This window comes from Oenanthe melanoleuca, chromosome 4 (genome assembly GCF_029582105.1).
Source record: "Oenanthe melanoleuca isolate GR-GAL-2019-014 chromosome 4, OMel1.0, whole genome shotgun sequence".
In the NCBI taxonomy this organism is placed as follows: domain Eukaryota; kingdom Metazoa; phylum Chordata; class Aves; order Passeriformes; family Muscicapidae; genus Oenanthe; species Oenanthe melanoleuca.
This window is the reverse complement of record NC_079337.1, coordinates 13712801-13839888: the sequence shown is the minus strand read 5'-3', so window position 1 is coordinate 13839888 and position 127088 is coordinate 13712801. Positions and strand designations below refer to the sequence as shown.

Here is a 127088-nt window from a genome sequence, read left to right as displayed (position 1 = left end):
TTATTTGTTATTTATTTCATATCTTCAGAGGAGCATGTCATCAAATCAATGTGTGTTAAATTTAGAGATACCATTTCCAGTGGTTTAAGTGAAGGCCATAAAACCTGGATGCAGTGTGGAATTCCTTCCTTTTCTCCCCATCCTAAGTAACAGGTTCTGTTCCATTGAACTCAGCACCTGAGCATACACATGGGAGCAGGGCCAGCTCCACAGATCAACCCCGTGTTTTATGATACAAGAGAACAATTAATCATCACAACACTTAAATGCAAACTACACTTGCATCTGGGACAGCAAAATCCAGTTGGGACAGGGAGCACCAAAGTGCCGAGGGCTTCTTCACACACTGAGTTTACTTTGGTGGTGTGAACTGCTGTAGAATTAGTCTTACACATTTAACTTCTTTAGCCTGTCTTGTGTTTATTCCTTAAACTAAAGAATGAAGCATTACCAACTCTACGATATTGATGCTATCTCTATGTTTCAGATTGAAGCCAAAATAATCTTGAAATTTTCATGAAACTGTTTTTCCATTTTTCAGCTAGCTATACCATTAGTGATATGGGCTGGTGGCCAGCCAGGGAACTAGGATCCAAGGAAAATTTGAACTTCACCCAAATTTGAGGATATGTGGAAACTGTATTTTACTTCAGGATTTCAATTAATAAATACAGCAGTTGCAGTGATGTTCTTTTAAACATATTTTCTTGAAAATTTTCTTCATTTGAAGAAGTGTTCAGAACAAGAAAACAGCCTAAAGATGGCAAACAAATAATAAGAAATCTGTAAGGATAGTTTTGATTTTTTAGTGGTACCTATATATTCATGTAGAGAGTAAAAAGAATTCTGTGAGTATTGTACATAATTACAATTAATACAGTGCAGCATGTTGTTCTGGTGACATCAGGAGTCACTGAGTTTGTTCCTGTAATTTATTAAGACATTATGAAAACCCACTGACATATTTATAAGCCTTGGAATTAACGGCTATCTTTCATTCCTTTTACAACACATAAGACATGAATTTTTCTTAGAGAATTATATACTCTCAGCTGTGTACAGCAGGACTATAATTCTACCTAGAGCTTCTGATGGCATCCTACACCTGAAAGGCCAAATTCTAAACTTCCTTTCAGATTTACCAAAGAAGGTATCCTTGGCCTCTTGAACAAGGCTTGTGTGGTTTGCCAAAAGCCATCAGAACTTTCAAAAAGAATCCAAAGTGTAACTGCACAATTCAGGAGCATTTCATGTTAGTAATACAGTTACTACTCATATATTTGATTAACTATTTAATCACTATTCCCAAAACACATACTTTGAACAGTCTTCTGTCTTTTTATTGCCTTTTTGTTTCCACATGCAGCTCTGTTCCTTAAGTCCTTGGTTCTTTATTTGTTTTCTCATAGACATGCTGCTACTCCCTTCTATTACACTAAATTCACTACATATTTACAAGTGTTTCATGAGACTGATTATGGCATAAGTGCTTTTTTTCTGTTTTAGTTTAATGAAAACACTAAGTAATGGATCAGTCCCTGGTTTAACTGTAAATTAAAAATGCACCACAAGTAAGTAGGGTAGAATCTCTAGGATGCCAAAGAATCATTTTGGTCTATGTGGTTGGATTTATTTATTTTGGGGGAAGGGTTGGTTTGAGTCATATTTGATGACATGTCTACGGATGACATACGTCTCTGGTAGAACTGGGCAAAGTGGGACATAGCTTTGGTTTGGAAAACCTCACTCAACAGTGGCTTCCTTGTTTTCTTGTTTTGGGGTGGTTTCTGGGGGTTGAGTTCTTTTTCTTGTTTGTTTGTTTATTTTTTTTTTGTCTTTCAGAGCTAGGACTACTCCTGGATTTTGCGTGAATTCCAAAATTTTGGGCTAAAACAGTTGAATGAATGGCTCTTACAGTGGTTCAACATTCAATATTCAAAATTTCAGATATTGTCAATGTTTCAGTTATCTTCAACTGTTACTTGCCTTCCATTAGCACAAATTCACTGATATCATCATTGTCAGGAGGTGAATCGGGCTAAGCAGTGGCTTTTCCTTTCCACTCATTTTATATCACTTTAAATACATTTCACTCAGAAGTGTCTGTCACATTGTCCCACAATGAAACTGGTGTCATTATCCTAGCGCAGTTTGCTCCAGTTGTACACACTGGAGCAATTTCTGCATGTTTCACCTTTCACTGTAAACATTTGATTACTCAGAGATAGACTGAGGGAGGGAATGTAGGAGTTGTATACCTGTCCTTCGTTATAATAAGAGGTGTGTTCTCCTTTCAGGAATAGAAAATTTGGATTCTGTGATATATATACATATATATGCAAACTATTTCCACTTCAGGGAAAGGGAGCATGCAAGTGAATCAAATGGCTGCCTTTGGTTCAGGAGATTTATAAAGAAGAGATCCAAACTGCACAAACTCTCCTACAGTGGAATTCGTGCTTTCCTGGTCGGATGAATAGAACAGGTGCAGACTGCAGCTTTCAGGCCTTTAAACTACACCAGTCCAAATAAATTACAGCTAGGGAGCATGTTTAGCAATTTCAAGCAAACATTAGAAATGCAATGCCCATGGTGCAGATAAAATGCTTATGAAAAAGGTGGACATAACATCTGTACTGGCACAGAACGCCTGTTCTAAAGTAATAGCTGCAAAATGCCTCCTATAAAGCATAAGATTGTTAGTACAGCTGCAGCTTTTAATAGCTATTGAATTTCTTGATCAGGGAGGCAGCTCCAGAGCAAGGGAAATGGACAAGTGAAACTATAAACTGCTATTTTACACCTATGAATGTAATATCAAATAAATGTGGCCGAACCCGCTTTTATTTTTTTAAGAAATCCATCCCCAGAGAGCCTCATGCTAGATCTTAGCTAGCAAGCCATCAGAAGGCACTTATGTCAGCCTAACCCTGAGCTTTCCAAGATGTATAGCTATGCAGTCTACATATATATATACATATACCTCTTGCTTATTATATCTGTAACACAAACCTGCAGCCACACACACATGCTAATACCTCATGCATCATTTCTGCACTTACCCAGAGCTATTTGGTTCTAGATCGATGCAAACAAGCAGTGAAAAGGTAAAACAATAGGCAGTTTTTAAGATGGTTATGCAAGAACAAATTATAGCAAGTGACTGAGTTGCACAGACTTCAGTATGGGCAACAGGATGCAACCAGTAAACTCATTAGCTTACTAAATTATTCCAAAGAATACAGCTGTCTGGCATTTTCTCAGGTTTCTTATTTAAATACCTTAGTAGTAAGATGAATTCACATCTAAGAGGCCCCTGTAAATTACTAGAATCACTTTTACTCTGCATTTATAATTTCAGCTTTTTGTTTCTGAGGGAACTTCTATGGAATTATCAGATTTTCAGTATGCAGATAAACTTCATTTTAATATTTTTAAAGCTTATTGTCTTGCAAATTCTTCACATTTTCTATTAGCTTGGAAATGAAGACCTTCACATAATACTGAGGTGGCAGTGGTTGCTGAAACTGCAGATTCACCCAAAATTACCCCAGATGGAATATTCACAGAATATTCTGAATTGGACCCACAAGGATCATTGAGCCCAGCTTTTCAGGAAAAGGCCTATATGGGGATTGAACCCACAGCCTTGGTGTTGATGTATCTCAAACACAGATCAGACAGGATTGGTTTGGTTGTTTTGTTGTGTTTAGGACCACTTTTCCCAATTTCTTAAATATCCTGGCACCTGAACTCACTATGTTTCTTTTAATATGGCTAAATTCTTTTTCTGGCTGACATATATGCTCAGAAGTACCTGAACAATATGGAGATAGATAATTATCTCCTTCTAAAAGCAATGCAGGATAAGACATACAACTGCCAAGCTTGCTTGAGACCTTGAAGAATCCTGAAAAGTTAGTCATAGCCAGCACCTCAATTAACTTCATGGGTGGTGGTGCCAGTTTAATGATAAGAACACTGCTACGATTCACAAAGAGGTGGATCTAACTGCTGGTTACTTCCCAAGAAATTGTTTTGACTGCAGTCTTTCTGGGTGAATCCAAGGTACAGTGAAGCCAGAAGGGATAAAAAACAGTGGATCAAAAGAAGAGAGTGAAGAGCAGAGTCAGAATCTTCTGGCCTAGAAAGCTTATTTGAAACTGTAAATTAGACCACTAAATTAGTCCTGCTAAGCAATTTAGATATACACACTCAAGGAAACAGGACTGAGTGCCCCAGTACCTCCTTCCAGGTGAGTCAAACTCTTTTCTGCCTCTATGCTCTGCTTTTCCAAGTGGTCTGTTTGCAACAGGCAGCACTGACCATGCTGCCTCTTCCACACTTCACCTAGCCCTCACTGGAGCAGAACATCTCTAAAATATCCAAGAGGTTTTGTAAAAGAATTAAGGGACAAAACCCAAAGTGTTTGTTTATAGGGAATAAGCAGAGATTTTTTTAAAAATTATTGCTATTTAACAAATTATAAAAGCTTCATCTCATAGCACAGGCAGAGCATCTTCTCCACTCTGGTAAGAGCCCAGTGCCATCACATGAACTACTAAAAAAACAGTGCAACATAAAAATTACCACCTAAAAGCTACAAATTTTTGGTTTTCAAAATCCACCTGCCAGAGGAAAGTCACAGAGTAAATCCAGGTCTATTGATGTCCACAGGAGCTCTGCCTGTCCTTTCAGAGGTGCCAGCACACCAACCCAAGAGATTAAAATCTGGTGAAACTGAACAGAGACTTCAGGAAAACAAGTTCAGACAGCAATGGGCTTCAGTGGAGCACATGACTATCAGTTAGTTTTGAGCTTCAGTCCTCTGAAAATAAATACCCCAAAGAAAAGCTCAAAACAAATGATTTGCCAGATTACAGCAGTGAGACATTAAAGCCCCACAGGATTATACGAATCCTTTCTTGCATCTTTGGAATGGATAACAGAAATCACTGAAGTGTTTTCTATATTATAAAAGGAAATGAAAGTGAAGACAAATCTTTGCTGAAGTTTTGAGTGACTACTGAGTTGAACAGAGGTCTGGGAGACAGCTTTGAGTCAGCTGCAGTATGAGCAGTAGCCCAGTGGTGGCATCAGGAAGTCTGGGGCAGCAGAGACATCCCAGGTAAGCCCATGAAGCTCTGCAGGACTGTTCTAACTGTGACCTGTATCCTAAAGTTCCTACAGACACCTCATGCCCAAATGTATTCTGGCTGCTGCAGTCACTGTTAACTGCAGCACAGGCACAGCAGAAGGCTCATCTTCAGTATCGTTACTCGTTTAAGCAGAACCTTCCAGAGATCAGAAAATTATCACTCAAATTAATAGGGATGAATTAATAATTCATATTAACCTTTTTATAAAGAGTAAAAAGAAGCAAATGAGATTCTGTCCTCTGACTGTTTTGAAAGCTGCCTGCTCAGAAAGGGCTTTCTTTCAATTATCTGTAATTGGATTTATAGCACATTGCCCTCAGTAAGTTTCTTCTCAGAAATAGATAATGCTGATAAACTTTCCACAACAGCTCTAAGAGACAAGCAATTTTAAACCAACTAATATTCTCTGCATTGCAAATATTTAGATTAATATTTAGGGAAGTGATCAGCACTCCTATAAAATGACAGAGCACTATAGGATAATGTTTGAAGTAAATATACTGGATTTTGCCCATGTAAAATACTTTCACTGATTTCAATTAAATGTAAATTTCTCCTTCAGCATCTGCCTCTATTTCCTACTAATATAAAACAACTCCATATTGCATTTCAATGACATAGATAGGTTAGCTATTTTTACTTGCCTCCTGCTTTTTATATGGTCACAAAAGCATAAGGTTTGGCCTTCTTTCTGTTGATTCTTGGTGACCCAGTATTCAAGTATTATTTTGGCTACAGCACAGTTTTGCACACACTGCATGTAAGCTGCTTAGCACAAAAGAGAAAAGGGATCTGCAGGCCCAAATCCTGCCACCAAGTGAAAAGAAACAAAGTTTAATCCCAAAAATCAACGATGTACTGTATCAGATGTGCACATGTATGCATACTACTGTATTTAACTCTTAAAATGTTACATGTATAAAAATTACACTTATTTGTAAATGAGAGAATCTTTAAGCATCAGCTATATATGTACAAAATACACATTTATTAAAATATATTAAAGTGATGCCTCGAAACGTAGATGGTTCAACATATTAAGAATAAGAATACACCTGGAGGGGGTAGTCCCATCTGTCAAAAATTAAATACTCTGAAAACATCTGGGAGCTGCTATTGAAACTGAAAAATTACAAGACACATTGCAGAAGATGCTACCTGCAATGTCCCATTCTCAACATCAACCAGCCATTACATCACATATAAGAAATGAAAGAATATGGACTAGGAGGTTTCACATCCTGAAAAAATATTTAGACTCAAACTAATTTTTTCAGCTTGCTTCTATCAAGGAATGACCATAAGAATTTCCAAGGAATATACAGGGAATTATTTGAATAACAGGAATGGAATAAAACTTTGAGAAAAGGAATTAGAACCTGATTTTTAAAATCCTTTGCATAGTAAAATGATGTCTGAACAATCTTGAATATCTGGCTTTTATTTCCTGATCCTGCAAATTGCCCTACTTGCCAGCTTTACAAGTATAAACCATTGGAATGAACACAGAGCATCTGCTTATGGACTTTTAAATCTCACATATATAATATTTTCAGAATCATATCTTGACAATAAAAAGATTCTTTTCATTCCTGCCTTCCTATGATATGACATGACAACCTCTCCAATGCTCAGGATGCAAGAGTATCCCGAGTTATTCAGGACAAATGTGTTTACATTTTTTAGGCGTATCAGTCATTCGCAGTAGTTTTTTCTTTCTCTCTCTTGATTAGTTCATATCCTAATGCCTCAGCAGCCCAAATATGAATGTGAATAGATAAGCTAAAACCTGAGAATTTCAAGAGCAGTGAAGTGCATGCTTTCACCTCTCCCCCTTTTAAGTGTCAAATGCTTCCTGACACACTTGGGTCCATGGAAATGGAACATATTTTCTCATTACATTAATTAATGGGTCTGCTTGGGTGGTATAATTCAGTATAAATTTCCTTTAGTATTCTGTCATACCTAAAAAGGATCTTATTTTTGTGATGTCTTTAAATTTTTATGACTTCTACTCTGTTTAGTCTGTGTGTAATCCTTCTTTTGAAACCTAATGTCCTAGAAAATCTGCAGGTTTCTCTCAAAACTGGCACACTCTGTAGTTTACAGTCATTTCTTTTTCTTGCCTTCTTAGAACTCCCTGCAAGTCCTTAAGGTGTAGTTCACAGCTCAGGGAATTTATGATTACATCTTCAATGTGAACCCAAGCACTGCAATATATTAAACCTGACAAGATGCCGTTCATTAATCTCTGAAATACAGCCAGGTGTGAGGTAATGAAGAGAGGCTTCCAGCTCAGAGAAGCCTAACACAGCTCCCAGCTCAGCTTGATGGTGGCTTCCTTTACCTCATCTGGGAGAAGGACTGCCTGGGTGGGGACTCTCCTGGAAGTGTAATTCCAGAAAAATGTGGTTTGGGGAAAATAAGACAGGGTAATCTCTTGCCGTGCCAGTGCTTCTCAAACAGCTCAGCTTCTGCTTTCCTTTCATTTCCAGGTTAGAACACTAACTTGGTCATGCTGTCATGAACCACAACTTCCCAAGGAAATGGTTTGATGGCTGGAGGCACATTTTTATGTAAAAAAAAAAAAAAAGTTTAAATATGAGAGTCTCAGCTTGGAGAAAGCAATGGCAGGCTCGGAGCAGCAAGTGCTACAATTTACACACACAATATATCTTAATCTAAACAAGGCTTTAATTTTGATGTGACCATTAACTTTTTTTTTTAATGAGTAATTGCATTGTTTCAAGACAAAAAAGGGTAAAATCAAGCCAGAGCAAATATAAGGAAAAGCTCAACATTTCCACATCATTAATTCAGATCTCAAAAAAATTGATAAATGTTATTACCCAATTTCACTTCATTAACAGCACATGGGGAATATACATTGAGTAAAAGTAAGACTTTGAAACTCATTCTTGTCATGGCAACAGAAGAGACTTTGTGAATGAAACTCATATTCCTGACTTGAAAAACAAATAGATGTATGTTTTTTAAATATGGAAAGAAAATGTGAAAATGGGTTTTTATACAGTCCATGATTTAGCATTTTGCATCCATAAAACATTCAAGTCCACATCCTAAAAAAGTTAGACCACTAAGGAGATTTGCTCTCTGCAAATCATAACCAAGTGGGTTATTGCAGCAGTGTAAATCTGGTTATTTTCACAAGTTACTTGATTTGATTAATTTTATGCAGCTACAAAGATAAATTTTGAAAACAAAGATAATTCTTACTATATCTATCCTGGAAACAAAAGACAGATCTTCTCAGAAATATAAGAATTTGGGCAACCTTTGTACTGCCTTTTGAAACTTCTAGGAAAGAATGCAGAGCAAGAGTAGCCCTGCATTTTCTTCTGACCATAGAAAAGTTTTGTGGAGAAGGCTCCTTGCTTTGTCTTTCTAATTATTTTTGTAATTGTTGTTATTATTACTGTATTCTCTCCTGTTTATTTCGGAAGAGATGCTTCCTAGATCTTCCTGACCTCCTCATCCATGGACAAAGTGAAAAACACAGGATGGAAGAGTAAAAAAGATTGTGGAACTAACTGGAAACAGATCAGATAGTCTGGATTTCTATACTAACATGCGCAGCCCCAGTCACTGAACGCTATCTTTAGGAGATAAATTACATAGTAAATAGATAGGAATACTCTGGGATAGTCTGCAGAAAGATATTACACTTAAAGTTTTAAATGTCTAAAGGATTTACTGTATTTATGCTCAGGACATTCAACTATTTTTTGAAAATATTCTGGTAATTTATTTTCAAAACTGATTAGGTAGATACTGATGGACATTCCCAGAAAGTGAACCATGTATTTAACAAGATTAACCAGATTTTTAGAATGTATTCATCCATTAGATTGGAAATTTCTCTTTTGGCTATGTTATCTACCAAGCTAAGTTTGAACATGTTACCAAATAAGTACTGCTGATTTGTTGGTTATCACAGAATCATAGAACAGCTTGTGTTGGAAGAGACCTTAAAGATCTTCCAGTTCCAAACCCCATGCCATGGGCAGGGACACCTTCCACTATCCCAGGGTGCTCAGAGCCCCATCCAGCCTGGCCTTGAACACTCCAGGGATGAGGCAGCCACAGCTGCTCTGGGCAACCTGTTCCAGTGCCTCACCATGCTCACAGCAAATAATTTCTTCCTAATATCCAACCTAAACCTGCTCTCTCTCTAAGTTTGAAGCCATTCTCCCTCTCCCTGTCATTCCATGCACTTGTGAAAAGTCCCTCTCCAGCTCTCTTGCAGCCCCCTTTAGGTGTTGGAAGCTGCTCTCAGGTCTCTCCACAGAGCCTTCTCTTCTTCAGGCTGAATAACCCCAGCTCGTAACATTAATTTAACTATATATCTCTTATTTAACTACATTAATTGAATTGAACATATAAAAATATGAAATGACTCACTCCAACCACTTGAGAATATCTTAAATCTTCAGAATTACTTTGAACTCGCTCACAAAGAGAAGAAAAGGTGATGCACATCAAATTAAATATCCCACAAGAAGAATTAATTTAGCAACGGTCAAGCTATGTTGCAACTTCCTCATTTACCATTGCATTCCTGCCTGAGTTAAAATTACATCAATTCTGGATCAATTCCTGTCTTGCAAGATAATTTGACACAACAGTTCTCGCTTTTGCTAGAGGTGTGCCACCAATGTTTTATCCTGATCTTCTCAGTCTTTCCAGACTGTTCTCTATTGCAGGAAAGGCATTTGGCAAAGCAAGAAATCCTTCTTGTTAGATATATATTTAAGAAAGCAGTAACTGTGAAACAAAAGTACTCCAAAACTGACACAACATTCACCACATTTGGACACACTTTTTTCCCAGCAATAGCCAGATTTACCACATTTCAAGACTAAGAAAATTTAAATTCACTTGATGCCTGGCTAACAATCTTCACTAAACTACTGAATCCTGTAGGCCTCTTTCTGTACTAATCCTACATTCATTTAAAAATTCATTAGACCCAAGCATGATTGTACATTGTGGTTAATCATTTCAGGTAAAGGTGGACTCAAAACCATTAGTGAATTAGTTACTTAATCCCAGGTTGTGTAAAAACCTGGATCCATCATGAAAACAACTGGTACAACAAATCAAGAATGCATATTTCATACAGGAAAACATTAAACCGAAAATTTTGTCCACAAGAATGACAATTACAGAAACTGACTGCAGCCTTAGCCTTGCAAATCACGAACTATTTATGGTTTCAAGCTGAAAGAGAGAGCAGGTTTAGATTAGATATTATGAAAACATTCTTGACTTTGAGGGTGGTGAGGCACTGGATCAGATTGCCCAGATAAGTTGTGGCTGCCCCATCTCTGGAAGTGCTCAAGGCCAAGTTGGATGGGGCTTTGAACAACCTGGTCTAGTGGAAAGTGTCCCTGCCCATGGCAGGGGATTGGAACTGGATGATCTTCAAGGTCCCTTCCAATCCAAGATATTCTATGATTGATTCTATGATTCCATTCCATTCCAAATGATACTGAAGGAATTTGAAGGTTTAGAGTCCTTTTAATGTTTTGAAAACATTAAGATTTATATGCCTTTTGAGACATTTATCAAATTACTCACATAAGAAATAATGCAAGAGCTACTCTGAGCCAGGTTTTCCTCTCAAAAGCTCACTGATACATGGAGAATGAAATCTACAATGGTTATTTTGTATTTACACAGACTTTATGCTTCCCCTGCAGCAACTGTGACATTTAACATCAACTATCTTAAAATACATAATAGACAATAACTCAGAATACAACAAATTATTGTAACAATTTAGGCTGCTAGTCAGGAAAGAGATTCACACTTGATGGTCTTGGACACTGTCAGAAATATCCTTCATCACTTAAAAATGTGACTGTTATTCCAGATTCCAGAAGAAAAAAGAAAAAACCTCTGTGAATTCCAGGTCTCTTGCAAGAGCAAGAGACAAGAGTTCTCAAAATTCTTCCAATGCTACAGTGTTTCCAGTGTCATTGGCCAAAAACCTAAATCTCAGTCACAGAAGGAAATTAAGCTTTAATTGATTACCTTTCAATAGCTACTAGAGCTGTGGTACAGATGCTTTATTCAGATAAATTAATAGCAACACTTCCTTCTGCACAAAAAATCAGCTGTTAATACCAGAAATAAACAATATTCCCTAAGAGTATTGACATCAAAACTATTCTGTCTCTCTTACTTTTCTTCTTGGGACTTGGCTAAAAGTTCTGGGCCAGATTTTATGTTCTAAAATTAAATATTGACGCTCAAAATTTATACCTTTATGTCACCTTCTACCCAAAGTTTCAGATAACTCTGAAAGGGTCAAATAATTCTCTAATACATAACAAATATTAGCTACATCTTACAGAAAAGGAAGCAAAAATAAAGCTGCCACAATTAACCTGAATCTGATTTTTAATGCTGACTAGTCTAAGACCTGGAAACAAACCTTCTGCTACTGGAAGACTATGAATATTGATTCTAAATCACAACCACTAGGTCTGAAAAATATACACCAAAATCAGCCCAGTAGATGTGGAAAAAACATGACTGGTATTATGCAATAGCTACTTCTCTCTCTGTTATCTCAGTCATTACTCTATCCTCAGTTCTGTATGAGCATCCGACACTCACAGACATATTTTATGGAACAACCTCTCTTTACCTGAAAACAAACCCTGTTCTTTGCAGAAGCCTGTCCCACTCCACTCTGCAGATTCCCCAGAGCACAAATGCGTGACTTACAGAAAAAAAAGTTTGAGATATTTATTCATTTGTTCTGGCACACCTGACCACACTTCTCAGAAAGTTTAATACAAAACCCCAGGTGAAGCAGAGGGCTTTTCTAAACATCTGTGGGAGTCTGTCATACCAATGCCCACAAACTATTTGCCCGTTGAGGTATCCAAAAGCTGTCACGGTCTTTAAAAAGTCAGCCTCCACTGAAACAGAATCCTTCTCTAAACAGAGTGGGAGGTTAACTGATTTCATTCTATCTGCTTCTATTCTTTGATTTTATCTTTTAATATTAATATCCTTGAGACCACCCATCAGCTAACCTGCTTAACAAAACTTACTGCCCAGTTATCTGATCAACAATTGCAGTGAGGCAGAACTCCCTAAAAAGATGCATAAGGTAATTATTTAATTACATTCTTATATCATGGATCATTCCATTTGATTTTTTTTAAAAAATCTAAATATTCAAAACAATATAGAGGATATAGGTTGATATTTAAGATAGTGGGACACTTTAGCACTGAGATTTGATTAAACAAGATACCTAAAGCCAAGTAGTACTACTCAGATTAGTTTGCAAATAGTTAGCCCCAAATTTCTTACCTTTAGAACTTAATAAAAAAATATTCATCCTCTTTAAATTTTGAAAACTTGATGTGATATAAAAGTAATTCCTATGCAATATACAAGATTTAGTGGATGACCAAAAGTCAAAGGAGGATGGGAGGACTATTTTTGGTGACCTTGGTAGTGTTACTGTTTTGCACTTGATGATCCTTTCCAATCTAAATGGTTCTATGATTCTATTTTTAAAAACTCTGAGGGGAAAACAAACCAAGAATCATTGTTGTATTTCTGTACCCTATATTGCATATGCCATTAGTTTCAAACAGATTCTAAATTAAGGAAAGCTAAAATGAAGCATTGCTAAAGTTCTATGAAGTCTCAGAAGACTGTAAAGCAAAGGAAGTTTGCATTACAGATATTAAATTAGTTGACTTTTCCATTTGGAGAGCATACTACAGTCCAAAGCATAGGAACACATTCTGCATGCATGGCTGCTCTGGAAATGCAACCCCCTTTGTGGGAAAGGAAATGTGGGATTCATAACACTTGCTCTGAAAGCAGAATTTATGACTTGTAAAAGCACAAAACACATGCTAGATATTGATTAAAGGAAAAAAGGTCCATCCAGTTTCATTGATGTGCTGTCAACACCATGTCACCAAGTCCCCAAAAACGTGCCACCTAGTGGAGCCTGTGCCCACATCCTGCAGTCCAGGAACAGCCAGATCTGCTCTGGTGCCTTCTGCTACCTTGCCTGGGAGAACTGCTCTGCATTTTCCATTCCTTTCACTGCAAACCACCCACCCTCCTCTGCTCTCCCCGCAAAACTTGCTCTGCTTACAATTTAACCAGAAGATTTCTAGAATATCTACTACTCATGACTAAAAATACCTAAATAAACCCTGAAACAGTAACAGAATTAGTTGAGCACAAAAAAAATGTGCAAACAGGAAAAATAAATCTGCATGAGACATCACTCCAGTATAAGAACATTTTTTCCAATATAAGATATTCCTGATTCTTTTCCCCTAACCAGAAGTAAAGGATTGAGATGATGAGAAAAGAGCTTTTCACTGCTAAACAGGAAGACAGACACACACATAACTCACATGCCTGAGGAAACAGCTGGGAAAATTGATCTGGAAACTGAAGAAGGCAGATGAGACCAAATAACATCCAATTTCAGCTACCTAGAAGAGAGTAACTTCTTAGCCTAAATTCTACATCCACAGGATGACCTTATTTTCCAAAGATCTTGAGCATTTCTGATGGCAATACTATAATTGCTCCTATAAATTTATAGCTCAAACCCAATCACCTCCACCTTTCACCAAAAACTAATTGAATCTTTTTTCTTGAATCTGAATTCCAAGATATGTAGATTCTTTCAATCTCATGTTATAATTAGAGAGTGAATTTTTTTTTTTGGTGAAGCATAATTGTATTAGTTATAGATATAGTCTAGGACAGAAGGCACTATGGGAGGAAACAAAAATTACATTATTTCAAAATTATGCAGGTTATTAGTTATATACAATATTCATTATACAGTTATGAGTATACTATATTCAGTTAAAAGTATGAAGTTCCTAGTGTTGAATCTCTCTTAGAAGGATAATACAAAACATGTTCAGATCCTAAAGCTCTGAAAGTTATGTGCCCTTACCCATTTTCTAATTGCAGGAAAACTCAAGGGTACTAAAATAACAAGTAACTGACAGTGAGCTGTAGTTTCACTGTACACTTTTCTTTTGCATTAAATTCTCTGAGTTTAAGGATCTTTGCTTCATGTAGTGGAAGGTACAGTAGGCAATAAACATGAAAAATTTCAATAGAAGTAGAAAAAACATCCAGAGAAATATGAAATACATTACATACTGAGATTCTCTGACAGCTGCACCAATGTGCATTTCTAACAAGACCAGTCCCAGAAGAATCACCTATAGACCTTTTTCCCTCTCTTCTTCAAAATTAGTTGTAATTAAACATAACAGTGAAGAAGCAAAGGAACATAAACCACCCCCCAGACAGCAGTGCACGGAACCATTGGGATTCTAGTCCAACACACTACAAGTACAATTACGTATTTTTGGAAAATGTGTAAGTGTAGGCATTGCTTTACCAGTCAGAAACCAGGCATAGCACAGGTTTCTAACACAGATGCCGCCAATGTTCTGTTAAACTCTCTGTTTGTGCTTTGAGAACGAGCAGTCTGTCCAGAGAAAACAGACTAGTTGTGGTGATAACAGGGGAATGTAGGCATTCCAGAAAACATCCACGTGTTGGGATATCCACAGGGATGGATATTAAGCATCTGCTGAGGAAAATGAACATTAGCTAGATGTTTATCATGTTGCCCTCTATACTATGGTAAGGCCCAAATGCTCCACTTGAGTTGCAGCTGATTTATTTGAACAAACAAAAAACCAACCAACCAAAGATAAATTCTTGCCATGTATCCAGTCTAAAAGACTCAATTGGACAAAAGGCTACATAATGCTTTCACACTCTGAATCTTAGGTGAGACACAAAGACACGCCACCCCATGATACAGCATGTTCTAGGGAATGAAAATAGGCTATATTTGCCACTTTTTGTTAAAAATAAGTTCAGGTGGTTTTTTTTTTTTCCCCTCCTGTCTCCAAAGTCTATGTGTTTCTGCTGCCAGGATCTAGCTGGTAGATTGGAAAGGTAAAATGCTTTCACCTTAGGCAGGTGCAAAGATTAATAAGTTATTCTATAATATCATGGCAACTACAAATTACCTAACTACTCTGAAGAAGATTAATTTCCTTTGCTCCCACATTGTCAAATGGTGATTTCCTCTTCTTGTATTTGTATTAGAATATTTGATGTTCTGGTCAAAGTATAAGCAGAGCCACAGTATTTCAGACTTTTGAGCAACTCAATTTTCTCTCATGAGAAATGACAGATTCCTCAAGCTTTGTGTTAGTTGAGGGCGGGGGGGGGAACCTAATCGAAAATGAAGAGCCAATTTTAACGAGAAAGAATAAGCAAATTAGCCATCACATCCCTAATGACATAGCCATATTCCCTGTGTTGTCCAGCACTGTCCATGCCCACAGCCAGCCTGTGCTGTGAGCCACACAGAGCTCCACGGCAGTGAGTCTGGACCAGAGCATCCATCAGAAATTAACGAGGGATAAGAAAAGCAACTGGTAACAGTTAAAGCAAGTGTGCACAGGCTGCTTTAAATGGGTTGCTCTGCATTCTTTTGCAATGAACAGGGAAAGCTGTGATTGGCTCCATATGACTGGCAAAGGTGATGATAACATGACTTATGAGCAACCTGCCACAAAAAGTATTTATCTTGCAATATACGAGGTGTGCATGAGGAAAGATGCTCCTCTAGAGGCACATCACACAGTAGTTAAACACACAATTTAGTGAGGTGATTATAAAATCACCTAAATACTCATGTAAGCAAAGAACTTTCACAGCCACGAGGCAATCACAGGTATCAGAACTGTGAAGAAAGTAGTGGATTTTACTCAGTTCCCACTTTAAATAATCTATTAAATAATCTCAGACTTTGAAACCAGCGCAGCATGCCAAACTAATGACACAGGTATCATACTTAGAGAAAGTGACAGAACTTTCCAAGTCAAAAGGAACAAACATGTTTGCTTCCTGCTGTGTGACACATTACCACAAAGATCTCCTCTTGGCCTCTTCTGTTCTTTTCCAATCTACTGTAGTCTGGATTCTCTCTTACTCATTGCAATTTTGGTTGTTTCCTCTTTCAAGTTAAGTTTCCAGATGTTGCTTACCCAAATTTCCCTGCCACACAGTTGCCTGAACTTCTCCACCATTCCCTTCTGTGTTTCCCCTCACTATTCAACTCACAATCTAAGTCAAGATTTTGAAACCTGTTGTAAATTACATTAATTGGCAGTTCTTTCCTGCAGCTGTGTGCATTTCTTAAGACCACATACTTACAGGGCTTGGGGGGGTGGTTCTTTTTTACCTTCTTTGGACAAATTTTATACTAAACCAAATTGCACCTGGTCCCAACACCATATGAATAGTCATGGTGGTACCTTTCAGGGGTCCAAGTAGGGACAGGTTTATAATTATTTTGTTCAGTATTCAAATGGGAGAGGTTTGTGTTGGAAACTTACAAGAAAAACTGGATTATGCAGAACATGCTTGAATGCTTCATGATATCTTAGGTAGCTCATCAGTTTTTTCCTACTTGCTAAATGCAAAAAATACATTAATGAATAAAGAGCTTTAAAAATGTGAGTTGTGAGGTTGCCTGGTAAAAATGTGAGGCTGCATGAGCATGGGCAAAGAGTTTTATTAGCCCAGCTAATAAGGAAAGTTTCTATTTTTATTTAGAATCAATTAAACCCACATAGTTTAGAAAATAATTATTTAGAAAATAATTTAGGTTACCTTAAAATTACAGTATTAACTTCCACAGTTCGTTTTATAATATGGCCTCATAAATTAAAAACAAAATCCTGAAATTATTCAAAGAAAATATGAATAAAACCTACAAGTCAGACCACACCACTGTAGTATGCCAAAATAAAACCCTGAATCTGTCCAATATCTTTTGAGTCCTAACAAAAACATTCAAGAAAAGGTACTGTTTCTTTACATATGCTCTACAAAATCAGTACGGAAAAAGTAAGTAGGAAGAGAAAATTAGAGGGAAACACTTTTGAGTTTAGATATTATTGTGACTTTTCCATTTAAAACTAGGAAAAAAAACCCCTAGCTTTGCTGAAAAATGAAAAAGTGCCATCCAAATATTTAATTTATAGATATCTCTGAATCAGAAAGCTCAAAACCACAGTGGCAGAATATCAGTAACCACTAAGGTTGTCTGTAGAAGGCACATTTAATCTGACCTCCAATACCTCTTCCCCAATAGAGCTGACCAGTCTAAAATCTGGACTGCAAATCCAAGATATCTGGAGTCATGCAGGGAAACTAAAATTGTCTCCATCAGACAGATACGAGGCCCCAGCAGTGATGTATCCCCCCATTTTCAGTGATCAGTGATGCCAATGAAGCCCTGCTCATTCCCAGCTCTGTGTCCCTGTCCCTGCAGCCCTTTCCCTATGCTCTACAGTACTCTGGCTCTCTCCTATACCCTTTCCCCTCTCTCCTTCATCACTTTTTTCTCACCCAAATAGCACAAATGACAATCGAGCTCAAACAAATGCTGTTGCTTCAACGAGAGCACCAATGGTGGTCTCCATGCAGTTACCAATCTCCCCGAGGATTGGAGGAACAAGGTATCCCTCAAATCTCTCCTTCTGCCAAACAGATTTTAAATTCGTCAGTGTTTAAAAAAAAAATCACAAATTGTGAATAGAGTGAAAAATGTAGTAAGTAATGACTGTCTCCATGCACAGAAAAATAAATTTCAAATACTTTCTGGCTGCATTTCAATTTCTGTTGGCTTTACTACACATTGGAGGGTAAAGAGATTGACAAATAGCTTTCTTTTCATGTCCAGTAGAAGAATGATGCCACCTAATCCAAATCCTTCAGCTTTTTGAGCTGTGAGACTCTATTGGCAACTTTTAAGTGGCAGCATACTGACCATTTTACAGAGGAATACTAAAACTCATGCAAAATAAAATAAGTTAATCTTATTTGTTTTCATCTGTTTTAACAACAGATTTTGTTCACATTTCCTCCAAGAATATACATTATTAAATTAGGCCACAAATGCACTATCAAGCAAATAGACATTTTAAATTTAATTTTTCCTACACACTTTTTCTGTATCCTGCTGCACTGCCAGGTTTCTAATACAGAGTTTCTGAACACAAGGAGCTTGGGCAGGGTTTAAATTGATGAATGTCTGAATGCAGTGAAGCTCCACAGCATTAGACCAGCAGGTCTGGTGATGCTGTGCACAAAATAACGTTCTTTAAAAGTAACCCTGTTACAAGTAAATTAACATGTAATAATATAGAAATTACATGTATTTCTTAGGATTACATACAAAACTCTGACAAGCCAAACTTATCTGAGGTTTGTCAGTGCCCCAACGTGGCTTTACAGTGATTCACCAGCCTGCTGGCCAATCTATAATGAATTAAGAGAGCTTCAGCTGCATCCAGGGTTCAAAACCACTTGGGTTCAATTATCATCCAATCAACTAATAAAAAATATAAATATTTTTATTTTTAAAAACAAACTTGCACTATCGATTGGACTGTGTGGTTTAAATCAGCTATGGAATTTGGACAAACAAATAAGAACCATTTTACATAGCCAGCTGCACATCAAAAGTAATTTTGCAACACAAAAATTTTCTGGCCAGACCTGCCTTTCAGACAGTTATAGATCCCAGTGGAGGCATGGGAAGACCAGAGTTCAAATTCAGTTTACTATGGCAGTTCTCCCAGCTCTGAATCTCAGCCATGTGACTGGCAATGCTTACTGTCACCACAGGGGAGTCTTAAAAGGGAAAAGTGGTAGCTCTGACATTCAAAGAAAAAGCAAATACTACCATACAAAACTCGTGTAAAAGTAGAATGTTTCTCAGTAGAATTTCAAGCTGTTTCTTAGCATTGTGCTGGTATCACATTGTTGCTTGAGAATGACTGCAGACCCAGAATAAATACTATTAACCCAGAAAAGTGCATTTGTCACCTTATCTGCTTAACTGAGCACATCCCGAATAGAGCAGATACACCATGGGGAAAAGGTAAGAGAGACAATAACTGCCTTTACATTAGCAAGCAGTGTTACTGAAATCACTCCCCTACTGACAGAGCAGTTACTACACTGACAGCCTTGAGAACCTGACATCCCTGCACAAATACACTTCTTGAGACTTTCTGTTTCAGAATTGCTTTGGTTTGGGTTTGTGGATTGACCAGTAGAGACTGGAGCATGCACTTCTGGAGTACAAATTTCTCTTGAAAGGAATCCAGTTTTTGTGCTCTGGGAATTCACTATGGTACCGACCAAAAATGCAGCAAGTGGAGACTACTGTGAGGTTTGTTTCAAAAGCACACCCATGATCTGTAATAAACATGTACCTGAGTATAAAAGCATGAAAAAGTGTTTCAGGAGAAACAAACCAGTACCTATTATAATCATCCTCAAGTCACAAATATTTATCATCACAGCAACATGTCCAGGCAATGGATTTAATACTTCTGTGCCTACCTTAATGCCAATGCAATATTTTGAATGAATATGTGGCACTTTTTTTTGTGAACTTCTCTAGTCCTTTTTTCCCAAATCAAACATTATTGAAAGAAATGAAGAAATGTTCTCTACTTCTTTTCTTCTTATGTTAGCTTCTTTCAGTCATTTATACTGAATTCAGCACCATGAACTTAAACATACAAAATAAATGTTTATATCATCATAACTTGAGTATGGTTAATCAATCTGGAGTCAAACAAGAAAAGGGAACTCAGGCATTGTAACTTCCCCCTACAAAACATTTCTTATATCCCTCTTATATCCCTACACACCCAGGAACAACTGTAACACAGAGGCTGAGAATTTTAAGAGACCAGACACAGACATAGCAACTCTTCATAAGAGAGAAGTAACACAGATGAGGAGTGATAGTAAATATAAATTCAGGATACTGACATTATTCAGACTGTGCTGGTTGTTTGTGACATCAGCTAGTCTATACTAAAATAGAGTACCTAAATCTGGCCAGTGCACAATAATAGCCAAGATGAGTATAAATGTTGTTATAGAAGCTTCTTGAGAAATCAAAATACAGCATTATAATGCAAACAGATAGTGTAGTTAAGTGAGGAAAACCTCACAATTCTGTAGTTGATTTATGTTTCAATACTTGAGGGAGCTAAGTATCCAGCTTTTTATGCCAAGTGCACATCAAAAATGAGCATATTGACAAGATACTTATTTTGGGGATCAGTCACCAGGACTGACTCAATACTGACACAAACAACCTTCCTTTAGATGCCTTGGTTTTATTCATTTGTACAATTGGAAGTAACAACCTCTTCTCAGCTTCAGCATAATGGTGATTAAGCATTTAATCCAAACCTCTGGCAAGCTAATAAGCATTGCTAATCACAAATTGGAAGAACTGAGGAACAGGCTGACCCTGCAATGAGAAACATTGTATTTGGCCTCTTCTGTCACTTATGAAAACCTGTAAATTCATAAATGCAAAGTCATAAACTATAATAGAAGATTACTGTTAGTGAACAAGAAAGATTCTTTCCATCCAACAAATATTGAGATTTTGTTCAGGTCTTTTCATTGCCAATTTTATTTTGATACTTTAAAAAACAAATGGAAATAATGTCATATAGCTGCCAATTTCTACAGCATACACACAGATTTGAAAAACTTTCCCTGCAACCATCTTCAGCTTTGTAATTTTTCAATAATTCAGCATCATTCTCTACCAACAATACAAATGTCATTGACGCATTTCTTTGTAAAAATGTGTCTCCAACTCTTTATTACAGAGTAACAGCTATGACAATACGGCTTTGGCATTTAAAGGTGGTTTTGCCATCAAAAGTGCACAGTGGAACAAAATGTTTCAAGAGGAATTTTTCATCTTTAGATCATGCGTGATCTCGATTCAGGAGAGCCAGCCTTCCCTAGTTGGTGTGCCAGTGACTTCTATAGAACAGATAATCAACCATATCAATAGAATTACTGCTATAGCTGCCAGCATCTGTGAAAAAGCCAATCAAGAGTTCAAAATGGGCATTAAAAAACCCACCAGACATTGTATTTTTTTCAAATGACTTTTACAATTTGTTTTAAATCTTCCCTGCTGACGGCACTACAGCTTAAGGATAATAACATTTAAACTTGTTTCAACAAGCTAACTCCAGGATGAGAAACAATGCTGTTGAGGTATCAGCGAGCATGGTATTTGGCTAATTATCCTGCCAAAAAGCCGAGTGATTAGCTTAGCTAAGTGCCAAATGGAGGGAACATTGTACAAACACTGCCATGCCTGTTGAGCCTGTGCTGTACAATCACCAGATTACAGGGCTGTCATTCTGCTACGTGCAGGGCTGGACTGGGTTTGTGTGGCAAGGCTTTGGTACAGGGGAGCCTTCTGTGAGGAGCCGCTGTGTGATGGAGCCAGTGCCAGCCTGGCTCCAGGATGAACCAGCCGCTGGCCAAGGCAGCCACGGTGGTAACGCCTCTGGGAGAATGAGCTGCAGAAGGGGAAAGAGCAAATGCACAGAAGCAAATTGCAGCCAGGAGAGAGAAGTGAAAATATGTGAGAGGAGCAGCCCTGCAGACACCCAGGCATGTGAAGAACAGGCTGGAGGTTCTCCAGGTGCCAGAGCTGAGGTTCCCCTGCAGCCCGTGGTGCAGCAGCTGCAGCCCTTGCAGGACCACGGTGGAGCAGAGATCCACCTGCAGCCCATGGAGAAACCCACACTGGAGCAGGTGGATGCCTGAAGGAGGATGTGACTCTGGGGCAAACCTGCACTGGAGCAGGCTCCTGGCAGGACCTGTGGAGAGAGGAGTCCACACTGGAGCAGGTTGGCTGGCAGGACTTGTGACCTTGGTGACCCCCACTGGAGCAGTTCTTGAAGAACTGCATCTTGTGGGAAGGACTCATGCTGGATAAGTACATGGAGAACTGTTCCCTGTGGGAGGGGCCCCACATTGATGCAGAAGACTGTCTTCTTTTCCTGAAAGGAAAGAGAGGCAGAGACAAGGTGTGATGAAGAGCCTGCAATGCCCCTTCCCTGTCCCTCTGCGCCACTGGATGCAGAGGAAGTTGGGAATCAGGAATAAAGCTAAGACCAAGACAGAAAGAAGGTTGGGCTGAAGGTGTTTCTAAGATTTTGTTTTACTTATTCTACTCTGATTTGCATGTCAATTAATTAAATTATTTAGCCCAAGATTGTCTGTTTTGTCTGTGACAGTAGTGGGTGAGCGATCTCTCCCTGTCCTCATCACCATGCACTAACCTCTTGTCATATTTTCTGTCTCCTGTCCTGCTGGTGGAGTGGCTTTGGTGGGTATCTGGCATCCAGCCAGGGTCAACCCACCACAAGAGTCTAAATTCATATGCCAAATGGTGGAAAAGCTGGTCTCCACAAGATGGGATCACAGAAGACAATAATGAAATTTTGGCAGGACATAATTGCAATTGCTGAGTCAAACCTGTAGTCATACTCTTTAAAACCATTTAGGAGACATATTTCTGATACCTAGCTTATAGATATAATCATAATTAAGCTATTGCTCTCCCTGCATTATTGTCACATTTTTAAAACAGCTGCAAAATTTCTTTTCAACAGAAAAGCAGTAGGCCGTTTTTACCCCTCAGGCTGGAAAATTTCTGAAAAAATTATAAACATATCAAGTGGTTTCTTTTAATGTTCTTCATCTAAATGAAATTTTCAACAAAATTTCAACAAAAATTGCAGAAGTTAAAAGGCAGGAGGTTCACTTGAATGCTTCTTCCAAGTGCTTCCTAGCTCCAGCTCCTTGGGTTCCATGCAGTACAAATTTTTATCTCTGACAAGATTATATTTCAATGGCAACTGCACTAGAAAAAGGTATAAAGATAACAATATATGTCACAAGAATGTAGCCCCAGATGGAATGGGACTACTATTCTACTACAAGCAGACAACTATCAATCTAACTGCAAAATAGTTATTTTGAACAAATCAAAAATGGCCCACTAAGGAAAATGCAACTGATTTTATTTTATTATTTTCTTGTTATGGTATTTTCTGTAAAGAAAAAATTATGTATAGAGAAAAACCATTTTTCATTCACAAGATAGAAAAAGAGTATATCATTCTCCACATTATTTTAAATTCTGTTTTTACTGGGCAAAAATATAGCTTACATAGAGTGTACTTAATATTCTTTTCAATTATGGAAGTCCCTCCTTGGAATCAGGTCTTCCTAGTTCAATGGCAACAGTCAAACTGAGCCTTAATGGGAGCAAACAGGCTCACCAAGTTATTCATAAAGGCAGGAAAGACAAACTTGTTAAAAGGTTAACAAAGTTATAAGGAGGAGAACATATTCTGGTTCTTTCCCCTGGCTGCACCACAGCCAAAGGCACTGCTATTCTCATGGGGAGAGTCAAAGGACACCAGGCTTATAAAAGCCCAGAGGGCTAAAAGTGGATAACACCCAAAAGTAATGGCTTGAAGCCATCAGTACATTTCCTTCATTTGCAAAAAGAACTTCAATATGTGCTTGAAATGCTTTGTTTTAATTTGTTAGCTGTTCTGCAAAGATCTCTTGATAATTCAGAATTTTTCCACAATAAATGTTGGCCAGAACAAGTTCACTCTAGAGTTTTACTCTATCATTGAGCATTTACAAAATAAAATAAATTTAAATAAGTCAAGTTGGCCAAATGCAAACCACAAATCAAAAAAACCACCAAGTAGGACCATCCTCCCTGCCAAAGCTTAATGTGACCTAATGGGAGAGCTGTAAGAGGTTAGAGTTGGTTTTTTATGTAGCTTCATGTAATATTTGGCAAACCAAACGGGCTGGGTCAGGACTCCTGATCCTTAAGCAAACATTTGATGTAATTTTTTTTTTTTCACTTTTTCACTATAATAATACTCTGCATTCTGCCCTCCTATGACCTCAGCCCCTTTTCCCCAGGGTGGGTCAGATTTAGAACCTCCTTCTACACTTACGAGTGCCATTTGAATCAGCCCCTTCCAGATGTGTTTCACCTCCACCCACAACAGGCCCTGCAGGTCCAGCAAAGTGCAGAGAGGGAAAGGAGCACAGGGAGAAGGAACCGTGCCCTGGCAGCACATCAGTTGGCTCCCAGCTTCTGCCTGAGTTTATTATTCATAGCACTGGTGGGAGGGCAGGGGGCAGGGTGACTCACACAACATCTTGTCTAAACTGAAAACCAATACCAACCCACACCCCTGCAGCCGAGCTGTGGTGGGTCACTGTGGTCAGCTCTGCTTCCAGGGGGTGTCTGGGCCCCAGGGATTTGCTGCTCCAAGCTGAGCAGGTCACTCAGCATCACTGAAATGGGAGAGAACAACAAGTTTCTCTTTGCCTCCAACCCCTTCAGAGAAGTGACCTCCACTGCTTGTTTTCTCTGAGAGAAGTTACTCAATGCTTGTGGCAAAAGTGAGAGTCAGTGTGAAGTTACTCAAAATATTTTAAAATTTGCATGAAATATATAGAGGACCGTATAAACCCCCACACCAGCAGTCCAACTTAATGCTACTACCCTAAAAATATATACAATTAAATAACCATCTTAACCAGCATCCATCCAAGTAGAAAAAGGAATGTTATTTAACCTGAACTCCAAAACATTTCAAATGCAAGTAGGCAAGAAAATTATGGCCCTAACTACAGATTGAAAGAGTAATGTAGTATGGCAGAAGTAAAGAGGTAGAGAGGAATGTTCTTTCAGGTACTGCTGTTGAGAAAACAACAGTTTAGCTGTATTGGATTCAACAGCAAAGTAAGAGTTAACATGTGTTCCAATAATACTTTAAAGTAAAAATTCCAGTGTCTCTGCCACCATCAGAGGAGTTAACTACCTCAGGATGTATCTTCAAAAGTGATAATATGACTTTTCTCACTTGTGCTGCTGTCCAGGCTTTTACTGTTTAACAATTCTCTATAATCTCACCTTCTGCTTGCCTCCTTGTGCTATTTTTGATGACCAAACACTTAATCCTGTTGTCAACACACGCTGCCCCGAAGAGGGTAAGGGCAAAGTAAAGTAAAAAGCTACAAAACCCCAGCACCTGGAACAGGTGCTGCCAATGAATAGGGAGCTGGGATGGGGATCCATCAGCACTAGCCCAGGGCTGCCAGGAAACCTGCTCAGTTGAGGAGTGACAAGAAGCTCATGGGATGCCTGAGGTCGTTTCAGCCACCTGGAGCTAAGCAAAAGCAGTGAGGACAACAGGAAATGTCCTGCCTCTCTGCTGCTGCAACTTCTACCTCCCAAGAGCTCCTTCCTGCTGGGGATCCAATAGGGAGGAGATGCCCCATGTTTCCTGCTCAAGAGTGTCACAGTGGCCCCAAGTGGTAAGTAAGGAAAACTTCAAGCAGAAACCTGCAAGTCTTCATGAGGCAGAGCCAAATCCAAAATTGAAGGAATGTGTGACAAAGCTGCCAAAAGTGTGACACTTGGCAGCTCTCCCAGCTGCCTTCTACTACTTCCCTTCTAGCCCCCAAAGTATCTGTGATGTGAGTAAGGGGCACTCTTAAGTAGCTGTTGGCCCTTCCCCACTGCAACTGCTTGGAAGGACTCTTGGCTTCTTCAGGCGTCACTGGGTTAAGGTGGAGAATGTGGCTCCTGGGCCCTCTGCCCATTCCTATTCAGATGGTGGAAAGCAACACAGGAGATGGCTGGCTCCTCCTGAATTGAGGAAAGCTTCTAGCAAAATTAGGCTCCTTTCTTTGCAAAGCTACACAGAAGAAAATAAACCATCAGCCAAAAATCTCTGCCCTCGCTTTCTCTGAACCCCGATGTCAACTGGAGTTAACTCCCACTGAACTATATTCCAGCTAACGACGGGAATATTTCACTCTGTTCACATTTGTTCCACTAACCAGCACACCCCCTGAGGTACAGACTGTGCCTTCACAATCTTTTTTCAGTACCTTCAATCCCAACACCTTGGAAGTGAGAAATGTTGGCTTTAGCTCTTTTCCCTGTAGGTAGGACACTTGCACTTCAACGAAGTCACAAAAGCTATAAGAATAGAGAAATCTCTCCCACCTCACCCTTGCTTATAAACTCTTTTCATCTGGCTAAAATTAAATTATTTCTTTTCAGTTTATATGGATATTTCTAATATTGCATCTCCAGAGGGGATAAAACCCCATCAAATTACCAAAGTGTTCCATATTAGCTTCTGCTCTCCATTGAACTGAATGTCTCACTGGCTCCAATCCATGTAAGGATAATTGTGTTTCATAGGTTAACATTAAAAAGTATGTGTCATCTTTTACCCCAAAAGTTGAGCTTTGTACAAATGTTCAGCTACAAACCAAGGGAAAAGGACTATTTGCACACAGAAGAAACAACTCACAAAGCAGCAGAATAAAAATGAAATATATTATACCTAAGTTATCACAAGGATAATTTAATTATTCAAATTATAACTTCAGTTGGCACAGATATATAAACACAATATTTATAAAGTGTTTGAAATGTGTAAGCAATGCTTTCATGTCTTACTGATAACTTGGAGGGCACAGGCATGCAATTAATTATGCAATTATCCAGAGGAAAAGGTAGCACTGCACTGTTTCAAGAGAACTCTTGCAGTTCTTTGGAACATTCCATCCTGCTACCCATCTGACATTACTGTGCTGAGATATCTGACATACAAAGTAGACACCATAGCTGGCTATTTTGGAATTTTTTTACAGCCCAGAAGATAGAGCCTGATGTAGGGATTTAGATTTTTATCCCTCCTGAGTCATTGGCTAATTGTGTGAAATCAGCAAAGTCTATTAATCCCTGTAGTAATCCCTGCTGGTAAAAAACTAGCTTTTGTGATCTCTGAATGAAATGTGAGATATTGTCATTGCTGAGGTGACATGAAGAATTTTAAAATAGGTTTTAAAATTGACAGGGCTATGTTAGGAAAACAACTTCTATATTTCCAAACTATAGACAGATATTTATATAGAAGATATAGATGAGACATCTTGAGGCCCAATTCCCCTCTCTGGTTATCCTAGCATTACAAAGACCGTTTGTTTTACATGACCAATGTCTTTGACAATTGGACACTTCAAATTTAAATGTATTTCAATATGGAATTTTTAGTTGCATTGGTGTGTCAGTGTGCTTTTAATAGAAGTTGTCTTAGCAGGGAACCACGAAGAATTTAGTTTAGTACAGAAGATAGTAATTTCTTCTGGAAAGTCCATTGAAGAATAATTATGAAAAAACACACATCTTTTCTTTCCTAGAATTCTGGGGTTCCATTTAGGCCTGAATGCCAAAAACTAAATATTCCTCTTCTACCTGTCATCCCTAAAGAAGCAATCATTAAAAAAAAAAAAGTTACAGAATTTTTATATTCCTCAAATTTCTGTAAATACAGCCACTTTCCATATTCCTAAATTGAAAGACTTCACACAAAAGTTAAGGCTGCTCTTTTTTAAGATCCTATCTCCATGTTTATCTCCCTCTCAGCAGCACAAGTTCCTTAGGTGCATAACTCAAACACTCAAGCTCTATTTGCTTATCTGTTTCTGCATCTCAGGAGCCATTTCCTTCTGAAAGGAATTTCAAAATGGAAAATTTGTTTTCTTAGTCAAGGTCTGACCACTGAGCCCTCCATACAGTGTTCAGAGCCTGTCAGGAAGTTGCCTTGCTTGAACTGGAAACTGGAAAGAGGGAATAATTTTCTTTATGCATGTATCTCTTCCCTTGGCTCTCTTTGAGTTACCTAGCTTAAAAATGCCATCTGCTTAAACAGTAAAATTATTTTTAAGAGTTGAGGGTTTTTTTCATAAATTTAATTTCCTCCATTTTAAAAAGAATTAGATTTTTTTTTTGAAGGCATGGGCTACTTGAGCACTGCCTTGATGTAAAGGGAAGACTCCACTTGCCTGTACTCAGATCTCTCATGAGTTAGTGTTTGATATTCAGTGGCCTCTAATATAAACTTTATTGTATGGGTGAAAAGAAGCATATCAGCACACAGCAGAGATGCTGCCCAAGAATTCCATTTGTTTTAGAGCCCTGAAAAACACCACAGCAATTTTCAAAAAGTTGTTACTTTCACCACAAATCAAGGAAGCATGGTAACCCTAAAAGAGGATGGAAGCACTTGTCATCACAGTGTATCACAGCATAAGGGAGATAGGGACAGGGAACAGTAATCTTTTACAAGAGTACAGAATGTTCAAATCTACTTAAACACAAGGATTTTGTAGAACAGGATTAGTGAACTAAACCTGCTGTTCTACACATCCCAAACAAAAGTAGTTCAGCGACACAGTGGTACCATAATTGCATCAGGGGGCCTGTCAGAAAATTATTGAATAGCTGAAGCATTAGGTATTTTAAAATTTATTATATTTTGTGACCAAACTGGCAACTGCAGAGGGGTTGGGACTATATTACAGTGCAATAAAAACCTCATAAAACATTTAAACAAACTCACACATCTGCAGAGAGATGGGAGGTATTATGTAATGCAAGTCATTGCTAAAGTCACCTCTCACCCCATGAGCTGCTGCAGGAGCAATGCTCAGTATAAAGTACCTCTGTGGTTTCTCACTCTGTCTCACTCACTCCAACCTCCAAAACACACTCAAGCACTCTCCTGCATGGATATTATTTACAAAAAGGACACCTTGAGTTTGAGTGTGGTTTGGTGCTTTTTTTCAAAAATATTAAATTTAAAAAAAAAAGTTGAAAATAAAAACTGAAAAGATCTGGAATTATTTTAGTTTCAAACAAACAAGTGTAGAGGCAAAGGAGATCCAAATCTCATTTCATCTTAATCCCCATACTAAGGAGGTCTTGGATACAGGTCTTTCCTTTAACTCATATCTAACAACCTCCAGAGGATTTCACTGGATTTAATAAAGAATATTCCGTGGACAAATTCTTGACCTACATCCTAGGCTGGCATTCCTATTGTGTTTGTTCTTAGAAAATTTAACAAGAGCTCTACAGCATTCCTTTTGCAGATTGCCAGAGAGCTTATGTCTCAATTATATGCAAATGCAGATGATAATGTGTGAGGTAGGATCCACAATTTCACTCAGGGGACTACCTCAAAACCAGTCCAACAATCAACAATACTCCATCCAAACCACAAAAGACAATGAGAGATGAGTGCTTGGAATGTTTTAAAAAATTATGGCTGCCAAATTGTTTGAAGGCAGTCAGGAATGTATACTGAGTTCTCATTAGAGTTCCTCCCTGGCTGCTCTCTTCACTGCAACATATTCAGATCAGCTCCCAGAAGACCCTTGATGAAATATTAAGTTACTGAGCTGGAAAAAACAAATATCTTCAAAGTTTCATTTCTTTCATTCTTGATTTTGTACTGACCTACTCTGAGACATGACACAACATGGGATAAGAACACTCTGCAATGCAAAACAGCATAACTACCACCTTTCCTACTATTGAAAATAGCATTATTTTTGCCAGCTGGAATGTGAGCAGAAGCTTTGTAAAATGCTGAAATCCTTTGGAGCCTGGTGGTTTATGTGAACAGATATTATCTTAGAATACTGAAAACTTCCATCCACTTTGTTGTTAACTCATTTCTTTTGAGCTTTGATTTTCGAACTTCAAAAATCACATTTTCACGTATAAAGGTGAAGACCAACAGCATTTATAGCCCAAACTTCCAGCAGTAAAACCACTCTAAGTAGCATTATATGCTTTATCTTTTTCTGGTAGCAGCATGTCATTAGTAAGAATATTCCAGCACAGGATAAAGAGAAAGGGAAGAATGAGTGGAAAAAAATTCTACCCATAATGATGACTTCTAGGCTGCTAAATTGTTCCCAAAGACCAACTCAAGCACAACAATCTCTTTCCAGTTTTAATAACATTTTTCACAGCTATTTTGAGATTAAATGTATTTTTAAAAAGCTGCTGAAGTCATCCAAACTCTATATAACTTACCTACATCTCTCTCGTATATTACTTGAATAATATATTAAAGGGTAAATTTGCACAGTGTCTCTTGTTTACCAACCTACCACAAGATCATGTTGTGGTCACGGACTGGAGAAGTTTTGAACTTTTTAATATTGTGACCTTGAAAAAAGTGCCAGCTTTACAAGCTTATCTAATGAAACCAGCTTAGCTCTCCTATGAGGCTCTTGCTCTTAAATCCCATACAGTGCAATTCCCGTACATAATGGAAAGATGTCCAGTGAAGCACAGAACCCACCTGGCTTTGGGAAGAGCAGTCTATAGGGGATATTAGAGATATAATGTCTCGGTGACACCACAGAGTGGTGGGTGCAACAGTGTTTAAGCAGGAGAGGCATTCACAAGATCTACTTTTGGACTTCTGACTGAAGACTTTTCAATGTCTGTGATTGATAAAGCTCAAAATCTCCTCCAGCGGTTTTGAAAGATCAACATGTGCTTCAAAATTACAGTATAAGACCTCATAAAATAAGCTCCTGGTCTTACAGTTTTGGGAGCTAGCCGAGCTGGACTCTGTAGGGAATGTGTTATCTCTGCTTAATCCTTTAGGCAGACTACTGCCAGCATAGTTCCCACAAGAATTTAAAATAGTTCAGGACTAGTCATAGTTTATAAGGGCATTCAAGGAACCACTGTGCTGGTTTGGGAGTACAAAAGCTCAGCACTACTGTTGCTATCTTTCCCACCCATCTCTTGGTATGGTGGCTAAGAGTGTGCTTTGTGTCCATATTTTATGACTGCTTCTCAGCAGTCCTGCAGTTTCAAATCAGGCTTCTGTCCAAAAGGAAGGCTATGTGTACAAAACAAAAGCTTTAAATTACCTTTGCTGAAGTGAAAAGGTCAGTGAAGTATTAGATAAATTCTAGGGTCCATCTAATTCTTTGTAATGAAAACTTTAAATACCTACAGAGATGCACATTCTATAGCTCAGTACTTGAAAGCAGTCATGATGAATGTTTTTGGGGAAAGAAAAACAAGAAACAGGCAAGCATAGGAGATACTTCCCAGACACATTGCCCCACATCTAGCCATGTGTGACTCAAGAGAGTTTCTGGGCTCTTCATGTTATCCTTCATTCCCTGACTTCAGCAGAGATCATGAATTTATGATGGTCCCAAAAAAGAAAGATATTAAAATTAAATGAAGTTTTAAAAAAAGGTGAAGTATAGTTCCAAACTTTCAACACACAACAACTTAATTCAGAACCTGCTGTCAGCTGACAAGTGTGTTAGCTTCACCTGGAGACAGACCAGGCTCTAAAGGTTTGGGTAGCTGATGCGCAACACAATTACTACAGCTTAATTAATTCTACAGTAATGTATGTTCAAGTCATCTCAAAGAATTGCTAACATTCCTAATAGACAACAATCACTCTGGATAAACTCATATTTCATTAAAATGAAGTTAACTGCTCATTGACTTCCACTTTCTGTTGGAAAGGTGACTTTTTAAAACTTTCAGTGCAAGCTCAGTAAATTCTTCACATCCCAAGTAAGTAAAATGGCATCTTTACTAAAGTTCCTCTGATGGAACTGTTTCTATATTTTTCTGATGTAGAAACAAACTCTAACTTAACATTCTTCCAAGAGTGCAAAGGTACAAGTCATTTGATATTGGAGTACATCCTAAAATACGATTAACAAATATTTATCAATAAAAATTGTGTTCATTTTTCTGGGACAGAACATCAAGGAGGTTCATCTCAGAGCAATGCACAATCCAAAGTTTCACAGTAGCACAGTACTGAAAAATGTAGAAATAGCATTTGTTAATCATGAAACATCAGTGGAGCAGCCAGAATGAAAAACAAAAAGAAACCAACCCTGAGAAGTAAAGGGCAACACAGATAAAAACAAATACACAGATATTCAAGGAAAATGCACTTTTCTTTAAGGAGCTTAATCTCCATTAAATGAGGGATTTTGTACCTTATTAAAACTGCAGAACTGCTAAATACAGAGCACAGACTAGCTGTAGATTTCTTTCAAACTAAATAACACAAGCTACATATAGAAAATTGGTCAGCCATAGTTTTTATTGTGCACTCAAAAATAGAGAGAATCCAAGCACAAATAAGAGTGTCTTACTGTTAAAGCAAATGCCATTTACAAGACGAAGTGTAGAAATCACACAATGCAGTTTAAATGCCATTTTACATTACAGGCTATTATTGGAGAAAATAAATCACTGTACTCAGTAACCAGTCTTATTCTACTGATGTGCAATAAGCAGCACAATAATGGAAGACTGCACTACCTGATGTCCTTGGCTGCTGCAAATTATAGTAATTCTGCGTCAGTCAAACCTCTTCAATTGATATAACAGTGTAAATCTAGTATCAACTATGAGAAGTTTAGTCTAGCTTAATATTCCTTCAACTATGCATGAACTGATAACTAAATTAGTACATATAACATTAATATACCTCTACAGACATATATAAGAAGGAAGGAAGGACTGGAGTTGATGACTTTAAAGTGTCCTCAATCCAGTACCTAGATCATTACCCCTCAAAAAAAAAAAAAAAAAAAAAATTCCTGACCGTGATTGTCAAATGAAATGTATCAACGTTGGTTTGTTTGTAAATCAGCAGTATTGATGAAAAATAGGAATAAATTTAATTATGAATTCTAATTTTAGTCTGTCTGCTTGTTTGAGAACCAGACAGTTGGAAGTATGCTACAAAAGTATTTTTGAAATTATATGCAGATTGATATTCCTCCACAGAGTATGGAAGGAAAATAAGTATCTGATAGAATAATATACTACTCAATTAAATTTTATAGCTTGAAAAAATGCATTAAAATATTAGATATTTCTGGTTTTTTTAAATCTCTCTCTTCCTTAGTTTTCACACAGTAGAAACATTAGCAATTCTAGACTTAATGACAATATGTCAGAGGACATGCCCTCTTGGGAGAAAATGAGTTCTGGAGGCATCACCAGCTAAGTCTTACACTTTTAACAACTGCTCATTACCCCAGTTAATCCAGATCCTGAATTCTGACCTGCCAGAGAACAGCACATCACACAACTGAGAGGGAGACAAAAATTCAGTTCTAAATACAAAGTATTCAGTCCTACCCCATGTCCCAGCAGTAACTGGAGCTGTTTCAGCAGCTGGTGGCTGCTGTGCCTGTGTGCCCACACCATCTCAGTTTTCACAAATCTCACTGGAATTTGAGCAGAGGTGAGGCAGGGGCCACTCTGGTATACACACAGGAGGAACTAACTTCTATCTGGCTTTTATTCCTGCATAAATATGCCCCAGTAGTGCCTGGCAGCTTATCAGCAAGCCTAGTGCCTGCTAAGTGTGTAAGGAAAGTAACACCTGAAAATTCTCCAGCTATTCAAAATATTACTCCTCTGTCAGAGGAGACCTGACTAAAGATTTGGAACAATTGTCTTGAAAGTAGACATGAGAAAAACCTACAACCACAGAAGCTTATCCAAATAACAGTTATGCTTCAAACTTCATTGATATTAGATACACTTGTAAATGAAGAAAATGTAAATCCACATTCTGACTTCTTAATTCCTGTCAATTAGACTAAGTAGTATCAACACACCAAATTCTGTGTGAGTGGTGTGGCTAAATCCCCACTGACTCCAGCCTTATAATCTCAGTCAGCCTCGTCTCCTGCAGCAAGAAAGTGGGATTTTTTAATTATTGAGAGACTTGTTCTATTTGTACATAAAAGACACAGGACAGATGATAAGTTGGTAAGTACAGGCTTATTTAAGCCCATTTGGTCCAAGAAAAACCCATCTGCACAAAAAACTCTTCTAGCAAGGGACTTAGAAACTCTTTAGTTAGGGATTAAATGGCCAACTGTATTCCTATTGCCCTTTAGAAGCATGAGAAATCCAGGAAAAGAGGGTGGAGTAAACTGAAAAGAAGTTAGTTACTCAAGAACAGTTTATGCCAATTCAAAAGAAAAAAATAGAATTCTTTCCAAAAACAGGGAGTTTAAGTGAAAGTCACAATCTGTGTTTAGACCATTTGTGTGGGATTTCATGTTGAGGAATGTATTTGTTTACTTCTCAGGAGAAGCAGCCATACTTACTGTAATCCCAGAAATATATGAACTCTATTAAAGCACATTTCAGTACAACAGCCCAGGAACTACCACTCCACAGTGCAATTTTGTACAAAGCCACATTACAATGGGGTTTTCCTTCTTCCTTTTGAACATTCCTTTCTCCTACAAGCAGGGTTGTGGGGACCATCTCCAAGATCCATCCTTGAGAAGGGTTTTCTCTGCTTAGGCTTCTGCTCATTCATAGATGACGTCTCACTTGTCACTTTAGCAACATCAGGGCTCTAAATGAAGAAAGGGTCCAAAAATTCAAATTTGTTCTTCCTTTCCCAGAGGTAGCAAGACAACAACACTGAGCCTGAGTCTCAATAAACATAAGGATGTTGCCACAGAGAATCAAAGCTACATCACAGAAGGTATTCCCTGAAACAGCACCCAAAGGTTTACTGTTTTGCCAGCCAGTGGAAACCAGAGTTCCAGGCGGGCTCAGTTTCCTTGGCAGTGTTTGGTGAGCCTTCAGGAAAGAGTCCTCAAAGAGAACAAGTTGAGCATGAAGCCATATAAGACTTGTCTATAGCAAGAGATGGATTTGCTCTACTCCAGAAACTAGAATATGTTAACACACACAAACAGAATTCCAGCCAGTAAACTTACACCAGTAGAGTATGTGCTGTGGTTTCCAGCAGGAATATGTCAGGACTGGGCTGCAGACACAGCCAGCCCAGAGTCTCAGATGATGGTGCAGATGTGCTCCTAAACACCTCCCTCTGGACTGTGGAGGAAAGTGAAATTCCCTCTCCCTCACCCACCCACTACCCACGTGCAGGGGCCAGAGCTCACCAACTTTTCCTGATCCAGTGATTTCAACCCACATCTACTGGGTCAGAAAGGATGCAAGAAAGAGGGGAATAAAGGCAGGAAAAGAGTTTATTGATTTTTCGTGTTAAACTGACCCACTTGAAGGAAACGTTCATCAGGCCAGCAGAAGGAAGAGAACACAATCTTTCCTAATTCCTAGAGACGTGCCCCAGACTAGAATATTTTCCTCTGCTTGTTCATAAACACACACCAATGACTCATAACTTAACATAATTAAAATCAGATGTGGGTGATTCCATAGATAGCCAGAGGAAACGAACCAGTGAAAATACAGGTCCTATGGTTTTCTGGCATAGATAACGGAGTGGGCATTTGGAGATTAAAAAACTGTATTAAGAAATGAAGGATAGCTCTTACTTAGGCCTTTGAAAATTGACTTTGTGATCTAGGCCAGAACTCACATAGATACAGGAATACATGAAATCCGTGGGGCATCTCAGGGCTCAGAGGAGCCCAGGGAAAGAGCACTGCAGGTTTTCTGGTACAGGTATCTCTTGGAATTTTGCACAGCTAAACTCCATTCCAAAAGATGGAGAAATTTATCCCTGTTGTTACACCTACTTTATACAACATTTCTGCCAAGTTCTAAATTATCATGGGGGAAGAGAAAGCTTTAACTAAAGTGCCTGAAGGGCCATCAAAAATCTAGAACAACAGAGCATTTTTCTGGCATTCTTAATTTTGCCTCCTATGCATAAGTACACCTAAAAAAGAATCTCTGATCAATTGAACAAAATCAATGGGACTTTAATAAAAACTCCACTTTTTCTTGTCTTCTGGAGGCAAAAGAGCATTTCTCCTCTCTTCAAGACAAACTGTCATAAACTACACTAGCAGTAGCTTGGCCTTCAGAGTATCTTACAGTAAGCACGTCAATATTGCTTTATCGTTATTTATATTTTTGTATTGCAGAAATTTTATTTTTCTCTTTGATTCTTATTTCCCATAAATTACTTTCGTTAAGTTATATATATATATATATATATATATATATATATATATATATATATATATATATGGCTTCATATGTGCTGTGCACATCCAACTAACAGAACAATGGGTGACTCCTTTCTGTCACTAGATTAAAACAGAGTCTCTGTTTCATGTCAGGAGATAAGTTGATTTGGTGCAATTTGCCAGCACCAATCCCTTCTTTTACTTGGAGTTTACCATCATAGTCCCTACCTCACCTTGTATTGGGATCTGGGAGACAGCAGGTATAAGAGAAGGCATCATTTGTTAACTTCCCTGCCACACGGGGAATATTTTTCCCCAAGAAAACTACTCCTAAGTGCTCTTGGTACTGAAAGCCTCCTCAGCAGGATGGAAAAAACAGTCTTTGGTTTTAGTACAGAATTTTTTCAAGTTTTGACTGTACATCAGTTTTGATTGTCCATAAATGCCAAAACTAAGCACTATGCATGTTCTGCATGTTTTATACTTTCTGAACGTTTTGACTTCAGAAAATCTGACACCATTTTATGACATGTTATAGTTATTTCCAGAGCAATAAAAAGAATTTTCTACTCAATAGCCACCTCTGACGCATGGAATAAGCCTTGAGCAAAATTAGGTCTCTGATATGTCAATACAATATATTAAGTAGAGATTAATGAGCTTGATCTTAGTCTTTAAATAATTGATGCACTTGCAACAGTTCTTCAAGACAACTCTGACAAACATTGTGTGTATTATTTAATGTTAATTTTAGTTGCACTACTGACTTTTAGGAGATTGATTCTGCTAAACATGTATGAGCAACAAAAAAATGCAAACTTTCATTATTTAGATTAGTGTGCCAAGTCTAAGCTGTTTTAAGCATAAGCTGAAGCATTCAGTATCACAATGCTTTCTGCATGGTCCTGCAAAGTTCTTTGGAAGAATTAGACACAAATCCCAAAGTTGTATTTTGTGAAAAACAGGAGTCTGATTTTGCCTCCCTATAATAAGAGCAAAAAGCAAGTGTGTGTTTAGGGAAGACTAAAAACTAAAAGTCTGCTGAGTTTCTTTACCAGTCACAAAGGTATTTCAACAACTATTTCAACTTTCTATTATTTTATATTACATTATACATAACCTAAAAAACCACTATGTTTGGAGGTTTAATGAATAAACCACTGTAGAAAGCACTGCTCATAATCAAACATTATTTTCACTACACACATCTCTTGTAACTTTCTGTGTCACAGCCAGCACATCCCTTCACTATTATCCACACATCATTTTTTGAGAATGATAGAGCACAATGGTATCATGCTGCCTCACCCACTCATAGAATTAATAAAATGTTAATGTTGTAGCAGTTTTTAAAAAAACAAGTTTTGGTCCTAACCCTTTGAGTAGAAGTGTCCTCAAACACACTGTCATTGACAAAAACCCCTGATTTTGAAAGTTATTTTTTTCTCATTAGCAAAGTATAGCCTAACAGTGCCTTTACTGTAGTCTTGCATGAAAATAATAATTTTTCTGTACTTTTCCTATGACAAATTTATTTTTCCTATATGCTTTTACTGGCTGGTGCAGTTGGCATGGCTTGACTGACAATGAGCCAGAAAGATGTTGAGTGTAGGGAAAACTCACAGCTCTCTCAGCTGCTGGCACAGGAGAGGGGAAGAGCACAGCAGAAGTGATGCATTCAAGCACAGCCCTGTGAGTTAGCATTCCCTGCCTGCCAGCTTGGGAACACTGCTGCCAGTGCATGCAAATGCAGATTATTCACACCCCTGTAAACTAAGAGAAGGTGTTGGAAACTAACTGCACAGAAAAACATAGCAAAATGTTGTAAGTATTCAATTTTATGAGTGAGTGAGTGCTGATATTGAAGCCCAGGATTTTAAGAGGTGAAGTCGATTTACAAACTAAAATGTGCTATCTTGCTTAAAACAAAACCTGCTAAGGATGTTTACAGCACCTGTGATGTTTTACTGTGTTTTGTCACCAGAACAGAATTATAGCCCTATTAAGACACCAATCTGATGCATTCTTATCATTTATGAGAACAGCACTGGATCACAACACTGTAGCTGAGTCTTATGGGGAGCAACTTAATTATTCTATGTGGTGATAGAGTCTATCAGGTGATACAATATCAAAGGAAATAGTAAAGTTGGTGGCACTGAATAACGAATCTTTATGACAACAATTCATCTTAAATCTCCAGTTCACTACCAGCTGGACATTAGTGATTTGAAGGTATCACTACCTACAATTTGAGTTTTAAGATGGCATTCAAAGAAATTTTGTGAATTTTCATCTGAACATATGAAGATGAAACACCAAAATATCTCCAAACAGGTTCCTCTGATTTTTAAACAAATCCAAGTTATGCACATGCCTTCAGAAAAGTAAATTAGAAAAGGTTCAGAAAGTGAAAACATGCAATAAAGAATTATTATCATAATTTGCAAAAAAAAGGAGTAAAATCCCATTGTCAGATGAGACAAAAAATAGTTCTGAACCAGTGACGTTGAATAAGAATGAACATGTGGTTCTTCTGATCTAAGAAAGCCCAGCAGACCTAATAATAACAGAGGATAACATTATAGGTGATAGCACAAACATACAAGCAAGATGAGCTAATTATCCAGTCCTACAAATTCTCATAAATTCTTTTTCTTCTTCCTTCAGGGAAGCTCATTAAGCTATGAAATCCAGAAGAAAAATAAAAGCATACTCTAACAAGAAGCAGATACCAATTAAAAAAGAATTTATCTCAATAAATGCTAAAGTAGACATGGATAGAATATACATTGAGAGCTAAAGCACTTTCTTTTTGGAATCTGTGATGACAGAAACGAAGATGGATATGACTCTATCTGACTGGCCTAGGTTTAGTTGTAAGCACCGTTGGCCAAAAAATGCATTTGACTATATATAAGATCCAGTTCTGCATGTGTTTGAAAAGAAATAGCAGGGAGAAATACAGAGAGATCTTCTGCAAACACTATCAAGTAGATACCAGAGCTAGAAGTGGAAAAGCTTTAGAAACTTCGTTACTTGTGATACTTTTGAGAAGCGGGAAAGTTCTGTGGCAAGAAGTTTATTTTAATGGAACAGCAGTAAAAGGAATGACACAGTGGAAGCATTTTGTGTGGTCCTGTTCATATTTTCACTGGATGGACAGAGTGCTGATTCCACCATAAGCTTTTATTAACAGCCAAATCCGACAAGATGTGATTTTAAGCTAAAATATATACATATATAAATTGTTTATTATTTAAATTTCAAAACAAGCATAGCATTCAGACTAAGAAGTAAGCTCTTGCCAGTTTTATAGAACATAACACCACAAAGGTTAGGTATCAGTCTAAACACTTTCTCAGTGTACTGTGATGAGAAAACAGTTAGGGTCTTTTTCCCTCCTCCTTTCTTAAACATACTCCTCATCAAAATTTTGCTTTTTGGTGTTACTGAAATGCAATATTTAGTTATCAAATCACAATGTTTCTACTCTCAGTTGGCTTCACATTCTACACAAGTTTTGCCAACAGCAAAATGCTGAAGAACTTAATCACTGAAAAATGTACAAATGGCAGCAACAAATCCATGAGATCCATTTAGTTCAAAAATCTGTCCCTGACAGGAGCCCAAGGAAGTATACACTGGGTTCTTTGATATTTTCAAGCACTTTCCAGTGCTTTGGAGGGTGCTGTGAACAGCAGAGAAAAATCTTCACCTTTGAACCTAATACACATACATTCCTTTTCCCACATTTGTTGTCCCCTGTAGTCATTTTGTTTCTCCAAATTCTTGTTTCCCTTATCCTTTTCCAAGCAAAAGTTGTTTAGTCTTATTAGGGCTTGATACCATCCTGCTCCTAGAAAGGCACTGGTAAAGACCAGCACCAGCAAGCAATTCTCTAAGGGAACAGTGTAGGAGGACAAGCATGTAATGGTATTTCATGCAGTACTCTAGAAATCTCCAACAATTTATGGCCTCTCTTTTGGATTTCATAATCTTCAAAGGATTTTTCTTCTATGAATTTGTTCAGTCCTGTCTAGAAACTATGCAAAAGCTTAAAATGTTTGCAACCTGCTTCAGCCAGGTTTAAGCTGCACATCTTACACACAGCTGTAAGAAAATATACTTTTATTTATTTTGAACTTCTGCTGACATAACGTGATATCCTCACATTTTTGTACTGAAAAGACATAGGGAGGGGGAATCAAATCAATCCCTACTCACTCCACAGTATTCATGATTTTAATCAGTTCACTTGACAGTGTTCAGTTTTTCAGAGGCTGCTTTTGAACAGGTGTGTGAAACAAGGAATTACATTCAGAGAAGGGATTTGTCTTGAGGTAGCACTCCTTTCTATCCCAGTTCATCCACCCTGACAGTAATAGGAGATACCATAAATTAGGTGGGGAAAGATTTTCTATGCCTTAATTATCTACCAGGATGAACAGACTGGCTTGGGTTCTTTTCTTCTTTGGCTGCTCTTATTTTGGGTTGAGTGCTTCAGGACCAATAGAGCACAAAAAGGCTCCATATGATCCAAATTGTCTTTGTCAAGTACTTTCTTGCCTTCAGCAGAGCTTTTGCATTTAGGTGGTTGAGTTTTGAAGATCCTGATAGCCCCAGATGTGCCCTGTTATTTGAAGGCCAGACAGATATTCATACTTTGAGACAGTAAATATGGTCAGAAGGTCTACCTAGCAAAGAGAACTGTGCATGACAGGAAAAAAAAGCCTTTTTAACACTTTTTAATACATTGGGCATGTTACAGCCTTATACCAGGAATCAAGCACCATCAAATAGCCCAAAAAAAGCCTTCAGTAATGAAGGTATGCCAAGGTTGAAACCCAGTGCAAAGCTAAGGGGAAGGGGGCAAGAAAGAAGAGTTTAATAATGACAGAGCTTGAAAAACAAGAGTGTGAATAAGCCTGGTTCACACAAGCAGTTCAGGAGAACGGGGCAGGAGGAGTTACTCTGCTCCTTTTATTACCATACAGACTGCACACTGGGGAAGCAGAGTCACAGCAGGGCACTGCAGACAGTGCTAGGTTAAAACCCTCTCAGAGCTCACCCTGGGACACTGCTACTCCAGCACAAATCCCCCCTGGAAGCTATAAAAAAGCATAAAAGAAGAGAGATATTTTCACTACAAATACCCTTGGCAGGCTGTATCTATATAGAAAGAGACTTAACTGGACTGGGGAAGCAAATAAATTATTTTTAAAACTCAAGAGTCTATAAACCCCAAATAAAAATAGCTATTCTAACATACTGAAGTTTAGCTAGTTTCTGTAGAGAATGAATTTTATACCAAATGGGAAGGTCCACACAAAGTGACAAAGCACATTGCCCAGGAGATGCTATTTGGTGAAATGTGAAACATTACCCAGGGTTCATTCCCTTGCAAATCTCTTCCGAGTTTCTCAAAACTTAGCCAAATTGCAACTCTGTTAGCTGAAATTTCCCATACCAGCTGTCTGCCTCAGGCTGAATTTATTTTTGAAAACTCCAGCCAAAACTATTCAGCCATTTCAGAGAAATACTCTCACAATCTTTTATTTGGAAACTTTTAGCTCTCAAATGCTTTAGAGTCTCTGAAATTAGATGGGAATAGAGAGAGAGCAGGAGATATACATGGAACCATTTATGAAAGCCTGCTCAGTTTTGGCCAAGCCTAAAATGCACAACCCACAGAACAATCCTGAACATGATCTGGTGTGAAGCTACAGGGCAAAGTCAACCTTTTGCTGTAATAGCTGCTTTCAGGTATTGTATCCTTGGGCTGGGTTGAGTATTTTAAGCAAAAGCAGAGAAATCTCTCCCCTGTGCTCTCAATAATCTCATCATCTGCAACTTCAGTGGGGTGGGAAGAAAGCTGACAGGCAGAATATGTATTATGCAATGTGGGGAAGAAGCATGTGGTATTAGTTGGGAAAGAAAGGAAAATCTTCAGGATTAGTGGAGGGAAAATGAAAAATTAGGAGATTCAGGGGGGATATTGGGAAAATGAGTAGTGAATGAGAAAATGTATGACTAAATAGGATACAAAATGCTGCCACAGTGACTGGGAAAGGGACAGAGAGCTCTGGGGAAGGAAAATGGGGGTGAGGGGAAAACTAAAGCCTACGGTGGAAAAGCACTCAGACTTGGAGATGACACTGTGGCCAGTTTGAAGACTGGGGAGAAAGCAAGCACTGCAAATGAGCAAAGCAGGGCCCAGACATGATGACTTCGAAAGAAAAAAAATTAGGGTTGCCATCAGAAGCCAGAGAAATTTATTAATTGAATGCAAACTTTTGTCCCCAATAAGTTAATTGCATTGTTTTTTAATGAAAAGATTTTTTTTTCAGGTAACCTCAAGCTGAATACAATGAATGATGCCAGCAAGCCTCTGCCTTCAGCACCATCTGAGAACACCAGGTACTTTCCTTAATATTTTAGAAAATCTGAACCAGAGCTTTCAGAGTAAATCTTCCAAGAAACAGACAATGAGTGATCACCTATGAAAATATTCAAGTGACTTTGCTAGAGTCATTGTGTGGGAAAATAAAGATGGAGTCCAACTTTCCAAACAGCAATCTGTCTTAATCAAAAAACCATGCCCCTTCTTTTCTGCAAGACTTCACCTCACTCATTCCATACTTTTCAAATTTTCAGAAGAACCAGAAGTAGTAGACTCCTTTCGCTATGTTATTTTGATTCACTCCTAAAATAAGGTGGAGAAAAAACCCCACAATCATATACAAAAAGCAGCAGAATTATAGGAACACGAGGATTGTACAAACTATTTGGTTAATCCTGATTTTTGACAACACAGATTAACCTGTCATTGCAAACTTCCCAAAATATGTATAGCAATCTTTTTCCATTCAACATGCAAGAACTGACTCTCTCTTAGCTTGCTCTGTTCCACTGGCTTAATGAGGTTGCCTTCACTTTATGTTAAAATGAGAACACAGTTAATTCTTCTATCTGGAAGAAATGAAACTGCAGTATCTGGAAAAAAAGCAGTCCAAACAGCCATTTATATACCCAAAAATATTTCTTAGAGATCCAGGGATGACACAAACACTTGCTGGTAAATATCACAGACAATTTCCTGTTTTTTTCAGTATACCCAGATGAGCTTCTCTCCTTTTAGAACTACAACTACTTGATAAAAAGCCTTCATAAAATATGAAAATGAAGGAAGCAAACAAAAAAACAAAAACATCACAAACAAAGAAGAATTAAAAGCAAATTGTTACTACAGGTAGAAAAATGAGGTAAGGGAAGAATTAAAAAAAAACCAAAAAACAACAAAAACAAATAACTAAAAGAAATTATTTTTTTTATTACCTACCTCGCTGCTTTATTGCAAGGCCTTAAAAAACTACATTGACTAATCAGAGCATGGAAATACAGAAGGATTAGGAATGTGGGATACAGCAACATCTTAGGACATGTGCTCTGAGATTTACATCTCTACCTACTAGAAATATTTAGAATAACTTGAAACAGTTGAGAAGCAACAGAATATAGAGATTCCCAGTTTTTCAATAAATTAATGATAGAGAATCAAACAGAATGAAGATATACATAACCTGTACTGAGAGATGAGCTATCTCTGCTAGACGATTAACAATAGCCTGGAATCTTTCAGTAAGATTTCAGTTTTAACCTTTGTCTCACTAGTATTCTCACTGACTCTCCAATGGAAAAATGCACCTTTAGAAAGTGCTGTAATTCTCCCCTATCAACTGCCAAATAATGGGAAATAGTACCAGACAGAACAGATAAAGAAGCATAACATCTAAAATACTTAAGACTAGTCTCAACTAAGAGTAGAATAAGCTTTAATACTGAATACAAGAGGTCACAAGATCCTGGATCAAGCAGTCATACTAAAAAAAAAAAATCACACTGGCATTTAAAGATACAAACATCCTAAAAAAATTTTTTTAAAAAATCACACCAAACAAAATACAAGGATTAAATTAAATACAACTGAAATATTAAATTGTATGGGTTTATTTGTTCCTAACAGAAATTCTCTTCAGAGATGAGTGCCCCAGTTTAAGATTCCACTCTGAAGCACCCGAATGAACACCATTTTATACTGATTTTCAATGGCAACAGGATAGCATCCTGAAGCAGTTGTGTAGAAAAACAGGTAAAACCTTTCCAAAAGAGCAGTAAGCTCCCCTTTTACTTGAAATTTCTAATCAGTTTAAGCAAAGAAACACATTTTTAAACGAAATGCACAAAGGCAGAGAACAAGACAACCCCTTTCCTGAGTTGTTTTCTAATTAAAATGCCCAGACCTTACCTTGTCATAAACTATTTGCTTGTCATGGTGACAAGGGTGAATGGGTGATAGGGTGAATGAGACTCATTTATAGAGGCTTTCCTCTCTGCTGCTTCACATTACAGACTATACGCCAGTACAGAAATATGGTAAATACTGAAATGAAGAAGCCATTAGGAATTTCATTTAGATCATTCTGCAAGCTAGACATTGTCACCTACACAATATCAGTATATACTCAAGAATAATAAATATTCAGAAACTGAAGTGCTGCAGAGCTCTGACACTTTCATCTTATATATGGAACTTTTACCTTCTTAATTGTAAAAGATTTCAACAAATTAAACATTCATACTACATTGCATGTGTTTGGAATTTACTCCTAATTTTATATATTGAAAGAAGTATTTGAGAAAGAAACTTCCAAAATTGCTCCAGGTTTGCCTCTTTTTATCTATATAACTGGGAAGTCACTGATCCGATTTAATTTCCTTAAATTAGAGTATTAAATATTGGCTAAACTCTTCCCCTACTGTTATTTATAATTATTATAATCATATAGCTATTTATAATTAACAGCAGTAATTCACTTCAGTGGGATCAGAGTTCAGGTATTTAGTGTTTCCAGTGATCCCAAACTTACTTTCTCACATCATATATAATTATGTCTGGATTATATCTTCTAGCAGCATCAAGTATTAGCATAATTTTCATTACCTGGCCTCTGGGGTTGAGGCTTCTTTTTTTTCCATTCTTCCATTAAACTAAATCATGCTAACACTGTTGACTGCTGCAAGAGTGTTTATTCTTTGGTGCAAATGGAGAAACTGTCACAGGCAATTGCTAGGCTGACGTAAAACAGCTCGTTGAAATGTCAACCTGGAGTTACAGCAAATATGTCACGTGAAGGATGACTTTCAATTTGCTTCCATGAACAATGTTTAATGATGCTTTATGCAGCTTTATAAAAGCACCTTAACACCTTTCTGATCTAAACCAGAACACTTAAGTATTCCAAACCAACAGCAGACCACCCAATACCTTGGCCTGGAAGCCTCAGCAATCCCATCTTTAGAGGGACATACTCTTAATACTATGAACATTTTAATTGCATTTAGATTATTATCTCGTGGTCCAGCAAAAAACTATTGTGTTTAATTAAAGAAGTAAAGTAATGTGGTAGTTAAATACTAAATAAACAGCTATTTTCGTGTATATATGCAAAGGAATGCAAAGCATTCTTGTAACCAATACATCAGTGTTAATTAACCATTAACATAGAATGACAAAATTTAGGAATAAGAGCACAAAGTTTACCAGGAATTAAATAAGTAAGGCTCTAAAAGCACAGCACTGCACTGCTTGTTATAACCGTGGACTCTTCAGAGCCTAAAACCCCTACTTCCCCCATGCAGGCAAGCACATGCTGAGGTCAGTCTGGGTCATCCAGTGATCCTAAAGAATTCAGACACATTCTCCTAAAGCTGCAGAGCTTACTGGTAAATTCAAGAAAAATATCCACTAAAAATTATCTCCATAATTCATTTACACAGCAAAACAAAGTAACACTTTAATGACTATTTATTCTTTCATTTAGGCCTGGCAGAGCAATGAACTCTTCTTTTGTGTATTACTAAGCAGACCCATCCTGAAAATTCAGGTTATAGAAAAACCCACTCACCATTTTGAAACAAAGACACATATTAATGATTGACAAACGGCCAATGTCTTTGGGATAGTCTGAGAAGTTCACTAGAGCAGCTTCTGACTCTCCTTTCTTTAAAGGCTGTAGTGCAATTCAGCTCTAATTACTAGGTCCAGCCTTATCACCCTGACTCACTTCAGGTGATATGAATTGCCTGAGCACCTTGCACACTTGCAGTGCCTGAGACCAGACAATTACAATTATTGCTGGCTACTGCTGTGTGAAAGGTGAGGGTTTTTCAAGCAATGACCTACTGCTTAGAGCTTGTCCTATTAGGTGTGGCAACAATTGGCCTTCCCAACATCTGGTAGCTCTCCATGGTCCTTCAGTCTCTTCCACCACTTCATTCATTATGCCCAAGTTCATGAGTTTTTGCTAATCAGCACTGGCAATCTCAACATCTGGCTGTCTCTAACATATAAACAGATTTCAAGCCTAAATAATGTTTCAATTATTTCCTTTAAAGTGTTTTAATACAAATGAAGAAAAACAAGTACCAACAGTAAGACTCACTTCAGGGAGGTAAGAACAAGCACCAAGGTGCAGCTGACGTGTTTCAGTGGTGCATCTATAGTCAGAGTGCTGGCAAAAGCACCTCCTGTAAAGACTAAACCAGAAGAGCAAAACCCAAAATACAGTTTAAACTTTTAAATGGAATTACATACAGAAATTACATTACTGAAAAATTTATCTTTGAAACAGGATCTTTATCCGAAAATCAGCTTCAGAGTGAGAGAAGATAGACAGTAATGATATGGCTTCAACTTCCAGCTCTGCCAGATTCTCAGTGTGAATTTAAACAAAATATAAATGTTTTGCTGTTCATTTTAGAAACCAGGAACAGCAGATACCTCTTTTCTCCCTCTCCTGTCATCTGCCTTTTTTATTTACACTGTGGTGCTAAGAAGACACACAGACACGACTTAGTCAAAACACAGGTACTGTCCTTCATTTCAGCAGGAGTTCCTCAAGATCCTGATCACTTAGTTACCTCCCTCTTCTTAGTGTCTGCAAAGTAAATAACCTAAAGTTTAATTAAAAGGAAAGTTTTTACACTTGCACTGGGAATCAAATTTCTGTTCTGTGAGGTAGAAAGGCCTAGTGACCTTCCATGAAAAGGTTTTAAATCCCCTAAACTACCACTATTCAAAGTGATGAGTCAGATCACTGCCAATCATGATTTTTCAGGACAAATACATCTTCCATTCTGTATGTCATTTATTCCAATATTACTTGTACTACTCAATATTTATCAGATGCTTCATGTACAAGAGAAAATGAGAAAGTGATAAGATTCCAGGCAATTGTGTGTCTGAAAACAACAGGCAAGGAAAAGAAGCAGCAGCTAAACACAACATACTTGTAAGTAACTTCCTGAATGACTTGGCAGCCCAGTTTGTTTATCCCAATTCAAATACTAAGTAGTATATGCACACACAAAGGCAGCAACTTGCTTTATTTTCAGACACACTCATTTAGGATCTCACTTAAAAATCGGCAGCCTTATGTAACCAAGTGCCAAAAATCCTAAAAACCAAATGTACTTCCACAGATGTTAAATACCAGTGCAATGCAAAGTATCTACAATTGTTACAAAACAACAGAGAAAAGATTTCATATGGATTTAGAATGGCCACTGCACTTGTTTTCAAGTAAGTACAGATTCCTTTCCCAACAGTAAAGCTTGACATAATCCAGTTTACCATGGATATCATGGGTTTTTAAAACCACTTGAACACATCCTGCAATTTCAGAAGAGCAGGATAAGTAGTCAAGCTACATTTCAGCTTATTCAACACACTGCCAGAAATAACAATCCCAAAATTTTGACACAAATGCTGGCCCCTACTCTGCATGAGCATCAATGTCCTGAAAAAAAATCAATAAAAGCTAGAATAGCTCTCTAAAGATGCAAAAATGATGCCTACTGAAGTCAGGACAGAAATGAGAACAACAAATGCTGACAGGCTTGTTCCTAGTTTACTGGATAATGTTTGGCACCGAGTAGTATTCGTCTAGATATCATATGCAGAGTGACATGTATGAAAAGATAAATGTTACTGACCAAAGCACAAAATTACCACAGAATTATCTGTGGTAGAATCCTTAAGGAGAAAATATTGGCTTGACGATGCAAAGCTAGGATGGATAACTGCCATCTTAACTTCTGGGAGAAAATGAACAAAATTCCATGCCTAATAATCTTCTTTCTCAAAAACAATCCAAAGCTTATCAAAAGTAACTAGATAAATCCAGGGGAGGTTTATTGTTTTTTTGTGGTTTTTTTTTTTTTTAACAGAAGAATATGAAGTGGACATCAAAAGTCCATAATTGGCTTCAGCTAAGTGAATAGGAATGCACAACTCCCTGACACTATATAAAAAAATTCTCAGAAGCAACAGACTTGGTGAAAGGCACAAGTTCAGCCAGCTTCTTGAATTGAATTGAACAGGAATTCTGCATTTGATCCATCCTCTACAGGGAAAGGTAAAGTACCATTAATGTCCTCCTGAAATGACTGAATCCACATTTAAATAGAAATCCCAAACTAGTCATGCACTTCTCTATGAGGTTCTTTATCAGGAAATGCCTGTTTAATGGCCCTCCTAAGTACTGTGGAGTTCAGCCACACTTTTCAGTCAACAACAACTTCATCAAGTATATAAAACAAATTTCAACAGTAAAATCTTCTTCCTTCTTTGACAACATACCCATTTTCCTCCATTTTCCCTCCTTTCTCCTCTACAGGATGATGTATCATTGTTTGATGAGCCTTCACTATTATTAGCCTTTCCTTGCTCACAATTAAGAAGAGTGAATTAAGAAGTTTTCCTTGGCTGAGATTACCCTGGATTGACCATCATCTTTCATGGTGCTATGAGGAAGAATGGGTTTGATCAGTACCAAACATTTTTGAAGAAACCTTCAACAACTCTCTAAAATCTACTAGATTTTTTAAAAGATTAAATAATTAGTGATTAGATTATGAGACATTAGTAGAGGTTTTAAATATTCCTACTCACAGCAAGTAGACAGAGCACACATTTTCCTTGCAGTGTCCTTTACTTTAAAACACACTAAAAGAATTCTGTGCTCTGAACCTGGTATTACTTGTGTTATACTCGAGTTCCCAGTACTTTAGAAGGTGCATTGGACCACCACATTCATTCCTGCACTGCTGTAGGGTACCAGAGTATTCCTAAATCACTTATTTTAAACGATCATGTTCTAGATGACCTATACTCAGTGCATACATTAATGCACACACTATGTTGAATAATTTCCAAAGGTTTGGTTTTCTTCATGTCATTATCATCTTCACTAACAGTCACTAAAACAGGCTGCCCAGATAATTGGTTATGGCACCAAGCCTGTTACAATTCAAGGAGGATCTGGACAACATTTAGTCATATTGATTAGTTTTAGGTAGTCCTGCAAGAAGCAGCAAATTGGACTCGATCTTTCCATGTCCCTTCCAACTGGAGACATTCTGTAATTCTATGATTTACTTGCAGTTACAAATAAGACTAAATCCATGCACACAGCTACTGAGCAGAAACAACTCTCTAGAGAAAAGGGCACAAACAATAATGCAAAAACACTACGGTAATGTCTTTAGATCATGTCTGTTCAAGAAGAGGAGCAACTTTTTAAAGAGCAAATTTTAGGTAGAGGAATGAACTATTTCCATGCATGATCATTAGAGGGGAAGATATCATCCCCCAAAATACCTGTATTATATCAAATTAATTATTGATTCCCACCCAGTCAAATACATTCTTTTAAGAGTGCCTGGATTGTTTTTTCCCCTCTCTGAGAGTACAAGTACACTCAGATCCCTAGAAAAAGAAACAAAATTACAGACTACAACATACTGTAACACAAAATTATCTTTATTTCAAAGTTGTACAAAATATAAACATAAAGATTTAATTACACTGAAGTAAATCCTGCTCTTTAAGTATCCGAATACTTTAGCAATGATATGGTCATGAAAAACTACCTTTATTATTCCTTGTGAGGAAACTTCATCTGATGGAGCGATACATCATGAAATCAATTGTTGTACATCTGGGAAATTTACCAATGGAGCTCTCCTCCACCGGGGTGTACACTTTGATTTGCCTCATGTGAGTGTCTCTTCCATTTTGGTGATTTGCTAGAACAGCAATCTGGATCATAAAGGTGCGAATGGGTTTCTTGTGAGTATCTGTGAGAGGAACGTGGATCCAGCCACTGGGTTCCACTAATTCCAGTTGCTGCCAAAAACAAGACAGAAAGCAAAACATTCAGAAACAGTTCACATACTTCATGTAAATTATCACTTATTAAACCCATTTAATAAAGCAGTCTTATTAATCAGATTTTAGTTACTTTTTCAAATTAGTTTGAAAAAGAGTTAAATACTCATAGCTAATGTACTGCTTGTGTAAATGTATACAATTAATTTGGTTGTCTGCAGTTGTGTTTGCTTTTGCCTTTCAGAATCTACTCCCCATTTCATGCCCTAATCTTAAAATAAAAATCAATATAAAAGAATACAGACCAGTATAAATTTGAGAAAGTAAAAGTGTAGCATTTGGACTTTCTCACTAAAGAACAATGCTCAAAGATGACAAAATATGCATTTTAAATTGTTTTATCTAGGCACTCTGAAGTACAACATACTAGAGTGACTTCTGTAGGAAACTAAATGCACATAAAGTTCTGGGTTTTCAGAAATTCCTTAGATTATTAGGGGGACTGGGAAAGAGGAAAAGGAAAGTGACAGGGGAAAAAAGAGAGGATACCTCAAACTTCATCTCATGTATCAAGACAGATGCCTGGCCAATTAATAATTGCTGCACAGCCATTACATCACATTCTAATCACATTTGACTTGCCTTTCATACAACATACCCAGTATGATATGACTTTTCTTTTTCAGTTTTAATCCTACACAAACCAATGTCAAGGCAAGCAAAGAACAGTATTTTGTTAACTCTAAACCACATCACTGACACAACAGATTGCTGAAATCAAGCTGGATCCTATGCAGAGCATGGTAACAGCTTTTGTTTAAAGCTAGCTGCACAACTTCAAAGCACAGCTCAAAACACACATGGAAGAGCACACAAGTAAACAGAAGTCTTGGGGGGGAAAGAAAACAAAACACAAAACAATTGTCCACTAGCAAGTGGATTCACACAGCTAAGCAAATAAGAGTGCACTTCTTAGCAGCTGAGGTCCCCCAAGGAAGATATATGTGCTTTGAGCCACTCAAAATTACCATCTTTCTCCCAAAACTACTGCATGGCATATCTTGTCAAATGCCTTGTTTATGCTGAAGCTTTCAAAAGAGCCATCTGAGAGCTACTGGTTCAGAGGCAGCAGACACCCTGAGAAAACTACCCATGAAACAAGCAAAAAAGTTTGATGACTACTTCAGCTTAAGGTAGCAAACAAAAAAATATTTTACACCTCCACCTTAAAAGAAAGAATAAGAAAAAAAACCAACAAAAAACACAACCAAAAACTCTCCACTGCTGCAGACTCTCCAATAAATTATTTCCAAAGCATTAAATTCACTAAACCTTAACAGCAAATCATTTCACTCTGAGAGCCAGACGTTTCCACAAACAGTCACTTATTTGTTGTAGCACTGTCCCTTTCAAAAACTTTAAAAATCTTTTTTTTTTTTTTTTTTTTTTTTTATAGGAAACTTCAGGCAATGACTGGCTTTACAAGGGGATAAAAAAAAGATTTCTTGTTGAAGCAGCTTTACAAAGAGGAAGTTTATCATGGTGAGGTGGCAGTAAACAGCTTAAAGAAGGATGCTTTCCATCTTCATAGTAAACAGAGGAGGAGGATCCTCCTAACACTTTAGTCAACTACTCCTAATGTCAAGTGACTGATTTTCAAGAGAATTAAAAGGCTACTGTGAATTAAACTTGCATTTTAATATTATTCTCAGTATTTACAAATTTGAACTACTAATTCAGAGTGGAAAATTTGAATCCATGAGCTAAGATAATGAGAATTTTTTTTTTTAATCAGTATGAAATAGATTCATTTACACAATGAAAAAAAAAGGTATGGAAGATAACAGTAGGGCATATTCTTCAATGTTTTGTTTCATCCCTGATCAAGGTAGGTGGTTATATGCTCTATTTACAGCATGTTATTTTCCAGTCCTGCTACAAAGGCAACCAGTTTCTCCTCAAGTCTTTCTACAGGGATGGGACAAGTCAGTCCTTCACCTGTAAAACCAGCAACTGAAGCATTAGGTTAATTAGACTAAAAGGCTCCCTGGCTCCAGATGTCAAACTTCACACACTGAGCTGGTTTTTACTTTCTTAAGTGAAAAGCAGGATTTTACAGGAGGTTTAGCTCCCACTGAGTTCACCTGCAGTTCTGCATTTCTGCAAACAGATACAAGTACTCAAGCCAGCCACAACACAGAGTCTGAGTAGCCACCTAGGAACAGTCAGTCACCTGAGTGCCTCTTGTAGAAACACCACGACTGAGCACAGACAGCACACAACTCATCAAGCACCGACTCTCATAGCCACAAAGACTTTTTTTATTTCCCCAAATCTTGGCTCTCCTCACTCCACATTTTTCAAGTTCCCTAACAGAAGAATACATAATCTTTACTCCTACAAATCCTTGACTCATCTTCAGAATAGGCCCCTTTCCCCATTCCAGTCAGTTGCCTCTTGGACAAAGCACACAACACTTGTGATGAAGTTGGAGGCTACAGTATACGAAATGCACACATCAGAGCCAGACATCAATGTCTGAAAAAGTGAGCTCTTGATTTCTGCCCTCTAAATAACATTCCTGTACTGACATTTGAGTCTAACCTTTTTTTTTTCTCAATTGATACTCACATAGTTCATTTAAACCTTGATACCCACTCAGTTACTGAGGTTTAAATGCAACAAAACCAAACAGAACATTCAGTAGAAAAGGAAGTATTGTTTTGCCAGTACGATATACACATTTTCTGTGACCAAAGGAATGGTATAAACCAGACACACACACTCTCCCAAATTCTTCTCCTCCACATCTGTCATGCTCCTTCAGATGAATGAAAAAATTTCTTTTCCAGAGGGCCCAGGTCCGTCACCAGGGAGAAGGAACAGGACATGGGAATAGGCAGGGGTGATAGAAGACACAATGCTGCCCACTCCTAGCTCAATGTCAGCACCCAGACCCAGCCGCCACAACCCTAGCAGAAGTGGGATGAAATATGCAGCTCTACTCTGCCTGGAGCATTCCCAGTGTGAACAGAATCTAAAGGAAGCTTACTGTGAAGTTTTAAGAAATTCCTATTAAGCCCATGCAAATGGCAATCTTTCAAAGCCTTGTAAACTGGTCTGGAAATCTGGGTGGATTTTTACAGGGAGGCAAAAGGCACATCCTCAACACAAAGGCTGAACTATTGCCAAATTTCAAATCCTTGCTTTAGAGCTTGGGGGCACTGGACCATCAAAGAAGGACACCAGAATATTCTCACACAAGCAAAACAGCATACTTTTCACTAGCCTTATTCTTGGAACAGAACTGCTTTGGCTGAAACTTTTTAAAAATCCAACCAAAAGCAGATATCTGGCATGGAAAAATCTGTCTGAGTTGAACTTTGGCAAAAGCCAAAGTAACCAAGAGTTAAGCCTTAAAATAGGAAGGGTCACACAACCTTTAGTACAGGTGGCACTGGCAGCTCCACCCATAGTAAATACTATACTTGAAATCCATTTCAGTTGACTTTGCTCAAAGTCAAGCTTGTTCTTTAAAAGCACAGACCACTGCACACACAGATACATTTATATTTCACCTCAACTCTATACCATTAGTCCACTATGAGCAAATACCAGACTAAGTTTGCTCCTGTATTTTTAATCTTATGTAGATAATTAAGGCTCAGCCATAATTAACTGTCTTCTGAGAATTTTTTTTAAATCAGCTTTATTACTAATCACTTGAATGAAATTAAAAATTCAAAATTTCTGTTATGTATTTTTCTAGAAAAGATTAAAAAAAAAAAGAAAAAAAAAAAGAAAGGAAAACATAGGAATGAATCAGTGCAAGTTCAGTATTGGTAACTCAGGACAGTTCCTGCAGCTCTAGATTAATCTTACTGTACAATATACTAAAAGCCCAGGGTTTGTGGCTTTTTTATATTTGCTTCTAATACTATAAATTTTGTGACAATTGGAAAACAAGAAGACCATGAAAGTCAAAATAAAAGAACAAAGGGATAAAAATTGAAATGGAAAAATCACTCACTTGTCCTTGCTGCTGTTATACTCTAGCTCTTCTCCTGCTTTCTCTCCGTTGCTCTCTTATTTTTCTTGTCCTCTGCATTCTACTGCTTTACCTATGGACATTACTCCCAACTCCAGGAATCCACATTATTTGGAAAGCCAAAGGAAAATTAATGTTCTCAATGGAATTCTCCTCCCCAGCCTATTTAAAAGTTCTTTTTCTTCACTTCATTGTACAGTCCAGAGATTCTACAGAATTCCATACATATTTGGCAAGGCTACTATTGCAACTAACGGGTGTCCTACCATAGAAGATGCAAACCACACAACAAAAAAATTTAAAAAAGAAAAAATACTAAGGCAACTTGAGGCCACACATCAGAGAGATGACTGAACACAAGACCAGCACTTTTAGGAGGAAGCTTCTACAATCACTAGCCTCCTTTTAGGCTAGGACGTTTTTTACTCAAAGAACACTTTTCTATTGTAATATTCAATTTAGGTATGATTAATAACTTGAATACTGACCTCTTTTTAATATTCAGTGATATTTGTTTACATTCAGTGATGTCTCCAAATGGCATTTAACTCTAACTGCTACTACTACCAGGCTTACAAATGCAACTCAAGTTTTCGGCTATATTTACAGTAGCCTAACATCCTTGAAATAAGATATTTTTCCTGCCCTTTAAGGGTGTCTTTTGTGAAGATATAGGGAGGAGAAAACTCACTGTAAGTAGTTTCACATTCAGTGTAATTAAAAACACATCCCAGATGTATGCTAGACAGGGCTCCCAGCTCAGGGGAATATATATATATAGGAAGAAAAAGTAGCTTAATCTTTTCCTCTGGGAAGCTGTGCAGAAGAAAACCTATGTATTAACAGAAAGCTGAGAATTCTTGCTGCCATTACAGCTTCATCACGAAACATGATTCTGAGATGTTTGTACCTCATCAAACTTCTATTTCATCAACTTTACTACTAGATTCAAATGGCTGTGAAATCAAACAGCATTTGATTTTACTCCTTCTATTTTTCTCATAAAACTGTTAAAGCTGCTTTTAATTTTAGTGACTCAGCCAACTATGAAATTAAAAGTAGTGGCTAGACTCTTCTTCACACATAATTTTGTCTCTCTATGTGCTTAGCTAGTTCTTACAATACAGTTATTATAAAAACCTAAGCTTTTCAAAGCAGGTGTTCTCAATAAATAATGTATTCTTCCAAGCAGCAGATTATAAAACTAAGTTTCAGGGAAAAGAAATGCTATGTTCAGAAATTAAATATTTATCAATACATGAACTTTCCCATGTAGGAAAAGGCTTTTTCCTGTTTAGCCATTGTTTTTTACAGCTACCCAAATATGATTTCACAACAACTGGCAAGGAGAAAGAAGGCTGGCTTAACTTCCAAAATTCTGTTTCCATAACTGTCATGTCCTACCATTTAGTTACCAAGACTGAGAATCTGTGTGTCTCTGCATAATTCCAAGTATTGGAACTGTCAACACACGAAGTAGCAGAGCTTGGGCTTCGGCCATCACTTCACTTAGGAAGGAAGAGAACCAGTTAATAGCAGTGATGCACCAGTTCCAGCAGAAAAAATGAAGCATGTCCAAAAGAAACTTGGAGAGTTCCAAGTGAGCCAAAGGAGGGACACCACATTAGCAACTTAACAGAGAACACAGCAACAGGCTCAAAGGACCCACTGTGAACAGCACACTTGTGTGCTCGGATGAAGCAACGACCACCTAAGGAGGTGCCTCTGTGGTCTTAATCAGCCACCTCCTTAAACGGTCAAGAAATCTCATTTCAGTCCATTAGGCAAGAGAAGTTTTCCATTCTTTTAAACAGTAGTTCCTGAAGAGTCTAAAGGAGCACAGGCCATCCCTCAGGAAGAGTCAGCTGTGGATTTGGGGAGACCAGTTGTAGAATAAGCTATATTAGAGAATGAAACCTGCAAACACTAAAAGTTCCCATCTTTTAGTATCCTATAAGCTCTTTGTTCAAATAAAGTGAAAGAAATAAGCTTTGGAAAGAGTGGGAATGTTGAAAAAAGGTCCAAAAGATCCTTGCCAGAAGTTTTATAGAACTTCCTTCAGACTATTCTGCTCCAGATTAAAACATTAAAAATTGATCAATGCCCAGGTGTTAAAAAGTTGTATGCAATTAAAATAAAGACAATAAACAGTCAAACCAAGCTATAAAGAATATGTAGAAAAGGAAGAAATGTAAATCTAGAACTGCAAATCCTTGATGGGTGAAGATTAGTATTCACAATGCTCAAATGCAGATTCTTATACTGCCTTTCCAAATTTCCTGTTTGTATTACTTGAGCAGCACAACACACACTGGACAAATGCCAGTGGGCTGTGTCCCATTGCCACTTTCTGAAGGGAGCAGATTATGCCAACTGAGCCATGTATGATGCAACCTAAACTTCATGTGGCAGAACGATTTACCAACCAGCTCATGAAATGGTCTCAGTGACTGGTTCATCTTGATATTCTTTAGAATTGGGTGTCCTGATTATCATTTCCCCATAAAATTAAAAAGCAACCATTTTATTTGATTCTGCTGAGAAACCAATGCAATGTCTTCTAAGATGTACATAGTTGATTCAGGCAGAATTTCAATATTACAACAGGAATAAAGTTGAGTTGAAATTTAATCCATGGAATGGTAAACAGAGAAAGCCAGCTTCATGAATGCCCTCATAGTCTGACTTTGAAATCTGCTGAAGTCAGATGAACAACACGTAAAAGGACAACAATTAAGTTTTAGACATGATGAGGAGCCTCTGGTGAGTAAGCATGAACATAAGCCTATTGTCAAATGGAAAAAAAAGGGGTACAATGGCACACACTGTGGAATACCAAGAGCTTTAAGACACAGATTCACAAGAAAAACAGCTCTTTCAAAAGCACCATGTGATGAAGAATCCCACATAATAATGCCTGCAAAAGGGTCAAGGCTGTGCTGAACTGCTCATATACAAAACTCCCAATAGATGAAGTCATGGATGATCTGGACACACGTGTGGAGGGGCCCCTGTCCGTGGTACTTAAACAACTACCACCCTGTCCATCACATTCCCACCTCTGCATCTGCTCATAGCATTTGCATAGTCAGGTACATCCAGCCTGACAGACAAATAAATAAGCTGCCAAATGCTCAACCTCTGTGAAATTGTCAGCCACAACTGTCTGACCCAATTACAACTTCAGAAAATATTGTCTGCTTAACTCTGGGTGTCAGGAAAAATAAGCAAAAGGAAAGGAAAAAAAAAATTGACAACAGTCTTTGAATACTTCATTCTGTAGAATGTAGCTGAAAACAGCTCTTCATTCTAGAAAATTTACCTGCAGAAACCATCAGGAATTTGTCACAGACTGTTTACTAGGAAAGTCTCTCTGGAAGAAAGAAACTCTGTTTTCCCATTTGCTGTGCCATATGCACTTTTTTTTAGTATGTTCTGTGAAGAACACTAGATAGGCAGGTCATACTCAAGAGAGATATGTTGCTTCAGAGAAGGACAGAAATGTTGAACAGTCTTGGACAGTTTTCTTCTCAGTCCCACATTTTGAAGTCTTACTGTTAAGTGAGGTCATTTGACCTTTCACATAACACTTTACACACACATCCAAAAAGTAAAACTTTTTTGCTGTGTATGCTTTAAGTGGCAACCATTCTATCCACTGGAACTTCAGAAAAAAATAAAAAACCTGTCTCTGAAAAGCAGAATGATCCAACCAGCAAATATAAAATGACAATTCAGTCTAGAATGGAGTTTCATTTGTGCAAGTATAGAATTAAGGCCTAAAACTCCAAAGCAAAACCTTCTTCCCAGCAGGAAGCTATCGAAGTTTAGTTTGGTATCAGCTGAAAGGGATTCCATTGCAAGAGGAATCTGTTGCTCCTGAATGAATACTGTCTCCAACTGAAACCAGCCATAACAGCTGTGAAATTTTGGACCTCTGATTTAAAGAAAAATTGGTTTCATAACTCACTTAAGACGCAGTCAAGTGTGGAGGAAGGGAAGGCAAATAACTCTAAGTGCAGCAGTATTCTCCTGCAGGGATCTAATCTCACTCCAGAGGAATGCCATGCAAGGGCACTGCAATTCTGAGAAGATTCCTGGTATCAGGGGAAATCCTTCACAACTACAGGGACTTGGCTCCAGTGTGAACCTGTTACTTCCCCTGAGCTTGGCAGACAGCACACTGAAGATGAAAAAGCTACAAAAAAATTATTGAGCTTATGCTCTGGAGTGGTGACCAGGTTGACAGTATCAAAAAACAGGTAATGCAGCCCAAAACAAGCTTTCTGCCTCAGTCTGCCTATTTCTGGTACCTAAGTTAGGTAAAATTTTAGTTGCAGACATACTGGAACAGACTGCATCCAGACAGTCTGGCCTTAAAAATGAATTGTAGAAAATCCATGGTTTGCTGCAAGTCTTATCAAAATTCCAGCATTCTGAAAGAAAAATGAGGGACTTTTTAGTTGTTTTTTTTAACCAGAGTACTTTACAACTCAAATTATCAGTAGATTAGAGTATTATAGATGCAGATGTGAGAAAGGAAACAGTAAATTTAAAAAACCAAAAACTAAGAAAAAATTACTATAAAATATAAACTCTGAACATTGCACACTTAGAAAGAAGCACAAATCTCATTTAGGGAAAACAAACATTTTATTCCTTTAGAGAAGCACTTCAAATCCAAGTTTCTCACTACAATGTTTCCTCACTTTATGGACAACTAAGTAACTAAGGAGAAGGTCCATGTGCACTAAGCAACTGTGTAGGGATACTTCTAAGTACGAATTGGTAGATGATGAACAACCAATACAAGTAACTCATAGAGTGCTTTGGAAAACCCTCAGTAACTTTTACCTTATCAGAAGCTTGGGGAAAAAAACCACAACTGTCAGACATAACAAAAGCCACTACAACTTCCATGTTCACTCAAACAAATAGTACCATCTGCATTCAAAAGTTTTTATTCGTAATACAAAATGCAAAATAGTGACAAAAGTACCAAAAATCCCCATCTGGTTAAGGATGCGGACTAAGGTTTTCATAACAACGGAAATAGGGCACACAGTTCTTAAAAATTACTTAAGACAATACATTACTAGCACTTTTATTTGTTTGTCTCCTAGTCATAAATTTGAATTTTCACCCCCCAAGCACTGAAAAGCCCTAAGATTTCCCTGTACTGAGATATCAAAATCTTAGTCTCTCTCTTCAGAGCAGCACCCACCCAAAATAAAGACATCTCCTACAACTTCCAGGTAAGTCAGGCTGCTCTCAGGGAAGAGACTAGCACTTTAACCATCTCCTGAAGAGATGCAGGGGAAACAGAACAGAAAGAGATTGAACTGGGGTAGTGGAACATTGTACTGCAAAGAAGTCTGAATATATATTTAAAAAACCATTCTGAAACTGAGGTGAATTTGCATTACAAATGGAACTGCTGACTGAAGAATGGAACAAAACAGCTGCCTTTTATGAAAGGTAACAGAACAAGCCAAGCTTGATCTCAGAGGCCTTTTCCAGCTTAAATGATTCTATGGTTAACACCACAGAATCTTCCAGGAAAGGGAGTGCAGACAATTTTCTGTGAGCTAGAAACAAGTGCTTTGAACAACAGCCTTATACAAGAAGACCTTAAGGCAAATAGAATGAACACATTAAAACCTAGAAGATAGCAAAGCATAAAAGGAGAAATCCTCTAAATTTTTTTTCAAACTAGAACTGCTGGGTACAAGCAGGAACAACATAAATGTATTCTATGGGTGCACTGCACAAATTGATTGCTAATGGAAGTTAAGGCTGGAAAACACTTCTAGGAAATAACTAATTTTACAAAGTGGCAGAAGTTTGCAATTTCAATGAAAACTGTATTGCAGATGTCTGCACTTCGCATTTCTCCTAACATACATAATGGAATGATACTATGTTTGTGTGAAAGTGCAAAAACACCCAGGTCATAATTTACCTTCAAAATTGTTTAGCCATATCCAGGAAATATGTCTAGACATAGCTACAGTTAAATTATACAAAGAAAGTATTTGAAAAAAATTATGCAAGGAATATTAAAGATTTAAGTGTCTGAAAACTGGCCACACTGAGTTAATTCTCTATCAAACCATCTCAAATAACTTAGCGGCAATAACCTAGTGACCACATTTCATGCCATGCACTTTGCATCCCAGAGAATGCAGAGAATTAATATGGGAAATGAACAAATGTAAAAAAAAAAAAAAAAAAAAAAAAGTCCATAGTAGTAGTAGCAGCCAGCTGCTAGCTCTCAAGAACTTTTTGTTGGTGAGGGGAAAAAAACAACTCATTCTCCTCATTGAAAAGAGCTATTACTACACATTGAAGAGAACTAGATTTCTGATCTTTTACCAGAAGACAGGCCCACAAAACTGCATGGCTCTAAATTTTTACCTGTTACACAAGACTCCTGTAGCTCCTGAGCGACTTTGTCAGGAAAAGATTGGAACAAATTATACGCAAGTGCTACCAAATTAAAAAAGCCTGACTCGTTCTTTACCAGTGAGAGGACAAGTTGTTGCTTTAAGACACAAAAAGTACTGTGGTTAAGGGAAAGTGTTTCTCCTGGTTTCACAGGAGTAGCTTGTTTCTGAGAATTACAGAGGGTTGCCTCTCCCAAAAATCAAGGAATTTGAAGACCCTAAACCACTGTAAATAATCCCCAAATCCTGTAGAAGTAGAGTATGCAAACATTTCTGGCTAAGGAGCCCATGGATGCTCAGTAAAGGCAAGTGGGGCAAAACCTGATAAACTTCAAGATTACTCAAGTGTGTTGTAGCACGCAATAAGCAAATGCACAGTAGCATTTCACAGGATCCAGAGCGTAATACTCAGCTCAAGGAATATTTACTCCTTGGAAATAACTGCAAAAGACTGTTGTGAAAATTATTTGTGCAAATTTAAAATGCAATGCAGAGTCTCATCTCAGAAAGATCCCAAATTCATAAACATGTCTCACTGGAGATATATTTTCGCACGAATGAACTTTAAAAGAAGAGAAATATATCTGTCAGAGGTTCAGCTGGATAGTTTTATGTGAGCCAGAATACACTTCCATAAATCTGCAAAGCTGGAATCAGAACTGTCACCCAATGGAAGCATTTAATTTTACATCTAAACAGAATTTCTTTAATGTAGTGGAACAAATGCAGTAGAGTTTCTACCTTTTGCTTATGTTTTCTTACAAATCAATAAGAAAGCATGTCCAAAAAAAACCCCAAGGCTTTTTTTCTTTTGTTTTATGGTGAGGACAGACTCTAGACTCTGCTTCTTTCAATCTAGATGAATTTTATTTCTTGAATTCTTTCTGGGAGTCAAAGGTCCCTCAAGCCACCATTCACTCAAAAAATGTACAGTTTAAAATGGTAATGAATAGTGCTATACAATGTTGGACTCCCTCAGTGCAACAGCACTTTGCTACCAACAGCATCTGAAAGAGCTTTAGTGCTACATCCTACAGACCAAGAAATGAGCTCTTCACCATGAACAGTGTAAGAATCAAAATAAAATTACATCCTAAGTACGCTCCTGAAAAATGAGGGGGCAGTGGAAAACAAAGCATGAGAACGAGATAATTAAAAACTTGTTTACCAGCAGGCCTGCTATGTCCTAAGTCTAGAGCTACTGTGGGGTGTCATCTTACTGCTTAGCACAGTGCAGTCAACAACAAGCAGATGGAATTGAATTGCAAATCTATGTGACTTACTGTATATCTACAAGTCCTGTGGCTACACATGCTCCTCTGCTTAATTTATTTCTGCTATGCAAGTAAATCTTTAACTCCTCATGACAGGACAAAGAAATAGAAGAAAGTCCAGTAATTCCACAATAGAAGTTCCCACCCCAGCAGTGCCAGATTTACGAAAAGCCGATTTATGAAAACCTTTGTTACACATGGTGACCATCATAATCACAACAGAGACCTGGTCAAGGAGAGGGAAGCCAACATCAAAATTTTACTACATCATTTTTCCTGATACTGAATTGCAGCTCTCTTTGAAACAATGAAAAAAACAAAATATTTTATTTTTATCTTACTGATTATGGTCAGCAACACCATCTTAGTAAGTAACAAGTTAATCTCAACTAAGAGAAACAAATTAGGATTTTCTGCATTTGCTAATAAAAATAATCCAAAAAATCCTTCATACCCACAGCTGAATTTGATCTCTGGCAGATACAGAGGGGGGAAAAATAATAATTAAAAACGAAGTATTAGAAGCTAGGCCACATGATTCACTCAAAAACTGACTGAGAACAGCATTGATAAAAAGCTTCAATAAAAACTCCATTTGTTAACATTCCTTTAAGATGAGATATAAAACACTCCAGAATTCATTCCGAAATAAAATAGGACTGTTAGATAAACCTACTTTAGGAATTGCGTGAAGGCAGCTAGCGAGCACAGGCCCTCAAGCCAGACACATATGCTACATTATTATTCTCACTCCACCCTCTCCTGTGTGTTCGCACAGAAAATGGAAAAAGCCTGGGAAAGGTTTTTCCGATTCAAACACATGATCTCGGTTATCTTATGACAGATTATGACAGAGAACAGCCCTCAGAAAGAAATAAATTTATACTTCATATCTACAGAAACATTTCCATGCACTACTTGAGATAAGGAACAGGATAACACCACATTCAATCCCACCCAATAAAACTTAGCAAAGAATTGAATTTAAACCCTGTGTGGCAGTGTTCTCATCAAAGCTACACGCAGACACGTGATCCCTGACCAAAATAACATTTCAGTAAAATCAAGGGAGCAAAACCTCCCTCTGGAAAGAACTGCCATGGTAGTAGCTCTGAAGCAACTAAGTGTCTTGCTCCAGAACCCTGGATTTGTTCTAGACCTCTACCATCTGACAGGCAGCCTTTTCTTCTGAACACTGAGGAGTGCTTTAATTTATCATATCAAGAGAATTCCTTCCCAGAACTACTTTCCTAGTGGCATCGTGGATAATCTTATCTTTCCAATAGAATTTTAGGCTTCAGAATGAAAAAAAAACTAAAATAAAAAAAGGGCTGATTGTAATTATAAAATCCCCCCATACACCTATACAAAGTACACTTGTTCCGTTACTTCTACCTGAATTGATGGAAATTTTTGATTGGTTTGTTTTGGTGCTGACTTAAAGCGTGGCACATCCAGTGCATTTAATGCATTTGTTTTGGGTTTTTTAAAAATCCTAATTAATAGCAACGCCTGATAACTTCACCACAAGGCAGTATGTACTACAAATAGTCAAGTGTCACTGCATTTGTACAGATGCAAATAAAGTTATGGAAGCTACACATTCAGACAATAATAAGTGGTGGGCAAATTGGCTCCTAATTCCTTCTAAATGGGGGCCACTTCCTCCCTCCACCCCACTGCCAAACTGTTGGTTTGGCAAAGGGTGGTCAATGGAGTCACAGGAGGTTTCCAGCTGCTGATGCCTCCAGGTTGTTCAACTGAAACAGAAAATGAAGCGTGCTGTGCCAGCTGACCAGCACCAGTTGAGATGACAGCATAAAACTTTCTTAGGTATCCAAGAAAATTCCCACTCCTTTAATATCTTTTCTTATACTTAAACCAAATTAAATGTTGACTGCTGGCTTTACTCTTTGCTGGATATTAATACTATGCTAGTAGCAGCAGCCAGAGGGATCAGAATCAGTCTTTGATTTGACCTTGCTGCATGTATTTAGCACTTCTTAATATCTGAAAATATCTAGTGCTCCCACCAAGGATTACTCTCCACAGTTAAGTCTAGGAAGGCAATCAGGTAAATCAAAGATGATTGTTTATAATTCACTGACTATATTCTCCCAATCCTATTTCACAGTGGAGAAAAAAAGTAGCTTAAAGGCAAGAAGTTTCCCAATGGAGAGCAATTTCTCCAGAAAGAGGAAAGCAGGAGTGAGTGAGCAGCATCTTACTGTCAGCTTTGACACAACTGTTTTACATCCTTCAAGTAAAAGATGGTGGTGTGACTCCCACAATGTTACCACATTTGGAATCCAAAACCAGAGGAGATAATTTTGGATTACTCAGGCCTAGGGAACTTATAGAATGGGAAAGAGCATGACTATAGAATGTGGTAGTGTAAAAGAAGAAAAAAAAAGAGATAGAGAAATAGCTCTTTATTTAACAATTTCCATGCAGTATGCAGACCCCTTTACTACAGAAAAATATAATTTCCCTTCCAAATACAGGTCTGCTGCACTTTTCTAAGATCTCCTTCCTAACATGCTGCCTTCTTGAGATCAAAGAAATGTCCTTGTTCCAGACAGTTTCTTCAATGGTACCTACCTCCTTGCTCTGCTAACTAACTGCAAGGTCAGGTGTCTAGAGCCCACTTCTCCAAAAGCCAATAAATGATACAGCCAGCTAACAAAGAGAGAGGTTTTAATTTTCCCTAGTTCAAGCCCTGAAGCCTTATGTGACCAGGAACTCCTTCAAACATTCAAAAGTTAAAAGCTGCATTAAACAGTTTGCCTACCAGGGTCTCCATCCTTCTGTCCAAGTGCAGAGAGATCAAACGAGATAAAGTAGATGTTACTACATGCTCCAGTTTGCAAGTGCACAGTATCACGTTTTGTAAACCACAGTTCAAATGAATTCTGATCAGCTGAGGGGGTTCACCTGACTGAGCACCATGAAGGTGTTATAAATGAGCATCACACTGACACCCAGCATAAGCCGTAATGCTGGAGGCACTTGGATGTTTTAAAATGTCAACTATACACCACACTTTAAAAAGGAGGGGGAAGGAAGGGAAGGGGTTAAATACTGAAGTAGAAAAACTACGGTCTTCTGTCATGCTGTCACCTCCCCCTACATCCACCCACCTTATTCCTCCCTCCTGTGTTCAGTCTTGGAGAGAATGCTTAAAGAAAGAGAAGAGCACCGAGATCTTTTCTTATTAAAGTTTTTATTTTATGTTGCCAAATCCCTGCTTGCTTCTCCTACTTGCGAAACATTAATGATTATCTGCAAGAAGTATCTAGTGAACCTACACTGGTAAACTGTAATTAGAAATCCCTACAAACTTTGAAAAACCATTGACCAACAAGTACCCCAGTGCATTCTCCAAACACAGAACCTTTATTCCAACAGGAACTTCCAGTAAAAAAAATGATGTGTGAACAGCAGACACTGATGTTCACACAAGCTTACTGCATACAACCCAGCAGGCGATTTTTCTGGTTTTTTTGGATTATGCCCCGGAGGTGCTGGCACAATGGAATTTCAATACCATAACGGCTTATTTCTCTGTGTGCCAGCCTCTGAAAATACAGGTAAAAAGAAAAAAAAAAAAATACACACAAAACAAACATTCTCTTTTTTAAAATTACAGGAATCCCAAAATGAAATGTTTTTAATTCTCTAGTTCAAACGATGTAATTTATAACCATGACACAAATAGAGAAGAAGCACAAAAGAAGGGAAAATACAGAAATAACATAACGTTCCCAAGGTTCAGTTTACAAGGACCTCACACAAAGTTTTTTTTTGCAACTCTTACTAGAAACAGTATTATTTGCTAAAAATGCAGTAGCTGCCAAAAGCTATGATCCATCTAAAGCAAACATGTTTAAGATGGAAATAGAGTGTTAATGCTGAAGAAAGACAGAATTGAGTATACAAGTTTTCTTTTTAAAGTGTGGAAGCAACTGTAGTACATAGTTAAATTGGTTTTTCATCTTTCTGAGCAAAAAAATTGATTGCATTTGCAGATAAGCACCTAAATTAGAGAGAAGTGCATTAAGACAATAACAGAAGTAATCAAATTTCAAACTTTCTAATTAAACCTCTTTTTCCTGCAGAAGGTTATTGGGAATTCAACACTAGCCTTGGTTCACATGATAGAACAATGGGAAAATTTTCCGAATGGTTGAACGCTAACCCTGACAAGTGTGGAGAGCCAACTACAATACATTATATGGTAGCATAACCTGCCACCCACGTTGCTGAGAGAACAGCTTTCAAACACATGCACCGAGCTGTAAAACCACAAAATCCCTTATTACACATTGTCCCTTACTTAAGGTGAAATACACTATTCCCCCCACCTCCTTTTACAAATCTTGGTGGTTTTTTTTTTTTTAAACCTTCATCTCTGAAGTTTATTTAGCAACTAACTAGACTGTTTTTCAGACTTTATTTTCCAAATGCCATTTTTCCTGTTTTGTTTTCTAACCAAAATAAAATCATGTTTTTATAGTTCACAGTGAAGCCTGTTGTGTCTTTCACTGTTGCTTTATTTTTTTTAATACTACTTCCACCTGTGTGACATTATCCAAACTTTTAAAAGGAAATGTCTGATATATGACTAATTCACTTGTGAAGACTTATTTCTGGAGTGAAATATTTTCCTTTTTTTATGGGAAGATACATGACTCATCAATGGGTAAAGTAAAAAAAATGGTTCCATCGTGCTTTTGATTGGAAGACCAGATATTCTGATATTTACTGCAATTCTTTTCCCCTGTTATGCAATCCGAATATATTCAAAAAGATAAACTGCTACAGCCTGTGTGGTTATAGACACTGGCATTCATGGAAGTCAACCATTGCTGCAGAATGACAAACACACTCCACCCTCATTACAACATGCTGTGGTTACCAGCCAAACACCTTTGCCTTTTCTGAAAAGGCTACAATATAATAAAAGCAGACCAGCAAAATAAATCACACAGGGAGACACAAGGGATGGTAAAAGTAGTAACAACTGGTAGAAAACATAACTCTGAATATGGAAAGTGAACTACTTAGTGACTTGAGGAATGAATACAGCCTCTCACTGCAACAGGAGCCCACTGAAAACTGCTGGTACGTACAACTTTCTTGGTTAATGATTCCCCCCTTCTGCCCCCTCCCACTGCACATGTCTGCTGCCTGAATCATTGCATTCCAAGATAGTTAGAGGATATACACAGTTTCTTCAGGGGTTTTCAGTTGCAACTTTGCTGGCAATGGGAATTATATTTGCAAGTGTTTCTATTCTACTGACAAGGTCAATTAGTCCAACGAACTATTGGTTGTTCTGTCTGATAGCTCTGTGTATTTATTCAAGCAAGCACTTTTATAACCCACAATTGAATGCAGACAGTTACCCTTGTAAACACGACTGTCCACTGGGATTTTCACTACATTTTGAGCATGTAAAAGAAAAACATGCTTTCCTTCCCTCAGCCTGATAGCACATAAGTTTGATTACAACTTGGAAATTTCAGACAGTGAAGGGCATAGGGACTACTGTTTTAAATAGATATGACCTACTGTACATCAATATACATATTTGGACCAATTCCTAGGAGCTAAAGAACACAGAAATTTGACTGATCACTCAGAGCTCTAAAAATTTGGTAATGCTCTGAAAGGGAGACAGATCAGCATATCTGCTCCATCCAGGCACTAAAAAGAAAAAAAGCCATGGTGCAAAAGAAACTAAGTTATATGTAGCACTAAGGGCTAAAGGCTACATAAAATGCTTTCACAAAAGCCAGAAGGACAATATCTCTGTGTGTTAATCAGCTGCAGAAGATGGTAGAGTTAAAAATAAACTTAGGAAAAAAAGACTATCCACTGGTCTAGCTAGAATTTTTCTACATGAGCAGCTTAGCCATACCACCGGCAAAATGCACGAAGAGCAAAAATGACAGACCCTCCTCTCACAGAACTTTTATTAGCACATACAGGTGCTCCCTTCACCATACAGGTACTCCCTTCTTCTTGTGAAGATGAGATCCTTCATTTATACTAATTAGGAATGGTAAAGGGGCTGGTTTGTTGGTACACTGATCTCCATTATTGAAGTCTTGCCTGAATAAATCTTTCAGGAATATAGAGATGGTAAGAAACTATCAAGGAAAACCAGCAGTTTTTCCCCTAACTAATATGATTACTACTCTGCAACAGTAGTATAATCCTACATACTTCAAAAGAGAGATAGAGAATATGCTCACTGAAATTTTCAGTTGGCTTTCAACATAAAAAGTTGAAGCGCCTGGCTCCTTCCCCTCACACATAGAGCACTATGTGCAACATGCTCATGTCCACCACATAATTTGTTTGAAGTACAGTAATTAGAATACAATAGTGAAAGCTTCTATTAAAGCCAATAGAAAATTCCCCCCATCATGCTGGAGGGACAGTTTACCTGCATTGATAACATACAGTTTTAAAATTCTGACTTTTTAAGCCACGAGTATCAGGAAGATTTTTACAGAATAAAAATATTTAAGAAACAAAGATTTGGGGGAAATCTTTTCAAATCCTCCTACTAGAACGTCATGCACAGAAAAGAGATGAAACAAGGTAATCAAATACTTGATACAGGAAGAGAAGGTGGTGGTGTGACCTAATTGTGGCCTTCCAGTACCCAAGGGAGCCTACAAAAAAGAGGAACAGAGACATTTTACAAGGGGATGTAATGATAGGATGAGGGGGAATGGCCTTAAACTAAGGTTTAGATTAGATATTAGCAAGAAATTCTTTACTGTGAGGGTAGTGATTTTCCAGTTTCTTCCCACAGTGGAACTTAAATGAATAATCATGAAAAAGGTTGTAAGTGCAGGAGAGGCTTTCACACATATGTAACACTCAGTGCTTCGATCAGTTCCTAGCCTCTCTGTACTTGAGTCCCCCCGAGGAAAGCTCTGTACTTTGTCAACTTTCTGCCTTCCATAGAGCTGTTGCCACATTACTTTCTGAAGTAGAGGAAAAGCCATGTGAAACAAAGTCAGACTGACAGAATTAAAAATACAGGGCCTCTTCAAGGTACCCTTACCTAATTAAGCCCTTCTTTGGCAAGAAAAGGTTCCTTCATAGATTTGTTTCTGAATGCCCAGATACAAAAGAAAAAATATATTTTACATGCAACATGTACCACAATATAAATACTATGTTTAGTTTTCCTCTACAGAAGAGATGCTTATTTCTCTTAAAATACTATTTCATAGCAAGGGAAGATTGTTTAACAATTTTATAGTGTATGGGCCAAAAATACTCTTTCTCTGTTCTACTAGCTCTAATGTGGACCTCCCTATTTGTATACATACACCTCATAGGCATAAAAGGCTATTTCAACAACTGCATTTTTCATGACTGCACAGTAAGCTGTGCTCTGATGTCTTACCATTCTACAGTATCAAAGGGCAGGAAAATTGTAATCCTGTTCATAATTTCCACAGTTTGAAGCATATATTAGTTATTTCCATAAGCACATGAATGATGAAAAGGTCATATCACCTACTGTGATGATGATATTGGCAGGGAACAATAATGTTACATCATTTAATTTGCCTTCTTTTTGTAAAGATGAGTTCATGTGAATAGCCCAGTTGGGGATTCACAAAATATCCTCTGCTGGAGGGTGGAAATTTGTACAGAGTACAAATGGAAATAACCCTGCTTCTGAAATTTGATTCGTATCCTTGACATCAATCACAAGGCTTAATACCTAACCAGTACCAACAGGGCATTCTCTACTCCCCTGCTTTGCACATTTCCAGCACCAGTAAACTTTAGCTGTAAGGAACAGGTCCTGTGTGCACCCTGATGAAATAAATCCATACTCAGCCAGCATTACCAGCAAGATAACAATCAAAATGAACAACTGGTGTGATGATTATGTCTATGGAACATCCTAGAGACAGACAAGAAAGATTCTACAAAACTAAAGTTTACTCAGTCTTTTCTTAGTGTGAAGAGTAGCTTAGAGAAAGCAGACTATTTTTAATTGACATTCTGAACCCAAATAATAATTAGTGGTCAGAATGCATCTTTTCTTCAACAGAAGAAAGAACACAGAGGAATGGTTTCTAACCAAAGTACCTGAAGCCTAGTCAAGAATCTAAAGTAGTAACAACTCAGTACTCCACCTTAGTGGAAAGTCATTTAAAATGCACCTTAGAGATGTTTGATTGGAGACTCACAGGAATACATCTTGGCTGATTATCTTGCAACAGCTCTGTGACAAGCTACCATGTCCTTACTCCTCAGCATCTAAGTTTACTCCATGGAAAACAGGTTAAGATTGCTCACTGGATTTCAGAAAATGTCTGGTTAAGTCCAACCTCTGCACTACAGTCATTGGACACTGCAGGACTAAAGGTATTACAGTAGGTAACTACCTCTTGGAAAAGCTCCCCAGCTTGGGCATTCCTCCAGCTGGTAATTCCCCTCTGTAGTGCAGAATCTTTTCAAACAGTAAAGGAGCCCTGTCCGTGGTGCTCAGCCACAACCCCAGGCCACCAGGGAGGCTGCTGTGCTCGTACCTGGGTACAAAACACCAGGCAAGGCCAAAAGGGATAGAAAACAAACCAGACAACAGTCCAAAGGAAAAGCAAAAAACCAAAAAACTGCAACAAAAACCTAAAACAAAGACCTCACACCGTCGCTATCAAAGCTGTATTAAAATTAGAGGGTTTTCACCTGAGTCTGTGTAAAGACTCCACATTAAAGGGTGACAGCAGAAACCACTGTATATATATACATTAGATATATATATATATGCATATATCCACATATATATATATATACCCTGAAATACCACCTGCACTTAGCATCAAAACACTTAGTTCTTACAACATGATGAACTGCTGAACATCTAAATGCATCTCAGAGAGGTACAAATGCAATAAACAAGTGAGCATCACTTGAAGAGATCAGAGATCTCTCACAGACAGCTTTTCACTCATATCCTTTACAGTGAGTTATTTTTATATCACGAAAAAGTGTAATAACTTAAATCATATCCTGAGGAGTCTGAATGCTGTTCCAAAAACAGAGTATCTTGTCTATCCAGACAAAATACTTTCCCATCATGCAGGGAAACTTCACTACTGGAAATGAGAAAATATTTGCTTTCCAAGCTTGACAGCTGTGATACAAAGGCTCTTAAGTCATAGGAGAAGGCTGAGTGCACACACCTTAATTGCACTGGGCAAGGGAATAATCCTGCCAGATTGCAAGGGCTGTTCTCACCATTACAATGGGGTACAAACTAGGAGTAAGAAATGTTTTATTCAGAAAACAAATTCATCTTAGGTTCCAAAAAAGATAAAAGCCTACATACTAGAATACAAACTAAAGCTGATCTTATATTTGTGACAAAGTTTAGCCTAACAGCATATTGCATTGTGTTGAAAATTAGACCATTAGGAAAGAAAACACATTCATTAGACACTATGAGTTGGGCAAGCATCCATGGAAAAATATAAATTGCTTTAGCCTGATTTTCCACCCAGTTAATCAGTACTGAAGCCAATGGAATCATTGTATAATTAAGCAGATTTCTGTAAAGAGCTCATAACAGTTCACACTGCTTTAATAACCTCCCCATGTGTTAGAGAAGCTGAAGAAAGTTTCAAGACTGAAGGAAAATTTAAGAAACAGTATCAAGCAGTTTAGGAAATATGAAAATTGATAGCAACAGGTAACATCATGGTGATGACAGTCACAAGCACTTTTCAGCATCAGAGGACTGTATCTCATTAATAAGAAGCGTGACCATATTTTCTCCTCAGTTTGGAAGTAAAAAAAGCACATGAGCATGTGGTATGCATAATAATTACTCTGTCATGCATCATATTATAGTCACATTCATATACCATAAAAAAAGCTAGTAAGTTGTTTCATAGAGAAGTATCATTTTTAACTACATACATTATGCATAGAATCCCGTGTTTGGCAAGAAAAGAGCTAAAGAAACACTGCCTGAGACACTGGAGAAAACTAATACACCTGTTACACATTTTATTGCTTTATAGATCTTTAATATGTTAATAACAAACATATCCTCAAGAGCAGGAGTTTACCACTGTATGAGAAACTTAAGTTAGGCAGCAAGATGTATAGTGCTGTACTAAGCATGACGACAAAAAGGGTAATAATCATTCAGTTATCTATCGAAAGGGCAGATAAAAGTGCAAAAAATCAAAGTGATAATTAAGGACAACAATGACATCTAGTGGATACTCGGGAAACTGACCCACAGCCTAACGGGAAAGGATCCAGCTGCCGTTCTTCAGATACTGCGCAGCTCCCAAATTGCTACGATACAATTAGGAAGAGGGAAAGGCAGAATTTGCAGCTGATGAAAGTCAAAATAATGAGGTGATTCATTTCTTCCAAAAGAATATTTATTTAATTAAATTAAAGAAAAATAAAACACGTGAAGAGCCTTCAATTTAAGATTTAAGATAAAAGTATTGGTCAAAACTTTTAGAGAACATCATGAATCAGTGAAAGGATGTAGATAAATAATGCTAACAGACATCTCTACTACACTTTTTTTCACTCCCACAGAATTTACAGCCTTCTACTTACAACTTGCTCTTGGGACTTTGAATTGTTTGAACTGAAAACCAAAGTGAAAACAATAAAAATCCCAGAAGTAAAAATTCAAGCCACCATTTAGCACCATGCTTTTCTCATCGTCCCAATCCTTCTGTTATTGCAATATCTGCCATATAAGGCTGGTAAGTTAAACCTTCCCAAAATACCAGCCAGTAACTGCTGAGCTCCAGAGAACAGGAATTTCAAACATTTAGTTTCAGGCTACCCTGACTGAGAATGAGCAAAGATACCTGTTTACGACTAAACTGATTAGTTTCCAAGGTGGACATCTACCAAGATCATGGATTATTTCAAATCTACTTTTACTGCTAACTAAAAGGTAAGCAAAACTAAGCACTTGAAGCTACTCAAATCTTATCACAGTTCTGACTAGAAGCATCACTAGAAGCATAAAAATACTGCATTTGATAAATTTATAAATAAAACCACTAACAAAACACTACAATGCTGTCTCATTCAAAATCTTAAGCCAATCTGAAGAACTGAAAATCAGATTTTGCTTCATATTGTTAAAAAACTGCATCCCATCCAAAATTTTTACATCTCAGTGACTGTCCAGTAGTAAAAAGAAAAATATTAGAAACAATACTCAAAAGTAAAACTTAATTTATAAACATATTCAATTATAATGATGTTTGGTAAAAGTCTGATTAAAAAAAAACCAGAAACCAGTCTACTAAATTTACAAGATAAAAACTAAAAGCAAATATAAAAATAAACCCAGCCATTTTCCCCCTTTGAGCACAATGCTGTATTCTACCTCCAAAAACCACTTTATTACATCAGATGTCCTAACAAGAGAGAACTGTTTTAAGACAGAATACATAGCATCATTGACCTACCCGGATTTCCTGGAGATTATGAAAATTATTTCCTACTCTGACAGAGATTTTGCTTGGAGTGTAACTTTCATCAGATTTGTAGTCTGCATAAATACATAAGGTCTTCACTGTTGTTTTTCTTCTGCAAGAAGCAACACAAACTATGTAAACACCATAAAAATATTTAGGATGAGTTTGTTGCTAGCTTGCAATAACTAAGGATTTAAATGTTCTGGAAATGAATCTAAGTGTGCCTAGTGATTCATAAGAAACTTGCTGTTGAAGAACTAGGTGATTTTCCACATTACATTATGCACACATATTGATTGATTTTCACTTTTCTCCTTTGCCTGCCTTCAGAAATGTCAGTATACCAAGAAACAGATGCCAAGCAAGCACCTGTACATAATGAAGCTTAAGTTAGGCTTTTCAAATATGGGCTCTCCTATTAGACTAAGGCCTCCTCAAGAAAGTAAATAAAAAAGGGGGACAAACATCTCAAGTTTGGTTAAAAAAAATACTGAAAGGATCTTACACAGGATGGTATAAAAAAAAGGTTTCTCAAACTCATAGGTTACATAGGAGTAATCTACGCTCAAATGACACTCAAAGACACAAAATCAGGACATAAGTCACTTTACATGAGTAAATGTGTTGCTTTCACAACAGATCCTTTTCATTGCTTATTTAGGCATTTAGTGATCATAACATTTGAAAATCTCATTTTTAGAAATGCTGATTTCTTACCAGTTGGGTAACAGAACTAAGCCATGAGTTCTTGGCACTTCCAGAATTCCTATCTTGTTGAATGGTAATCAATATGAAATTACACAAAACACCCTAACCCACAGGGAGTACATTTTAATACCTAAATTGGATGTTCACCAAATGAGGCTGTGATCCATCTGACTGCCAGTAAGTTTCTAGATTATCATCTCGTAACTGATCCACTCCAAATCCTAAGAAAAAGAAAATGTGATAATCTTAAACATCCCACTTCTGTGATGCAAATGTAGCTCTTCTTCAACTGTTACAAATTAATGTCTTCCAAGCTATAACATATTAGGAAATGTTTCTAGATATCGAAGGTGCACCTATGCTTTTCTGATACAAAAACTGAAACAGAGGAATCTGAAGAAGTTCAATACTGCTGAGGTCTATGGGGTGCAAATCCATGTCAACATGTCCTGGAATTTCAAGTGGTTAAGTAGTAATTCATACTGTTGCCAGAGCATTAATTAACAATCAGACTTTTTCATCTGCTGTGTAACTTAACTGCTGAACTAAAGAAAAATCATTAGCAGAGACTATTCATTATAAAATTTTAGCCAAATGTAACATTTTCTTTTCAAATCATGTCCTGAAATATTTTTGCTTTTTCAAGTACTAGCTAGAACAGGCAATAAATGGCAAAAACAGTATTCCTAAAATTTAATGTCATCACATTTTAAGAAGCAACTCCACCTTTGTATTTTCTATTCCCTCATTATCTGTCCTTTTACTAATCACATCCTTTTATTGATTCCACACTATTATAGTGATTATCCACACTAGTTGCAGTTCTAAGACAGCAGCTGAGGTTTAATCTGCAATAAAAAATTTCCCTCAGCCTGTTTAAGCAACAAAACCATGAGACATTTTTCTCCAATATTACAGGATTTCAGATCAAAGTCATTCAGCCTAAACACAATATTGTGACATAAAGGGGTCTCTGTCCCTAGGCTGCAGCAAGACAGCTGACCAATTAACAACAGATATTTCTGAAATAGCAACTCAACCACCCCAAAGGGAAAGAACACATATTTTCAGATATTTTGAGCAGGTATCACTAACTGCACCTCAGGACCACAGGTTCATTTTACTTGCAGGGTTTTAGGGCCACCCTGTAATGGCTGAGCCCACACAAAGTTACAAAGTCTAGGTAGAACATTTAGGTCACCCAGCTGCATCGTCATCCTTAGCTAAAAATGGAAGACAGCTAGACAAAATGCCAAAGAATGGAAACAATTTCACTGTGCTGGGTGTGATTCTGCTCACATGGCTTAGTTCGTTCACTATGCAAATAAAAAAAAATAAAAAAAGTAAAATATGTAAGAGCTCTGTTGAGCTCATATGAGATAGTTCCCCATGGCAAGATTTCTGATACAGTTATAACTTCCATATTGTATCACATATAGAGAAGTCCAACATTATTTGTAGTGACTACAGCCTACACTACAGCAGTTTTACTGCTGTGGATGTCTTCCTTCCAAAACATAAATGTACATTCAACTTTTTACATTATTGTTGTGATTTACCTGGCTTACAGGATGAAAGGGACCAAACTGCTTGTGAGCCTATTTCTCTAACAGTACCAGTCCTCTCTAACTGCTTTGGATCAGCACCAGGTGGGGTCTTGTTTGGGGTAGTCATTTCTAGTGAGAGAAAACAAGTGAGTTAGTTGATGTATTTTTAGCTTGATTGGAAAATTAAAGTATTTTGCTTGTTCACATAGTTTAATTCTTTGGCCTCACACTTTTATAAGCACCTACAGAATATATGGTTTATAAATATATACACATACATTTTTGCATGTCTGTTTTATTTATATATATAAAGTAATATGTACAAATATATATATCTAATTTGTGTATATATATATAATTATATATATATAAAATATATATATATAATTTGTGTAATATATCTAAGAGGTATATGTATGTTTACATATATGTAAATTTTGTGTCCTTAAGAATTCAAAACATAATTGGAACATTCCTAAGACATACTTTACCTGTATCACTCTAACTTATTCATACAGAGTTAGTCAGGGTTTCAGAATTTGGTTTTTACGGTTCTGTTCTTTAAGAAATCAAAATTTAAAATGTTGATTTAAAGGAGAGCAGTACAACTTCATTCTCTTCCAAATATACACTTAAAAGTTCTCTTAATGTACAAATTCAGAAACTAGAGCAAGAGATACTTCTCCCCTAAAATAGGAAATGGAAGTTTAAACAAACTGTATAATTTGCAGCAATTGGTTATAGCCACCTTTATTCATGGACCATTTCCTTAACACTACAACTTCATCATGTGGAATAATTAACTTGTGATTGCTCAAGTAATCCCACTCAGTCTCAACACCCAGACTATCACCACATATGCGACAACTTAATCAAGTTCCATTTTGTATACTACAGAGCACTTTACCAGCACTTTCTTAGGAAGTAGCTTAAAATATTTGAAAAAAAAAAGAAAAAAAAATCCAGAGAAACGTAAGTTCCACATAAAAAAAAATACATTAAAGCTTAAAATTAAAAATAGAGTGCTAAGGAGTCAGGGAATTAGAGCTGACCTCTCATCCTTTGCTTACAAGCATGACATCGCGTTATGCTCTGCTAATCTCAGAAAAAGTCTTCCAGTGCCTCTCCCAGAGAGCAAATAAGGGACTGAGTTATGCTGGGACCCACAGGATCCAGGCCTTACCCATTACAGAACTGACACCAGGGAGAGACAACTTTTTCTATGTAAAATGACTCTGCAGCTAAAAATTCTTTGTGGAACACAGGAAATCTGAATTCTGTAGCACACCAAACACTTCCTATTGGCCCCTGAGTACTTTCTTTTAATTTTGCAAACATACGACTTGAGACAGATATTTTACCTGCTTTCTCATATACAAGACTGCAGTCCTAACTAGTATAAACAAAATCTGAAGAAATAATTGCATGTGTAGAAAAATCTAAATACTGACAACAAGTGGCACAAAAGGCTTCAGACAAAATCGTGGTTCAAACACCATCCTCTCAGAAAAGTTGGACACCACACAGCTAATCCTACAGATGTCATATATATTCACAGCCATATTAATTCTAATGCTATCTAAAAAAAAAAACCTGGAAAAAAAAAAAAAATCACAAAACATTTAGTTCACAGCTACTTGAAAAGCAAACATTTTTTACAGTATCATGGAATGATTTGGAGTGGTGAAAGGGACCTTCAAAAATCATCTAGACCAACCTCCATGCTACACCAAAATTGAAACCATGTTTATTAAGCTTTGGGGAGACTATTATCCTATTGTGAATTTTAAAGCTCAAATGACCTTCTAATACAGACCACAATTTTTTTTTTTACTTTAGTGACAGTGAACTAAGAGAGGCTAAGTTGCATTCATTTTAATTCTCAGATTTACACATTTACCAAAAATACTGTTTTTCCAACCTCAAAAAATACACATAGAAAATTCAACCTCACTAAGTAAAGCTGAATATTTCACTTGTAATTCAAGTGATCACATCTCAAAAACATTATAGAAAACATCACTCAAATATTATCACCAGCCAGTCTTGACAGACTTTTAACTTCAAGAGAAAATGAATGAAAAACCTCAAATCCCACCCTTAAGACACAAGGACTACACAAACATCCCATCAAAACCCACCAAAATTAGATAAATCACAGAAATTACACTGTTCACTCAGATTACAACACAAAGTTGATTACACATGCTTTTAGAAAAAAAATTACTGGAATTTTTAAAGGGATGCAGAATCCCTTAAGCTAATGATGTTGAGTTTTCTTATGAGCTTCAGCACACACAGCAAAGTTCTAAATAACTTAGTAATGTAAGACTTATATTGCACTGGTTCTCAAAAGTTGGAGGCATACATTTTGGGGGTCTGAAATATACAGCAAGAAACACCATTCAAGTTTCCTACTGCTTTAAACTGAGCTTACTTCTTTCTATCTAACAGGAAAAGGTTCTCAAACCCCAAAATTTCAACTCCAAACCACTGCTGTCAAATAAATCAGCCACATATTGTGAACTAGTGATGAGAAAGATTGAAAATTTTCAATAGTTGAACTATATGAGTTAGATTTTCATGCTCAAGAAGCTCCCCAGTACCCTCAGAACTTTCAAATGTGAAAGCTGATAGAAGTACTAAGGAAAAATCATGGCAGCAACAGGCAAGCTCACTCAAGTAACACTTCGGACATTTTACTAGCAGAAGTAAAAGTACCTCACTTTAAACGAGACATCAATACTTAGCTCTAAAAGGAATTTAAATCACCTAATAAAATTTTTCTTTGCTTTTTCAGGCTGTGTAAAAACAAGTAATTTTTTTAGAAGGCCTTCTTCTTGACATGTGCTGAAAAATAGAAAGACACACTGCATCTTTAGAAGTATTGGCTGGAAACATCTCTGATTTTCCAATTCAGTTATTCCAAAAGATCATTAACAGGCTGCTGTTTCCTTATTAACAGCATGAATATATGAACGTCTTAATGACATGATCAAGGCTTTCATTTTCCATTCTGTGGTTTGCTGAGTTTATCTTGATCCTTGGATCAAGACAAAGCAGCAGCTTTTTCACCCCCTCCTTGAACTCTTTATCCCTTATCTTCCTCCGAGAAGTTCCCTCTTTTCCGAAAAACATCCCAGCCCTGTGAAGTAACAGCCAATTGAAGATGTTTTAGCAAACACAGTTTATGAAAAGAGTGAAATGGATTTAAATGGTTGGACAGTCTGCCTTCCCCAACCAAAGCAACCAGGTTGTTCTCAGGGTACCAGCAGGAGTCAACTTTAAATGGAGCACATCTGGAAGCAAACCCTTGTGTAAGCACACAACACACCCAAGAGGAGATAACTGAAGGATACATCATGGGTCTTCCCTACTAAAGCTCCATAAAAATCCAGGTTCAAGGAAACCTGCAGATTTCAAAGCAGTTTCGCCCTATAAAATCTTGTAATTTCATCACATTCTGTATGCACTGTTTAAATACAACCTATAAGGGCCCTTGAGAGACCTGACTCTGAATGACAGATGTCTGTCCACACATTTACTTCTCTGGCAAGAGATCTGTGGATACTCAGCTTCAGGTTTCATCAACCTAAAAGCTAAAAGTTTTCCTTCAGCATCCAAATCAAGTATCACCTTCTAAGAACAAGAATCTCTTGATCTACAGAGAACTCAAAGACTGGATAAGCACTGGCCTTTACCTTCTATTGATGTGAGTGAGCTCATCAAATTTGCTCTTAGTTTCTTCTTTTCCAGTCTAAGCCTGTCAAGCTCCCCTCACAAAGTTTAATAAACATAGTATTCTTGCAGAGTCTAGGTATTCAGGACTATTGTTTAAAAAAATAATCAGACAATTTTAGCTAAGGCCCTTTTTCAGCAGAGTGATCATTTCTCTTGTCTTTATATTTACTTATACTTGTTAATGTGACAAAGCATTACCCAGCTAGTTGAAATAACATAATTTTAAATTAATATGGGTTTTTCTATGCATTACAGGACTTAAATGCAGTATAAATGCCCAGTATTTTCTGGGATACTATTTGCTGTTCACTGACACCCTTTCCACTAATCAGGCCTTTGATTTTTATTTCTGTGCTCTCTTCCTCTCTAACAGTTCTGTTAACTGAGCTTAGTTACACTGATTTCCAACCTGCTACCAAGCTTCTCAAGATGTTTCTTAATTCCAACCCTTAGCTGTACAGTGCTTGCAGTCCTTTCAGTTTTGTGTTCCACATTACAGGAAAGTGAAAATACATTCAAAACCAAACTCTCCCGGAGCACGTTTCATGACACCCCGTTTAAAAGTGAGGTATTTATAAGTCAGATTCAAAAGCTCTTTAAAAAGTATTATTTTTAGAGCACATTACAGTAGCTTGAACAGGGGCAGAAATCTTGTAAAACTCAAGGCAGACTCCTCATATTCCCTCCTTATTAAGTGCATTGGCTACTGTAAAAAACAAGTTCTATCCAGACTACTCTCAACAAATCACACTAGAATATTTCCTGTGTGCACACTGATTTTAATTGTCCTCTACTTATGACAAATTCCCTTCCCAAATCACTTCCTCGGAATCCTTCAAGGGATCAGAGATCATCTGGCTTTTCTCCTTTTTAAAAAATCTTTTTAAGAAGTATTACTCTGATTGCATTCCAGTTTTAGCAAATATCTGGCTACAGCCTTTCCACAAAAACTGAACAAAGGCTGCACTGACTACTTCAACATTCATAAGACTGTTTTACCTCTTCTTAAGAGAAGGGAATTTCATACCTAAGATTCCCTGACTTTCTTAACTACACTACTCATTTACAAGCTCTTGTCCCTGCTCTCATTTTCCTTGGCTTTGGACCCTTGCTTGTCTAAGGCCTTTAAAGATCTCAAGATATATCCAAAAACCAGTCTCTTACAATGCTTCCTATTTTTTAATCAGATAGAAGATTAAATATTAAATGCCCAAATTACTAATGTTTAATTAATATTTAATAATGACAGTGTTCAACAGCACCCTATTTCAACTAGCTCACCTGTACATTTGATCCCTCAGATTATTCTCTCAATACAATTTTAATAAACTTACTATTTTACTCTCCCTCCAGTGCATTGCTTTAGGCCTATTAGTGAAAATTACTAGTCTTTCATTGTCAAAAAAATTTCATTAAAAATAAAGATAACTAAAATAATTATGTTAGCAATTTTATACATATATTCCTAATAAACCTAAAAAAATACTTCTAAAAAAATATATTTTTGTGAAAGCCCAGACTTTCCAAAGTTACCTGGTAAGGCTACAAGCTGTTCCTTAAAGGAGGCGAGCACATCTTTACAAGGAGAGTTTAAGTGCAAATATTAGGTGGAAGCTGTCTGAAAACCAAGAGCAACCAGAGGATGAAGCCGCTTTGAAAAACCAACTGGTAGCCGTCCCCACATGACTTGTTTGTAAGGCTTTCACTCAATATTAATTAAATTAACTATAATCATAACAATTATAAATAAATATAACGAAAATTAACCAGGTTTACAACACTATATTGTGGCCGTGTCCCCCAGGCCTACAAACCTCTTTAGTATCGGAAATAAAGCAGCAGCAGCACCTACTCACGGCCGCGGGCCCCGCCGGATCGATCCCCGGCCCGGGCTCCGCTCCCCGCCCGCGGGGACGACGCGAGACCCCCGCACGCACCCGACCGGGCAGCCCCCACACCCGGGGCGAACACGCCACCTCAGCCAGCCGAGCTTCTGCCCGGTCGGGACCTTCTTCTTCCTCCTCCTTCTCCTCCCCTCACAGCCCCGGCAGACCCGCAGCTCCCACCTTTCCCACCTGATCCCGCCGGGAACAGCCGCCGCCGCCGCGGAGGGGCCGCAGTGCGCGCGCGCCGCCCCGCCCGCTCCCCTCAGGCGCCGGGGCCGCCCCTCCCCTCACACGGCGCCATGGGCGGGGCGGCGGCAGCGCCGCGTCCCGGCTGCTCCGGGGCGGGAGCGAGACCGGGGCGTGCTCGGTGCTGGGCACGGAACCCGAGCTCCCGAGGTGGGCTTCTGGAAGTGCTTCCCCACGGGAAGGAAAGCGCGTAGTCCCAGTGTCTCAGATGTCTTTACCTGCCCAGGGCAGGTAAAGGCCAGCAAGACTTTGGTCAATCCGTGGGCATAATCGTTATTGGGGATGGTATCCTCAGTGAGGTGACGGGCTCCCGAAGGAGAATGACAGTTCTTCCCGATGGGAATGTAGCCCCAGTGTTCCAGGTGCAGAAGACACGCTGCCCAGGGCAGGTAAAGACTAGCAAGACCATTCTATCTTGGTACCTTTCGCGTATCAATCCCCTGGCGTATCCGTTATTTGAGCTCAGTTCCTAATGCCGAAACCGCGGTCGTGAAAGGGAATGGCAACACCTTTCCTTGAGAATCACCCGGTCTAGCTGTTGCTGCTGCCCGCCACCACCTGCCCAGGGGAGGTGGAGGCCAGCGAGACCTTTCTGTCCTGGGAACGCGCCGTGCCGACCCGGGGCTCCCCTCAGAGCGGAGCCGCCGCTCGCGGGGTGGATTCGGGGCGCTCGGGCGCTCCGACCCGTCCCGGGAGGCTGTGCTCCCTCCTCACGGCCGCGCTGCAGGTCTCCATGGTGAGGAGAGCCGCCCTTTCCTCCTCTGCTGTCTGTCCCCGGCGAGGGGCCGTCCTTCCTTTCCTTCTCTCCCCTCCTCTCCGTGGCGCGCGCCCAGGCCCCGCCCCCGGGGCCCGACGGCCATCTTGGCCGGGTGGCGGCGGCGGCGCGAGCACGTTGCGCGCGCGGGCCCGCGCGCGGGATCACCGGACGCCGTTCCCCCGCCGCGGCGCGAGGGCGCCGCGCGCTCCCAGCCCTGCTTCGCCCCCCGGCCCCGCCGCGCCCCCCTCACAACTCCCGGTAAGTAACGCCGGGGGGCGATTCCCACCTTCCCGCACGGGAATGGAGGCGGCACGGAGCGGGCCCCCCTCCTCATGCCGTGCTGCCGGCCCGGCCTGGGCGGCGGCCTCACCCGATCCACTGTGGGAGAAGGGTCGGCTGGCCGCGCCCCGCCCGGGCCTCAGGGCCGGCGGCTCCCGGGGATCGCGGTTCGCTGCCGGCGTGGGCACGGCCCGGGCCGGCGCTACCCGCACACGCGGCACGTCATCCCCGGCGCCTCGGGTTTGTGCCAGCCGGGGGCAGAGAGCGCCGTCCCTGCGGGAATGGCTTCCCTGTGCGTGCAGCGCGGGATACTCGCCTGCTGGCGGTGCCGGCGTGGCCTGGCTCTGGGAAGGGAACGCCGGCATTTTGCTCCTGGGAAAACGGGGAACTTCCTCCTCGAGGTGTGGGGGGAAGCCGTATTTTGCCTTCTTTTGGGGGAAGCTCATATCCACGTGGGTGCTTATGGGGCGGTGAGGGGATCAAGCCTTCTTGCAGGTGCGATAAGATAGCGGGGTAAGGCCATGTTCTACGAGCCGTGTGTAAAAACAAAAGAAGTCGGCAGGGCTTTTCTCAAGGACCATGATGGTGGTTCCTGCCTGGAATGCACTTGGATACTTCACCTGCAAGTTGCTGTGACAATTTTCACGCCGTAATTTAAGTTTCCCTGCTGTGGATCCTTCCATAAACTGCAGTCCTAAACCAGTGGTCGTGAAGTACTTTTATTAGTTGCATTAGATTGCTAATTTCTGGGTTCGTTCTCACGCATTTCACTTCACGTTAAGAGGAAATGTTAAAGATTGTGTGATAATTAATACTGCTCAGCACAAGCTAAACACACCCACTCGTTGTGCAGCGTCAGTATATTTGACCATACTCTTTCATGTTAACATATTTTCTTATTCATGTCGTGTCTTATGAGTAACATAGTGATTTAGGGAAATCTGGGACATGTCTAAACTTCTTTTTTTATATTGTTTCAGTTTCTAAAACAAATGTCAAGACCTTAAGCACAGACTAGTTCTTGTATAATTTACTATTGTTTCTGCTTTGATACTTAGAGATGTAGTGATCTCCCATATGCAGTTTGAAAGTATGTTTTATCTTTCATTAAAATTTTCTTTGGGTATTCTAGTTCTTGGCTTTCTTGTTCTTGTTGTAGTGTGACTGTATGTAGTCCATCAGCAGTGGAATTGAGAGGCAGTTCTTGAGCTTATTTTCAATGGCAGCTGGAAATATTGCCCATCCTCACTTCTTTCCACAGCTTTCTCTCTGAGGTCTGTTGCAGTGTAATTTTATCAAGTGTTCACTGGTTTTGTGCAAAGTAACTAAAGCATGGCGCAATTCTGAACCCAGATCTTGCCTTCACATCTTTCATTGAATAATCTCTGATTCTGTTTCAGTCTTCGTTGACTTTCAGTATTTATTTTTCATTGTTTAAGCTGAATAATCTTTCTTGGTCATAATTGCCTTGACTTAGTAAATTATAATTTAGCCCTAATGCCTGTGAAATAAAAAAATATTATTAATGCAAGCACTTGTTCCACAGATTGTACATTGTTTTTGCCTTCTGTGGCAGATAGCAAGGTCTGCATGTGGGCTGGTTTTTTTGGTTTTTTTTTTTTTTTTTTTGTAATCTGGTGTGTCAGGGTGTGCAGCAGCTGTGTCTGCTGGCTGCCTAAGATTGCTGACTTAGAATGCTTGTGATAACATGTTTTGTGTCTTTCTTTTAGATATGTTTGATTTTTTGCATTAAGTGAACATAATGGGCAGGTTTTGGCTTCAATAGATGACACAGGGTTTTTAGAACATTCTTTTTTTTCTCTAGCCAGCAGTTTTTAGTCATTCTCTCCTTCCTTCATATGTGTTGGCTGTCCATTCTGGGTAGATTTTCTGCAGCCACACCATCACCATCCACTAATTCAAAACAGCTCTTTATCCTAGTAGTTAGTAGCAAATTAATATTTTCTTACTCTGTTTTTTATTCTGTTCTTCTTTATATGGAAAGGAGAAGCAGTCATGAAGTCAAATGCTTCTGAGTACTGGTTTCTCCTGCCCCTAAAGTGCTGACTACACTGGTATGTTGTACTGTAACATCAGTGTCCTGAGAGTTCTACATTTGTTCTTGGAATCAGACCATCCTATTCCTTTTGTTAATTTAAATGCCACTCAGCTAACTGGGTGTAAATATGTAACTTAAGTTCAGTCTGGTTTTGAACAGTTTGTTTATTTGTTTCTGAGTTCTAAGTAGGTATTAATATTTTCTTCTATATACAGTTGTCATTGTAGACATCAGCACAGTCCTGGAAATATTGCAGAAGTTACAGGAGTCACGATTTATTTTTTTCTGAAAATGGTTAAGACCACTAGAGAGTTTTGGATAAACTGGCACTTCTGTCACATAGATGGGAGCAGAGTGGGAGGGAGTGTGTGTCTTCATGCTGCTTCATTGCTTCTATTCCCCCAACCATGTGCTCTTAATAAATGCTTAGTGTACACATTTAATTCTCTCACTCCTTCAAAACTATTCACCACAGAGGGGCATTCTCCCATGTGAGTTAGAATTAGAAAAAAACCCAAACTTGAGCTGTTCCATTGCTTATCAACCATAGTCTGATTCAGCAGTGAGTGTAAATTTCAGTCTGATTATCCCACCAAGACTGTGGAAAGCTCGCTGAGGAGGTTGGCAAGAATTGCTTGGTTCAAGCCATATTTGCCTTGGTGTTTGAGAGCAGCCCCACTGTCCTGCTTTGGAGCTCCAGGCTAAACTCCAGCTGGAAGGGTGTAGGGTGGGTGTTTGAGGGGAGGTGGCCGGGCTGCTCTCAGCACTGCTCAACAGGGACCTGGAGCAGGGCTTGGGGGGCTGGTGGGGGCGCCCTGATGAGCAGGTTTGCCTTCTGGGGCTCGCCTGTGTAACCCACAGAACTGGTTCACTGCTGCCTACAGCTTAGGTGGAAGATGTACAGTAGTCTGTGCTCAGGCCTTGGAGAAAGGCCTGGACTACATTAAGCACTTCCTTTGGAAAACAGAGAGGGAATGATTCACCCCGAAATATTCTTCATACTGTAAACCGCAGGATTTTAGTGAAAAGCACTGGGATGTCTTCCCAAGGAATGTATCTTTATTTGAAGCAATGACAGCATCCAGTATCTGTCCCCAAGAAAATTACCCTGGCTCAAGCACTTGTGTAGTATTCAAAAATAAGGCTTTCAGGTTTTTTTTCTGATGCATTAAAATGAGAACTGCAGACTCAGTATTCCATGCCCATTGGCGTGGTCTACATATGCAATTTCAATGTTCAGCCCTACTTTGTCAGTCTGGTCTGACAACACAAAACTGTTGAATCACTTTTTTTTTTTTTTTTTTTTTTTTTTTCAAATATTCAGTCATTTATTTGAAAGCATCAGCTGTTTTGATAGGACTTTATGGCTTAGGAAAGTTAAAATAGTAAAGAAAAACAAAGAAACATAAGTAGAAACTGCCACAATAAGATATAGTTATATTCATTTATAGGTGATGAAGAATATCTTTTGACATTAGTTTAAAAATACTTTGGAAACTGAATAAAGGAATAAGACTACGACTTTTAAAAGGAACCACTTAAAATTATACCTGTGGTAGTACTAGATTTAAGGATATAATAACATCTGCTTTTCTGACCTTTGCTGTTGGATATCCATCTTCCAGATACTGCAGGAGTATCTGGAGGATTCCTTCCAACTGAAGTTGGAAGGGTAGAGTTTAACATGAGAGATGTGCCATACACCTGTTTTATCCTTGTTCTTTCAGGAGTTTGCAAGTCACAACCTTTCTTCATCCAATAGCTGTATGTAGTAAATATAGTCTGTAAACCTCTGCAGGATGCTTTGGTTTGGTGAAGCAAAGAAAATAGAAAAAAACTGCTGTTAATTAGAAATGTTAGAATCCTTTGAATGAAACTGCACCTTTGCACTGTGTGGAAAACCTGAAGTATTTCCAGATTCCTTCCCAGTTGTATTATTGAACTACTGATGCTGCATTGAAAGGATTTTGAAACATGCATCATCTGAAGGGTTGCCATCCCTCTATTTAGTGAGATAGAAATGCTTTGTACTTTATGGCATTTATTTTTACCAAAAAAAAAAAGGTGTTTGTCATCTGACATCTTAAAATCTTCCAAGAGCCTCATGATTCAGTCATCTTTGTTGTTCTGGATCTGGAGGGAGTTGTCTTCAGGTGTGCCTTGTTCATAGGAAGACGAAATTCATTATTATTGTTATTTTCAGTATTATGAATTAATATAGTAAAGGAAATATAGATGTACTTTAAAAATACATTCTACCTTTTCTTATCTATCAGACTTAAAGTTAAAATTCTCTGCCATTCCCTCCATTTGCTGCAAGCTGTACCAAGTCCCACTACAATCCAGTACTTGTCAATGTACACTACAAAGAGCTAAGCAGGGAAAGAGGGGCTTGTAGAGAGGAATACAAGTTGTAATTTCACTTCTTTGCATGCTTTTATTTGTGATTTCAGGAGTATTTAATAATCTTGTACTTCACAGAATTACAGAGTTTTTTAGGTTGGAAAAGACCTCTAAGATTATTGAGTCCAGCCATTAACCTAGCACTGGTCCCTAACCTCTATCTCTGAGGGCCACATGTGCATGTCCTTTAAATACTTCCAGGATGGTGACTCCACCACTTCCCTGAGCTGCCTGTTGCAATGCTTGTCCACCTTTCAGTGGACAATCTAAACTTTCCCTGGCAAAATCTGAGGCTGTTTCTTCTTGTCCTGTCTCTTGTTATTTTGGAGTAGAGCCCAATCTCCCGCCTTGCTATACCCTCCTTTCAGACAGCTGTAGAGAGTGATAAGGGCTCTCTTGAGCCTCCCTTTCTGGACTAAACACCCACAGCTCCCTCAGCTGTTCCTCAGCCCTGTGCTCCAGACCCTTCCCCAGTTCCACTGCCCTCTCTGGGCTCGCTCCAGCCCCTCAGTGACTTTCTTTAGTGCCCAGAACAGGACACAGCACTCGAGGTGTGGCCTCAGCAGTGCCCAGTACAGGGGAACAACCCCTGCCTGCTCCTGCTGGCCACACTGTTGCTGATCCAGGCCAGGATGCCATTGGCCTTGGCCACCTGGGCACTGCTGCCTCATGTTCAGCTGCTATTGAGCACCCCCAGGTCTTTTTCTGCCAGGAAATTTTCCTTACAGTGTGCTCCAGCCTGTGGCACTGCCTGGGGTGGATGTAGCCCAAGGGCAGGATCCAGCACTTGGCCTTACTGATCCTCAGCCCATGGATCCGGCTTGGCCAGATCCCTTTGCAGAGCCTTTCTATGTTCTTTATAAAGAATTTCACTCATTTTTATTGAACTCTATTATAGGCATTGATACCATATTAGGAAATGCAGAATGTAACTGTAGTTATTCAAATACCAGTGAAACTCAAGATTAAAGAATCGAACATCATCATGAATGTCTGCTCACATTGCCTAGTTTACTTTTTATATGCAATTACAAATTTTCACTTTGAAAACTGGTTTACATTTCACACTGTTTTAATCCTTTACTACAGAATATTGGCATACAGTTTGTCTACTAATCATGTCCTTGGAGTAATAGTTGTGGTCACAATTTGACAGAGTGAACAAGGGTGCTTTATACAAGGTGACTTGTAAAACCAAAATTTGGAGCTGTATATATTCTTATGTTCTTACTACAACGTGCTTTTTTTTGGAAACATCCATTTTCAGATGTAATCACAATTTTACTTTTACACTGGAAAAATAGTAATGGGATGGAAAGTTGATGTTAAAAATTTGTGCAGTTGCCTACACATCAGTACCTTTGTTATTTGTAATTCTGACTTTGCTCTGTTTGCCACATTGCTTAAAGGAGAAAAAAAAAATAATTTTGCACTTTTCATCTCTGCACCCCACTAGCAATAACTTATGATGTTGTTCTCTGTGCTTTTCAGTAACATGCTCTTTTATACTTTCTATTTTCTTTTTTTTTTTTTTCTTTAAGGTCTGGAAGCCTCCCACTACTCCTTATAATTGGTGTATGTGTTTAACCCTAAATTGTGCATTATGGCAGACAAATTAACAAGAATTGCTATAGTCAACCATGACAAGTGTAAGCCAAAGAAATGTCGTCAGGAATGCAAGAAGAGTTGTCCTGTGGTTCGAATGGGTAAGAGATACAAAGTAACAAAGTATTGAAGCAATTGGAGACCTTTTAAATCAGTTCTATTAGAAGGAACCGGCTTTTTATAACTGATAGATTTTTGTGTATCATTCAAGCTTCTTTTTTTCATAAAGCCTTTGAAAATGTCACTAAAAGCATAAACATTTCTTAGTAATAATGACACTTCTCAAGCCTTTGGATAATCTGAAGCTTCAATGAACATGCATCAGTTGCATGTTCCTCTGTGGAATTTAGTAGGCAAGAATTCTGATTTACCAGACACTTTACTGACCTAATCTTAATTTTTTCACCAGGAAAACTTTGCATAGAAGTCACATCGCAGAGCAAAATAGCATGGATTTCAGAAACTCTTTGTATTGGTTGTGGTATTTGCATCAAGGTAAAAATTAAACTGCTTTATTTAAAGTACTAAATTTTCCTTATTTTGCTATTATATGTTGTTTTGTTTCCTTGACTAATACAGACCAAGTTAACTTACTGTTTATAGAAAGTGAAGAGCTGTGTCACTGGACTAAACTGATTGGGTTGCACCGTGTGGGTTTTGTTTGTGGCTTTGTTTTTGCTTGGCTTTGTTTGGGTTTTTTGTTTGCTTATGTCTGTAGACACCTAACAGCAGAAAGATGTTTTTTGTGAAAGGTGGAGAATATATGCAGCGTGCCTTATTTGTATTGTAAAATGACAGTCTAAATTGCAGACTATTAATTTTAAAAATGTAGTGTAGAGCTTCCTTGGCAGATTGACCATGTAAAGGAAATTTGGTAGAAATCCATTTAAAAATGCAAATGCACAGCTGGGTGCAGTACGAAACATAGACTTTTGGTAATAAATTGTGTGCACTAATAATCTGTAATTTATTTCAATTCCAGAAATGTCCTTTTGGAGCCTTGTCAATTGTTAACTTACCTAGCAACCTGGAGAAAGAAACAACGCATAGATACTGTGCCAATGCCTTCAAACTTCACAGGTATTTTACTTATCAAATATCAACGTAAAAGAGACAAAAAAATCTGAAGTTTTTGGTAGCATAAACATAGTGCACATATAGGTAGAAGGTAGTTTTCCTAACATCCAATCTAAACCTCCACTGGTGAAATCTGAGGCTGTTTCTTCTTGTCTTGTCTCTTGTTACTAAGTGTTCTTGGTTCTTACACCACTAGCTTACTTTTAGAATGTTAATTGCATTTTTCTTATTAAAAGTATTATTATGAAATAGAGATTGTTTTATGAGCTGCTATTTAAAAACAGACTGCCATTAAATATTTCTTATGATCTTCTGTTTTTAAAGAATTTGATATCATTTGGGTTAGATATTTGCAAGATAACAAAGGCTGTAATAATCAGAAATCTGATAATTGGTTGTAATATTTACTTGACCACTAAATGTTGGTATGTGATGGCATAAATATAACACAAACTTCCTAATGTTTTGTACAGGTTGCCTATCCCTCGTCCAGGTGAAGTACTGGGATTGGTTGGAACCAATGGTATTGGAAAATCAACTGCCTTGAAAATTTTAGCAGGAAAACAGAAGCCAAATCTTGGAAAATATGATGTATGTATCAGCAATAGAATAGAGTTAGCATTTTAGATAGCTGGGTTTACATTTTTTGGGGCTGAATGTTTGTATCTGGGAATGTGATAGATTTGTGGGGATGTTGGCTCTTTGTCTATTGACAGCCAGTGATTTGCTCCACGCAGGACCAATAGTAGAAGGATATTGCTAACAAAGACTTACTTGCAAATTGTTTGTGTCTGTCAAGAAAGATAAGGCTACTAATTGTAATTGTAACTCACAAAAGCTAAAAATCAGAGGTGGGTTTCTGTCTTGAAGTCTCACTTAAGTTAAGGGCTTGGGTTTTTTTTAATACCAGTCTTTCAAAAATGTCAAGTTTTTCTCCCTGCGTAATTTACCTGTTCTCAAAAGAGATTTCCATAGCCCAAGTATTGGAGTTTCTTCTAAGTTACCTTTGTTTTTATCTAAATGGCTCAAGTGTCTATGAGCACTTACCATGTATCCTTGGGATCTCTTAGGCATTTTTATCTTTAATTCTTTTGAGGAAGATTTCTTATAAAGTATATTATTATTACTGGAAGTTGTGGTTGAAAGTATTTCCCACTGTACACTTGAATACTGAACTCTGAAAGATCTTTAGTTTCTTCATGTTGCTAGTTACTTAGAAATAAGATTTTTGAGAGCCAGACTTAACTTGTAATCTGCTGGTATTCATGGAAATTCATAATCCATTTTCCTATGTGTTTACTCCAAGTCAAACTGCAACCAGTGAGCAAAATATTTTACAAAGACTTCTTTATGTAGCACTACTCCAAAGAGTGAAAACATTCGAGAAAGGGCATAAATAATAACTATTAGGAGTCCTCTTAGCAATATTACAGATGTTACTTTCTTACCTTCAAATTGCACAGGGGCAATTGAATTCTGATGCAAACTTTTGTCCTTCAAGAAGCACTTTTAAGAACAAGTGTGTTCAAACTTTCTTCAGCAGTTTCTTTACCTGGAGGAGTAATGTTTTAATAAACTGTTCATTTCATGGCTGCTACCTAAAGCTGCAAAGAAATAATAATTTCCCAGCTACATTTTACATTCTATTTCAAGTTTGGTTTATATTATTTTGTGGACTTCTTGTTTCAGGTGGTAGTATTGCAGAAATAGCAAAACTTTTGACTTTCTGAATGTGTACTTAATTGAATTACCATGCTTCCAAAGTCAGACTTTGCTGTGAAGGAGCCATATCAGTATGACCACAGAAACACGTGGTATGAATTGAATCTTCCATGTTGCTTCTGTTCTAAAACTGACGAAGCATTTCCTCTGTGTATTTGCTTGGTTTGAAAATATGACTGTGTCAGTCTGATTCCATACTGTTTATCATCAAAGTAATTAACTCGGCACCCCTCAGAGTAGTACAGTGTGCAAGGGGGAACTTTTTCCTGGGTGATTGCTCTGAACGGTTCCTTTTATTTTCAATTGTCATTTTTCCTTTATTTTCTCCTTCTGTTTCCTTGGAAATGTTTGCTAGAAGCAGAGAAGATTACCAGATTTGTTACATCTTCTGTGCAAGTTTGTGCTTTTATCATTCCAGTCCTTTTCCTTTAGATCAGATAGCTAATAAGTGTGGTTACACTAATCCGTGCTGTCGTTTTCCCCATGAAGTTGTTTCAGTAGCTTCTTAACTGTGCAAATTAATTTTTTTTTTGAAGGCTAGTGAAACCTGGACAAAAAGGGTCTATAAACTTTGTTTATGGAAAGTTTTTGGGGATTTTTTTGGTGTGTTATCTTTTAAGCATATTCTTTTGCCTTATTGACTGGAATTTAAAATTAGAGTTTCTTACTATGTTTTTGAATGTTTTAAGTAAACCCAGGCTTTAATTTTGTCACAGGATCCACCTGACTGGCAAGAAATTTTGACTTACTTCCGAGGATCTGAATTACAAAATTATTTTACCAAGATCCTGGAAGATGACCTTAAAGCTATCATTAAACCTCAGTACGTGGACCAGATTCCTAAAGCTGCAAAGGTGAGACATTTCATGATTTAATAGAAAGCTGAGAGCTTCTTCTGTAGTACTTCACATGTATTTAAAGGTTGTATTTAGCAGCATAATTCAAAACTATCTATAATTTTTAATGTAGGTTTGGGGTTTTTTTGTTATTTATCATGTAGGGAACAGTGGGATCAATTCTGGATAGGAAGGATGAAACTAAGACACAAACTGTTGTATGTCAGCAGCTTGGTAAGTAATCAAATTTTAAAGCATTTGAGAAGTTCATATTTACTGAAACAATCGAATATGTAAATTATACCAACTCCAAAAAAAGAGAAAAAGTAAAAGTGCTTTAGTGTAAAGCCCAGGGCATGCTATAATATAAATAATACTTTCTGGTGGCAGACTAGTTGATACATGCTATTTAACAGAATCTAATGCAATTTCTGTTTCATAGTAGAAAGTGCTTATTTTTAAATCTGGAAAAATTCCATTTAACATCTGCTGCTCTTGCTTGCTCACAAATGTGGCAAAATCTGAGCATCCCCGTCAGGAGAACCCCACTGCATGTTAAAAATGTTATCCTAATATACCACACTCCCCCCAAAGCTTGTATAATCTAATTTTAGTGGGAGTAACACTGACTTCTTAGATTAATACAATTAATAAGAACATCTGCATAGTCCAGCCCTAGTGATGTTTTTCAGGTGTTTTGTATTTAGTTGTTACTAAATTTAGTCGTTGCTAAATTCACAATGACATTCTTTTTGGTGAAACTGGGTAGTGAAGGTGGGGCTGCCATTATGCCACCAGGTACGTGGGCTTTGAGTCCCACTTAATTTATTAGTGACACAATCTGTTCTTGAAATGTGGTGCTCATTAAACTGCTTAGAAAATACCTGCTTCACCCATCTACTGTAAGGTTTGAGGGACTTGATTTTCCTGAAAATCAGAAGTCTTCAGTCAAGTTTGACAAGTAACACTTTCAGAACTGGTATAGTTTATTTTTAGGGCCAGAAATCTTTACCAAATACATGGTGGAAGAATAAATAGAAATGTAATCCTTCTGCTTGATAAGCAGCAGCCATGAAACTAATGCTGCAGAGAAGCCATAGTTTGCTGTGACTTAGTATTGGCAGTATGATTCTGATGCTGTATAAAGTGAATGCTTATTCTCTGTTTTCTTTTCCTCTCTGTAGAATGTTTGCTATTAGTTTATACATGTTTCTGTAGGTAATAAAAATATGGATTCTTATGTTGGTTATAACATGCCTAAAATTAACCACTTATTCGCAGACTTAACACACCTGAAAGAAAGAAATGTTGAGGACCTTTCAGGAGGAGAACTTCAGAGATTTGCTTGTGCAGTTGTTTGCATTCAGAAGGCTGATATGTATGTTTAATTTACTTCTGTTACACATTGCTTCTAATAATGTCTCAGAATATAGTCCTCAAACTTACACTTATTCTTAACAATAATACTGCTGTTTGAAATATCTTTAAATATATTATAATTTTTAAATAATGTTTAAAAATTATTTGAAAAAAGTTGTCATCAGCTGAAAGCTATATTTACTTCATGTGTAATCTCTGGATTCTGTATATTTTTATTTATTTGAATGGAAATAGCTGATTTCAGAAGCCAGTATTAGATTTCAGCATCACAACCTCATAACCTCTCCCTAATTCCACCTAAATGTATCTTGTTGGACAGCACACCTCCCGTAGCCTCTCTGAATGAGAAAGGTACAGCTGCTTCCCCATCTCTTGGAACTTGAGTCCTTCCTCTCCTGTCTTGCAAGCAGAAAATTACTGTCTAATCTTTGTTGTGTCCTGACTCCTTGGGACCAAGAAAGCAAAATCAGAAGAGTTACAGGGTTTTGGTTTTTTTGCTTTCATTTTTGGTTGGTTGGTTGGTTTTGTTCTGCTTGGGCTGCTGTTCTTGTTTGGTTGGTGTGAATTTCAAGTAGGTTTCCTTATACAGTTTTCTCTTTTTGGAAGATGGCATTCTTCCAGTCTTCTAAGGTATTTTTGCACTTTTCAGTTCATATTAAATTTAAGGTAACTCCGAGTGAATCCTAACTGCTGATTCTTGTAAACTTTAGATTAGTTTGTCAGAACTTTTGGCAGAGTAATACTTAACTCACTTGCACATGTCAGTCTACAGAGAATGAAGGCAGGTGTGCACAATTCTCATTTTTTGCCTTCCTTTCTGTTTAAATAATGATAATTTTTTATTTATGCATTTAGTAGTTGAAATGTTAATATTATGTTTGAATAAGTAGAAAGCTTGCATTCACTAAGACTTCACTCTTCCGTTTGGGATTAGCTTCATGTTTGATGAACCTTCCAGCTACTTGGATGTCAAGCAGCGCTTGAAGGCTGCCATTACTATCCGGTCCCTAATAAACCCTGACAGGTAAATACGAGCCTCAGATGTTTTGCCAGACTGTAATAATGCATGACTGCTTACAGAGGGAAGAAATATCCAGTCCATCCCCTCAGAAGTGCTTGCTTCTCAGTATCATACACTAACAGATGTTTCAAGTATTTTAAACCAGGAATACTCTATTATTTTGCATTTTGGAAACTTATTTCCTGTAGTTTCTTGTCGTGTTTGAAAATTTTGTAACAAGTATGGGAAAATATTGGTGGTTACTTTACACCTGAATATTGCTGTTTCATCCCTTTCTCACAAAGACTTTTATTTTCTTAAAATGTGCTAAGTATTTTTCACTCAAATCAATCAACATTCTTCCATTTACCGTAAATAAAGAAGCTGCTAGTTTACACTAAAGATGGACTTTCAGTTTATCATTCACGAGTTTATTGTACAGTTTTAAAAATGTTTGTGAGACATTTGAACTCTCTCCTTTTTAGTATAAAGTGAAGAAACCATATTAACTAAAAATCATGTTGATAGCTCTTGTTTATACGAGAGTAGAGTAAGAAAAAAAGAAAGAAAATGTTTTGCATTGAAGTAAGAAAGCGTCTCTCTGTCTCTGTTTTTCAGGTACATTATTGTTGTAGAGCATGATCTAAGTGTGTTAGATTATCTCTCTGACTTTATCTGCTGCCTGTATGGTGTGCCAAGTGCTTATGGTGTTGTTACCATGCCTTTCAGCGTAAGAGAAGGTAATTCTTGCCATATTTCTCTTTTTAAACATACCCAGAAAAGACAGCAAAATGTCAGTTTTATGCTGTAGAAACATGTCCTCTTCCTGTTACAGTTCAGCAATGAAAAAACTGTTTGATTTTCTTGCAGAATTTCTGTGTTACATGATGCTAAATTTGTAATTCAACCCAAAAGCCTTCATTATGAAATACCCTTTTTCTCTTGCTATGGACACCATTTTGATACTTGCAGGTGTTTTGTAAACAGTGGAGTTACACAAAAGACCCTGTAAGTAGTAGAGAAAGGGCAGGAGAGAGGTTTCACTGTACAGAGGTATGTAGTGTTCAACTGAATTGACCCCACTTGTAGTACAGAGACTCAGTAAAAACTGGCTTTGAGAGAGTGGGCCCAACAGCAGGATTCCTTTAAACCCCACACACATCATTTACAGCGGGTTTTCAGGAAGAGCTGCTCCAGCCATTCTGTAGTTTAGTAAGGCATTTCTTCATTCAATTTGCATAATGTGCATACCTTAAAAGAGTGGGTCTTGTTGCTTCTGTTACCATAGCATTTAAAATCCAGCATTCTCATTACCTGAATGGAATTTACAGCCAGGAATTGAAATTCTTTTTTTACTTTGTTACAGATCTCTTTTAATGATCTTTTTTCCTCCCATCATAGGCATAAATATTTTCCTAGATGGCTATGTTCCAACAGAAAATCTAAGGTTTCGAGATGCATCTCTGGTATTTAAAGTAGCTGAGACAGCTAACGAAGAAGAGGTTAAAAAGATGTGTATGTACAAATATCCCGGAATGAAAAAAAAGATGGGAGAATTTGAATTATCCATAGTAGCTGGAGAATTCACCGATTCTGAAATTATGGTGATGTTAGGGGAAAATGGTAAGTGCAATTTATGTTGGAAACTGCTGCTCCAGCCCTGAATATGCTCTTAAAGCCCTTCTTCACTTTGGAAGCTAGGCTTCAAAATTACTGGGTTTGAGTCATGTTGAGCTGCTTGTTACCTGGTGAAGATATCACAGCATGAGTCCCCTGACTAGAGAGAATGTGAAGTTATTGAATGTTAACAGTACCACTGTGTTTGTTATCCCATTTTAAAAACTTAGTGGCAGTTTTAAGATGCCTCTTCCATCTGAAAAATTGAGTAGTAGGAAGTGCTGGAAGTTAATATAGGAATTCTCAAAGCAGCCTAATTTTAAACTGCATTCTTTATTATAAATAGTCTTTGTTGTATCAGTGACTTAATTGTTAGAGGTCTAAATTACTGAAAAGTGACTAATGTGTAACTTTTATTTTAGGAACTGGCAAAACAACATTTATCCGAATGCTTGCAGGAAGACTTACACCTGATGAAGGAGGTAATGTGTTATACCAAGCTGAAACCTATGTGAAGATACTGGAAATTCTCTTGTTCACTTTATTAATTTTGTTTTTTTATAGGTGAGGTCCCAGTCCTAAATGTCAGCTATAAACCACAGAAAATCAGCCCTAAATCTACGGTACATTCCAGTCTTATTTATTAAGTATTGTGTTTGCTACAAAATGCACAGATATAAATTATTTTATGCCTATTTTATATCTAGATCTATTTTAGATAGAATATTTTTTTAATTCTGTTTCTGCTTGTTTTCTTGTGGTGCATAAAACTGAATAGCAACATTTTCCTTTTGCTAGGGAAGTGTCCGTCAGCTGCTGCATGAGAAGATCAGAGATGCCTATACACACCCCCAGTTTGTAACTGACGTGATGAAACCTCTTCAGATAGAAAACATTATTGACCAGGAGGTATTAATTGCTTGGATCAACATCCTCATTGTCTTAACTCTCAACCTGTATTTGAACTAAGCATGGCCTTGTTTCCCCCTACACCACCAGGTTCAGACACTGTCTGGTGGTGAGTTGCAGCGTGTGGCATTAGCTCTGTGTCTGGGTAAACCTGCAGATGTTTATCTGATTGATGAGCCCTCAGCATATCTGGACTCTGAACAGCGTCTGATGGCTGCCAGAGTCATTAAACGGTGAGTACACATGGAGGGCAAGGAACTGAAATCTGCAGTAGTACTAGAATGAGTTCACATTACTCTCTTTTCTTTTTTCCCTTAATTTCAGTTTCATTCTCCATGCTAAAAAAACAGCTTTTGTGGTAGAACATGATTTTATCATGGCTACATATCTTGCTGATCGTGTGATTGTTTTTGATGGCATTCCTTCCAAGAACACACTGGCAAACAGGTAAGAGATTCGTTGGGATTAAGTGAGACTGTCATCCCTACCTATGGAAATTTAAGCTGCATCCAAGGCTGTCCCAAGGGTTCTGACTTTTGTTTTGAATCATGGAACAGAAATTGGATTGATCCTTCCTTACAGGCCACCTAAACCAGAGTTGGGGCAGGGCTGGAGAACCTAACCAAACCCTCAAGAACTAGACCAGCCTTAAGCAACTGCATGACAGCTAAGTAACAATCAGAAGAGATCAAGGAATGAAAAAAGTACCAACCGTAAACTACCCTTCTGAAAATAACTTTCAGATGTATTAAAAGAAAGCACTGATACCTGTATGTAGATGTAGTGAAGGGCCAGTGTTGGTGCCAACATGCAGTGTGCATTGTTTTACTGTTTCAGAGCTGTCCCTTTTGATGTCTGCTTTTGTTCCTGTAAATAATTTCATGTAGATTACAGAGAGCAGCCTTATCAGAAACCAGGCTTTTAGAACAATGAGTACTTGGCACAAGCCAGATGAAGTAAACACATTGGTCTGCTACCCTGGCTTTGGTGATATTCCAAGAACACATACTGGAATTAAAAAAATCACATTCACTTATACTGAGAAAGTTGTGTTACAGTCTTTGTTAGTTTTTGCTTATGGTGCAAGTGTTGGAGTTTTTTCCTTGAATGTAAACAAGTATGCCAGCACACACATGTAGATACAAAATAAAATGAAAGTAAAGGTCACAGCTGGAAGGCACAATGAGATATTACTCTCATCCTTCAGCAGCATCTGAGACAGGGTTTGACTAAAAATGTAGAACGTCATGGTATGTTAAGTACAGCTCATATTTGCATTTCCAGACCTGAGTGAGCTCAGGATGGAGATCATATAAAGCTTCTGAAAATGTAGCTAAAATACTATTCTCTCTTTCAACAGTCCACAGACTCTTTTGGCTGGAATGAATAAGTTTTTATCTCAGCTTGAAATCACTTTTAGAAGAGACCCCAACAATTACAGACCAAGAATAAACAAACTCAATTCCATCAAGGTAAGAGAGGAGCACCTTTACATTACAGGAGGCATGATTATTTAATACAAAGCCAGATTTTAAAATATGGAACAAAATGTAGATTGACAAGGTAGTTCTGCTGTGCTGAAAAACAGCATGTGAAACTAGTAAGAGTAATTTTACTTATGTTCAAGTCTGCCAAAGACTACTTCAAGTAATGGTGACTTTCTTCTCTTCCCAAGGATGTGGAACAAAAGAAGAGTGGAAACTACTTCTTCCTGGATGACTAAATATTGAATCCCAGCATCTTTTTAACTGGTATCTAGACATGCATATTGGAATCTAAAGAGCTGTGATGAGATGGCTCAGATCAGGTTTTAGAACAATTAATCTTTTGGAGCTTAAAATCTCATGCTGCATTTAACATCTGAGATAGTAACCATAAACATCGTAGTCAGAGTAAAACTGCCACTTTCTATATTTTGGTGACACAGCCCTATTTTCAGTGTAATAATTTCAAAATAGATCACCTTGAAATTGTGCAAATGGGTCTCCTGATCTTTCAAAATTTAAGGGAGGTTTTCAATATATTCCACTCATGTACCAAGTACTGACTGAACTTCCTCATTTTAAAATAAAGCTCTTTTCTGTATAAGAGGGAAGTTTACTAAGAATGTCACGCTACAGGAGCAACTCCTCTTTTAAAAAGGCTGAATCTCTCTGGCTGAGGGTTTCAAAAATAAAATACCACCTAAGTTACAGCTCTTCTGTGGCACTGCAGAATTTCTTCAATTAATAATCAGAAGTGTGTATATTTGTATAATGTCACACACCCTTTTCTCACACTGTAGCTCAATGGAAGATGCAGTACAAAGAACATAAAGGAAGGTAGCTACACCTTTTTTTAATCATCTGGTCCTGTTCTCAGACCTAGTGAGATGAAAGTAATCAGTTAAATAATCTTAAAGAAATATAAACATGCTTTCCATCTATCCAGCTCACTCTTCCATTAAGTTTTTATAAGGCTGAGAGGCAGGAATTACTTTTTCCTAAAGTAAAAGCTTTGATCCTTACTATGACAAAGAAAAAAAACCAAAAAAACCTTGTTAAAAACTTAATTTATATGGAAGTAAGATTCTTCAGGGAGCCAGAAGGAAAATTTAAAGGTTCCTGCTTACTGTAAAAACAACTTGCAGCTATGTATCTTAAAAGTAAGAAAGGGTATTTTACATTCAACTGTTCTCTGCCTTCATTGGCATGTGAAAAACAGCAAAAGAAAACATGGCCTTGTTCCTTGTTTACATTTTTGCCTCAGAAGCTACATAAAGGAGTGGGGATTTTGGGGGGGTGGCTTTTTGCCATAACTTTGGCTGTACTGAGCATTATATACACACTACACCTCCGTGTTGTAACAGCAATGCACCTGTACTACAAGAGGCAGGGAGACTCCCTAAAGAAGTTCAGGTATTAAACACATCCTTACACAACCACCCTGGCCAGACAAAATCTTCCAAAGGCTAACTAAACTTGTTCTCTTCAGCACAGCTTAACTCCCTTTGGACTGGAGTTGTGCAATCTTCTTTTAATCAGTTGTAATAAGGATAACGTAAAGATGTGGTTCAGCTGTGTGTCACAGCTCATTATATGCCGAATGCTACATATATTGCAGGAGGATTCTGCAATCTAAAACATCTTGCCCTAGGCCAGAGGTTGGGCCAATCAGTCTACTACTCCTTCTGCAAGAGAGAAAACCAGACTTTCTGGACCAGCATTAGAAAGATATATCTACACCTTCCAGTCCTTCACTGTCCTAGCATAGCAAGGCACTGTAAGTCCAGCTGAAAGAAGGTGGGTTTTAGAAGCAAATTCTGAAAGCACATCCCTCCCAGTTACTGCCATGCCTCTCTTCCCCAGTGTTTCCTAACAGATTTCTGTAGGAAGTGTTACTGCCTTCACTCTTGCAACAAAGCTTGTGATGAACTACCTGCTCTAGGACAGAATTAGTTCAGTGACTGCTGCACAAATTGGGGGTACAGCTGGAGTTTAGAGTTTAAAATTCACCAGTAAACTCAACAAGCAGCCCTCTTTACAACAAGTAGCCCTCTTTATGTTTTTAAAGGGGTTGAAATAAACAGAGAATCACAATTGTAACAACAGTTAAATATCTCAGTGCTTGCTTCATTCTCAACCTGAAAAGGTTTGAAACCGTGAATACATTTCTGAATGAAAAAGTATTTAGATGAAAAAAAGAAAAACCAAAAGCCCCCAGCATGACTCCTACCCCTACAAACAAAAACTCCCAAATTCAGTTTATGGCTTCTTTTTTGCTGTCTTGCCAGGATCCTGTTCATCATTCTGCTGCTTACTACAACTGGCTCTGTAAGAACAACACTTCACTTAATGCTATTGCAACAGGTTTAAATACATAAATATCATTTAGAAAGCAAGTGAAAAGACAAAACATTTATTTTAATTAGAGTTTTATACATAGCATGCATCTGAAAACAAACTCTTTATCATGTAACTATCACTCTGGTTTCTGCACCAAGGGTGTACAATCTCAGACACAATGAATGGGTACCATCACCTACACTACTGTATACAGAGATATAAAAATATACACAACAGTTCAATTTTACAGAGCAACAGAGCTGAGTGAATACTGTGCACACTGCACTCTCCGAGCCTGGACAGCTGAACATCCAGACTGCAAAGGCAACAGGAACACTGCGGAGATCGTAAATGGGCTCAGAAGAAACAGCATCAGAACTCTGACACAGTGTAAAAAATATAAGGCAGAAGCCACTTTCTTCTGAATTGTAGGGAAGAGCAGAGCACACTGAGACTCTCCATTCTTGCTTTTAAAAGTAGTTCCAGCAAGGAGTTGTACATGCAAAACATCAACAGTGCAACAACAAAAGAATACTGAACAGTAGCTCAATCGTACAAACTTAAAACGTAACACGTACTTTATGCATCTCCTCACAAAATATCTAGGATTTGTCAGTGCATTAGTGTTAAAGTGGCATTAAAAAAACTTCTGCTGTTATAACAGATGCAGAATTATTTTGGAAATGCATAGCATCTACATTTTTATTGTCTTTGTAATTATTCAGTTGGCATAGGCACCATTCTAGTCACACCAGCATTAAGAAGATTTCATGGTGGAAACAGCCATTCTTATCAGTTCATACACAGGTATTCTTGACTGCTTGTCTTGATTTTGATTTCAACAAATAAATGCTTTTTAAAATTCAAAAATATACCCTATGATTATGAAAAGAACTATATACAACATACCTAAGACACAGGGTTAGCTGGCTGCCATACGTGTAACACACAAGAGAAACATTCAAGTTTGACAGATATTTTTTCTTTTTGAGATGAAAGGCCTTTGGGTTGGAAGCATATCAGAGACAACAGTGCAGTAGGCTGAGAATTCCTTTAGCTCAGTTCAGAACTAAGGCATTGTATGATAAAATATACATTTATATTTGGTGCAATGTTACTGTCAATTTTAGAATCTAGATCACATCAAATGCTGTCATTTGTCACTCTAGTAAACGCACATACCCATCTTCTATCACAAACACAAATCTTTGTGGGGAAAAAAATTTTCAAACACTAAACCTATTTTTTTTTCTAATTTGACATTGAAGAAAAACTGCTAAGCCAGACAAACTCTATTATGAGTCCCCCCAAAAACCCTATGGTAGGACTTGACATCCTCCTAGTCTTTACTTGCCAAAAATTAGCCAAAAATTAAACATATCATTGAACTTCACTAAAAAGAAATTAAGATTTTAAACTGCTACTTCAAATTACTTTTTGCTTCTTAAAATTTTCCAATTATCCACTCATTTTATGCTTGCTGCCCCCTCTGATTATCTCCCAGTGTTGCCCTTCTCCTGTCATTCCTATATGGCTGCCCTCTAAAGTTTCTCTGATACTGGTACCCATCATCTCTGCTTCTGCTGGGTGGTCCTTTCCAGGCCTCCTCATTTCTTTGGAACTGGTATCCTCCTCTGCTGGAATAACCCCTGTCAGGTCTGGGCCTTCTGCCTCCTCCGTAAGTCTGGTTATAGAACTGCTTGGATCTGCCACTCCTCAGCATGTCAGAAACCTCAGTGTCATCTTCAGAGCTCTCTTCCCTCGTTCTCTGGGCCCTGCTTTCCGTCTGCACATTTCCAGCACCCTTGGACTCTCTCCCTTTAGCAGGCTTCTCCTTCCGGCTGGGAGTGCCGGGTTTCAGTTCGTTTTTGGGAGGTTCTGCCAGCAGTGGCTGCGTGCTGGGCCCTGCCGTCGGCTTCTCTGGGCCCTGTGTCTGTGGAGCGCGATGCTGCTGCACGGCTGCTTTCTGCTTGGGAGCGGTGGAAGGACAGGTTTGCTCCAGCTGAGGTGCCCTGGCTGAAGTGTCTTTTGGGGTCCCTGAAGCAGCCACTGGGAATGGGACAGTGTTGGAGCCACTGCCACTGTTGGTCTTCTGGAGCTGCTCTGCACAGTTCACGCCAGGAACTGGAGGGCTGCATTCTTTGCCCACATACATGCTGGCAGAGGCGCCAGTTGCTGCCTCTTTGTCCTCAGGTGACAAGATAACATTAGGTCTCGCTACTGAATTCTCAATGAAACCCTGAACTGGGTACCCATACCAGAAGTGAGGAAAAAAAGGAGGTGCTATGGGAACAGCTCCTAGAAAGTGATTGTGTCCAAAGGGCGGCTGCGGGAACATATTCTTCCCTCTCAGGGACTCCTCGTAGTTCGCATGAAGAGCTTGCGCTGGATTCTCTGTTTCCACACAGACCTGTCCTTGACTTTCTGTCACCTGAGCTGAAGGTATGATCAGAGGCAGTGATGGAGATCTGTCAACCTGTGGAATCTGACCATTGGGCCTGGCCTCAGTCTGGACAGCAAAGTGCCTGTTTGGTCGTGCAGTTTCATTTTCGCTCTGAGTGGGAGCAGCCTCCTGGAACCAGGGGTTGTGCGGATACACAGGAAGGGACACGTTTGGGTACATTCTACAAGCAGCTAAATAGGCCTGGTGCAGGGGGTACAGGTAAGAATGGGGTGCCCACATGGGACAACTGTATGCCTGCAAGACAGCAGGGGGAAAAAAATTAAATATCAGTTGTTTGTCTTTTGAATGTTCAGAGAGACATAAAAGCACACCAGTCATTTACCATTTTTGAAACAGCTATTATAGGATATAAAAGTTAATTTTCTCTGCAGTGATTGCCCTCAGTTCTAAATCCTACAACTCTAGGATGGTGTTATTTTTTGTTTTCTTTCCAAATGCAGTCAATATGGGCAACAGTTATGACCAGCAGAAAATTTAGTAACAATTTCTATATAGTTAAGGGCATAAAGCTTGACATAGTAATCAACTTCTAGCTATGTGTTTGAAGAGAAACATTTCAAACTAATTTTCCAGAATCACACTTAATAATTGGCAATTTCTTCTACTAGACCTTACTTTGCAAAGGCCGCAACACTGAAGTCGTCTACCTCTTGTGGGGTGGTGACCCCTTCCCTTTTCTCTACCTCTGAATTGATGAACTGGACTGTAGAACCAGTTCCTCGAGCAAAGCATCCTGAAAAGCCTAGGCAGACCTCCTGTGCAGGAGCCCCTTCCCTCTCAATGTGCAGTGGAAGGGTGTGGGCAGGGCAGGGTTTGGAGGAGAGCAGCAGACAGAATGCAGAGGGTATTTCCCGGGCCTGCTGTACCCTCTGACACCAGCAGAGCAGCACAGCCACCAGAACGGGGGCTGGGACCAGCAGATGGTGCTGAAGTGCCAAAACGACAGACTAGATCCTAAATAATCCACAGTAGCAGTAAGGAGAGTCCCAAGCATGTCAGTTTAGGAAACTCACACTGCTCAAATGCATTGTGGTGACACTTGCTAATTAATGACATGGATTTCCTATTAAGACTTCTATTAGGCAGAGGTCTCAAATTCACACTGGAAACTGCTGAACACTCCCTCTTTCCATGACCAGACATGAAAGAATATTACTGCTATGGCTGAAGTCCCATGAAATAAACCCAAGAACTCTCAGCACCTTGCCCCAAGTTGTTTGCTTGACAGGAGTAAGAATGTAAAAGAAGTTTTATCTGCAGAAGGGAGAAATAAAGCAAACAACTAGTCCTTGTCAAGCAATGGAAAATGTTGGGATTTGGTTGAGCCTCTTCTGCAAACACAGAGATTTGCACCATATTTATACATACATGCTACTGTAATGATTAAAAAAGTGAAATACTGTTATCATTAACCTGAGCAAAAAGGACAGGCATGCAGGTTACTTAGGGGAGTGTCCCCAGGGAAAGATTTTGGGATCTGTAGTGCAGTGGCTTTGCCAATACACAGCCAAGGCTGCGGTCTGAGGGAATTTTTTCATTCCCTACACATGTTATCCAAAATAAGCAACTTCACACTCACAATTTATCTGGGACTTTGTAAAGCACAATTTGCTGGCTGTGCAGCCACAGTTGGAGGCCAATAGTTCTCACTATGCTGTTAACACGAATTTGATTTCTGCTGACTTGAACAGCACTGTGGACAACCACTGGAATCCCAGTTAACAGAAAATAAGAAAATACTTCAAACTGAAAGATGGACTTGAAATGTACAGCTGTAGCAACAAAACTTCTGCACTCCAAGTTCCAACAATTATTTACAAGTGATTTTTATAACAAACACAAAAACATAAGTAAGTTCGAAGACTTACCTTCACACCAAGATTGAAGAAAAATCTAAGAATATTCTTATCTTAAAAAAAAAAAAAAAAAAAAAAAAAAGAACAAAAACATTTATGAATACCTAAAATATTTTATCTGATACAAAAACTGTATGAAGTTCCATTTCAGTAGATAACATTGGTATTAAGTTATTGCTTGCATGTCTTCAATTGACTAGCTGGGGGGTTTTTGCCACTTTTTATCTAGTAAGATATCCAGACCACAACAGCAGTTTAAATTTCAGTTTTAACAGTCTATGAACTACTAGTTTTTAAAGAAAGAGTTCACTAAACAAATACCACTGTGCAGTCAGACACGAGATGTTCTTCATGGGCATACCTTGCATTCACAGTATGCCAATTCCCAGATCAGTAAGGAAATGCTCAACAGCTTCCAAGCTTTTAAATGAATTGAGCAAACCTATTAATCTGATAGGAGTAGTTCTCCAAAGGTAATTCTTTACATGCACAAAACGTCAAGTTAGGCGTAGGGCAAGCTAAGAACCACAAAATGATCCTACCAGATTTCCAGGTGTGACTACTTGAAACAGTCACAATGTCAGCAATGCAAACTAAAGAGCTACAGCTCTATTCAATATTCCCTCCCACATCTTAAATCACAGAATGACAACTGTTGGATCTTTTGACAAAGAATGACAACAAGACCACAAAAAGTTGGGTTTATCTACATTTTAAGAAACGAAGACCTATTAGGAGAAATGGTGTTAAAATTCAGATTTCTCACCTTTAGGTAAGTCTTCCCCAGTACTGCACAGGGAGTAAGGAGGTGCAACAGCTCTTTCTCCCTTTTCATTAAAAGGGAATCCAGGGTATAGTGGATCCTGGTAGGGATTCAGAGTCTGAGGCAAAGGCATTAAAGGCTGGTTAACTGCTTGTAGCCACACAGGAACGCCAGCAACTGAAGCAGATGTTACCTGAGCCTGTGATACAATAGAGTCAGGTCCCGTTGCTGGTCCTGGCATCAGTGAAGAAGCAGGTATTTGGGTTGGAATACCTAGAGGAAAAAAAACCCAAAATACATACATATATATATCAAAAAACAGAACAGGTAGCAATGCATATCTATACATATGTATATACAGATAAATAGTCACAAACCAAAAGACATCGGAAAAGCAGGATTCAAAATGCAGAGAAGAATTTTCAGGAAGAGTGAAATAAGTAAGCTAAGCTTTCCAGAAATAGCTAAACTGATCCCATGTTTATTTTTAAAATTATGAATGCCAGAAGGAAATAGGAAGGAGAAAAAAAATGGGGGAATTGAAACTTTTATGTGAATCCCTGAAGTTCTCATTCTGACTAGTCATTTAGAGTCAACTCTGAATCTGAGCTTAAATCAACTCGGTTGCGTATCTTCTGCCACAGACACAGTCAAGTGAGACAGGATTGTGACTATCTCATATGAAAAAGCTGATCTGAAAGCTGGCTCCTGTACAAAAACAGCAGTATGAGAGAAAATGCAGCACCTGATCTAATGAGCACTATTGATTCTAAGCTAACTGCACCGACTACAAGGTATGCATAGTACACAAAAACCCCATTACACTGGCTTTGCAGCTCAGGTCCAAATGGATACATTAGTTCCAGGCATACAAGTCCCAAACTGAGTCAGTCCTCAGTCAACCAAAGAGCTATTACAACATGGGACACAGAGCACAAACACCAGATTTCAACATGCTGACAGTATGTTCTACCGTAAGCCGATCCTCAAAACTCAATGCTATCCCACTCAAGAGGAAAAATCAGCCAATTAAATACACAACCCTCTTAAACCTTCAGGTTGGGAGTCAAGCAAACTGTACATACAGGCAATCAAAGATCTTTTAGAACTCTCACTAGCTTTCAGCAGTGAGAAACTATGTTCCTATGAATGCCTGCCTTTGGAATGTGAAATTATACTAGACAGTGTCTCCTGGGGGTATCTTCAACTTAGTAAGAGAGTTAAAGTATTTTCCAGAGTTAGTAATTTCTGATTAACGTTAGTATTTCTGCAAACCTGCTGGTCCGTATGTTGCTGGCTCACTTGGCCAAGCTGGCACAATGGCTGGTACAGAAGGCACTGCTGGAGGTAAATGCACCTCAGAGAAGACCGGAGAGGGTGTTGGAGTTACACTCGGCAAGCACTCGGTCAGGTTCTGTAAAAACAAACAAATCTAAATCCCATCATGACTGGTGACCTGGTGACTCAGTCTTATCCCAATTACCACCATCCCCACAGGGAAGTACTAACAAGGAACATACCCAAAGAAACCAGAGCTGCAACACTGTGTGGAGAGCTCTGCTCTGAGCTCTGTCCAGCCATGCCTGTACCATAGAGCCATCAGTGCTGGAACCATCGCCTCAAGCTTTACATTTAAGTACCTCCCACCCAAAAGAAAAGCCACCCTTACAAAAATTACCAATAATCTCAGGGAAACCTGAAAAGGAAAAGCTACAGAGTTTAAAACGAAAAAAACAGTTAACTTGGTAGAAAGATATGAAATATTCCCTCTCTCAGAAAAGAACATATATACTTTTACTTTTCTATCAAGGATTGTCCTTTTACAATCTTTATGCCGGACATAATGGATTCCTAACTCTAAATATGAAACTTTAGCATTATCACCATAGAAATGACTGCGTAATTAAAAGCCAGTATTGTAATACATACGTGGCTGTGATGAAGCTCCCCTTTGTCTGAAGTCTCCTGACTGGAAAACTTTGAAATCAAACAAACATTTCTTACTTGCTCAGCAAGAATCGGAGAATCTGTTTTTACTTGATCCAAAGGAGATGAAGCTTTTGGGTAACTCTCATCTTGACTATTCTTCTAAAGCAAAGTTAGAAACAACATACACAGCTAGTCTAATATTAAGATTAACTTTACAAAGAGTTATTCACAAACAATAAACCACACTCCATATAAAGTGGGCTAAGCACCCATCACATATTATACTAGTGTGACATTTTGCTCATTGAAAGGACAGCAAAGGTTAAAAGCCAACAAGAGGCCATGAATCTTCACTGAACTTCAGAGCTCATGGTCTGTTAGCACAATAGCCATCAGCAAACATCAAATCTTCTGTGGTGCCATTATACTGAAAGTACAGACTGTACTAAGCAATTACAAATCCAGATTCGTAAGTGCTCTCGATAGCCCAGGTTTGAGGACTCCGATTGCAGAGAAGGACTAAGTATAGGTTACAGGGCTGAAGAAAGCTGACAGAAATACAAGCCTCCAGCCTTAGGAACATTTCACTAAAAGCTGTAAAGCAGCAGCAGCAATCACAGCTCTAAAGGCAGCTATTGCTCTGCTAATCATTTATCAGAGAAGCAGTAACATTAAAAAAAAAATTTGGTCTTTTCTTTAAGATTACCTCAGATGAATTTGGCTCAAGCTTCTGACTTAAGTGGATCTGCCTGGAATTTGACTCTGCAACACCAAGACATAACCTAGTAAATGAACCATTACACCACTTATGGCTATCACAACTTAAGCCAGTTAATTTGTCTTTCCAAAATTAAACTTTCAAAACCTATACCTTAGTATATATTACTTCAGAAAACTTAAACTTCTATTTTTACCAAAGATCAAAGCACCTTGAAACAAACAGTTGTTTGGGCAGTACAGAGCAGCTACTTCAACCTGGGTTTTCCAAGCTCTACAGGAGTTCTTTGCTGCAGTTTGGAAACCATTTCAGTGATGCTTGGGGAAAGCAGGAATAAAATGCAACTGTCCCTTTAAATATATTCATCCTAAATTGCTCCTAATGAAACAGAAGTTTGTACTTTGCTTAAAGTGAAAGTGCTCTGATCGGCATTTTCATATTCAAGTGTTAAGAACAGAAGCTCTAAGTCTTGTCTACTTTTGACTCAGTAAAAACAGTGTAGAATGTTGCAGTGGTTTAAAAGATCTAAGGAAGTTTTCAGACTGCTGTACAAAGTTTCATTTCTCAAGCACAAGTAAACACTTCAGTAGGGAAGACAGTGTTAAAAAACAGTCGTGACCTAATAAGATCTGAACAAGTTCTTCACATTTTGGCTTATGTTCAGACCTGGCTACCACTGCTTGTCAATCAAACTCATGCCCAGATTATCAATAATAGATATAGACTTTTTGAAAGCTTGTTATATATGTTGTTACAACTAGACAGCAGTATAAATGGGAATAGTATTGATTTTGAGAATTACTGCCAAATCCCTGCGCAGCAATAGGAATCCCAAAACACTCTGAAGGAAGTATACTTGATTCCCATAGGACTGTTAACCTAGTTTCACAAGAGGCAATGCAATCCAGAGCATCACAAAAATCAGAGAAAGCTGGACATGCCATGCCCTTCAGCCAAATCCATCATGACACTGGAGTCTTTACTTTCTCTCCAGCTTTCTCTACATGAACATTCCTTAAAAAAATGCGAATGTTCCTTAAAAAATTCCTTTGCAATTAACAGAGATTTACTAACTACCTCCTCCTGGCACTTACAGCTTTCATCTATTACTGCCATGTTCCACTTCCTCACAGAAGAAGAAAAGCTTTAAGTCCACGAAGAGAAGTTAAGTGTTGAAAACTGACTGGGGGGAAGGAGAAAACCCAAACAAAATTTTGACCATGTGACAGAGCTTTCTAATGTAAACAGGTTTGTTTTTCCAACCCTTCTGCACACCAGCTTCTCCCCTTCCTGTACCATGGTATGCTAGTTCTTAACCATAAGACAGTGAATACTTTTACCTGCTTTTCTCGTAAGTAACTCTTAAGGCTCCTCCCACTGGCACTTCCTGACACACACTCTAATTTCAAAAGTATCTAGTTTAGGGTAGCCCTGGTAAGTCTTTTAGTTTCTCTCATTTCTCTTCCCATTTACTACAAAAATCCCAGCCAGGAGTCTACTCTCAGCCACATTTACAAAGCAGGGAAATGTACTTTCTTCACAAACCCCACCCTTGCTACCCTCCAGCCCAGTTTAGTTTGGTACTGCTACTTAGGATAACTTTCCCCTCATTGCCTAAACAGATGCCCCATCTTGAATAAATTCTGAGGCTGGAAATGAAACCAAGCAAACATAAAAAAAAAAAAACACCACCAAAAAACAAAAAACCTAGCCATTATTTTAATCCATTTAGTTTTACCTTTCTCCTTCTGCTCTTCTACCTCTGCTGTACACTTGCTGTTTCTTCTTTCACTATTCGAGAACTTTTTCTGGTTTACGCTATCCACAGTCTGTGTAGCAGCCTGACAGACTGACTGGTTCTGAAAAAGTGGACAAAAACAGAAATATTGCTTTATATAATCAGCCCAGTGATACTTTACCATCATCTGCTATGATACTATTATGCCTTCATGACAAATAATATTTATATATATATTATATATATATTATATTCTGTGATAGGCAGAAAGGGGAAGGGGGAGTCTGGCTCAGCATCCTGCAGATTCATCCACTCTCTCTCATTTTGCCAAGTGCCCTTTAAGAGCATTCATGTCACTAGCTGATGTGACAACATCTGTTTCACTCAGACAATAAATCACATCCTCCTCCTGCAAGTGAGCAAACTGTTACTGCTCAGGGGGAGAGAGCAACCTCTGTCCCTCAGGATTCAGTCTTTCACAAGTCAATCTTCCCAGCCTTGTTCTTGTTTCTGTTTGCCCTAGGATTTAAACTCAAAAAGCCCCACACATCTCCAGAACAAACCTCTGTGGAGAGTAGCTCTTTACCCACAGGATCTGCTTGCTTCCCTGGAAGTACTGAGACTCCCACCCATTTTCATTAAAACTGCATCAATAGAATGATCTCTCCAAAATCTTACAGCTACAGATGCTCATATGTCTCCCATATTTAAACACCTAAAGCATTGTGTCGTGGATGCTTAATTATTCCCAGGATAAACTACTATGTGCATTTTCTTATCTTTAACATATAAAGCATTGTAGATACCTGTATTTGTAATTACAAGGTGAGTACAAAACAAATAAACGTAACTTTTGAATTTCAGTGTGATTCAAGGACAGCAAACCAACGCCTAATGAAAGGTTCACAGACAAGTATGGAAAGTGCACAGTTAATTACAAGGAATACAGCATACATTGCAAAGAGCTGGAAAAGCTTGTTCATCCCGCTGCTGGATCTCGTAAAGGGAACGAGACTCCTCGATGGCCTGCTTCTCCCTGCGCTCCTCTGGGGACAGCCCAAAGTAGTTACAGTCCCTGCTGCCATGGCTCAGCTCCTCGCTGCGCTCACGCTCCGCTTTCCTGCGCGTGAAAAAGGAAACAGGATCACCTGGACTAAGAAATTCCTGATCAAACCAAATCCAAACCCGTGGGTTAGGAGGAAGGAAGAAGATGCAATGATGGAAATAGAAACTCTGCTACAGCAGCCCAAGGAATCAAAAAGTCACTACCAAAAATGCAGGCAAAATGTTCTTCTCAAACTCCTTTCAAGTGGTATATCACAACACAAAGCAGTCCCCCTATGACAGGTTCAGGAGAAGCTGAGGGAAGATCTTAGCCACGCCTAAGAAGCACTTGCAACATTATTTCAGACCCAACCAAAAAGAAAAACAACTACAACAAAATCCATACTAACATCCACCTTCCAAGAAAAAAAAGGTGACTTTGTAGGCAGTTTCTGCCACGCAAGACAAGAAAAAAAAAAATAAAAAAAATTCCCATGCTTGTATGTATTTATTCTTAAGGACCTGAGACACTTCCTAAGAATTCAATGGCAACAAATTTCAAAAGAGTATGGTGGAAGCAGCTGAAGCAAGCACCGGGGCTTCCAGAAGCTCAGTCAAGAGTTCAAGCCAGGGAAGACGCTGTTTGCAGTTTTACCTTGCAGACTGGGAAGGATTCCTGCCTGGAGCTTTTTGCTCAGTTGAGGTCTGATGAGGTTGGGGCCCAGAACACAAGAACTGATGCTGCCTGGTTCCCACAGTATGCTGAAGTCGAGGAGGTAGTGCTGACTGGGGTTTGATTGACTTGCTCTGATTCTTTGGCCCTCTGCACTCTGCATCTGTGGTAACAATATGAAAACAGGTAAGACTTCTGTCTTAATCGTTTTTTTAAGCTCTTTTGGGACAAAACATCTGACAAAGATTCTGCCACATAAAGACAGGTACAGTCCTACCAGGCTGAGCATTCTGTCCCCACGTTGGGTAAAACTTTTTTATCTTCTTCCCTGGCACAGTGTTCCAGCCCTCCATAGGAGAGGTCTGTGGAAGAGGTTTAAGGCTCTTCAGTGAGACAGCATGCCTACAAAACATGGAATTATAGAGGGAATAATATCTTAAAAGACCAGACTAGGGCTTGCATAAATTAATACATGTTCACTAATACTGACAGATCTTTCAGTTTTTGAGAATATTGCATTCCAAGTCCTTTACCTTTATGGTAACAATCAAGCAATGTGTAGAACAGCAAACCTATTTTTTTTCCTTTTTACAATAAAACTGGTAAGTTGACACAAATTTATCCAGTAAAGAATGATCAGCCATTTGTTAAGTGCCTATTATAAAGTCTTCAGGGCAGACAAAAGAGAATTATCCCGAAAGGTAACATACTTAGATAAAAGCAATACTTAGATAAATTTATTACCAATGCTGCAATAAGTACCAAGATTGAAAAATGTTACATTGATTGTGTATATCCCAGAACAACTACTGCCTTTTTAACTGAGGATGCTGGAGGACAGTCCAAGCAACTGTTTACATTATTTGAAAGGCAGACATTCAAACAGGTAAAATTCCAATTTTAAAAGGGTTCAAACTGCAAGATAATCTTCAGATCTTGTATTTTTTTTTTAATGGTAATCAAATGAGATAAATGGGCATCTTTCTCATTTACCTTGACTGAAAGTGTTTCCTCTTCCCCAACTACAACCAGTGTAGGTTTTTTTGACCCAGAAGTCTTAGGACTTACAGATGTTTCAAACTGCTCTCTCCCCACCAAAACACCCTAACAAACAAAAAAACCCCACCCCACACAACCAAAACCATCAAATCCACAACCCAAAACAACAACTTTAAACACTTTTTTTGTCCCAGGTAGGGCAAAGATGATGCTGATCTAAATAGCAACTTGTCACTCCCTGTATGAAATAAGGCAGAGCTACTCAACCATCAGAGGAGCCCAGTGCTTTAATGGACCTTTCAATATGAAAAGCTTGTCACAAATCTAGCATCTAATTATTAAGCACAAGCAACACCTTATTAGCCTTATTAGTCAATCTGTTTAGGACTGAATCTTGTGCACAAAAAATAAAATTAAAATACTATTAATACTATTATACTATTACTGTTCTACTTTGCAAGTATTATCCAGACTACTTGGCATTAGAGAAAGAAGTATGAAGTGATAATCAATTTTTCCTTTTTTTAACAGTATGCTGTTTTCTTAACAAATTTATGGTAGTGCTGCTCCAAGTAAAGAAACAAATGCATTTCAGAGGCTGAAGTTAACCCTAAACCAAAGTAATGCTTTGTTCAGTTTGGTGCTCCCTTCCAAAAGAGATTAAGCACTCACTTTGCTCCAAGCTCTTCTACAAATACAACAACTGGCCCATTCTCTGAAAAAACTTCTTGAATATGGGCATTATAAAATTTCCCATTATGTTCTAAGCGCACCTGTAAAGAACAAGAGTAAGAAAAAAAAGTGGATTAGCTCCAAAGATTACTGTGAGAGGAGGTAACTCTTTAAAATATCAACAATGTTAAAAACAGAACTTTTCCTCTGGGCAACAGAAGACCTGAGAAATACACATCACAATTCAGTAAATGAATCAAAGGCTGATCTTCAATCTCTATTGCTTCTTCACAAAGAAATAAAAATACTATCAAAACAAACACACACACAATACTAACCAAACAGCCCACAAACAGCTTGCTGAGGAACACTACTTAATGAAATATGCTTTTCAAAACCGCATGAGAAAGTTAAAAGCAATCAGTGCAGCCAGGCTTTTCAGCTTCACTGAAAACACTCTCTCTCACAATAAAACTCAAACCTTTTCCCTATTAAAATCCACTTCACTTTAGTGAAATGTAGTCTAATTGGGAACATAATGAACACCAATTACTTCAGGAGTTATTCTTCAGAAGCCTTTTTTTAAGAACAACCAAAATAAATTCTTTAGACATGATCATAGTGTTACTTGCCTGACTTTCTATGTTCTTAAAATTCTCCTGTTGAATAAAAAAATAAAATTTCTTCACTACAGTATTTGGCTTTACAGTTTTAAAGCTTTACAGGCTTTAGTTTAGTCAACTCTAATTCTTGCTATTCAGTTCATGTTTTTATACTACGTATTTACTGTCTTGCTACATACATATAGAATTTCAGAGAGAGAATGTTAAATACCAGCATGTTTTTCTCCTCATACAAAAAAGTACAAACTGGAAGAGCCCCTGTGCTGCACAATTACCCCAACTGAATATTTTGTCATTAAAATTAATAACTTTAATAGATGGTCAAATATCCTAGAAAGAAACACATTTAGCCAAGCATAACCAGTTCATTTAACAAGACTAATCTAGAAACTGAGAATTTAATGGCAAACCTTGCTGCTTCTTAAGCAGCAAATTTAATACAAATGTTAATAGAATTTGAAGACCACAGTTGCAACACCCTAACAGGAAGAATCACCCAAGACTTCATGATCTGCAGTAACTAAAGCAAGCTGTACTTTATTACTTGGAAGTACTGAGATTTTATCAAAGCCAATATACAAAGAGCAATCACTATCTCCAGTGTCTAACATGAACACATGGCTGTACAGTTCCATGCTTAACACTGAGGCTCCCAATCATCTTATTACATATATTTTTGGAGTTAACCTTGTGGTTTTTAATGGAGCAAAATTGCACTGATGAGTTGTGTGTATGCTGTAAGTCATGAACACTGCCAACAATTAAAGAACAAGTATATCCTCAGCTGAAGATACAAGGCAAGAGTAATCTAGAAAGTAACAATGCAGAAACAGTTAAGAGGGAAATTGGACATATTGACCAAAATGTTAATGTGTCTATAAACTACGATTCAATATTACTTACTTTACATTTATCTCCAATAGAGTATTGCATGCCAGCAGCAATAGAGAAATCTTGTTTTTGCTGATCTGTAAACACAGAAGCAGTAACATACTGTTAATTTCAATATACCAAAAGGATTACTTTCTCGAGGCAGTAAAAGTGCAAACCAGGTGCTTCAGCCCTAAATCTGCCCACTGACCCATGTGAGGAAAATTAAACTAAAGACCCCAAACTGCCACTTGCATCAGTTCTTCAGGAGGGCTTCACTTCACACAGCTTGCAAAAGCTGCAACTTTGAAGTATTCTGTTACTCACCCCATTTGGATCGGAGCCAAACATCATATTCAACGTTTCTGTAAACCAAAGGATCAAGGGATTTCAGAACCTTTTTAGGCAACACCAACGAGGTGGGATTCCCATTGCTCTCAAGGTGCTGCATGGAACAGAACAAAGTGCTAAATGGTCAACTAACAGATATACCCAGCTCTGCATTTTTCAATCACAGTGCTCAAGCCTTGTACTGAAACTTAAAAATGCTGAAAAAACATAGAGCAGGAAAAGCTTTGAAAAAAAATAATTAAATGGTGTTTTTTTTAACCAGGTATTTTTCTGATGCCAGAACAAATCTAAGAACTAAGCAACACTAAAAAGGACACTATCCACTTCTCAGTACATAAAAAAATATACATTACTTTCCAAAGAAACAGGTAGTTTTTAGGATATTACATGTTAGGAAAGCTATTAACTCAAGAGTCTCTCATGAACATTAAATACTAAAAAACATAGCCAAGTACAAATTACTAGAAAGAAAATAAATCCCAGTGGATAAATACCTTGTTGCCAGAAAGAGACTTCATTCCGTTCATATCACTAACTGTTGTAGCTTTACTTCTGTAATAGGAGAGGCAAGTTATGTTTTCATAATGAATTACAGCATTACTAAGGCCTGAAAATCAGATGACACATCTAAAAGGGGATAAAAATAGTGACACTACCATTCTCTACATGTTTTCCTCATAATAAGCATATCACAGAATATATCTTCATCTCTTGAAGTGAAGAAGCTGTCTAAAAAAAAAAACCAACTGTATTTTTAACTTTCTTTGATAAATAAATAAGATTTTGGATTTAAGTACAAGTTTTAGGAAGTCTATCTTATGTGTGCTTTGTTGTCACTTAGAAAAAAAAAAAAACAAAAAGCAAGAGGTGGAAGACCAGAGAAACAAAAGTCCTCTTAAAATTTTTGCAACGACATGAGGAGAACATTGCAAAAGTAGATATTAAAAAAAAAAAAAAAAAAAAAAAAAAGAAAAACCACTATCAAACCAAAACCTATTCCATTAGTTAACTTGCATCAGGCACTCTAATTTACTATTTTCTGCACCTGACATCACTGGAAAAATACTTTCCACAGAGAAAGTCCCAAGTATTTTTCCTGCAACAGCTGTAGGCAACTCTTAGCATTAACTTCTCCCAAAACTATTGCACTTAATAACAACATAATTGAAAAGTTCATATTCATAAAATGAAAAGAATCTGCTGGAAAACTGGCTGATGAAACATGCTGAAGTCAACCTTAAGACAAGAAAAGATTTAGGACTTCATAAACTCAGCAAAGTGTCTGTAATTTGTGTTAACTGGGTCAAGAGTCACATATACACAAGCCAGCCCCTGTATTATAGGACATATGGTTTAAATCAAAAACATTGAGTTCCACAGTCTCCAGTGAGCATATGACCTTATTTCTAAAGGTGCTAAGGAGGTTAGCAGGATATTTTCTTAGGAATCCCAAAGACACAGGGTAAGGCTACTGCATTTGAATCCCAGGAAAGCTCCAAGAACAGAAAGGAATAAAGACTACCATTAGCTGACATTTAGCTATAATAATTGTTTCCTGAAGCAGAAATACTTTGTATTTTAATTGGCAACATTCCCTAGCATTTCTTTTCCAAACACCAAAATAAGCCAATCCCTTTCCCAGAACTCTTTTTTCCTGTGATGATTTCCACCATCTTCCTTTCTGTTGTTTTGAACCTGTGGGAGAAACCAAATCCAAAGAGCTCAAAGAATGTCTTCTGCCACATGCCACACAGAAGAGCCCTAGGGAAGGACTGCAACCATCAGTGGGAAGAGGGACCATGATTCACTGATCATCCTCTCCACAGTTTGAGGGGAATTTCACACAAGTCAGAGTTAAGAAAAGAAAACCTGCCAATATTTAAGTGCAAAAATGGCACAGTGAATGAATGACTGTGCAAAAGGAGTCAGGTCAAAATCTCAAAGCTTGCTAGAGCATCCATCAAAAAGAATATAAACCCACTTCTTTATGATCAAGATCAAAATGGAGCAAGCTACATGAGTATGTCTGCATTAGCTTCACCTCAAGCAGGTATTCCAGCCTCCAGATGTGGAAGCCACACAAGTTGGATCAGATTCCTGTTACTCAGCTGCAGAGTAAACCAAGTCATTGCTGTCAAGTCATTACCATGCCAGCCTGGCAAACTGACAGTTCTCCCAGGGAATTCTGCTACTCTAAACAGGAAGAGGCACATGTTGCAATGGCAATAATCCATTATGTAAAGAGACTCAGGAAGAACAGAGAGAGGCCAGAAGCCTGCCCCTTAGGTAAGTGAAGATTACACACTGCATTCTTTCACACTTCTAACCCTACCTCTTCATGCTTCTTTTCTTAGTCATTTTTAAATGTTTTCAACCCTGACTGTTGGATTCTACTGCCCACCAGAAATTCAGGAAACTCATTCAACTTTTCATTTTCATTTACCTGCAGCTGTCATCTTCTGAATCTGAAGCAGACACTTCACTGCTCCCATTACTTTCCTCTGTCACACCAACAGCACTAAGTTCTGCCATGATTTTCTTCACATCCATATCAAACACTTTCTCATAGAGCAACTCGTACAGCAGAGCTGGGGAAGAGGAGGAGAAAGCAGAAGAGCAAAATCAATTACCAGATAAATCAGTTTTTATTCCACCATTCATAAAGTCACTGACAATTCAAACTGAAAACCAAGTTACTGAAAATGACTACAATAAACTTGCACACAAAGCCTTTTCCTGAAACCTAACACTTCAAGATTTTTGGTAAAAATATGTTTTTTTAACTAACAGTTTAATACTTACACTGGCACAGAGCAGCCTTCTCGGCATACTCTATAGGATACACAATATCATAGTGGTTTCCATTTGAGAAGCACAGCAATACCTATTAAAAAAATCACACAGATATTTTAGGCTTTGCATCTCACTTGATTCATCATAAGCACTAGCTTTAAATTCAGTTTAAGGCACCCATATATTTTGTTATCTCAGGATCTCAATGTATCAATAAAACAATCAAAATGTTTGGTGGATGTCCTTTAAAGCAAACAATTTTAACAAAAGAAAAAAAAAAAAAAAATTAAGACAGGTATTAGTGCCTGAAAATTGATTTCTATTTCTACTGAGTTTTATATTAGCAGGAAGACATGCCACACCCTAAGTACATCCCATTTATTTAAAAAGAAGCGTTACATGTATTAACAGCACAGTTGCATTAAACATGTAAAAAATAAACTGCTAAAATTGAATTCTCAGAACATTTCATTGTGTTGAATAATAAAAGTCACTTGCTGTTTATAAAATAGTCTCACTTCAGCCTGACACAACAGCCATAGTTTTGGGGTTTTTTTACCTTATCAGAAAAGCCATTTTCAGTTACACGTGAAGGAGAAGCATTTGGCTCCTGGTATATTATGAAATCTTTCCTGGGGCAAAAAAAAAAAAAAAAAAAAAAAAAAAAAGTAGCAGTTAAGAATTTATTTTAAAACTAGTATCAATAAAAATTTGAGCATTGAAGTCAAATTCAAGAAAGACACATAACCACAGAAAACACCTCGTGGTTTCTCTGCTATAATCAATCATTATCATGATTTTAAACTTAAGCATTTTCTCTCTCTCCCTTTCATCCATAATGTTCTCTTAGAGTTCTTTGCTAACAACCTGTCACTTTCTTCAACTTCTTTTCCACACAGGCAAAAGTTTATCAGTCTTGCAAAATAATTGAGTATATTCACAGTTTATGGATAAAAAAAAATACTTTTTACAACTACCCAGAAAAAGCAATTCTGAGAGGAAAAGAAGATCCACCCACTTCAGGGAGCAAAGAAAAATTTACTAGATAACCAACCTATATTTGTGAGAGGTCTGAGGAGTGAAAGTGAAATCAAACCTATTTGCACTGAATTTCTAACCTATGCCTGAAAAGTATGAAATTCACTTATTGGAACAGAAGAGGAAATTCTTACTTCCCTTATGTCTGCCAGCATGCAGGAAAGAAAGCAACACTTTGCCCTTACCTTTACCACTATTCCTACTTTCCCTGAGACTCTAAATTGCCTTTTCAGTAGAAGGCTGTCTTCCCAAAACAAGTATGGCAGCAATTAGCCTTGTGTGTTCACCTTTGCAGTGAAATACCACACAGAAGTTGCATCTGTACCACAAAACTCTCCTGATGCTTTCAGTGGAAATGAAAAAAGCCTCACTATTATCAACAAGGATTTGTTTCAATTCATTTATCACCTGTGGCCTTGGATACCACTGTGGCACAACTGCAAAACAAACTACTCCTATTTATAAGCATACATTTCTCATGGCCAGAAATACAACAGATCGTGACCATCCAGTTTCTGATGTGATTAAGCATCCAATTTTGCTGACTTAAATCGAGTCATATCCCTCTACAACCTGGCTCAGTGTAACCATCAGACCTCCTCACTAAGCCTCTTGAGCCAAGCTTTGCTCTGACTTTCAGCTCAGTCCTCCCCCATCCATGCAGGACAAACTCTGAGCTGGCCCATTCACCTCACAAAATGCAGACATAGAATTCCATGCAATTTCCCACACAGCACTCAAAGTGCCCAAAGGTAATATTTAATTAGTTTGATTCTCTCCTCTCTTATCAGCTGTCTCATCAATAGACAAAGCCATTAATTTACAGTAAACATTTTGAGATTCTGAATTTTTAATGGGTTTATAAACAGCAAACAGTGAAGATGCTGTGGATTACTTACTCCCTTGCACAATAATTAGAAAGCAGTTTTAAATATTCAGCACATTGTTTCTCACTACTTTGTGAAGAAAGATTTAGTATACAAGAAATGGGTACAGCTCACAGATGAGCAATAGGGTTAGTACTCAAGCCTTGGTGAGAAACAGGATAGAAAAGCAATTTTAACAGAAAAATGAGGATATTAAAATTACCAAAATACAAACTGTATGAGATCACCCACAACTGGCTTTGCGAGATACATGGCATTACTGCAAACCTGTATTCACATCCCAGATTAAATGTCATTTTCTAAACTCACTCTTCTATTTTTATTTAATCCCTTGACAGCTGCAGTTTTCAAATACATTTATAATTTTACAGAAGACTATGGTATGGTATAACATAATTCTATCTTTGCTGTTCCAACTGATTTCCTAACAAAACAATAGAAATTATCTCAGTAAAGCATATTGGAAGATTTTCTTACTTGTACATAAGAGAAAGGGCACTTATTTCTACTTGTCCAACCCATTCCTGTATTGAAAACAAAAGAAAACTAAGTTCAAACAAATATACAATTATACCTCCTCATAAGCAGATCAAGAGATCATTGTTGAAAATAAATATACTAACACTGAATCTGGAGTTCAGCAAGACATAAAAACACAATTTCCCAGATCATTTTACAGTAAAGAGTACATACATAAAACTATATATTCACGTAATTCAAAGACCTCCTAAGCTCAATCAAAAACACTTCAGAGGAAAAAAAAAATCCAACTAGCAGTCAACTTCAACAAAATTACTTGCTTTCTATTATAAATCAGGTTTAACATACCTGTGGATTTTCCAAACTTTTTAAATAATCTTCAAATGGCCCCTCTATGAACTGTATTAAAAATTAAAAAAAAAAAAAAAAAAAAAAACCAGCAATAATTAGTCATTTTTAATAACGCAGCATATGGAATCCCCAACCTGTGACCCACTGCTCCAATGGGAATGTACCACTGGAAATGGAAGTCTCCCCTGCCCTCAAAAAGCTTACAACCTAAATGCAAAGATGAAAGAATGAACAGTCAAACACACAGGTTTGCCTTGCAGAAAACAACCACATAAACAGCTTTCAAAATCATCACACAAGTTAAAATAAACCAAACAAAATCCCCCAAAAACAAACTCAGCAGCAAAATGGGGAATCTGAAAGAAAGCAAAGATGATGTCATGTAGACTATGGGCAATTCATCTCAGGCATGCAGAGGATCACTGAAGAGAGGAATTGTGGACTTGAATTCAAATATCTTGTTTAAATAAATAGTAATGGGCAATCAGAAACAGGGGACACATTTCCATAGTATGGAAGCAGTGATAAGATCTAGTACATCCAACTCATACAGCACTTTTTTCCTCTGTTCTGTATGACCTCAAACTGCTTTTACTTTCAGCAAAGGATGCAAACAATCAGGCTAGACTTCAAGAGCCAGCCCGAGAAAGTGATCCTTCAACTGCACTCCCTAACACGCACAAGGAGGCCAAATTTTCAATTGTCAAGAGCAGAGAAAGATGCTGCAGTGGTTGAGGCATATTAACTTCAAAGTGTTTCAGTCACACTGGCCACAGAGAGACTGCTTTTAAAATTTGCTCTTTATCCACAATCTGCTTGATTTACCTGAAATAAAGATCCACAGAGATGCAAACCAAGAAGGAAAACCCTTTATGAACTTGAGCTACAACTCTTTACCCACAGTGATTAAGAAACAAGAAAATAGGGAGAACTGAGTGGAGTAGTGAGATTGAAAGTTCTGCTTTAGCCATTTGGAAGTGAGCAGAACCAACAAGCCTATCCAAATTTTTTATTTACATAGAAGCAATTGCGTGTGAAGTTAAAAGTGCATCAGCCACACATGATCACAGCTGTTACTTTTTGTGCCAAAAGTAAATGACGTGAAGATAAAGCACAGAGGAAGAAAGGAAAGACACCAGAAGTTCTCATAGGAAACTGAAGAGTTAGAGAATGAAGGTTACACAGCAGCAAATCAAGATAACACTTCAAAAAAGCCTGAGGATGGAAACTAAGATGGTGGCTACACTCCTGAAATCTTGGTTATAACAGTATCAGTGGAGAGAAAAACACAAATTCAAGCTGAAATTATTATAACAGACAGAGAGAAGAGGAACTTCAGGAAGCACCACCATGTCAATAGAGAATGCACTACTGAGGAGGCAGGAAGTGAACAGCTGAACTAGGAGATTTGGGAAAGAGGGATTTGTTGTTTATGCTGTTTGGGTTTTTTAAAGAGATAACGGTGGTGTACTCCAGTCAGAAAACACAAAGCAGAGTGAGAGACAGAGGCAGAGAAGGAGATCAGAGGAGATGAAGCGAGGTACCAATGGGATGAAGAACACTAGGAAATGAGAACAAATATGAAACGCCTACTCTCACAAGAAACTTAAAAAGGAAACTTTTCAGAAGGACAGCAAAGATGGACAGAGGAGAGGCCACACCTTGGGATAATGTCTGAGGGGAAAGAAAGAACACTGGGACCAGGAGTTTAGATGAAAGAGATCAAAACAATACCAAAACCAGCTAGGGCTAACAAAGCAGGGATGGGAAAAAAGATACACTTAAGAGTCAAAAAGAGCATGGAATTTCAAAACACTATACAATAGAACAAGAGAACAGAAGTAGAGAGGCAGATACTGAAGTGAGCAGGGTAGTTCTGGAAAGAAAGGGGTTAAAAAGTCAGCAGAGAAAAAATGAAGGAGAGACATCCAAAAGTTAGAAACAACCAGAAGGAGTCAAGTCAGAGCAGCATTGTCCCAGAGAAATCTGCTGTATTTTATATCATTAATTCCTGATAACTTCCATGATAACTGATTTATGTGATAACTCAGAAATTACAGCACAAAGACACACCCTTATTCCTGCTTTCCTTCTCTTCCCTATGCCAGTGCATACCTAAAACAGGCTTTGTATTTTGGGTCTGGGTAAATTCAGAACAGAGTTACAATCTTCTAGTAGCAAATCCTTACACATACTCCCTTTTTGTCTGTCCTGGAAATCAGGTAAGAGTATATACACTAGAACCCATATAAACACAAATCACCATTACTGATTAATGCTCTTTTAAAAGGAAGAAAATAAAGGAATTTGTAATGTTAACAATGACAGTATAATGAATATCAAAATATTTTACATCCATGGTTGATGAAAAGCTTAGTTACAGATGTCTAAGGAAACCCTACAGTGCCAATGCATAATAAACTGCAGACCCTGAAAAAGATTTCACTTATCTCATCAGTCAAATCTCTTATATACTGAAAAAGCAATCAGTTAGCACAACAAGAACATTTTACTAATTTTATTAAATTAGGCACTATACTAAACAAAATCCAGATTATAGTAGCTTCACTATAGACTACTGAAGATTAAGTTTGCTCTTCTTTCTTCACGAGCATTAAAAACTTCTCCCGCACATCACTTCAGTCCAAAGAGTACACAAGTCTCTCCAGGCTTATGAAAATGAGTTACTAGCACATATGTGCTAATTAATTTAAATAGCACCAACTGTTATTTAGCTATGATGAATATTGCCATAAATGTAGGGAGGTGCAGAATATACCAAAATGGAAAGAATAAAGTAACTTTTCTTAAATGCTGACAAAGAAAACAAAAATACTTACTGCTTCAAATTTCTCCCTATTTTTCCGAAGATAGTCTACACAAGCCATTCTAACATCAATGTGCCGAGACTGAGAGTGCAACACCTACAGAGGGAGAGAGAACAAGGTGACATTGGATCTCAGGAGTTTTGATGACAGGCCACAAATAATTAATGATTGCTATCTAAATACAGGCTTGGAAATACTCTAGTTTTATTTTTAAGAATATTTAATATGCATACTCATTCAGCAGCAACATCTTCAGGCAAGTCAAACCTCACTTAAAAAAAAAAAAAAAAAAGTAACTGCAAAATTCACAGGTTTGCTAAATTCAAACCTTCAATTTTAGGAGGATTTATGAAGCAAATGAATAGCATTTATTGTTAACCTTTAACTGGCTCCTTTGTAAAGAATTTCATTTAATTGAAGGAAGTTACAGCAGGAGTGGATGAGGAAGCCACCTACCAACAAGCGTTCAATCAAACCAAGTCCAACAGTGCATGTTTACCGTCTCTTCAAGAGGCCTGTTGCCCAAACACTTTTTTGGAAGCCAGGAATTCAGTTCCCAATATGACACCTACATTCTACCTCCTGTTCAAATTTCTACTGGAAAACTATTGCTTTCATCAGGGTCCAAGTTATCTTGGTACAATGTAGGGAAGTTCCAGACAATTTAAAAGTTGCAGCATCTCCTGTAGTCCTTATACGCCACCCTCAAAATAAATGACTTCCAAATTCAGTTTTTCTGAACGACAAATACACAGATTAGACCAAATTTGCAGGTAGACACTTAACTCTGAATTAAAGACCTTACTTTCATAGAGACCATGTCCAATGATCCTAAATGATTTCATAATAATAAAGGGATGTTAAAAATGTAATAGTTGAAAAAAGTTCTATCAACACTGAAGTGTGAAACTTTTTACGTATTAATTTAGAAGTCAGAATAGCAATATATTTTATATATATATGTTTTTATTCCCTTGAGATAAAAAAAACACTCACTTCTAGTCAATAGTGTTTGCTTGCCTGAACTTATCAATTCAGTGGGGAAAGGAATTTTTTTTAAGTGATCTGTGTATAATTAGCACAGGAATCTGGGTTCCCACAATCAGAAGAACCAGAGCTCCCACTGCTGTTTGCTCGTACTTAAGACAAGATGACGCTGTCTTAACACTAACACTGAAATGGGGGAGGGGAATTCAACAGGAAGAACAGAAAATAAATTACTCATTTTCTCTAATTTTACAGTCAACTAATTAACAAAACTAAGAAGGTGACTATGCAGCTCTTCCTACTAAATTCCTTTCCCTAGACAATCTCATACCCAGAAGCTGTATTCTGATGTTGAGATCTTACACTGAAAAAAGCTGAAGAGGCGGTGGAAGGTCAAAACAGATAAGGATTTCTTGGTGGCAGGAGGCAGCTGTACACGCATAACACCTCTCACCTCGCAAGGCGGAAATTGTTTTGATAAAGTCCCGTTTTTCACTGGCACATGACTGCAAAACCTTAACATATACCTGTCTGCGTTTCAGCGCTAATTACCACCCACTAATGAGATCCACTTCCCATGATTTCGTGAGAAGGAGCTTTGTTTATGTAACCAGTTACCTGCTCGGCCACAGCCCTGAAAAGGCAGGACCCATCCTTGGCCACTTTCTTCCTGTACAAACCCTGAGATCGCAGGTAGCGGTCCATAGACGTGTCCCCGGGGGCGTCCCCGCTGCCGGGGTGGCTCTGCTCCCCTCCGCCGGCCCTGCCCGCCGCATCCATGTTCACCGAGGAGAACGCCGCACCCCTCCTAGTCCCACATGGCGAGGAGAAGCCGCGGCGCAGCTCCGGGGCCGGGCGCAGGTGCAGCGGCCGGAGCGGGGGGCAGCCGGCAGCCCGCACGAACAGCAGGAACGGGAGCGGCAGGAAGAGCAGCAGCCGGCTTCACGTTGTCCACTCGCATGTGGGGAGCGCGGCGAGAAGCGGCAAAGTTTCCTGCGCAGTCCGCACTCGCAGCTCCGCCGCCGGCGCGGCTTCCCGGCGGCTGCGGAGGGCCGGGGGCGGCTCCGGCGGGTCCCGGCGCCGGGCGGAGCGGGCGCGTCCCGGGCGCGCAGCCGGCCTGCGGGCGGAAAACAAAAGGGAAAGGAAGGACACGTGCGGCCCGCCGGGAGGGAGGGAGAGAGGGAGGGGAGGGCGCAAACAGGAGCGTAACCTGGCGCTTATTTTCACTTTCAGCCCGGGCGCTGCTGGGAGCCGTAGTCCCGGAGGAGGAGGAAGCGGCAGGAGGCGGACGCAGCGCCCGGGCCGGGCTGTCAGCCTTGCTCCCGGCCGGGATCATTTCACTGCTTCTGAGCTTAGAACCAACGCGGTGGGGGTGGTTGGTGAAAAACTCAACATAAGCCGGCAGCGTGCGCTCGCAGCCCGCAAAGCCAGATGTATCCTGGGCTGCATCCAAAGCAGCGTGGGCAGCAGGGCAAGGGGGGGATTCTCTCCCCATCTACTTCCCTCCGCTGAGACTCCACCTGGAATACTGTTTCCAGCTCTGGTGCTCCCAGCACAAGGAGGACATGGAACTGTTAGAGCAAGTCCAGAGGAGGCCAAGAAGTTGATAATGGGACTGGGGCACCTTCCCTACAAAGACACGCTGAGAAAGTTAGGGCTGTTCAGCCTGGAGAAGGCTGCATGGAAATATTAAACAAACTTCCAGTATCTGAAGGAGACCTAAGAGGAAACAGAAGGGGGACTCGGAACTGTAGTGATGGGACCAGAAATAACAGGTTCAAACACACAGAGTGAAAATTTAGGTTAGATATTAGGAAGAAATTCTCCACTGTGAGAGTGGTGAGACACAGGAGCAGGTTGCACAGGGAGGTTGTGGATGCCCCATCCCTGGACGTGTTCAAGGCCAGGCTGGATAAGACCTTGGGCA

At 38.3% G+C, this 127088-nt stretch overlaps 3 protein-coding genes across 13 annotated transcripts; 1 reads left to right on the top strand and 2 right to left on the bottom strand.

The window, feature by feature from the left end:
* Positions 1–49857: 49857 nt before the first annotated feature.
* ANAPC10 (anaphase promoting complex subunit 10) lies at positions 49858–83035 on the bottom strand. 5 transcript variants are annotated; one of them, XM_056490817.1, is made up of 5 exons: positions 82673–82887; positions 75769–75885; positions 74340–74430; positions 73493–73613; positions 49858–50244 (listed from the first exon to the last, which is right to left on the bottom strand). In XM_056490817.1, the coding sequence occupies exons 2-5, from the start codon at positions 75881–75883 to the stop codon at positions 50014–50016; spliced, it is 558 nt and encodes a 185-aa protein (XP_056346792.1). In that variant the 5' UTR covers positions 75884–75885; positions 82673–82887; the 3' UTR covers positions 49858–50013. The 5 variants fall into 5 exon arrangements, with proteins under 5 accessions (XP_056346792.1, XP_056346795.1, XP_056346794.1 ...); XM_056490820.1 differs by lacking the exon at positions 82673–82887 and adding an exon at positions 81573–81652; XM_056490819.1 differs by lacking the exon at positions 82673–82887 and adding an exon at positions 81564–81645.
* Positions 82466–100961, top strand: ABCE1 (ATP binding cassette subfamily E member 1). The gene is made up of 18 exons (XM_056490815.1): positions 82466–82644; positions 88669–88833; positions 89142–89227; positions 89715–89812; positions 90283–90400; positions 92248–92385; positions 92532–92601; positions 93649–93745; positions 94682–94771; positions 95366–95487; positions 96149–96370; positions 96787–96846; positions 96929–96987; positions 97163–97273; positions 97364–97506; positions 97598–97720; positions 98634–98745; positions 98949–100961. Exons 2-18 carry the CDS (start codon positions 88731–88733, stop codon positions 98994–98996), a joined length of 1800 nt encoding a protein of 599 aa, XP_056346790.1. The 5' UTR covers positions 82466–82644; positions 88669–88730; the 3' UTR covers positions 98997–100961.
* A 193-nt stretch (positions 100962–101154) lies between these two features.
* OTUD4 (OTU deubiquitinase 4) lies at positions 101155–126875 on the bottom strand. Of its 7 annotated transcripts, XM_056490810.1 has the most exons (22): positions 125780–126269; positions 124187–124270; positions 121344–121394; positions 120993–121039; positions 119150–119222; positions 118600–118681; positions 118241–118385; positions 116292–116349; positions 115774–115891; positions 115480–115544; positions 113954–114054; positions 112560–112684; positions 112265–112445; positions 111520–111685; positions 110566–110686; positions 108816–108871; positions 108110–108268; positions 107456–107594; positions 106374–106453; positions 106184–106298; positions 105430–105470; positions 101155–103795 (listed from the first exon to the last, which is right to left on the bottom strand). In XM_056490810.1, exons 1-22 carry the CDS (start codon positions 125939–125941, stop codon positions 102569–102571), a joined length of 3396 nt encoding a protein of 1131 aa, XP_056346785.1. In that variant the 5' UTR covers positions 125942–126269; the 3' UTR covers positions 101155–102568. The 7 variants fall into 7 exon arrangements, with proteins under 7 accessions (XP_056346785.1, XP_056346786.1, XP_056346784.1 ...); XM_056490811.1 differs by having other exon boundaries at positions 106184–106453; positions 108185–108268; positions 125780–126270; XM_056490809.1 differs by having other exon boundaries at positions 106184–106453; positions 108110–108265; positions 125780–126270.
* Positions 126876–127088: the final 213 nt, after the last annotated feature.

Excerpts from the sequence above, each read along its gene's own strand:
- ABCE1 (XM_056490815.1), top strand. The coding sequence starts at position 88,731 with ATGGCAGACAAATTAACAAGAATTGCTATAGTCAACCATGACAAGTGT. Across the intron at positions 88,834-89,141 it reads TTGTCCTGTGGTTCGAATGG|GAAAACTTTGCATAGAAGTC; the intron begins GTAAGAGATACA and ends TTTTTTCACCAG. Across the intron at positions 94,772-95,365 it reads TCCCTAATAAACCCTGACAG|GTACATTATTGTTGTAGAGC; the intron begins GTAAATACGAGC and ends TCTGTTTTTCAG.
- ANAPC10 (XM_056490817.1), bottom strand. The coding sequence starts at position 75,883 with ATGACTACCCCAAACAAGACCCCACCTGGTGCTGATCCAAAGCAGTTA. Across the intron at positions 74,431-75,768 it reads CCTTTCATCCTGTAAGCCAG|GATTTGGAGTGGATCAGTTA; the intron begins GTAAATCACAAC and ends TCTTTTTCTTAG. Across the intron at positions 73,614-74,339 it reads TTGGTGAACATCCAATTTAG|AAGAAAAACAACAGTGAAGA; the intron begins GTATTAAAATGT and ends TGCTTCTTGCAG.
- OTUD4 (XM_056490808.1), bottom strand. The coding sequence starts at position 125,941 with ATGGATGCGGCGGGCAGGGCCGGCGGAGGGGAGCAGAGCCACCCCGGC. Across the intron at positions 115,545-115,773 it reads TTGGCTCCGATCCAAATGGG|ATCAGCAAAAACAAGATTTC; the intron begins GTGAGTAACAGA and ends CTGTGTTTACAG. Across the intron at positions 110,687-111,519 it reads CTTTTCCAGCTCTTTGCAAT|AACCAGTCAGTCTGTCAGGC; the intron begins GTATGCTGTATT and ends CCACTTTTTCAG.